General features: G+C 38.5%; 3 protein-coding genes and 1 long non-coding RNA gene across 7 annotated transcripts; 2 read left to right on the forward strand and 2 right to left on the reverse strand.

The window, feature by feature from the left end:
- Nucleotides 1-6,728: 6,728 nt before the first annotated feature.
- Nucleotides 6,729-7,469, reverse strand: TPD52L3 (TPD52 like 3). The gene has a single exon (XM_045562130.1). The coding sequence runs from the start codon at nt 7,467-7,469 to the stop codon at nt 6,729-6,731; it is 741 nt and encodes a 246-aa protein (XP_045418086.1).
- A 773-nt stretch (nt 7,470-8,242) lies between these two features.
- On the forward strand, nt 8,243-9,603 carry LOC123646652 (presenilins-associated rhomboid-like protein, mitochondrial). The gene has a single exon (XM_045563854.1). The coding sequence runs from the start codon at nt 8,277-8,279 to the stop codon at nt 9,414-9,416; it is 1,140 nt and encodes a 379-aa protein (XP_045419810.1). The 5' UTR covers nt 8,243-8,276; the 3' UTR covers nt 9,417-9,603.
- Nucleotides 9,604-15,592: 5,989 nt separating this feature from the next.
- LOC123646654 lies at nt 15,593-88,268 on the forward strand. Its single transcript, XR_006737964.1, has 3 exons — nt 15,593-15,633; nt 24,808-24,916; nt 87,989-88,268. It is a non-coding gene; the product is annotated as an uncharacterized LOC123646654 (long non-coding RNA).
- IL33 (interleukin 33) lies at nt 81,664-119,179 on the reverse strand. Of its 4 annotated transcripts, none has more exons than XM_045563858.1 (10): nt 119,143-119,167; nt 110,032-110,090; nt 104,013-104,056; nt 99,634-99,738; nt 88,500-88,640; nt 87,863-87,982; nt 87,271-87,396; nt 86,664-86,714; nt 85,718-85,809; nt 81,664-83,686 (listed from the first exon to the last, which is right to left on the reverse strand). In XM_045563858.1, exons 4-10 carry the CDS (start codon nt 99,728-99,730, stop codon nt 83,471-83,473), a joined length of 843 nt encoding a protein of 280 aa, XP_045419814.1. In that variant the 5' UTR covers nt 99,731-99,738; nt 104,013-104,056; nt 110,032-110,090; nt 119,143-119,167; the 3' UTR covers nt 81,664-83,470. The 4 variants fall into 4 exon arrangements, with proteins under 4 accessions (XP_045419814.1, XP_045419812.1, XP_045419811.1 ...); XM_045563856.1 differs by having other exon boundaries at nt 99,634-99,741; XM_045563855.1 differs by lacking the exon at nt 110,032-110,090 and having other exon boundaries at nt 99,634-99,741; nt 119,143-119,179.
- Between the last annotated feature and the right edge of the window lie 2,717 nt (nt 119,180-121,896).

Consider the following 121,896-nt stretch of genomic DNA (forward strand, 5'->3'; position numbering starts at 1 on the left):
TGGCCTCCAATTATTTTGTTTCAGTATTTTGAATACATCATCCTATTTTCTCCTGGCCTGTAAGGTTTCTGTAGAGAAATCTGCTGTTAGTCTAGTGGAGACTCCCTTAAATATTTTTAATTATTATGGGTATATAACAGTTGTCTCTTTCAAATTTTTTTAATTTTAGATTATTATGGGTACATAATTATTGCATATCTTTATAGGGTGCATATGATGTTTTGATACAGGCATACAGTGTGAATTAATCAAATCAGGGTAACTAGGATATCTACTGCCACAGGCACTTAACATTACTTTGTGTTAGGGACATTCTAATTCTATTCTTTTTTAGTTATTTTAAAGTATACTCTAACTTATTGTTGATTATAGTCACTTTGTTGTACTATGAAATATTGTTCATTCTATGTAACTAACTATATTTTTACATCCATTAACTATCACCACTTTATCCCCTCCTCCCTGGTATCCTTCTCAGCCTCTGGTAACCATCCTTCTAGTCTCTGTCTCCATGAGCTCAATTGTTTTTAATATTTAGCTTCCACATATGAGTGAGAACACACAAGATTTGTCTTTCTGTGCTTGGCTTATTTCACTTAACATAATGTTCTCCTGTTCTATCTATGTTGCAAATGGCAGGATTTCATTATTTTTGGTGGCTATATAATATTTCATTGTGTATATGTACTGCAACTTCTTTATCCATTCATCCATTGATGGACACTTAGGTTGATTACAAACCTTGGCTACTACAAATAGTGTTGCAATGAACATGGGAGTGCAGATATCTTTTTTATATACTGAATTCCCCTCCTTTGGATATATATCTAGCAGTGGGATTGCTGGGCAATATGGTAGTTCTATTTTCAGTTTTCTGAGGAACCTCTATACTGTTCTCCATAGTGGTGGCACTTACTTACATTCCCACCAACAGTGTGTGAGGGTTCCCCTTTCTCCACATCCTCACCAGCATTTGCTATTGCCTGTCATTTTGATAAAAGCCATTCTAACTGGGGTGGGATGATAAATCATTATAGTTTTGATTTGCATTTCTCCGATGACTAATAATGTTGAGCATTTTTTCATATACCTGTTGGCCATTTGTATGTTTTCTTTTGAGAAATGTCTATTCAGATCATTTGCCCATTTTTATATTGGATTATTTGATTTCTTCCTATTGAGTTGTTGGAGCTCCTTATACATTCTAGTTATTAGTCCCTTGTCAGATGGGCAGTTTACAAATATTTTCTCCCATTCTGTTGGTTGTCTCTTCCCTTTGTTGATTGTTTCCTTTGCTTTGTAGAAGGTTTTTAGCTTGATGTGATGCCATTTGTCCAATTTTGCTGTGGTTGCCTGTGCTTTGGGAGTATTACTCAGAAAATCATTGCTCAGGCCAATATCCTGAAGCATTTCCCTGATTTATTCTTTTAGTAGTTTCATAGTTTCAGTTCTTATATTTAAGTATTTAATCCATGTTGATTTGATTTTTGTATATGGCAGGAGATAAGAGTCTAATTTTCTTCCTCTGCATATGGATACGCAGTTTCCCCAGCACCATTTATTGAAGAGCCTGTCCTTTCTCACTGCATGTTCTCCTTTGTTGAAGATAACTTCACTATGATGTTCGGATCTATTTCGGGGTTCTCTATTCTGTTGCATTGGTCTACATTGTCTGTTTTTATGCCGGTACTATGCTGTTTTGGTTACTACAGCTCTGTAGTATGATTTGAAGTCAGGTATTGTGATTCCTCCAGTTTTCTTCCTTTTGCTCAGTTTGGCTTTGGCTATTCTGGGTCTTTTGTGGTTCCATATAAGTTTTAGGATTATTTTTTTCTATTTCTGTGAAGAATGTCGTTAGTTTTCTGATGGGGATTGCATTGAATATGTATATTGCTTTGGGTGGTATGGACATTTTAACAATATTAATTCTCCCAATCCATAGGCATGGAATATCTTTCCATTTTTTGTGTGTGTCGTTTTCAATTTCTTTTATCAATGTTTCACAGTTTTCATTGTAGAGATCATTCACTTCTTTGGTTAAGTTTGTTCCTAGGTATTTTATTTATAGCTATTGTAAATGTGATTACTTTCTTGGTTTCTTTTTCAGATTGTTTATTGTTAGCATGTAGAAATGCTACTGAAACTTGTATATTGATTTTGTATCCTGAAACTTTACTTAATTTGTTTACCAGTTCTAATAGTTTTTTTTTGTGGTGTCTTTAGGTTTCTTTACTTATAAGATCATAGCGTCTGCAAATAAGGATAATTTGACTTCTTCCTTTCCAATTTGGATGTCTTTTATTTCTTTCTTTTGTGTGATTACTCTAGCTAGAACTTTGAGTACTATGTTAAATAACAGTGATGGTAATATTATGATGCATGTATGATGCTAATGAACACGGGGATTGGTACTTTATCCTCATCCTTGCCAGCAGCATGGGGAGTGTCATCTGTGGGAGATAGAATTTTCAACTCTTATGTTCAATTAGGCTGCTCTAACAAAATACTATAAACCAGGTAGCTTATAAACAACAGAAATTTATTTCTATTGTTCTGGAATCAAGAGGTCCAAGATTAAGGCATCTATAGTTTCAGTGTCTGGTGAGGGCCCATTTCCTAGTTCATAGATGGTGCCTTCTCACTGTGTCCTCCTATGGTAGAAAGGGCAAAGAAGCTCCCTTGGATTTATTTATAAGTAAACTAATCCTGTTCATGAGGGCTAATCACTTTCCCAAAGGCCCCACCTCCCAATACCATCACCGTGGGGGTTAGGATTTTAACATATGAATTTGGGGAGGATATAAACATTTAGGCCATAGCATCTTGTCTCTATCTTCCATCTCGACCCTTTCACTCATATGAGCAATGGAAGCCCTAGAAAACTTGAGAGCCTCAGGGAATTTTATTCCAATTATCTTTCCCATCCAATGGTTCTGGGTTGAGTCAAACCTAGAGATGGGCATCTTTGGGTGTACATATATTCCAAGAACTATCAGAAATTGCATCCTGAAATGGCTGAGTTAAATAGACTGAAGCTAGGCGATAAGATCCAAATAGGCCCATATAAGCAGAGGTGATCAAATTATGAAGGTAGATAGGGTAGAGAATGAGGAGAACCAACTCATAGGAAGGGTAAAAGCAGGTGGAAAAAGAAAATTTGGAGGAAACCTTCGAGCCAGAGCTCATATGTTCGTGGAGGCATTTTATTTGGTGCTCATGGCCACTGATACAGGTATCCCAATCCAATAAAATGGCCAAAGCAAAATGAATGTGTGGCTCCAGCTTCATTAATAGCAAGGCTTTTCAATTGCACATCCTTATTGTCTTACAAATTTATCCATCTCTCTCTCCCATGCAGTTGGTTCCTAAGTCTGGGAGATTCTACCTCTAAAATACTTCTCACTGTATTTCTCTGGTGACCAGAGTAATCTGTTTAAAACACAAATTTGTTTTTTTGTTTTTTTTGGTTGAGATGGTTAACATCTTTATTTTATAACATCTCATTTTAATAGACATATTAATAATTTTTAAAATTAAACCAAATCAAACCTTGCTTTCAAGTTCTTCATAATATGACAAAAATATAAGAGATAACTGTCATTGTTGTCATAATTCATTATCTTTCATTTATTATTGTTTTTTTTTTCTGGTCTCACTTTTTTTTTCAGAATATTATGGGGGTACAAACATTTTGGTTATGTAAATTGCTTTTGTACGGTTTGAGTCGAAGTTATAAGTGTGCCCATCCCCCAGATAGTGTGCATTGTACATGTTAGGTGTGAATTTACCCATCTCCCCCCTCCCCTCCTACCTACCTGATTTCTCATGAATGTTATTCCCATATGTAAAACACAAATTTGACAGAGACATTTTACTTCAATGATTCAATATCTCCATATTTCCTACAGGATATAAATATTAATGTCTGAGGCAGCATATAAGACTATTTATGATTTTGCCCCTGCTTATTTTTCCATACTCATCTATCACCACTTCCCTTCCTCTCTAGCCACGATGACTTATTGGTATTTCCTGGAACATACCATTCTTATAGATTCCTTCATACTCAGTTCCTCTGGATATTGTCTGGAATGTTCTACTCTTGTCTGTCTAGCAAACTTCTCCTAGTCCTCTGAGACTTTCTGCCTCTCTGAGGTCTTTATTGACCTACCAAACCAGAGTTAACACCCCTTCGTCAGGACTTCCTTTGTCTCTGGCACACAGCTCTATTTTAACATCTACTATAGTGGATTGTAATTTTAAAATCTGAGTGTTTTTTTTTTTTTTTGAGATAGAATCTTGCTCTGTTGCCTGGGCTACAGTGCCGTGGCATCAGCCTAGCTCACGGCAACCTCAAACTCCTAGGCTCAAGTGATCCTTCTGCCTCAACCTCCCAAGTAGCTGGGACTACAGGCACGTGCCACCATGAATGGCTAATTTTTTCTACTTTTAGTATAGACAGGGTCTCGCTCTTGCTAAGGCTGGTCTGGAACTCTTGAGCTCAAGTGATCCTCCTGCCTCGGCCTCCCAGAGTGCTAGGATTACAGGCATAACCACCACACCCGGCCAAGATCTGAGTGTTTCTAGAGAGCATGCACCATGTCTAATTAAATTCTGTGCCTTCAGGGCCTGGCATAATTCCTGACACATAGTAGGATCTTGAATTGTCTTTGAATATTCAAAATGCTTTGAATAAACAAAACATTTTTGTTTAAAAGCAGTAGGAACTTATCAATTAGTTAGTTCAAGTTGATAATCTCTTAGATCCAACATTTCATGTCTAAAGTATGTGATATTAATTCCTTCATTGATTTAACAAGTATTTATTGAACATCTGCCCTCAGCCAGGCATGGGAATACAATGATCAACAAAAATAGATATGTGCTTTACTGCTCTCATGGAGTTGAGAATTTATTGGGAAAACTGTTACTGCATTTGTATGAATTATTAAATAAAATAGAACATATTTTGGGTTTGGCCTGTGATGTCAGAGTTTGTCCCTAACACAAGCCTTTCTGAAATTTAAGGTTAAAGCCTTTGTCTGTTGAACTACTTTCACTTCTTGTATGCTGCAGTTTCACCTCTTGCTTGTCAGCATACAAAGCCATTTTGGTTGATAAATATGACAAATTAAAAAACCAAATATGCAAAATAGTTAAACATCTTGTTTTAATCCAAGTAAAATGTTGTCTTCAGAAATCTGTGGAAGGCTGGGATAAACCAGTGACTTTACAGTTTGACAAGTGCTTTTGCATTTATAGTGGTATTTGGTTTTGCTTGTAGGAAAACCAAAGGAACATAGAGGGAGAATTTAAAGAATCAACAAAACAGGATCACCTATTTAGGCTGGAGGGATACCTTTAGGTAGTGACAAGTTACTGAAATGTACCCAAGCAAATAAATGTCCTCATCTCTCTGCCTACAGCCAATAAGACATAAACTTCAACCTCAGGCAGTGTGGCTAGAGGAATAAAAGAGGCTACCAGATCTTGGCATTTTGAAAATGGAAAAGGAAAAATACAAAATAAAAAATAATCACACAAAAATCGTAGCTCCTGTGAAAATTAGATATCAGAAAGTTTGAACAAACCCAAACCAGGTTCCTTACAGTATTGATATCTCCAGAGGGTTGGATTCTGCTTCCTTCTCAGTTCGGGTTAGCTAGAAACAAAGACAGACTTCCTGTCAAACAGAGCAGTGATGTATAATCAGTTAGTTAGCTCCATTTAAATGGATAATCGCCGGCATCACAGGGGATGGGCAGTCTTTTTTAAATGTTGCTTGACACGGGGTTACCTTTCTTGAATTGAGCTGTACTGTTTTCCTCCAGCTCCTCAGCAGGAGCTGGTAACTATCTAGGAACTGCTGTCGGACAGGGAACAATTTTCTTCCTTTTAGGTGGCATGCTCTTATGGCACAGACATGCTGCCACAAGGGATAAACTTTACAACCCTCATTTTGATATATAAAAAGATTACAAACAAAGTACAAGGTAAAGTTAAGTTGCAATTTCAGGTTGAGTCCCAAGTAGTAGCAATCTCCTAAATTAAAGCTAAGTTGCTATGCTTATTTGGGAACTTTGAAAACAAACAAAAAAAATCAAATTTCACAAAATATATTAGTATAACCATCAGTCCACTAATATTTTTTCCCCTTTTCTGGAGGTCTCAGAGAAGATGAACCATCTTCTTGATCATCTTTTTAAAATACAAGTTGTAAGCCAGATGGAACTTTGAAGGTAACTGTGTTCATCTAAGACTTAGGAAAGGAAGAAAATGGGGAAGGGATAAAACTATAGATTATTTCATAAGCTTTCCAAGTTCTAAACAGAAATCTACTTTGGATTTCTAACCGACTATTTTTTCAAAACAGAGTTTGGGTTTTGGCCTAAGGACCCTCTGGAGCCAGTCCTGTCCATTAAATGCAATCCCAGGAAAGATAGCATAGTGACATGTTTCATCTACAAAACTTAGTGTAAAATATAAAACAGCAACTCAAAGTATGGTAATTTTTTTTAGTGTAAAATAAAACTGGGTTTTCTCTCATTCAACAGCAGCAAATATCTATATACAAATGGGCATTACTTTTCTCAAAACTGAACTCTGTCCATTCCTTGAATTAACTTTACCATTGTGGTTCAATGCTTTTCTTGCGCAGAGTTGCAAATGTGATGAGGCAAGCGGGGTTCTTGCACTGGTTTGGGAGCCAGGCAAGATTACCAAGGAGCTCATTCTGGCTCCAGAAATGGGAGCAGGTCATCCCCACTCCTCAGAACTGGTTGCGGATCATTTCCACTTTCTGGAACCAGGAGCAGGTCATCCCCACTCCTGAAAACGGGGAGCGAATCATCCTCACTGCTTGCTGAAGAAGGAAGACAATTGCTGCCAAGCTCTCTGCCCCCTGTGACTCTGGACTTGATTGTACCCATCAGACCTTCAAAAGATCTGAATGTGGCCGACTTCTTCATGTCTCCAAACTTCCTGCAGATGGCAGAACCCACGGTGGACAGGGCAACTGACGTCTTCTGTTTCACGTAGGCGTTGGCGACCGGGATATCATGCCAGCTCTTGGACAGATTCTGTCTCAGCCCCACCAAGGTGGTCAGGCCCAACTTCCTCTTGAGCTCCCCACAGCGCCTCTCTTTGGCTGCCAGCGTTTGGCGTAGGGTTACGATTTCTGCCTCCAATTTAGTGAGCTCAGATTTGAGCTCCATTTGCTCGGCCTCTGTCAGATCCACCGGTTCAGAAGTCGGGTGGGACTCATATGCACCCACAGAGGTCTTTGTCATGGCATCTGGCATGGACTGGGGATAAAGATCGTCGTTAAGAGAGTCCAGGTCCAACTCCTGGTAGGGAGAATCGAATTCTTGGCCAGTAGAGAAATAGTTTTGGCTGGCGGAGTCGAAATCTAGGCCTGTAGGGTCAGACTCTTGGCCGGTGGGTCCAGACTTTAGGCGGGATAGATCCATATCTTTGCCAGTAGAACAGCAGCCTAGGCAGAGGACTCGACGTCCAGACCTCTGGAGCGGATGCCTTGGCCTGTGGGCGTCCACTTCCGGGTGGGGGGGTTGTACAGGTTAGCGGAGGCGGGACTTCCGGCCAGAGGGCGGGGAGGCTGTGGAACACCTGCTTGGCTGGGGCGCCGCCTACCGTGTGGTGGTGTTTGTCTTCACGGGGACCTTGTGAGGTAGACAGTGCTGAGATTATTGTCAAGTTTCTCCTGCCACAGTGAGTGACAAGTCCTGGCCTTAAAACCAAGTTTTCTGGTACCTGTTTCAACCACCTCAGGGGTTTTCAAACTCTTGAAAATCAGTTGAACCCTTTTGCTAACAGAAATTTATGAAAAAGCCCAGTATATAAAGTAACTACCCCAGAGGGGGACAGGGAGTTCAGAATTCCTGGGCTTGTCCCTTTCCCCATCTTCTCTACCTAGAAGGGGCCCCGAGAAACTCTTAGCACCACTTGTAACGTGGATTTGAAGGCTCCACAGATCTGTGAGTGCCGTAGGGACTGACACGATCCCAGTGAAGTGCTGGAGACCTGAAATAGCAGAACTCAGAAGGTGAGTCTGACCGGTCACAGTCGTCTGTTATTTTGGGGGAGGGAGAGGAAGACAATGAGTAAATCTATGTTTTTCAAATTTAACCCTAATAAAAGCAAAGACTGCCGTACTTTGAGAATTTAGGGGAGAAGTGATAAGATGTACACAAATGGACAGCATGAGTTTTCAATTTTGCAGGTGCAAGGTCGGGCCATGGTGGGGCAGAGGCTGGAAGATGGCGTGGCGAGGCTGGGCGCAGAGAGGCTGGGATTGTGGCCAGGCGTGGGCTCCGCCGGTGAGCGGCCGCAGCTGCGAGGAGCTCACTGCGGCCCTAGCCCCGCCGCGGCTGCTCGGACGCAGGTTTAACTTCTTTATTCAGCAAAAATGTGGATTCAGAAAAGCACCCAGGAAGATTGAACCTCGAAGATCAGACACAGGGACAAGTGGTACAGCATACAAAAGAAGTGTTTTGATTCCTCCTGTGGAAGAAACAGCCTTTTATCCTTCTCCCTATCCAATAAGGACTCTTGTAAAACCTTTATTTTTTACTGTTGGGTTTACAGGCTGTGCATTTGGATCCGCTGCTATTTGGCAATATGAATCACTGAAATCCAGGGTCCAGAATTATTTTGATGGTATTAAAGCTGATTGGTTGGACAGCATAAGACCACAGAAAGAAGGAGACTTCAGAAAGGAGATTAACAAGTTGTGGAATAACCTTAGTGATGGCCAGCGGACTGTGACAGGTATCATAGCTGCAAATGTCTTTGTATTCTGTTTATGGAGAGTCCCTTCTCTACAGAGGACAATGATAAGATATTTCACATCCAATCCAGCCTCAAAGGTCCTTTGTTCTCCAATGTTGCTCTCAACATTCAGCCATTTCTCCTTACTTCACATGGCAGCAAATATGTATGTTTTGTGGAGCTTCTCTTCCAGCATAGTGAACATTCTGGGTCAAGAGCAATTCATGGCAGTGTACCTGTCTGCAGGTGTTATTTCCAATTTTGTCAGTTACGTGTGTAAAGTTGCCACAAGAAGATATGGACCATCACTTGGTGCGTCTGGTGCAATCATGACCGTCCTCGCAGCTGTCTGCACTAAGATCCCAGAAGGGAGGCTCGCCATTATCTTCCTTCCGATGTTCACCTTCACGGCAGGGAATGCCCTAAAAGCCATTATTGCCATGGATACAGTGGGGATGATCCTGGGATGGAAATTTTTTGATCATGCAGCACATCTTGGGGGAGCTCTTTTTGGAATATGGTATGTTACTTATGGTCATGAACTCATTTGGAAGAACAGGGAGCCTCTAGTGAAAATCTGGCATGAAATGAGGACTGACGGCCCCCAAAAAGGAGGTGGCTCTAAGTAAAACTGGGGTTGGACAGTGCTGGTGCATCTGGGCCATGCTGCCCGGGAGCCCCTGGGCCCGGACTGACGTCTGTGCTCCTGCTTGGAAGACACCACATCTGGCCTCCCAGCGATTTAAACTGTGTCCCCCAGTCCATGTCTTACTATAAAGTGAATTATCACGAAGTTGGAAATAAAGGTTTATATCTCTAAAAAAAAAAAAAAAAAAAAATTTTGCAGGTGCATTTTCTGACCCCCTGCCTGCCCCCCGCCCCCTGCATCCATTCACATTTCTGAAAGCATATCTGCCCACATTCAGGGTTACCAGTTGTGGGAGATGGTCTCCTCAGTAAAGAAGAATGGTCTGTCAGCGTACAACCCACCACATCCCTCTATTCTACCCAGAGCTTGTAATTTGTACAGTGGAAAAATCAGGATGGCAATCCAGTGAGGGCATGTGGTCAGGTTTCACTTAGCTCATTATATGGCTACCTATTCCCAGGGAATATCATTGAGCAAGTCTTAGATTCTGGTGATTTTGTTGGATAGTCTAGTAGTTCTTGCAAACATGATCTTGTGGGACATAGTATGATATTCAACAACTTTAAGCAATTTGCCATGCACATGCCTGTGTGGCTACTACGAAGCATCCAGCTGTGCATCCAAACCAACTTTGACCCTCCTTTGGATTTATATTCAATAGCCCTTTCACATAACTCAGTAGTGCTTGTTATTGTCTTGTCCTAAGTGGTGTGCTTCCCTAGATTAAAAAATTAGGATTGTTTTTTTTTAGAAACATGAACACTGATGGGGAATTTGGCTGTATGTGTAAAGGCCTGAAAAGAGTAGCAAAGGCTCCCTGAAAACCATTTGTTCCAGAGCGCCTGAAAACCATTTGTTCCAGAGCGTAGAGTTTTCCTCCGTTGCTTATAGAAACACTGGTGATTTTGGGAACTCTCCCAGCCTCTGAACCAGAACTTCTCTTTGAAAACTGAGACTGAAAGATAAAGAAATCCCTGAGTTAGGTAAGGTGGCTCGTGGCTGTAGTTCTAGCTACTGGAGAGGCTGAGGCAGGAGGATCACTTGAGATCAGCCTGGGCAACATAGGGAGACATCATCTCTGAATTTGGAACTTTATCAGTTCAAAGTTAAGATTTCAAATCACCAGATTTGAACTTGCACTTGATTTTCCTTTTCTGTATTATTTCAGCCACTGACCTCGCTGCCTATTTTCTTATTCTTATATGGTTTCTCATCCTTCAATTCAAAATATGAAATATTTTGTTAAGCTTTGATTCCTTTTTATAGAGTAATAGTTTTCCCTCATAGCAAAACTGAGTTGACTTCTATTCAGAGACTTGGTTTCCAGATCTCAAATCAAGACATGGCCTTTGAATGGGGGCTCCTAGGTGGCAATGTTCTGACCTCCTGAGTAAACCTGGACAAATAGGTAGCACAAGGGAACAATCCATTTTATTAGGCTCATGTATAACCACATACAAAACAACATGTATATTTTGAGAACATAGATATATCAAATGAAATTTCATTTAGTTTATAGTGATTCTAAGTAATTGTTTATATTAGCTATCCTTTTAAGGTAAAATACCAAATTTATCACCCCATAGTTTTAGAATTTCACATCTCTAGATTAGACAATGAAATAGTCTATATTACATAGAATGGCTCACAAAACTGTCCATCTGAATCTGAAAACTTTTTGATACTGTTTAGGCACTAAAAACAGCCAAAATATTTGATTCAGGAACCTATGAAGAAAGAGCTTGAGAATTATTTGTAATCCTACAGTGGCTTGCCATTCTTTGTTTCTAAGGAAGATATTGACCCATTTTTGGTAAAGAATGGAACTATGAATTATTTCTCTAGTTAAGGGAGATGGATTTATACCAATTCTATATAAAGATAACTGGTATAATCAAATGATTTTTTTCTCTTGATGTTTAGAAGCCTATATGTATTTTATAAATAAATTCTTGAAACTTGAATATAAAAACAAAGGTATGCCCTTCACCAGGTCTGGGTTGTTTGGGAATGGACAAAGTTAGATTGTAGTGACTTATACTCAAGTCTTAAAATGATTAGGGACTTGTATCAGTGCCAGCAGATTTAACCATTTGACTTCTTTCATTATGAATGATCAATACAGAACATTCTGATTACACCGACTTGTAAAATAATCCACACTGATGATTCAGATTGCTTCTAAAGAACTGACAATTCATGCTAAAGTCTAGTTATTTGCACTGCTAGATTTAACCTAGTGAGTTCTTTAGGGCTTCATTTCTAATATTTAAGCATTTTCCCTGATATTCAACTACCATGATATTTAGCTGAATACCATTTAAATGTTTAAATATTTAATTGAACTTGAAAATAAAGTGTATAGTTGAAACCCTATTCCAGTCAGAATGTTTCAAGAGTAGGAGAAAATTGGTAGTTGGGCTTTTCTTGTGGAAAGCCAGAATACTATATTTGATTTCAGTTTGCAAGTTATTTTCACTACTATATTACATCATAGCCCAGCTCCGTCAATAATATATGTAGTGAGTCACCTCCCCATAGATATTCTCTAGCATGAACAGGAATATTGGCTGCAGTTTCCAGCAGCAAGCATTACTGCTATAAGTTCATATTTCAGTGGTTAAGTTGATCTTCATTTAGGACCAGGATGACATTTCCTTTCAGCAGCCCTCCTACTTGGACTAATTAGCTTTTAAAAAATACTTAGGAATACTAGAGGATAGGATTTTCCTTTCTGAAGCCAAAACATACTAACAGTGTTATTAAATTGACATTAGAGCTTATTACTGTTATTCATTCTCTTTGGTGTATAATTGTGGCAGGTGTCCTGGAGTTCTCAAATTAAGATTCAGGGTCTGGTTTTGTCTAAGAGCCATATCCATCTCCCCTGAAGTGCTCATTTGTATGAGTTGATATGTAAAGGGGGAAACATGAGGGCTGTGTATATAAAAGCCTACATAGAATAGCAAGATTCCCTAAACACTGTATTTTGTTCCAGAGAATGGACTTTTCGTTTAGTGCTTGCAGGAACATTAGTGGTTCCAGAAATTCTCCCAGACTTTAAACTAGAGGATGAAGGGGAAAGAAACCCATGAACTTTGGCTTTTGAATGTGAGCGGACACTGGAGGGAAATTTGCAATGGAAGGAGTTCTCATTCCCTTTTTCCCTTGCATGAGAAATGTGGGCGAAGCACATCCTCACTTTCCAGAAAATTTGACCTTTGTTTTCTTTTTACATGTTGGAGAAGGATAGCATCTGGGAAGATAAATCCTAGGGGGAAACAGTGGGGAGTCATCCAAGAGAAGAAGTGTGCAAAGCTGGCATGTTAGCTAGAAAACACTTGGTCAGTTACGTGTTGGTAGACGTAAGTTGTCTATTCTTTACTGAGGAACTGAGGGCTTGCGTGTTTCTCTAGTGATGATCTAGGAATTCAGAGGATGTCTTAAAAGAGAGCAAGGGATTGGGCAAGAATGAGGTTGCCACTTGGGTCTCACTACCCTCTACCCCGCCTCCCAACCAGCACTCTTCCTGAATTACATGCAGTTCTAACAAAGGCATAGACTGTTGCTACGGTTTGAACGTGTCCCCAAAGTTTATGTGTTGGAAACTTAATCCCCAATGTAACAGTGTTGAAACATGGGACCTTTAAGAGGTAGTTAAGATTACTGTTGTTGTCACCAGAATGGGTTAGTTGTCTTAAAAGTGGGTTCCTGATAAAAGGATGATTTTGGCCCTTTTTCCCTTCTCTCTCGCTCACTTGCTATTGGGCCTTCTGTCTTCTGCTGTGGAATGATGCAGCAAGAAGGACCTCACCAGATGCTGTCACCTTGATATTGGACTTTCCAGTCTCTACAACCATGAGAAGTAAATTTCTATTGTTTATAAATTACCCGGTCTATGATACTCTTTTGTAGTAGTACAAAACAGACTAAGATGACTGTGCTGCTAAAAAGTCAGGGGACTCGGATTACTTGAAGTAACTAGTGGTAGCTTTCTGTATATATGACCAACTAAGCAGGAGAAATTAGCAGGAAATTTATTTGGATCATGTACAGATTTTGAATACTGGTAGATATACCTCCTGGACTCAGAGGCAGGGTTCTCACAGGGCAGAGTTAGGAGTGGCAGCAGGAGGTACTTCCCTCAAGTGCTGGCACAGAGTAGACACCTACAGAGAGGACAGAGCAGAAGCATATGGAAGAGCTAGTCCTGAGCATAAAGAACTTCCAGAAGTAACTAGGGAATTTGAGGGTGGAGGGGAGGTGCTGAAGTTCTGAAGCTTGGCACTGAGGCATTAGAACCAGCAAAATGTGGGGGCCAGAGCAATTTGACTCACTTGTAGCAACAGGCTGCAGAAGCCTGAGGATAATCAGGTTATTAATAGAAAATTCACTGTCTTTTTAAAGGTTATGACCATTGTGGATTCGCTGCAACACAAAAAACCTACGGCCTGGACTTGACTCCCTAGGAGCTTAGCTATTCTTGTCTTAAAACTGTTATGCATGCTATGGCAACAGCATAATAATTATTTCCTTGATTCTGAGACAAAACCAATTGTAAGACACATTTTTGTTTTAATAAGAGGTTTCTAGAAAGAAAACTAAATTATACATTAATTTTAAGATGCAATCCCAATTTTGGAAATATTATTTTTTGAAACAGGATCTCGCTCTGTCACCCAGGCTGGAGTGCAGTGGCACAGTCACAGCTCACTGCAACCTCACATGCCTGGGCTCAAGCGATCCTCCCGCCTCAGCCTCCCGAGTAGCTGGGACTACAAGTGCTGTACACACCACCATGCCTGGCTAATTTTTCTTTTTTTTGGGTAGAGATGGGGTTCTTGCTATGTTGACCAGAGTGGCCTTAAGCAATACTCCTGCCTTGTCCTCTTGAAGTACTGGGATTACAGGTGTGAGCTACCATGACTGGCTGAATTTTAGAAACATCAAAATGCTGCAAAATGGGTATCTTAAAATTGAAGAAATACAATAGTAATGCAGCAAGCTACAAATACTAATGGCTTTGCTTGATTTTTCTACTGGAATTTAAAATGGTCCTTCATTTGCATTGATTCCTCTTCCCCTTCTGAGACAGAAGACAGAAGGGAAATTAGCATATATATCTGCTATAATAATAAAAATAAAGTTTCAACTTAATAAGTTTATAAAAACTTATAAATCATGTTTAATTAAAGCTTAATTTAATAACAATTGTTTCAACTTACTAACTGATTATGTTTCAATTTAGGAATTTTGAGGAGGATACCAAAATTTAGACCATAGCAGTATGTTAAGTTTCATGAAGAAGAGTACCATAATCAATGCTAATTAATTATAAATTCCTCATCCTGAGAATGTCAGCAGACTTCCTAGAGATGTTGAAAAGTAAATTCTAGATCTGGTTAACTTCCTATTGACCACATGGTCCCAAAACCATATTCTTAAGTAGGTGAGAAAATGATGGTATCCAATCTTATTTCCAACATTGAAAGGTGGGGCAAGAGAATAAAATAAGACAAGTGATGCTGTAAGTCTTTTAGAAATAATACAGTGTCTAAACTTTCAATTAAGAATCTGTATACACTATCTTTACTGAAGGTTTTGGAAGTTATACTGTATAATTACTCTTGTAAGTGTTTGCATAACAGATGTACCCACTTAAACAAAAAATTTTAATCTTTGTCATGTCTATATTTGTCTCATACTTGGATAAACTTCAAAATATCAAAAAGGACATATCTTTGCAGTAGTGTCCCTCAGCTATTAACGAAAAGACATCTAATGTTTATTTACTACCTATTATGTGCCAGGAATTGTTCTAAGTGAGTTCACACATGTTATTTAATCCTGATAATATTCTTGAGAAGTAGCTGTCAGAAATACTGTTAACTCTGTGAGACTCAGTTTTCCTATTTTGCAGATTGGTAAACCAAGACACATAGAGTATAGTTGTCTTGAGGTTACACAGTTATGAAGTGGCAAACTTGGGATATTAATCTCCAAACCTAGGACTGCTTAGGTTTTTTTAAAAAACAAAACTCTTTTTTTTTTTTAAGACAGAATCTCACTCTGTTACCTGGGTAAAGTGCACTGGTGTCATCATAGCTCACTGCAACCTCAAACTCCTGGGCTCAAGCAATCCTCTTGCCTCGGCCTCCTGAGTAGCTGGGACTACAGGCACGCACCAGGATACCTGGGTAATTTTTCTATTTTTAGTAGAGACAGGGTCTCACTCTTGCTCAGGCTAGGCTTGAACTCATAAGCTCAAGCAATCCTCCTGCCTTGGCCTCCCACAGTGCTAGGATTATAGGCATGAGCCACCAGCCCCAGGCAACATGACTCATTTTTAAAAACTTTCTTTCTTAAAAACTGAAATGTATCATACATACAAAGGTACCTGTATGTACCTTTGGGGAAAGTTATAAATGAATAATTAAGTACCCATCACTTAACTAAGAAATGGTATATTTCCAATGTTCTTGAAACATTCTACATGTCCTTATTCTCTTTGCTTTTCCACAGTTAACCTCTACTCCAAATTTTGGGTTAGTTATTTTTTTTTCTTTATAAGATTTTACCACCTATGTATCAAAAAACAATTTATTAGTTTTGTCTGTTTTTCAACCTTATATAAATGGAATCATACCTGTATTCTTCTGTGACTTGCCCATTGTTTTTAAGATTCACCCATGTTGATGGTGTTGCTATAGTTTATTCATTTTAATTCCATGGTATGCATATACCACAACATACTTATACATTCTATCATCAGCGGAAATTGTTTACTGAAACACTGCGTGACTTGAAAGTCAGTTTCTCTGATTTATCACTCCAGCCTTCAGGCCTGCCTGAAGTCTATTCCTGCACATGTACTTAATGTTTCTTGCATAAGTGACTTCATATTTGTTTATGATAGACTTCCCATCTTAAAATATATCCTGAAACACATTTGAGGAATTACCTCTCTAGCCTCATTTCTCACCATCTCCCATCATACACGTTATACTTCCAGCAGACTAAATTGCTGTAGTTCTGAAAACTGCAAGTTCACCATGCTTTCTTGCCTCTAGGCCTTTGTGCATGCTGCTCTCTCTTCCCCAAATGCTCATTTCCTGTCTGTCTCTTGCCCACCTTTCAGTTGTTTCTTGGTTAGGGAAGTCTTCCTTCATGACATTCTAGTTTGATGCTTTTCCTTGAGCTAACAGAGGGGGCTTCCTACTGTCATCTCAGGGGCTAGAGTTGGCTTTCCAAAGTGTCAAATGTTATGGAATACAACCCCATAGTTGCACTATATAACAAGGTAAAACCCACCCTCTTTGCCTGGAGATAGTTATCTGGCACGGGAAAGAAAATCTCACATTTTGTTTCCTTCTGTGTTTACCTCATACTAACGGCTTCTCTGTTGGACCTCTCACCAAGAAATACCTTAAGAGATGGGTGGAGATGAGAAGTAAAAATCAAATTATTATTATTTTCAAACATTATACACGTTTGAAAAAATCTTCATTTTAGAGTAATTTTAGATTAACATAAGGCCAGGTGTGGTGGCTCACGCCTGTAATCCTAACACTCTGGGAGGCCAAAGTGGGAGGATCGCTTGAGCTCAGGAGTTGGAGACCAGTCTGAGCAAGAGTGAGACCCCATCTCTATTAAAAAAAAAATAGAAATTATCTGGACAACTAAAAATATATAGCAAAAATTAGCCAGGCATGGTGGCTCATGCCTGTAGTCCCAGCTAATCGGGAGGCTGAGGCAGAAGGATTGCTTAAGCCCAGGAGTTTGAGGTTGCTGTGAACTAGCCTGATGCCACGGCACTCTAGTCCGGGCAACAGAGTGAGACTCTGTCTAAAAAAAAAAAAAAATTAACATAAAAGTTGCAAAGATAGTACAGAGAGTCCTTATATCCTCTCACTTAGTTTGTTCTCTTTAATTAGCATCTTAACATTATCATGGTACATTAGTTACATCTAAGGAACCAGCATTGGTATATTACTATCAACTAAACTCCACAATTTGGATTTCACTAGTTATTCTCTAGTGTCCTTTTTCTATTCCAGGACTGCATCTATGATGCCACATTGCATTTCATCCTAATGTTTCCTTAGCATCCTCTAGTCTGTGGCAGTTTTCCAGACTTCCCTTGTTTTTGATGACTTTCACAGTTTTGAGGAGTGCTGATCAACTATTTTGTAGAATGTCTATCAATTTGAGGTTGTCTGAGGTTTTTTCTATGGTTAGGCAGGGGTTATGGGTTTTCGCAAGGACAACCACAGAGGTGGAGTGCCATTCTCACCACATTATATCAAGGTTACATGCTATCAACATGACTCAGCACTGAGTTTACATACTTTCTAATATCTTTAGTTAAATTCCTGGGTGATGAGAGCATAGATGTTAGAACCAGAAGACTGAATTTAGATCGCAGCTGTGTGACTTGGGAAAGTTATTAATACTTAATCTTTTTATTCTTTAGTTTCTTCGCCTGTAAAGTAGGGGTAATAATGGTATATATCTCATTAAATTAGTAAATATATGAAAAGCATTTAGAGCAGAGCTTAGCAAATAGGAAGTAGGATATATGTTTTGACTATTATTAATAATTAATATGAGATTTGTGTTTGTCTATTATAAATGTCTCTGTGGTTCTCTTTACCTCAGAAAATTAAACTGTTGGTGTTTAGTGATGAAAAATTATTTATATTGCAAACAATTTGGGTTTTAAACTTTGAACGTGGAAAGGAAGATCTTTGTGTTCTTGCTTCTTGAAATTTTGAATTACCTCTAAAATACTGTAGTTTCCCTTAAAATTTGCATCCTCTGCCAATGGGAATTCTTTTGCAGAATACTACTTTGGGTATTTTTAATATTATGTTTGTATGATTCAGTTATTAAATTTTGTATTATATTCACTTATAATTTGCAAATTCTCTTCAGAGTGCTGGCTCTTTTAGCCATTTATCACTGATATATTTCTGGTTCTCCAGGCCAGGAGTGCAATTCTGATTAATAATCTATGAAAAAGAATTACTACTGTTTTCTTTCCTTTGGCTCAAGCAGTAGAATCCCAGGGTATGTTTCAGCATTTATTAGTATTACAAATGAAAATTTAACATTGTTCACTGCATATTTAATGGTTGATCTTCACACCTCCAAAGAGGGAAGAAAATTGCATTTGCAAATCTGTATGTCAGTTTTCAGATACATTTGCCAGTTTTCTATTTGCAATTATAAGTGATCATTTTGAATACTGATCCTGAATAGAAAATATATTCTGTTGCTGTTGGGATTTCTGAAAATTTCATCAGAAACTTTGCAAAATGTTTTATTCAAACCTGAATACATGTGTGCATATTTTAAAATATTTTGTCCTAGAGTTTGCTTTATTTTTTTCCTTGAAAATGGTATCACCCTGGCTATTAATGCCGCCCTTCTTTTTATTTGTTTCTTGGTAATTTTGGCCAGTAGAATAGAGACATTTGCAGAGATTCTGTAGGTATGTGTGTACAAGTGGGTGCCAGGCACAGGCATGCTCATATATTGAATCAACAAAGAGAACTTCTATGTTTTCCTTTGGTAGAAGAAAAAACTTTTATTGAATACTTATTATGACCCACATACTCTTTTAAGCACTTCACATACATTATCTCATTCTTACAGTAATCGTATGAAGTAGGTACTATTATTGTTCCCATTTTTATAGATGAGGAATCTGAGACATATTAAGTAACTCACCCAAATTCACAGAGGTAATAAGTGGCAGAGCTGGAATTCAAATCTAGGACTATCTGATGCCGGGGTCCATTCTCTTTACCCATTGCATGTTCCCTGGAATATCCCCATTATATTCTTTTTCTCTTGAGATGACATTTAGAACTCTCACATCTTTGTGTATATGTGCATGGGAATATATCCTTCTAGACTTAATTTTTTAAGTTGAGACATGTACATAATAAAGTCCTCAAATCTTGAGTGTACAACTCAAGGAATTTGTACCTATGCATACACCCATGTAACCTGCCCACCCACCCCACCAAGATCAAGACCTGAAGTATTTCTACCACTCCAGAAGACTATCTCACACCCCTTTCCATTCATAACCATTCCCCTCACCTAGGTAGATGTTTTTCTGGCCCCTATCAACACACAAATTTTTCCTCTTCTTGAAATCCTATTGTGTGGCTTCCTTTATTTAAAATTATATGTGTGAGATTTATTTATATTGTATGTTTATTTTGTCATATCTTTTTTATTGCTATGTATAATCTTTTAAAGCTAACATTTCCTTTTAGCTACAAAATTAATACATTTTCAAAGCAGAAACTTTGGAAAATAAGAAAAAGCACAGAAAGAAAAATAAAAATGACTGATAAATCCACTGCCCAAGATAATTATTGTTAAAACTTTTGATTATACCTTGCTAGTCTTTTTTTTTTCTGTGCATATACGATTACTAGATTTGGATTATATATATTTGTTTTATAGCCTCTTATTTTCTCTCAGCAGTTTATCATGAACATTTTCCATGTCATTAAACATATTCTTTTACAATGATTTAAATATATTTTTTAAAGAGTTTTATTTTTATTTTTTCCCTCCTCTCCCCTCCATCTCTTTCAGTGGTAGAATATGTAAAGCATTCACAAGACACAAAATTCAAAAGGTACTTGGGTATTGGACAGAGGTGGGGGCTGGGGAGAAGGGATGGGTGTATACTACTTGATGAGTGTGATGCGCACTGTCTGGGGAATGGACACACTTGAAGTTCTGACTGGGGGGATGGGGGGAGGGGATGGGTGCATACCTACGTGATGAGTGCGATGAGCACTATCTAGGGAATGGACACGCTTGAGGCTCAGACTTGGGGGGGTTGGGGGGGGGTATGGGCAATGTGTATAACCTGAACTTTTGTGCCCCTATAATGAGCTGAAATATAAAAAAAAAGATACAAAGGGTATGCAATGAAAAATCTCTTTCCTATCCCTTCTTTAGGGCCCTAAGGATCCAGAGTTACCAATTTCCAGTGTGTTCTTCTAGAGATATTCTGTGCATATAAAAATATATATATGTGCATGTTATTTTTTCTCCTCCTTATGCAAAAATGTTAGTGTATTTTGCCCCTTTCTTAATAAGGTTTCTTAGAGATTGTTCCCTATCAGTATTTAAAGGTCTTTAACATATGATAAAAAATGCTTGCCTTACTCATACTAAGTGAAATACAGATTACAGCTTACACTGACAGACCATTTTTTATCCGATTGGCAAAAATAAAATGACATTCTGTATTGTCAATTGCATAAGGAAACAATAACAATAATAGCCAGGCATATTCTAGATAGTTAACTTTTAAGAAGTCATTTAATCCTCACAGTAGCCCTATGAAGTATGTTTTATGTTTATACTCATTTTATAGAGGAGGAGACTATTGCATAGAGATTTTAAATAATTTACCCAAAGCACTCTTATACAATTCTGGGGGAGAGTAAACTGTTATAATTTCTGTGGAGAGAAATTAGGCAATAGCTATCAAAATTATGCATCTACTCTTTGACCAGCAATTGTACTTCTGGGAATTTATCTTACTATATACTCTCATATATGTGAGATACTGTGCATATACAGGGTTATTTATTGTAACAATGTTTATAATAGGAAAGTGCCAAGAGCTGAGTGGAGCTGGAGTAACAGCTCAAGTAACAATGAAAGTAACAGTCAAGCCTTTAATTTACTCATTGCTATAGTATAAGTAAGAGGCTGACCAAGAGAAAGTGCAGGTACCCCAATGTTCTTTCTTCCTCATTGAACAGCACCAGGTGAAGGTCAGGTGGATTAGTGTAGCTGTGGGGTTTTCTCACTGCCAAAGGAGCCCTGAACAAAAGATTTCTGCCATTGTATGGACTGCGGGAGGGACAGGGGAAAGGGCTAGGAGTAGAAAAGCTTTGAGTACTGAGTCAGAGTGGCGAAAAGTGATTTCAAGACTCCCTCCCTCCCCCTTGTAAGGGAGTTTCAGTGGAAGTGTTATCAGGGGTTCGTGATGTCCCCGATAAAGATAGGGTCCCTGGGCAGAATGTGTTGCAAGAGATGAAAGAAACGGACAGACACAGACACAGGAATAATATTTAAGAGTGTGGGGAAATCAGGGGACCACCAGCACTCCAGTGCCAAGGGTGGTGGTGACTGAAACCCAGCACTTGCTTTTTATACTCTTTGCCATGCTGTAAAATACAATGATCTCATGTGAAAAAATTACGGGATACAATGATCAAAGGTCTCGGGGCTCCCCCCAGAATCACGAGGTGTCGTAGCTAATCACCTTCTCCTTTCTAGAAGTGAAAAACACATAATTCTTCAGTAGGTACAACCTGTCCCAAGGTAAACTAACTAATTTTATTTCAAGCTCAAGCCATGTACATGGATATCAATCTTTAACTTCAGTAGCTGTGACCCATTTGATCAAGGAACAAAGAACTACATGCTTTCCACTGGGAGACTGGTTTTATATTAACTGAGGCATTGTTGAGAGAAGGAACTTGGCCCAGTGTTCTAACAATGGAAGCCTTAAGACCCTTCTCCCAGGCTGACATAGTGTAATCTACCTCTGCAGCCATGAGAAGTTTTCACGTCAGGTCACTCTGCAGCTTGTCAGGCATGAGACCCCTTAGGCTCTGAGGTTGGAGCATGCTTTGCTGTACTCCCAATTCGCTGATATATGTGCCCCAACTAGGCAGTTAACATCTGCCCTTATTTCAGGCTTCTGCTCGGGCAATTCCTTCACCTCCTATCCTCACACAGCCTCAGACATAGCATCCGTAAGTCCCAGTGTTCTTAGTCCCATCATAGTGTCTAGGAAAGGCCTCAGCTACAGAGGGCCCCTGATAAAGAGGCCTCCAAATGGAGGTACCTGGAGTAGGAATGCAGATGTATATAATAGCATAACTGGCCATGGGGGCCTGAATCCTTGACCACAACTCCCTTCCAAGACTGCAGTGCATTGACTATGCATCAAGTCTGGTGTGGGGAGGTCAGCTTTCTCCATGAGGCCTGCCAGGTAAAGCCTTTGTAATTGCCTGTGGCTGGGCCTCAGAGATCACGCATAGGTTTTTGGCCAGAAGTCAGACTCCTCACGAAGATTTGAAATAATTTAAATGTTCTTCAATAGGGTATTGGTTAAATACATTTATGGTAGACCCATACAATGTTTTACAATATAACAAGTCTGATTTGCATTGGCAACATGGTAAGGATTCTAGCTGGAAATAGATGATTGAAATAAATAAATAGATGATAAAATAAATAATTGGAAGAGAGTTTACAAAGGGTTAGAGAATGATGCAGCAGCCAGGGCTGGCAACAGGGAAGCCATTACTATCACTAGGCCTGAACGCGTGCAAGAGGGAATGGTTACAGAAACTCCTTGAGAGCTGAAGTTTTCAGTAGAGGAACATAGCCACTGGCAGACTATAGCCCAGCAGAGAAGGAGCAAGAGGAATAAATACCCTGACCTCTGTCTTTCTGCCCTTTCATCAGATCATCCATCTCTTATAGATGCTTCCCATCTGCCAAACCCAACCTGAAGATAGGGAACCTGTTTGAGGAAATATATAAAGATGAGCCTTCTAGGGCATGGAGTAGGGTGGAAAAGAGTAGATAAAGTAGAGAAGGGTGCGTATTGAAGTTGCAGAAGCAATCAAAATATCTAGTTCAATGATATTTCATTGTATAAATATATAATTGTTTAATCATCTATTCTTAGGCATTTAGGTTGCTTCCAGATTTTCTTTTTGCTCATTATAAACATTCTTTTATTTAGGTCTTTGCATGTCTACTCTAATTTCCATATGATACATTCTTAGAAGTGGCTGGGCTCCACTTTTAAGATTTTTGACAATTACCTTCCACGAGCAGAATGTGAGAGAGCTTGTTTTCCTGTGTTCTCATTAACACTGGGTATATTATCATTAGTCTTTGCCAGTTTAATAGGAAAAAAGATTACTGTTTTAATTTATATTTCTTTGGTTACTAATTGAATTTAAAAATAAAAAATCTTCACTGGCTGTCTGTGGCTTTGTTAAATTATCTCCCTGTTTTAATATAAAACGCCTGCTATCCTTTGTGCCTGGTACCCTTCGATCCATAAATCCTCTGATTTACCCTCTCTAGAGAATAAACACAGTATTTTACAGTGGTCTTTGCCATGGTTACTTGACTAGAGTGGGGAGAGAGTTGTAGTGATGTCTAACCATAATAATTAACCAGATTTGCAACCAGTGTTTTTAGTCCTTTCACACTACCACTTTCCTCTGCCCGACTTCTAGAAAACACCTACTGCTGCTAATTCTTGAGCTTTTTGGTGCTTATGCAGTATGATTTGTTTTGGTGCTGGACTTTCTCCACTACTAGCTTAGGATTGAAATTTCTTAAGTTTTCCAAGCAATTTACCACTCTTCTGTCTACTTTCTAGTTTCCTAATTTTTGTGGTGGTTTTTTTCTTCTCCTGATCTCTTTACCCTTATAGGTTATACCTTAAAATTATATAAGGTCATTTTAGTGAGCTTACTGAAAGATGTGGAGCTAAACCCTCATGCTCAACCTTTCATCTTTGATAGGAAGTCCTGAGTTGACATTGTTTTACTGGGCCTTATTAGGTTGGTAAATACTACAGTGTCTCATAGACCTGGGAAGGATATGAAGAATAGCTGTGTAGACCAGAGAGCCTCCAAGTTAGATCAGTGTGAGGAAGATGCCTCTATTGACGAAAATTCTTTTCATGACCTCTTAGAGTATCTCTGTGCTCACATTTCTAAAGGTATTAAACAGTTGGGTTGCTCATGCAAAAACATTTGTCAATTTGTTCATTTGCATGCAATTTCATGAATCAGAGATACATACGTATGTTATATCTACAATGCAGATTAGGCCTCTCAGGAATATATTCATAGCAAAATATTGAGTAACTGATGATGCATGGGCACTGACAATCAGAATGGATTGTCAGTGGCTGAAACAGGGTCCAGGAGACCTTCTGCTGGGCCATGTGTTACCCCTTTATATGCTGGATTATTCAGCAAACAAAGGGCCATTCAGGGAGGGAGTAGGAGTTGTCAGAGTATAGAGAGAGAGAGGGACACTTTGAGGGCTCAGTGAAACTGCTACTTGGCAACTAGTATGGATGTATTTTCATATTTTACACTAGGAATGACCATAGTGATACATAAAACTAATTGTCAGCCCTGAGCCGTTTCCCTTTTGCTCCAACTGTGTTGCCCTTGTGTGAATTATTTTCCCTTTCTAGGATGCTCTAGATATTTCTTTAACCTATGTTGTCTGTCACTGTCTTGTTTCCTCTACTCAATGTCTTTTTCAATTTTCTACAGACAAGAGACTCCATCTATGGACTCAAGCCTCACCAGCTTCTGGTGGCAGTCTGATCAATAACTTCCGCAACCTGGTACTTGCTTTCCAACAAGAATCCAGGATGCACAGGTAATCCCTGAGTTGTAATTTCTATTCCATCTCTCAGTCTTGGCTTTCTGTGTAGGGTGGCCTTTTGCCTCAGGTTCTCTCCCCAGTATCAGTATCTGGTATCTTTTGATGCATCCTACTTCCTTTGATTCCTACTTTCCCCAGTCACTTTTTGTAATATTGCTGCAAATGAACAGATATATTGTAGCTTGGAATGATGATATAACTACCTATGTGAGTACACCTGACATCTCAGTTCTTTTACCTACTCCTGAATTGCATTCCTTTGGTATTGATGCTTCTCCAACCCATGGCCACATTTTTCTGTGCCCTTTTGATACTGTATTATAGACTGTCCAGCTGCTTCCACAGGACTGTTTTGTATCTTGGGTTGGGCAAATGACCACCCTAAAAAAATCAGTGTTGTATTAGCAAAGATGGAGGGAAGAATGGCTGACAGGTTAGCTACCACACAGATTTTGGTATATAAAACTGATATTGGAGGTTCCCAACTGGCAAGGCCCTCTAGAATATTTAATGATGGAGCTTATAGTGGGCAAGTGCCACCCAGATACTCAGAGCTTCCGATTAGCTTTTTAGTCCCTCACTCTTAAATATTAACATGAGAAGGCAACCAAAGATTATTGGACATCTGAGGAAAGCCACATGCACAAAAGAAAGATAAAACCATGAAAAGTAATTTGGAAAAGACAGACAATGTAGGGAGAAGAAAAATTTTTTAAAATTATCATTAATATTCTCAGAGACATGAGGGAAGATATAATCATGAAGAGAAAGAATACAATAAAGGGAATATTTAAGGAATAAAAAAGAGTTCTTGGAAACTAAATATATCACAAAAGTGATAAAGTCAATAGAAGTGTTAGGTAATAAAGTTGAAGACATCTCTTAATATAAAGCAGAAATTAAAGGAAATGAAAATTAAGAAGGAAAAGAACATTAAAGTGTCATTCTAGGTCTAACACTTAAATATAAGAGGTTCTGAAAAATAAAAAGAACTGAGAAAATAAGAGCTGAGGAATTTTTCAATGAAATAATTCAAGAAAATTCCCCAGAACTAAAAGAATCAGTTTCAATCTAATTTCATAAGGTACATCACTATGAAATTTCAGAACTCAGAAGACAAAGAGAAGATTCCATAAATTCCTAGGGTAGGGGTACTAAAGAAAAAAAAAGTCATGTGCAGTAGACTAGGAATCAGAATGGCCTCAGATTTTTCAACAGCAATACTGAAATCTAGGAGGCAATGGAGCAATGCCTTCAAATTTTAACCTGGAAGTTTGTACTCAGCCAAATCGAAGGTAGAATAAAGATGCACTAGGGCATTGAGGGCAGCTAGACCAGAAAGGAGAATTTCAGAAGACTCTGGAAAAGCCCTCTTTAAGAGGATATAATTAATACAATACTGGATACATATGAATGTGTTAAATGGAAATTTAGACTAGCAAGGAGAAAGAGGTTAATTTAAAGTTAGAGAAACCAAATCAAGCCAGAGGGGAAGCTAAAAGTGGATGCAGACCTGCAGGCTAGTTTGAACAGGGCAGGAGACGTCAGCACAGGAAAGACACCACCTAGTAACAGGAGGGAGATTCCCTTGCTCCAAAAGCCGGAGGGAATATATGATCTGACTGGGCGTTTATTGGTATTTGGTTCCTCTGTGGCTTATTTCATCCTCACTTCTTAAGAAAGAAGTGCCCTTCAGTGTCAAGGATATTACAATTATGGTTTTATTATCAATTTCCATTAGTACCAAAAACATAAATCCCTTAGGCCTTAGGTCTCCAAATTGTTCCTTTCCACCTAGGCAGTTTTCATGTCTTCCACCCATACTCAACTTACCTGAAATACTGTGACATCAATGATGGGATTTATGTAACATGTGAACATCTGGACAACAATATCTCTTTTGTTGACTGTAGCTAATGGAATCTCTGTTGCAATTGCCAATTAGAGAAATGCTTCTGTAGTCTTATTCTGGCAACCTACGGGTTTAAGTTGGGCCTGTAGTCTTTCTGTGTCTAGTTCTCCTAGAGTTGACTGGCTTATTTCCTTATATCAGGGACTTCATATAGATATCAGCTATTTCTTAGTTTTCCCACCTGCAATCACTTTTAGTTCAGAACTTTCAGTAACTATCTGGAGATTTGTGGTCCTCTCCCTCCCACTTCTCATCCTTCTCCCTTTCCTCTCCTCTCTCCCCATCCTGTTCATTGCTCTGAGCTTTCCTGCGTAGGCAGGAGGGGTATTAGGGCCCCCACCTTTTTGAAAAGAAAGAGAACATATTTCAGGTTTAGAAAGATACTTACTGCATTGGCTTAGCTCAGGCTGCTATAACAAAATACCATATATTGGGTGGCTTAAACAGATATTTATTTCTCACAATTCTGGAGGCTGAGAAGTCTAAGATCAAGGTGTACTTCAACCTGTTTACCTCCCAAAGGCCCTACCTCCAAATACCATAAAATTGTAGGTTAGGGCTTCAACTTATGGATTTTGGGGAGACATAGACATTCAGTCTATAACATTGTGTGAAAGCCATTACCTTTTTTTTTTCTCATCAGAAATCCTGGTCGTTTCCACTTGTGCATTTACTGATTGACTATTTCTTGTCCACTATTTATAGATCAGTGCTTCTTAAACTTTAAAATACATACAATTCACCTGGGAGAATTTTGTTAAAATGCAGATGATTTCGATTCTGGAGTAAAGTTTGAGAGTCTATTTCTATCTTTCAGACAATGCTGATGTTGCTGGTATAGGGACCACATTTTCAGTAGCAAGGGTGTAGACCACTAATACTCAGAAGTGTTTATTTAGAAATTTGGGAGAGAAAGAATTTAGGCTTTGTTTACAAGTATCAAGCATGATTATGTGCAAAGGAACAATGGCTGTCTAATCAGTATAGCTTGATATGTTAAAAATCATATTTTGTTTCTGGTAGTATATTTGAGATTATAGATCTCATACCTGGAAATTACTGGAACTTCCATTGACTAATTCTCTCTAGATATTAAAGATCTTTTTTTCACTCCCCCTCCCCTCGATATTAAAGATCTATCCTTCTGCAATAGGAATGGACAAGAATATTCTTCTTTCAGGAGGAGTAAAGGAAGAAAAAGACAGAGATAGCATAGAGGATGTTAGGATAGAGATGGATTAACAATATTACTTGCTAAGAGCTCTCTCCTCAAACATGTCATTGAACATTATACTAGTATTTCTCAAACTTCAGGGTGAATAAGAATCACCTAGGGTACTTGAAGACAGTGCAGATCACTGGGTTCTATGTCCAGAGATTCTGATTAAATTTGTGTGATAGTGTATTTTAAAGGGGCACCACAGGTGAATCTGAGGTAGTTGGTCCCTGGACCATGTTCTGAGCAACACTGTATTAGAAAGTCTGGTAATAGTCTCTGAAGGAAGAAAAGAAAATAAAACATATAAACAAAACCAAGTATTTTCATCTATTTTTATTGGAGTCTTTTTGAGTTATTATATAAGAGAGAAATAAAAGATATCCCCCAATGAGCAGGCAGTTCTGTCAGACATCTGACTGTAAATTAGACAGGTATGAATTCCGTATCAGCACTCTGAGGCAGGACTAATGGCTACAATTCATAGGAACATGGAATTTTAGAGCTGATAGGAGCCTTAGCGGCTTTCCAACTTTTTAAGCTGTGATCCATAGTAACAAAGCACTCTAATTTTTTGTATATTTAAATTTTAAAAATTTGGTCATGACCCATTGTATTGATTGCATTACTAGTATGTTATAACTTACTACTTCAGAAATACCAATCTAGTGCAGGCTCTTCATTTTACAAATGTGAAGCAAGTTTAGAGAGAAAAAATGACTTGTTTAAAATCACATAGCTACAAGTAGTAGATATCAAAGCTAGAGCTAAAATCTCAGACTTTTAATCCAACAGTCTGTCCACAATGGCCTACTGTATATCTAAGTGCTTGTGTTATTGAGCTTAGCCTGTTTTCTCGCAGGACAAGGCGGTCTATGTATGTCTACTAGATTGCCTATCTAGCTGAAGCATTTTGAAGGGTACAAGTGTATTTTCACTAAAGGAACCACTAGATGGCAGTGTAAACTCTTCTGATGGTGGACTACTCAACTGAGCTGAGGTGAAATCAGATTTGTATGTTTGCATCCTTATCTTATAACCGATTGGTCTTTGCGGATAAGCTGAGCTTTATGCCTGTCCTGAAGAAACTATTTTACATGATTTTACAAGAACGATACATTTTGTTATTTGGTATATCCTCTTTCATTTGTGTGGAAGAGAGATTTAGAAGAACACACACATATTTGCTCCCAGTATCCCCAAAAGGGCCCTCTTGTTTTGTGGACTTTGTGGGTGGGCCTCCTCATCCAATCAACTGAAAGCCTTCATAGAACAAAGACTGGTCTCCCTGGAGCAAGAAGGAATTCTGCCAGCAGATTGCTTTTGGATTCAAACTGCAACTCTTCCCTGAGTCTCTAGCCTGCTGGTCTACCCCATCAGATTTTTTTTTGGACTTGCCAGGCCTCCACAATCACATGAGCCAATTCCTTAAAATAAACCTCTGTCTCTCTCTATATATGTGTACACATCCTGTTGAGTCCCAATTCCTTAAAATAAACTCCCCTCTCTCTACATATATGTACACACCCTGTTGGATTTGTTTTTCTGGAGAACCTTGACTAACAAGAAGTAAAAGTCTAGGTAAGATAGGGGACTTCAGAATGATTAACCTAGCTTGCAAATCAAAACCTGAATTAAAGGAAATGGAAAGACAATTAGAACACTACTATTCTTCCCTCCATTCCTCTTCCACAACTTCCTCTCTGAAGCCTTGACAAATGCAGGGATTAATTCTGTTTTCTACACCATTGTATGCTCAGTGCTCACCATAATTTTTGCCACATTCTAGGCTCTTATTAAGTATTTGTTGGTTGAATGAATGAATGGTTAGGAGTCTTAATTGTAGAACAGTTAAAAGGATGAATGGTCAGTGTCACAGGAGCATGAAATTCAATGCAATTCTGATCAAAATCCCAACTGTATGTTTAAACCCAATGAGCCAAGTTTAAAATTCAGGTGGAAATGCACAGGATCAAGAATGGACAAGGCATTCCTGAAGGAGTATAAGATTGGGAGACTTGCTTTGCTGGAATATTAGATACCAAGATTTATAAAGCAACTTATTTCAAAGAGAGTCAAATAGACTAGTGAAACAGAATAGAGAGATAAGAAATAGATCCATGCATATGTGGAAACTTAAATCAGTGGAGAAAGAATGGATGTCTGAATAAATGATACTGGAAAAATTGATTATCCAGATGTGATAAAAATAAATTCTAGGTGCATCAAGATTTAAATGTGAAAGGAAAAATTATGAAGTTGTCAGAATATAGAAAAATACCTTAGTGACTTGGAGAAAGGAGGGATTTCTTTTTTCTTTTAACAACAACTAAAATTATTTATTTTTTTCAGAATATTACAGTGGTACAAATGTTACATGAATTGCTTTTGTACAGTTGAGTCAAAGTTATAAGTGTGTCCATCACCCATATAGTGTGCATTGTACTCATTAGCAGTGAATTTACCCATGCCCTCCTCCCTCCTACCTGCTTGAATTCCATTGAATTTTACTACCATATGTGCACATGAATGTTGATCAGTTAGTTCCAATTTAATAGTGAGTATGTTTGTTGTTTGTTTTTCCATTCTTGCAATGCTTCATTTAGGAAGATGATCTGCAGTTCCATCCAGGTTGTTACAAAGGTATTAGTTCACCATGTTTTTTATGGCTGAGTAATACTCCATGGTATACATATACCACATTTTATTAATCCACTCATGTATTGATGGGCATTTGGGCTGTTTCCACATCTTTGCAATTGTCAATTGTGTTGCTATAAATATTGGAGTACAAATGTCATTTTTATAAAATGTCTTTTTTTCCTTTGGGTAAATACCCAGTAGTGGGATGGGTGGATCAAATGGTAGGTCTGTTTTTAGTTCTTTGAGGTATTTCCATAGTGCTTTCCATAGAGATTGTACTAGTTTGCAGTCCCACCAACAGTGTATAAGTATTCCTTTCTCTCCACGTCTGTGCCAGCATCTGTTGTTTTGGAACTTTTCAATAAAAGCCATTCTCACAGGAGTTAGATGATATCTCATTGTAGTTTTGATTTGCATTTCCCTGATGATTACAGATGTTGAGCATTTTTTCATGTGTTTATTGGCCATTAGTCTATTTTCTTTTGAAAAGCTTCTGTTCATGTCTTTGTCCACCTTTTTAATGGGGTTGTTTGATGTATTCTTGCTGATTTGCTTGAGTTCTTTGTAGATTCTGGTTATTAGCCCTTTATTGGATGTATAGCATGCAAATATTTTCTCACATTCTGTAGGTAGTCTATCTGCTCTATTGATTGATTCCGTTGCTGTGCAGAAGCTTTGAAATTTAATCAGGCCCCATTTATTTATTTTTGTTGTTGCTATGATGGCCTTTCGGGGTCTTCCTCATGAATTCTTTGCCTAGGCCAACATCTATAAGAGTTTTTCTAGTCTTTTCTTCCAGAATTTTTGTAGTTTCATACCTTAGGTTTAAGTCTGTTATCTATTGAGAATTAATTTTTATAAGTGGTGAGAGGTGCAGATCCTATTTTAGTCTTCTACAGGTGGCTATCCTATTTTCCCAGCACCATTTATTGAATAGTGATTCTTTTCCACATTGTACGTTTTTGTCTGATTTGTCAAAAATCAGTTGGCAATATAAGGATGGTTTTATATCTGGATTCTCTGTTCTGATCCATTGGTCTGTGTCTCTGTGTGCCAGTACCATGTTGTTTTGGTTACTACAGTCTTGTAGAATAACTTGAAGTCTGGTAAGGAGATGCCTCCCAATTTGTTGTTTTTGCTTAAGGTTGCTTGGCTATTTAAGGGTCTTTTCTGGTTCCATATAAGGTATAGAATAACTTTTTCTAAATATGCAAAAAATAATGTTGGTATTTTAATGGGAATTGCATTGAATCTATAAATCACTTTGGGTAGTATAGACATTTTAACAATGTTGATTGTGCCAATCCATGAGCATGATATGTTTTTCCATTTGTTTATATCCTCTGAGATTTCCTTCTTCAGAGTTATATAGTTCTCCCTATGAGAGATCTTTCACCCCCTTAATGAAATATATTCCTAGGTATTTTATTTTCTTTGTTGCTATTGTAAAAGGTATTGAGTCTTTGATTTAGCTCTCAGCTTGACTGTTGTTGGTTTATAGAAATGCTACTGATTTGTTTACGTTGATTTTATTACCTGAGACTTTGCTGAATTTATTTATCAATTATAGGAATCTCTTGGCAGAATCTTTGGGATTTTCCAGACATAAGATCATATCATCAGCAAAGAGTGATTGTTTGACCTCTTCTTTCCTTATTTGGATACCCTTGATTTCCTTCTCTTGCCTGATTGCTCTGGCTAGGACTTTCAGGACTATGTTGAACAGAAGTGGTAGGAGAAGACTTGTCTTTTTCCAGTTCTAAGTGGGAATGCATTCCATTTTTCCCTGTTCAGTATGATGCCAGCTGTAGGTTTGTCATATATGGCTTTTATAATATTGAGGTATATTCCATCTATGCCTATTTTGTTAAGAGTTCTTATTATAAAAGGGTACTGAATTTTGTCAAATGCTTTTTCTGTGTCTATTAAGAGGATCATATGGTCTTTGTATTTGCTTCTATTTATGTGGTGAATAACATTTATAGATTTGTGTATGTTGAAGCATCCTTACATCATTAGGATGAAGCCCACTTGATCATGGTGGATTATTTTTTTGATATGCAGCTGAATTTGGTTTGCTAAGATTTTATTGAGAATTTTTGCATCCATATTCATAAGGGATATTGGTATTTAGTTTTTTTCTTGTGTCCTTTCCTGGTTTTGGTATCAAGGTGATATTCGCTTTGTCGAACAAGATGGAGAGGGTTCTTTCCTTATCTGTGTTATGAAATAATTTCTGCAGTATAGGTACCGGTTCTTCTTTGTAGGTCTGGTAAAATTCAGCTGTGAAACCATCTGGTCTGGGACGTTTTTTTTTTTTGTTGGGAGATTTTTTTTTTAAATTGTTGCTTCAATTTTGTTACTTGATATTGGTCTGTTCAGGAGTTCTGTTTCTTCCTGATTGATCCTATTGAGGTTGTGTATTTCCAAAAATTTGTCCATTTCCTCAACATTTTCAAGTTTATGTGCACAGAGATTTTTATAGTATTCAGAGATGATTTTTTTATATTTCCATGGTATCAGTTATATTATCTCATTTTTCATTTCTGATTTAGCTTATTAGGGTCCTTTCTGTTTCTGGTTAACCTAGTGAGAAGCCTGTTGATTTTGTTTATCTTTTCAAAGAACCAATTTTTTGTTTCATTAATCTTCTGTATAATTCTTTTATTATTGATTTCATTTAGTTGTGCTCTGACCTTAGTTATTTCTTTTCTTCTGCTGGGTTTGGGATTGGTTTGCTCTTCCTTTTTCAATTCCTTGAGGCGTTTCATTAGACTGTTGATTTGTGATCTTTCTGTCTTTTAGATGTAGGCATTTTAAGGCAATGAATTTTCCTCTTATGATTGCTTTTGCTGAATCCCACAGATTTTGATAACTTGTGTCCCCTTTGTCATTTAGTTTGAAGACTCTTTTGATTTCCATCTTAATTTCCTCCTTGACCCAATAATCATTCAGCAGTAGTTTGTTTAATTTCCATGACTTTTTGTAGAGTTGAGTGTTTCTGTTGGTGTTGATGTCTAATTTTATTTCACTGTGGTCTGAGAAGATACGTGGTATAATTTCTGTTTTTTAAAATTTGTTGAGACACGTTTTGTGGCCTAGGATGTGATCAGTCATAGAGAATGTTCCATGAGCTGATGAGAGGAGCGTATATTCAGTGGTTTTGGGGCAGAATGTTCTGTAAATGTCTGTTAGGCCCATTTGTGCTAGAGTTCTGATTAAGTCTATCATTTCTTTGCTTATTTTCTGCTCTGAGGATCTGTCCTGTTCTATCAGTTGGGTGTTGAAGTCCCTGGCCATTATGATGCTGCTGTCTATCATTTCATTTAGATCAAGTAGGGTTTGCTTTATGAATCTGGGTGCACTTGTGTTAGGTACATAACTATTTAGGATTGTTATGTTGTCTTGTTGAATTATTCCCTTCACTGTTATATAATGACCATTTTTGTCTTTCTTCACTTTTGCTGATTTAAAGTCTATGTTATTTGATAAGAGAATGGCTACACCAGCTTTCTTTTGGTTTCCATTTCCATGGAATATTGTTTCCCATCCCTTCATCTTGAGTCTGAATGAGTCCTTGTGGGTTAGATGGGTTCCCTGGAGACAGAAGATACTTGAATTGTATTTTTTTTTATCCATTCAACCAGCCTATGTCTCTTGAGTGGGGAGTTCAAACCATTCACATTTATTAAAAAAATTGATAGGTGGGGTGGATTTCTGATCATCCTGTTGAGTAGAACTTTATTGCTTTGTTTTACCTCTTGAGCCATTGAGGTATCTGGGCTCTAACCTTTAGCTTTTGGGTGATTTTAACACTGGTGGGTTTCTACTGTGCTGATCTGTATATAATTCAGTTCTGAATATTTCCTGCAGGGCAGGTCTGGTCTTGACAAATTCCCTCAGCGTTTGCTTATCTCCCTCATATAAGAAACTTAGTTTTGCAGGATGTAAAATTCTAGGGTGGCCATTATTCTGTCTGAGAAGACTAAGAATGGGGCCCCAATGCCTTCTGGCTTGTTAAGTCTCAGCTAAGAAGTCTGCAGTTAGTCTGATGGGTTTTCGTTTGTATGTTACCTGATGCTTTTGCCTTATGACTTGTAGGAGTGCCACTTTCATGTTTACTTTGGCCAGTCTGATGACTGTGTGTGGTGGTGATTGCCTTTTCGCAATGAATCGCCCAGGGATACTTTGAGCTTCTTGTGCCTGGATATCTAGATTTCTATCAAGGGCAGGAAAATTTTCCTCTGTTACTCCCTAAAATAGGTTTTCCAACCCTTGTGTATTAACATTTTTTTCTTTGCCTTCAGGGATGCTTACGATTCTTATGTTTGGCCTCTTTACATAATCCCATATTTCTTGTAGGTTTTTTTTGTTCCTAATATTTCTCAATTCTTTCTCTTTGACTGACTTGTTTACCTCAAATGTGTTGTCTTCAAGCTCCGAGATTCTTTCTTATGCCTGATCTAACTTATTCTTAAGGCTTTCCACTGTATTTTGTATTTTCTTGAATAAATTTTTCATTTCCAGAGCTCTGTTTGATTTTTTTTTAATAATTTGATTTCATTAGTAAATTTTTCATTCATTTCCTGCATTGTTTTTGTGGTTTCTTTGTGTTGGGTTTCTATTTTCTCTTGTATTTCATTGAGATTCCTTCTAATCCATATTTGAAGTTCTTCATCTGTCATTTTAATCTTTTCATTTTGATAGCTATCCATTGGTAAGGAGTTATTGTTTTCTTTTGGGGGTGTCCTTTGCTCTGATTTTTTGTGTTTCCAGAGATCTTTCACTGATTCCTCCTCATCTGGCCTCTCAATTGAGACCTGGGGGTGCTAGGCCTGGCTTACAGGCCTGTCTCCAGGTCCCCAAAGATCAATCCGTGCATGTGCTAGGCAGAGGAGTGCTGGTCCTGAGTTGCCTATGGGAGTGTTCTAGCAGGTTAGGTGTACCTCTTCAGTTACTTGTGACCTGCTGTCTGCTCCTATTTCCAACAGTATGTAGTGAGTTAGGTCCCCCAGCTTAATCTCTGAGATGGTGAGTGGTACTTGTGAGTACCAATCAGCCTGTTTGCTTGAGTTGGAAGGTGCTATGTTTACCTACGGGGTTGTTCTCCCTGTCATTGATTGGTATTTACGTGTAAGAGCCAGCTGCCGAGAAGGTCTTTTGTGCCTGTGATAAACTCTGGTCCCCCGGGGGATGCCATACAAATGCCCCAAACTTTAGAAGGGACCCTGTAGCTGCCAGGTGTTTACTTGATCTCTACTCCCCCCAAGGTGGGGGGAGAAGCAAGACAAATCATGGCTGGATTGTGAGAGCCGGAGAACCTTTGCAAGGCCTTGGCAGGTCTTAGGGATTGCTTATCCAGCCACTAGGGGAGCTGCTGGCATGAAGTTCAGGGCAATCTCTCCAAGCCAGGTAGGCTGTTCCCCAAGGGAGGGACCTAATGGCTAGAGAGCTAAGACTTCAGGCCAGGCTCTTTCTGCTCTTGTCTGCTAGTGCAGTTTCTCTGCAGGGTGGGGTGAGGTGGGCACCCTCCCTATTCACTCCCTGTAACTCCACAGCACTCTCCCATCAGATTAATTCACGTGAATTCCCTCACTGCCCGACACCAGCTCTCCAACCACCCCTAGGTCTGTCTGACCCAACAATGTGCATCTCCACGGGACACTAGCAGGTGGGAGGATCTCCAATTGTGCGTGCCTGTTCCACCACAAGACCCCAAGGAGAGAGAGGTGGGCCTATCTGTCCGCAGGGGCCTCTGCCAGGGGCATGCTCCTGCCTTGGAGAAGCATCCATTCACAAGTTTCTTGACTCAGCTGTATTCTTCCTTATTGTAATGAGTGGGGAGAGGGGCCACTGCTCCTGTTCAGCTGGCATGCCTGAGGCATTCAGTTGTCATGGGAACCAGGGGCTATGCTAATTCACTCTGAGTGCTGCACCCCTATCTAATATGGTGATTCTTCAGCAGGGCTAGGGGATGGGTATTCTCACAGATCCCCATTCCTCAGCACCACTTCGCACTCTTCTTTTGGATATGTCTGAAGGGGCTTCCTCACCACCCATATCCTGGACCTCCCTTGTGTGTCCCTGCACTACTCTTGTGTCTGGGGGGCACCAGTTCCAGCCTGCCTGTCTAAGCTGCTAGCACACAATCCTGTGAAAAGCCTGTGGGCAGGAAGCTTGCAAATTGCGGCAGCCCCATTCTCAGTGAGGGGCTTGGCCAGGAACGTGTACCCGCCCTTGGGACGTAGCCATTCATGTGCTACTCAGTTCAGAGTATTCTTGTGGTTGCAATGGGATAGACGGCTGTGGCTGCCAGCTGACCTGAAAACTAAAATTATTCTAATGCCAAGATTAGAGGAGGTGCAGAGGAGGAAGTGTCTAGGTGTCTAGCCAGCACTCCTATCTCTTGTGGCACTCTCCTGATAAGTGTCCCTTTCGAACACACGAACTCCTGTGGATTGCTGTTTCACCCCGCTATTTCTATTTAGCAGTGGTGCCTGGGCTCATGGAGGGTGAAAGCATCTTCAAAATGTTTTATGTCCTGATACTCACTGAAGGTACCTATGTGGGGGAGGGGAAGTCCCCTTTTCGCTTTTACTGGGCTCTGAGCCTCCCTGGGTTTGGACCACACCACCGTCTTGTCTTCTCTATCTTCTTTCTCAGCTTTGCAGTTTTTCTCGGTTGGGTCTCCAGGTGTCTCTGTTGTCTCTGCCTATGATCCATACCTGAGCTGCAACTGCTCTCTGCCTTCCTCAGTCCAATATTCTATGTTCCAGCTGGGACCATCCCAAAAGTGATGTCTTTAGTTGGCCATCTTGGCTCCCCTCAGATTTCTTAAATAAGATACAAAAAGGGTAAACCATAAAGGAAAAGACTTATAAGTTCAGCTCTATTAAGAATTTTAATTTACCAAAAGACAGCATAGAAAATGAAAATACAAGGCACAAATTGGGAGAAGACAGTTGCAATCAATGTAACTGACAAAAAGAGGTCAGTACCCAGGATAGATGCATAACTTCTTTGTATCAGTTGGAAAAACATTCAGTGGAAAAATGGGGAAAATCTTGAACAAGCATTTCATAGCAGAGGAAAATGGAATAGCCAATTAACTCATTTAAAAATATTTTACTTCATTGGTAATTAGGGAAATGAAAAGTAAAACCACTGTGTAATACCATGTCACCCTACCCATGAGATTGGCAAAAATTAAACAGTCTAATAATACTGTTGGTGAACATATGAAGCGAGAGGAACACATAGGAGTGTAAATTGGTATAATCACTCTGGAAAACAATGTGGCATAAAAATGCTTATCCTTGGCCAAGCATAGTGGCTCAAACCTGTAATCCCAGCACTTTGGGAGGCCAAGATGGGAGGTTTTCTTGAGGACAGGAGTTCAAGACCAGCTTGTTCAGAATAGCAAGACCCTGTCTCTACTGAAAATAAAAAATTAGCCAGTCATGGTGGTATGTGCCTATAGTCCCAGCTACTCAGGAGACTGAGGTAGGAGAATTGCTCAAGCCCAAGAGTTGGAGGTAGCAGTGAGCTGATTATGCCACTGCACTCCAGCCTGGGCAACAGAGTGAGACCCTGTCTCTAAATCTTATCCTTCATGATTCCACAGTCCTACTGTTAGAGAAACACTTGAACATTTGCATGGGAGACTTGTAAAAGAAGTGTAGGAATGTTCATAGTAGTGTAGTTTGTAATGGCAAAAAATGGAAACCAACTCAAAGGTCTATTGACAGCTATAAGCCTCACTGGAGGAAGAATAGTATGACTATCCCAGCTGTTATATAGTTCACGAGCAGTGTCTGCCATACCATCTAACAGGAAGATTCAAAATAACTCATTCTTAAACCCAAGAAATGTTAACATGGTTCATTATGTTCCTTCTTTTTCCTTCCACTTTGAAAATAATTCACAGTATGGTGTCAACAACTGGCTATAAAAGAGGAATAATTTGTGGAATTGAACCTCTCATTTTGGAAAGTCTAGAGTGGGAGTATATGTGAAAAGATGTTTAAAAACAATTTCAAGGTCAACTTTGAAGTCATTTGACAGTCTCTAACTTGCACATCTACTTTGTTTACATTTTGAAGATGACTTACACCCTAATAAGACCACAAAGGCCATGTACAGGGTGTGGTCAGTTTGTTTTGGAATAGTAATAGGCTGATGTCTGAGGGGACTGACTTGTCCTCATAGCTGAGCGTACTTCAGTAATTAATGAACACAGCAGCTGGTGTAGAGTTGTTCACTCCTCATCCATCAAATTATAATGGTTTTTCGAGTGAAGGCAGCAGTGCCAGGGCGAGTGTTTTCTCCATGTAGCTCATATTCTTGAGCATATTTAACAGTGTCCTTAAGAAAGCCTAATTTTACCAACATTGGAAGAAATGAATCTTACCCATCTTTGCTTATCCTTCCCTTGAGTAGAAACTACTTTTCTGGGTTTTTTAAAAGAAAGAAAGAAAGACAGGACACCCTGTGGGGAGAAGGGAAACCTGGAGCAGGGGAGGGGAGTTGTGTTTTATATTCTAGGGAAAGAAAATTATGGTGACATTTTAGGTTGTCATATTATGCTAAACAATATCCCCCAGGAAAACAGTGAAAGATTGGAGGAGTCAGACACGCTTGGCTTCTTGTCTTGGGCATGTCATTTACTAACCAGGCTGTGGTGCTATATAGTATTGAGAAAGCTACTTAATCATCATTTGTAAACTATTCAGAGTATAGAGCCACCTTGCAGGATTGTTGTGAGAATATAATGTGTGTTGCATGTAAAGTATTTAGCATAGCATGTGGTAGGTGCACAATTAGCCTTAGGCTGTGAGGGAGCCCTGGGTCTTAAGCTGAGTGATCCATTTCATTTGTCAAAATTTGCTCTGAAAGTGTGTATAGAAAAACCTCTTTGGATAGGGAAAAGCCTTCAAGATTTTAAATTTATGATAAACATACTTTTAAAAAATTACACAAAAAAAGAAGAAACTCTTAAAGGCATTGAAGGAAAACAGAGCTAGTGACCTCAATGTTAAACTGAGGTTTTGGCATGCTTTATTCCAGGGGCCATAGCTGGACCATTCTCACAGATGAAACTCAACCAAGCTGTTAATGCTTTTCTCATGTTTGGAAAAGTAGTAAAAAGTATGATTTACCCCTCAGGCCATTAGAAAATTGGTTGCATGCTCTGGGGTTAGTCTGACCTTCAGGGAAACTTTTCCAGTTGGAACCGGGGTATTTTTTTTTCCAACATAGACTTAAATCAGACAAGGGTCTTACAGAAAAGAATGGTTCTAAGAATTGTTGCTATATAATCATCAACTAGAGTGAGGACTGATATTTTGTTCACGTATTACTATACTGTTCAACAAATACTTTGAGTATCTATCATATTCTCAAATTCTTTTAGGTGCTTGGGATAAAATGGTAAACATGATTGGCATGATGCCAGCTCTCACAGGGAACTAAACAGACAATTATAATACCATCTGGTAAGAGTAAAGGAAGCATAGTGCCATGGCAGTGCACAAGGAGAGGTATCCAGCCTGGACTACAGAGGTAATGAAGACGGTCAGAATACTTGGCCTTTTTCAGTAACTCTCCTTAAAGAAGAGATGTGATATATATTTTTTACAAAAAATCAGTAATTTGTTTCTCAAAGTTGAGTTTTACTGTGTGTGGTTTGGGCAAGATTTCTTAGCTAATTTTTTCAGAAGCAGAGGATGTTATTTTAATAAATTAGATTCTGCAGAACTGTAACCAGCTCCATGAACAAAAATGCCTTTTTGTAGTTCTCTTTTGTTTCAAATTCCCAGGCCAGTAAGATTTGCTGACGAGAACTTTGTAACTTTCTGTTTCACTGTTTCATTCCCTTTTGAGTTTTTTTTTTCTTTCCAGAAATGGGCAGAACCTCATTGCAGGTACTACAAGGCCTTGTACCACCTGTTTGTTCAGAGAAGGCAGGACAAATGGCACTCCACCACAGATCTTGCCTAAGGACCCGCTGAGCAACCTACTCCCCATGTCTTCCCTGCACACAAGACTGAAAGGATGACCAATATCAACCACTAGCTCGTTATACTACTAAAATCTCCACCCTAGGAGGGGTTTATTGGCCATTTTTTGAAAATGCAGTGTATGTGCCAATATGATTTCTCACTGTGCTTCCATGCCCTGCACTCTGCCCAAACATGTAATGGTGCTCACTCACTTCATACATTATTCATTCCCCTTTAGTTGGGGAGGCAGATTTGAGGCAGTCTAGTCCTCTCACCTCCTGGTTGATGTACTCTGCAATAAATTTCCTTTCTTCCTTAATAGTCCTCATTGTTTCAGTAATTGGCTTTCTGTGTGGCGAGTAACTGAGCCTAGGCAAACCTCTTGTGCAGGTTCATTAACAGAACCACAGACAAGCTAATTATTAATATAAAACCTTGTATTAAGGGTTGGGTCAATCGGCCATTTACCAATTTAAATATTGAAAGCTTCTTGAAGGCTAAACTTATTTCTTCCCAGATTTGTACACAGCACCACACAGGAAATGGGAGGGCTTAGTAAATGTTCTTAAGGATGGGGGCAAATTAAGGCTGGGTCTTGGTCTTTTATAATTATCTATACATTTATATATCAAACAATTGTACAGCTTAGTTTAGAATTAAAAATTAAAACCATGGGTAAATTTTTTAGAAGTTTTGCAATAATAACAGACACGTATTTCTTTTGTGCTACTACAGAGGATTTTTTAAAAAAATACCTTTCTTTTGAAATAATTTTAGATTACAGAAAAGTTGCAAAAAGAGTGCAGAGAGTTCCTATAGACACTTCACCTGCCTTCATTTAATGTTAACATATTACATAATCGGGTAAAAATATTGAAACCAAAAGGGTAACAATACAGTGCTATTAACTAATCTGCAAACCTTGTTCCAATTTCACCACTTTTCCCAATGATGCCTTTTTCTGGACTGTGATTGAATCCAATGTTGCATTTAGTTATCACATGTCCTTAGTTTACCCCCCAATCTGCGACAGTTCCTAGGCCTTTTTGTTTGTTTGTTTTTTATGACCAGATGCTTTTGAATAGTACTGGTTTCTTATTTTGTATAATATTCTTCAATTTGGATTTGCCTGATGTTTTCTCATAATTATTGAAGTTTTGTATTTTTGGCAAGAATATCACAGAAGTGCTATTTTCCCCTTTTCAGTGCATCCTAACAAGGGGTTTATGATATTAAGATGTCTTCTTAGTGGTGATGTTAACTTTATTTACTGGTTAAAGTGAAATCTGTGAGGTTTCTTAACTGTAAAGGTATGATTTTCCCCTTTGTAACTAATAATTATTTTATGGAGACATATCTTAAGACTTTGAAAATATCTTGTTTTTCATCATACTTTAGCACTAACTTTAGCATTCATAAGTGATTCTTGCCTGCAAAAGTTACACTGTACTTGCCCAATAGTGATATTCTATTTCGATCATTCCTTCTACTTTTTTTTTTTTTTTTTTGACACAGAGTCACACTCTGTTGCCCAGGCTAGAGTGTCCTGGTGTCAGCCTAGCTCACAGAAACCTCAAACTCTTGGGCTCAAGCAATCCTCCTGCCTCAGCCTCCCGAGTAGCTGGGACTACAGGCATGAGCCACCATGCCTGGCTAATTTTTTCTATATATATTTTTAGTTGTCCATATAATTTCTTTCTATTTTTAGTAGAGACGGGATCTCGCTCTTGCTCAGGCTGGTCTCAAACTCCTGAGCTCAAACGATCCTCCCGCCTCAGCCTCCCAGAGTGCTAGGATTACAGGCGTGAGCTACCACGCCCGGCCTCCTTCTACATTTAATACTTGGAAATCCACTGTAAGCTCCCTTCTCCTCCATTTATTTTTTATTCAATTATTTATATTAGCATGGGTTTATGGATTTTTAAAAAATTTTATGGCTTTTAACTAATACTGTTATTATTTTGTTGCTCAAAGTGTCCCAGCTTTGGCCACTGGGAGTTCCTTTAAATTGGCTCCCGTGTCCTTTTGACACGTACCTATCATTTTGTGAGCACTTCCTACTTTATGATACCACAAGATGCCACAGGTTCATTTTCTTTTTTAAATTCCTGTTCTAGCTTTAGAATTAGTCGCTTCTCCAAGGATCCCTTGTTCCTTTAATGAAAAATGGTGTTTAGAAACCAAGATCTGGGTACTAGGTCCATTCACTGCTATTAGGGTGTCATTGCTTCTAGACCATCTCAGTGGACAGAGTTAGAAAATACGTGTATTAATACGTACATGTGCCCTTCTCTGTTTAATTGTGTATCTATTCAACTTCATGTATATTAAAAAGTATGAGTTCATACTGATAACTCCAATTCCAGTTTAACACTACAGGGTTCATTCTAGCCTTCTCTTTTTCCTTATTTGTAATTTCTTTCTCCAAAATTGAGAAACCTGACTTGTATCAACAGTATATTTACTTATTTGTTCAATCCTAGAATACATGTGTAATAGTTTCTGAATTTCAAACTCATAACAATGTGGAAAAAAGTTTATTAACTAAAGTATTTATATACTATTCTTTTTGTCTTCAGCTTTATACCATCAAAAAATTGTTTTCCAGAATTACTTAGGTTAGTTCTTTCCTACCTCCTTCAGTGTAGTTATATTATTCTTTCATAAAACAATTTGGCTAATTTGTTAGTTTGTCTTCCATTTTGGGATTTTTCCTCCCTCCAATACTGATTGATTCTAATTTTTCTTGTGTGTGTGAAACATTACTACTGTTCTAACAGTTAGGGCTATATAAAAAGGTGTACTCAGAGAACTGTTACTGCCTCCCCCCATCCTTACTACCCTGTCCTATTCAGCCCTGAGAGGTAACCAGTCTGATGAATTTCTCGTTCGCTTTTCCTGTATTTCTTTTGTGTAAGTGGGTCAAATCATAAATATTTTCTCTTGCCCTTTCTTTATTACATGCAAGGTAGCATTCTATAGATGCCATTTGTACTTTGTGTTTTTTCACTTACCGGTATATCCCAGAAATTGTTTCAAATCAGTTCATTGAGATATTCTTCACTCTTTTTTAGAGCTGCATAGTAACCCATTGTTGTGTAGATGTACCATTACCCTATGTATGGACTTCAGGTTGTTTCAATATTTTTCCGTTACAAAAAATGCTGCAATGAATAATCTTATGCATATGATTTTCATATTGTTGAATGTATGTTTTGGGGTAGATTTTCCTAGGACTAGGGTTGTTGGGTCAAAAGATAAGTGTATACGTTGTTAGAATTTTTTTTTAATTTTTGAAGATTTCAAGCATACACCAAAGTAGAGAACAGTATAAACAACCCCCATGTGCCATTGCCCAGTTTCAACATTTATCAGCTTTTTGCTACCCTTGTTTTATTTCTTCTCTTTCCCTCCTTTATTTCTATGGTATTTTAAAGCCAGTCCAGGTAAAAATGTGGTCTGGGCCTTGCAGCCTTGGCACACCCAGCAAGACATATAGGAGTGCTACAGATCCAAGAATTCTCTCCTAAGACTATGTTGCAACTGTTTTCTTTCAGTTATCAATTGTCTTTTGCCTTATGGTTTTTTTAATGCAAAAAATGATTTTTGTTTAGTACATTTATTGATCTTTCCTTTTATTGTCTTTAGATTTGACTCATAAATACATACATAGAAAGCTTTCATTATACAGAAGCTAAAGAAGAATTCTCATGATTTTTTTCTGGTGCTTATATGGTTTTATAATATTTTTTATATATATATTTTTAATAGACTTTATTCTCTACTTTAAAAAAAATAGATTTTTGTGGGGAGTTAGCTACGCTCCCAGCAAAGATCAGGTCCCTCAAGCAGGGGTCATTGCAAAGGAAGAAAAAATAATAGAAAATAGAAATAAAACAATACATAGAGGCAAAAATGCAGTTTATAAAGAATAGATTTATGAATACAGAAAAAGCGAGGGTGCTTGGAGGACCCCAAAATATTCCCTTGAATTTTGAGGCTAAGACTGAAGTTTTACATCAGTATTTATAGGTACAGTGATCGGTTGCCAGGGGTAACAGATTTACATAATAACAGGTAGTTCGTTTTAGGTTCAAAGTCTCCCAAAAGGCTTCTATAGGTCCCTTAATTAACTCTATGTGAACAAACGGTTACAAAATCTTTTTAGGACAAATTAAGTTTTAAGACAAAACTATTACTTTAGCAGAAAAGTTAAACAGAGACATAGTGGCTCCATATTTTATCTCGTTATTATGTATTGAGACAGATTCTTCAGAAGTCAAGCAAGAGCTGTCCCTTAGGCTAATTGTTCTAGCCACAGGTGTCTGTCTCTTGGGTGGCATGTCTTTTTGATCAGCTCCCTGTCCCGTGGCTCCATGCAAACCTGCTTTGTTGTTCAAAGCCGGAGAGAACCACAGGCTTGAGACTGCAGCATCACCTTGGAAAGCAGCTGCTACTAACCACTGAGACGCCCTCCAGAGGCGAGGCAGCTTTTGATATGTGAACTAACACGTTCACATATTCCTTCAAGGCAAAGCCTTGCAAAACTCCTGAAATCATTTCTGTCTCTAATATAGTAATATTAATCTAGCTGCTGACAGATTTTATGTTTTAAAATAGACTTTAGGCCCAGTGCAGTGGCTCATGCCTGTAATCCCAGCACTTTGGGAGCCTGAGGCAGGAGGATCACTTGAGCCCCAGAGCTGTAGGTGCAGTGAGCTATGATCAGGCCACTGCACCCTAGCCTGGGAGACAAAGTGAGACCCTATCTCAAAAAAAAAAAAAAAGAAAGAAAAGAAAAAGAAAAGACTTTATTTCATTTTTCTTCTTTTTTTTAAAGACAGAGTCTCACTCTGTTGCCCTGAGTAGAGTGGCGTGGCATCAGCCTAGCTCACAGAAACCTCAAACTTCTGGGCTCAAGGGATCCTCCTGCCTCGGCTTCTCGAGTAGCTGGGACTACAGACATGTGCCACGATGCCCAGCTAATTTTCCTATTTTTAGTAGAGATGGCATCTCACTCTTGCTCAGGCTGGTCTCGAACTTCTGAGCTCAAGCAATATTCTTGCCTCAGCCTCCCAGGGTGCTAGGATTACAGGCGAGAGCCACCACACCTGGCCAGTTTTTTACTTCATTTTTTAAAATAAATTCTAAGTTCATAGAAAAGTTCACCAGAAAGTTCAGGGATTTTCTAGGGTTTACTCTTGATAGTGGACATTCTATGTGTTTTAACAACGTATAATGTAGCCACCATTATAATGTCATATGGAAAAGTTTCACCTTTCTTAAAAATGCTGGGTGTTCCACCTATTTATCCCTCTGTTTCTCCCCACTCCCTTAGGCAACGATTGATCTTTTTATTGTCTTCATATTTTGCCTTTTTCAGAATGTCATATAGTTGGAATCATATAGCATATAGCCTTTTCAGATTGGCATCTTTCACTTAGTAATATGCATTTAAGGTTCCTCCATGTCTTTTTGTGGCTTGATGGCTTATTTCTTCTTAGCACTGAATAACATTCCATTATCTGGATATACCACAGTTTATTTATCCATTCACCTACTGAAGGGCATCTTGGTTGCTTGTAAGTTTTGGCAATTGTGAATAAAGCTTCTATAACCATCTGTGTGCAGGTTTTTGTGAGGACTTAAGTTTTCAACTGGTTTTATATTTTATATCTAGTTTCCTAGCCCATTCAGAATTTATTTTTGTATTTCATGTGACATATGAATCTAATTTTATCTTTTCCTAATTGCTAGTTCACGCAGAATCATTTATTAAAAGCTTCATCTTTGGCCAGGTGCAGTGGCTCACGCCTGTAATCCTAGCACTCTGGGAGGCCGAGGCGGGTGGATCGCTCGAGGTCGGGAGTTCGAGACCAGCTTGAGCAAGAGCGAGACCCCATCTCTACTGAAAATAGAAAGAAATTATATGGACAACTAAAATATATATAGAAAAAAATTAGCCGGGCATGGTGGCTCATCCCTGTAGTCCCAGCTACCCGGGAGGCTGAGGCAGTAGGATCTCTTAAGCCCAGGAGTTTGAGATTGCTGTGAGCTAGGCTGACGCCACAGCACTCACTCTAGCCAGGGCAACAAAGCGAGACTCTGTCTCAAAAAAAAAAAAAAAAAAAAAAAGCTTCATCTTTGCCCTAATGATTAGAGATATCACCTTGACCAAATCCAAATTTCCAAATGTACTTGAGTCTATTCTGAGCTTTCTATTCCCCTGGTTCATTCATCTATTCATGTGCTAGCACCACACTATTTTAGTTATAAAGACTTTATAGTATATTTTAATATCTGGTAGGTCTATTTGCTTTCCTAGATTTTGTTTTTTCTATTCTCCTGGCTATTTTTTCATATTTATTTTTCCATGTGAATTGTAGTTTCAACTTTATAATTTCACAGAAAAACTTATTGTTATTTTTTGGGGGATTGTGTTAAATTTATAAATTAATCTAGGGGAACTGACAATTTAATAATCTTAGTTTTTAATCCAAGAACAGGCAATGTCTATTTATTCAAGTCTATTTCAGTGTCTTTTGAAAGTGTTTAAAAATTTTTTCTCATATAAGTTTCACACATATCATGCTAAGTTTATTAAGTATTTAGTTTTCTTTGTTGTTTTCTCTAACTAGTTATTGTTTTTATACATGAAGGCTATTGACTTTTATATGTTAATTTTATATTCTGCTACTACATTTTTAAATGTTCATGTTTTTATGTTTAAGTTTATTATTCTCTATGGTCATCTAGGAATGCTATCTTTCATTTGAAAGTAGAAATAGTTTTACTTCTTTGCCTGTTTTTATGCCCCTAAGTAATTTCTCTTATCTAAGTTCATTGGCCAATACCTCTAATTCAGTATTGAATAGTAGTGGAGATAATGGATATCCTGGTCTATTTCCTGATCTTAGTGGAAATGCCTCTGGTATTTCCTAATTAAATAAAATATTGGGTCTGGGATAGACAGATATGATATATATCAGGTTTAGGTACCAGTGTTACATTTGCTTTATAAAGGAAATTGGCATGTTTTCATTCTTTTTTAATGATCTGGAACAATTTATAGAGCATTGGGACTATCTGCTCTTTGAAGGCTTACCAAGCCTTCCCTGGAAAACTAACTGGGCTTGATGGTTTGGGGTAATTCTTGCTGACTTTCTCTATTTTTTTCCTACATAAATTGGTTGTTTAAACTAAATCTAATTTGTTAATCTGTATTTCTCTAGGAAATTATCCATTTCAAATTAGCCGGGCATGGTGGCGCATGCCTGTAGTCCCAGCTACTTGGGAGGCTGAGGCAGGAGGATTGCTTAAGCCCAGGAGTTTGAGGTTGCTGTGAGCTAGGCTGACGCCACGGCACTCACTCTAGCCCGGGCAACACAGCAAGACTCTGTCTCAAAAAAAAAAAAAGAAAAAATTATCCATTTCATCTAGATTTTCAAATTTATTTGCATAGAAGTATGCAACAAAATAGTATCTTATGATTTTTAAAATTTCTTTTTTCATAGTTATTTTCCTTTATCATTTCTTATTTTGTATATTTGTGATTTCTTTTTTCTTGATCAAATTAGCTAGCGGTTTGTATATTTTCTTAATTCTTTCCAAAACCCAGCATTTTAATTTATTAGATCTTGGGTTTTTCTATTCACTACCTCATTAATTTCTGCTTTTATTGTTATAAATTCTTTCCTTATATTTTCTTTTGGTTTATTTTATTCTGTTTTTGCTTTACTTTTCAAGATGAAAATTTGATTAATTTGTTTTTAGATTTCAGTCTTTCATTTTATTGCCGAAAGTGTTTACTGTACAGGCTCTCAGCTGTTTTTCAAGTAGGCCCTGTACTTGAGCATGTCCTCAAGAGCTCAGTTTTAGCAAGAATTCTGCTGAGTATATTTGATCACCCTTGAATATCTGATAAAGTTCCTCATTAACTACTATCCCCCAGGGTAATATCTGACTACCCTGGCCTATGTTTTGTAAGAATCCTTTTTAGGTCAGTTTAGCAAGAATTACTGTTTTCTCTTAGTAATTTCCCATCCCCAGACCTCCACTGACTCCCAGCTGTGCTCCCTGACTATAAATCCCCAGTTTTCCTTGTTGTATTTAGAGCTGAGCCCAATCTCTCTCCCCTATTGAAAAATCCCATTGTCGTATTTCCTATACCTATTGCAATAGTCCTCAGTAAATTCTGCCTTACTGTTTTAACAAATGTCATGAATAATTTTTTCTGAACAACTGCTATGAATTTTCCTCTGATTGCTCTTAATATATATCCCATAGATTCTGATATGTAGTTGTTTTCATTGTTTGAATCTTCTAAAATTTCAGTTGTATTTCTTTCATTCAAGAGTTCTTTATCATAGAAGGTTTTAATATTTCCAGGTGAAAAGGCCTTTCTGATTTTGTTTTTGTTAGTATTTTTAAGTTTTATTTTGTCATAATCAGGGAGTGTTGTTTGTAATATTTCTACTTTATGAAAATGGTACTTTCTTTGTGATCTAATATACGATCAGTGTGTTATATAGGTTATTGAAAAGTCTATTTTTAGGTGTAGTTCAATGTAAGTCTAAAATGTGTATGTTATTGATTATGTTGTTTGGATCTGTTATCTACTTTCTTTTTTATGTCTACTTGTGCTGAGAATTAGCATATTAAAATATTCTATTATTAATATTAGCATGTTTCCAGGGTCTCTTTGCATCTCATGTAGATTTTGTTCATAAAGGTGGTTTCTGTGTTATCTGATGCATATACATTCACAAATATTATATTGTTATGAATTGTGGCTTTTAGCATTGAAAATTATGGATTTGTTCATTTTCCTCATGTTCGTTTTTGTGGTATTGAGGTGTTTTGCAAGGTTATTAATCTAAATCTGTCAATATAGGACAGAAGTGGATTTTCCTCTTGTGTATTTTAGAGTTGGTAAAGGGGGTGAGTCCTTGGTTGTGGTTCTTTTGTCTTAAGGAACTCTGATTTTCCCCTTCACCACCAAATTGCAAAGGGAAGTTCTCCTTTCTTTTATCCCTTATTTTCCTTCCAAAAGCAATGCATTTTAAAGATTGTCCCTTCAAACTGCACATACTTTCATTTCTCTGCCCTATATTGTACCAGGATCTTTTTTAGTATTTTAGACTTAGTGTGGGATTTAGTCTTTAGGACAATGGTTTTACATTGACCTTGGCCCCCTTTTCTAGTTTCTCCCTTCTGCCTTTCCCATAGTTTTTTTTGTGGTATGCCTTTGCTCACCACAAAGAATTGCAGCAGGGTGACAGAGAAAACACATGATGGGATTTGGTGATTTTTCTTTTTTACTTACCATCATTTTGAAGTTCAGGCATTCTCTGTCTTCATTTTATGCAGTGGTGTGGTTTTGTGTAGATTTATATTTACCTTTTTGTTCTTTATTGTGCTTGGAGGAAATATGAGATGGGTACCTATATGGCCATCATGGTCTTCAGCTATCCTGAAGTCCATAATTATTGTTTTTTATATGAAATAAATTATTTTATTAGAAATTTATAAAAGCAGTTTAATTCCATAAACATTAATTTCAATGTGAAGCCAATAAGCCTCAATAAGTCACTTGCTTATCTGAGAACTATCAGGATGGAAATTGGAGGACGATAGTGCAAGGATAATTGAATACTCATGAAGAAGGGACTACAGGATAATGAACATCTCAGTGGTGGCCTATGTGGATCAAAGCCTGGAGAGGGTTCTCCATTTATTTTTCAGTTGATGAGACCCATGATACCTTTTGTATTACTCAGTTTCATGGGAAAATGCCTTTGCCTATATTCTCTTGAAATCACAGCTTGAAATAAGGGCTTGGTTGTAGAAAATTTATTTGGGAATTAATCCTGTGGAGGAAAAATGTGGGACATGAGATGAGAGGAAGTTAGTACAAGTTGGCATTATTGGGTTAGTTACTGTCATGGGCTCAAACCAAAATTGTTCACTGAAGAAATGAGGAACAAGAGGGAGAAGCATTTATTCATTTGCTCCTGCCCCCCATCGCATGGTGCAATATCCTCTCTGGTTTACGTGTGTATTAAGTGCTGATGAGGGACCTAAAGGCACTCACGGGAAGGAGTCAGAGAAGCCTTGAGGCAGGAAGTGAGAGAAGCAAGGCACAATCTTGAAGTGAGATGCTGTCAGTACACAGAGGGTGAAAGCGTGCAGGAACCTCCTTACCACATTCTATGGCTGGAATCTGAGCTAAGGCCTAGAGGATGTGAGTTAGGGCTTCAGGTATCTGACACAAGAAGGAGAGGCTCAATAATGACTAAGCCAGGGGTGGGGAAACTTTTGATGTTGGAAGGCCACGTTAATTTAGCTGTAATCAAATAAGGCTGCATTCAGGAAACTTCAATTAGATATATTTAAACGTATGTTATTTTGTAAAAAATAACTACTATGTACTTAATAATTTCAAAAAATGAAAACTATTTGTTAATTTTAAAGTTAACTAACCTTTTAATGACTTTGTTGTGTCTGCTTTTTGTTGGAAAGCATTTGAATATTTGGTTGTAGCATGGAGGTCTGCAGTTTCAGTTGATCCTCTAGATGGGTATCAGTCATTTCTGACCTTAAAGGCATCTTAATTTGGGTTAGATAGGAGAAAGTAGATGTGCAGCAATAAGTGGTTGAAGAGCAAGAAAGCATTTTTCAGGCATGTTGCAGAAGGCATGGGTGTTCTGCATTTTTCTGTATTTTAACTGAATCTTTCTCAGCATCAAACAATGACTTTAAAATGTCATCTACTGAGAGCTCAATTAAGTCCATCTATAGTTCTTTAGGTGTTTTGGTGACATCAACTAGGTGAGGCTGAAATGCTAATGAGAGTGTCGTGGTGTGCTTCTCAAAGTTGGTGAACCTTTGATTGTATTCTGCAATTAATAGGTCTATAACAACTGTGTATTCTTCAAATGATTCACATATATTATCCTACTCATCAATGACCTTTGCTAACTGGGGAAATGGTCACCTAAAATTTCCTTTTGAAGAAGTGTTTTTGAAAAAAGATAGCCTTTGTTGAAATGCTTGGATTTTTTTGCCAGATATTAACATAAAATACTAGGCTTAGTTTTATCTTGCAAAGAAATATTCAAGTCGTTTTTATCTGACATGACACCACACAGAAATGCTGCATTCCTATAGAAATCTTCTTTCAGTATTCACATTGCTGATTCTGTTCTTCATAAAATTTTGGCTAACACCTATCCCTGCTATAGCCAATATGCTTTAGAATGATAGGGCAAATTCATACCACACTGAATACCTCATCATTCAACTTTAGCATGTTATAAAACTGATGATGCCATGTTGCATTTGCATGAATATAGTTAATAATACTTATAACTTGTTGCAAAGTGTCACTTAATATAGTAGCTTTAGCACAAAGATTTTGCCTGATGCAAGATACAATGAAAAGAAATGAGAGCATCTGGGTCTGTTAATACTTTTTTAAAATATGTGCAATAAACCCTTCATGTTTTCCTGTTATGGAAGGTGCATTGTCTGTACATACACTCAGCAAATTTACTAAATCCATTCCAACTTCATGACATTTAACTTGAAAGTTGTTGAAGATATCTATTCCCCATGTTCAAGAGTGCCCAAAGTGAGTAACTTTTCATAGCAAAAAAAAATCTTCTGTTATGACTCAAATGAAGTATAAAACCTGTGCCAAGTCAGTAGGATCAGTTGATAGTTGATTCATCCAAAGCAATTGAAGAATATGTATTTTCCTTTTGAAGTACTGCATGAAGTTGTTCTGTTAAGATAAAGGCTAATTAATTCATGCTGTCCATCAGTTATGGTTCTCCTTGAAAGAGGCAGTTTTTTGTACTTTGAAATGTTATCAAGGTCAGAGCCTCCTACAAGTTTGTCATTGCATTCTTTCACAAATTTTATATCACTGAATGGCTTTGCTTTTCCCTCAACTATATAAGCTACTTTATTTGTTGCTTCAGTGGCATTATTTCTAGGTCTTATTGCTGCTTGAAAGAATTGTCTTTGCTTTTGCTTTTTATCTTTTAATTTCTGCAATACATTTTGTGCCTCTCCCTCTAATTTAGAATATTTGTGGTCCTTATGAGTGTGTTATTAATATAATCCTGAAGAGCATTGAATTTCTTTAATGTTGATATTGCAATATCACAGAGCAAGAAAATCATCTTATCTTTAGCACAAATAAGATAATTTCCCAATCCTCATTAAACATGTTTTCATCTTTCAGTGTTCTTTTGGTCTTCTTTGACATGATGGACTGTTAAGCAGACAGAATTAAAAAGTACTGTTGAGCTGTGCAACTATTCACAAATTCCACTGCAAACAGAAACACAGTGCATCATTGTCAAAAGTTGGTAACGTACTCCACCCCCATAAACTCTTACCAACCAGCCTAGCGCAGTAGTTCCACCAGTCGGGGGTGGGGGTAGTTAGAACTAAATCATGAGTGTAGCAGCATCGATTTAGTCCTTATGGTGTACTAATGTTCTAATTGTGCTGGTCAATTTGGGAGGATTATTTTGTTGAAACTTATTTTATTCTTTGGTATTTTAAATACATTCATTTTAAAAAATAAAATAAAAATATAAAGGATGAACAAAAATGTATTACTAAAAATAAAAGGATTTTGTAAAATTTGGATTCTGTCAAAAGGCTGCACTTAAGGACCTAGAAGGCCACATGTGGCCTTAAAGGCAGCAGGTTCCCCACCCTTGGTCTAGAGTGTTCACATTACAGCTTCCTACTGAGACTGATGCTACTTATTAGAGCCTTGCATAAGGCACCCAATGTATTAAACAAGTAACACTTGTGGACTGTGGTCAAAATCAACTTTGTCTCCCACCATCTCTTTAAACTTAGTGAGGTTGCTCCTTCTTTTCCCTGGACAAAAACTTCAGCTGCTTTCCTAACTTTCCAGTTTGTTATTAGGGAATGAACCTTTAGTCAGAAACACTGTGTTAATTCACTATTTAGAATATCCAAACTCTGCACTTGACTTGTCATGGGAAAAGGGAACTCGGTCCTTCTACTTTCTTTTCTTTCTTTGCTACAATTCTTCCCATTTAATAGCTGTTTTCACTCACAGTCACAGTTGAAGGCAAAAAAAGAAGTAAGGAGAGTTCTAAAAGATGGTTAAAGAAGGATCTGTCAAACTGGTGCTTTTATGTGCTCTGCAGAGGTGCTCAGCTGGGCTCCTGTCTCCTTTGTTCTGTTATCCTCTTGTTCTAGAGAGATGTATTTCTTTTACTCTGGGTAGACTTTGCAACTCCATCCTCAAACCCTGGGTATCTGGTAATATGTTTCCAGCCACTTTTTGTTCCTTCAACATGAAGTAGCTATACTGGAAGAGCCCAAGGCTATCCCAAACTGGCTATCTCTATTTCCCACATTTGAACCTCAGAAACAACTCACATCTTGTCTAGACAGTCTCTGAGAATGCAGGCCCATCCTTGTGTAACCATGCTCTCATATCCCTGCTGCCAAAAGCATTTAGACAGTCCATCTCTCACCCTCTATACGTCCCAAGCAAGAGTCAGACGCCAGTTCACAGTCCATGCTAGCTTTCTCAGCCATGAGTCGGATTCCTGCCCTCTTTGTCTCCTGACTTCGGGGAACACGTTTAAAAGCTCATTATGTGAGGACAGTGGGAGGTAGCAGTGGGTGGATATACATAGCCTACAATAGCTCTTCTGAAAACATCTCATTACTAATTGATTTTTATATTTTTAATCTGACTAAGAAGTCCAAGGGTCCCAGGGCCCATTTCCTTTGTAAATTTGAACATGATGAAGGTTGGGGAAGAGGGCTTGCCAATGACAGTCATTATAATGAGTGCCCCTATGTGCTTCAGTCTGTGTCAGCTTGCCATGGCATGCCTCCAACTTTCTCAATCTTGTGCCATTACTCAGGGTGAATAACGATGCATGTGCCTTTCCCCTGAAAGTTTTCACTAGTTGAGGAAAAAATTTGAATAGTTTTGATCTGGGCAACAAAACCACCAGATTTTATTGGGTTATATTCTAGAAAGTAAATACTTGTTTTAAATTTAAAATATGATAGAAATGGCAGTTCATAAACTTTGGTTAATTTTTTTCTGCCATGATCATGAAAAGGACAAATACAATTTTTGTACCAAGAGTAAGAGTTGTGAAGTGGCCATCTACGGATCATGGACTTAATTTGGCTCATAAAATTTTCAGAGTTCTTTGGCTTAACTCTTCCGTTTTGCAGATGAGGAAATTATCCCAGTATTGGGCATGCTGTTGATGTTCTTTAATTATTTGTTGAATGAATGAATGAAGTGACTTGCCTAAGGTCTCACAGAGGCAGAGTCAGCACCAGAATCGACTGTATACTGAGGCTGATGCTTATTCCTCTGGGCAGATACACATCAATCCGCAGTTTATCTGTGTGCACATTGAGGTTAGAGATCCCTAAGGATATGGTGGCATCTGATGTCACTGAAGAAACCCCACACAGAGAAAGTGACTCAAGGCAAGGAGTAGATTTATTTATTTTTAGTCTATCAAAACCACTCAAAGATCCCATGAAAAGTGGATCATTTGCTCGAGGGATTTGGTAAGACTTTTTGCAGGTTTGCACTGTGAAGCATGAAAGCCAGCAGATAACTTGTAACAGTAGAAACTTTAGCTGATTTTGAGTTTCCATTGAGAAAAATTTATCAGAAGTTAACATTTAGGTTCAGAATGATATTGGGACCAGTGAAGGTAAGCATTAGATGTCAGGGGGGAAATTCAGTCATCTGATACTCTCCAGCCAAATCTAGTTATGTCTCCTTGAAACTCACCCATTCTGTCCATAAGCAGGTGAATATGGTTAGGTGATGTAGAAGCCTGTTGGGAGAATGCTAATTTCCAGGTTTCTTTGGAAAATGACCTTTAAGGCCCTTTTTGAAAAATTGTAATGGTTAAAAGAAATAACACTCTAGTAGCAATAAGCAAACCCAGATCTTGGCTGCTAATACTACTGTGTAATAAAAGTAAACAGGGCTCCTGGAGAAATAGATGATTCTAGGACTGGGATAGTAATACTCATAATGAGCCTAGAGCATCTTGTCATGCCAGAAAGTAAGGAAGTGTTCAAAAAACAAAACAAAAAACCCCCTCAAAACAAAACCCCACAATGATGGAGGTATATCAAAGAGACACAGGAGCCAGCAGAAAGTGCTTCCAGTGGGCAAAACTGGAACAAGTTAAGCAACAAATAAAAGTGTATTGGATTATAACCTAAAATATAAAATATACATGAATCTATACTTATTAATATATGAATAAGTGAATGAATAAGTTAATAAATGAGGAAGAATGGACAAATCTTCATGTAGAAGAATTGCAAATAAATTGTGTAGCTATTCCACCCTTTGGGAGGGGGAGCATAATTCTCCACTCCTTAATTGTGGGCTGTACCTATTGCCCTCCTTCTAAAGGGTACACTATGGAAAAGGGGAAAATAAAAGGTAACTTTACAGTGAAGGAACCTGACAAACACTACTTCAGCCAGGAAATCAGGGTCATGGTGATAGTATGTACGCTTGATATGATGTGAAGAAAATGACATTTTACCTTTTTGATCTTTTTTGCAAAACCCATAAACTCCAGTTTAATCATGAGAAAAACATCAGACAATTCCAATGGAGAGCCAGGCATGGTGGCTCATGCCCTTTGGGAGGCTGAGGTGGGAGGATCACTTGAGGCCAGGAATTCGAGGCCAGCCTGAGCAATATAGCAAGACCCTATCTTTACAAAAAATTTAAAAAATTATCCAGCCTTGGTAGTATCAGCCTGTGGTATCAGCTACTCAGGAGGCTGAGGCAAGAGGATCACTTGAGCCCAGGAGTTCGAGGTTACAGTGAACTATATAATCATGCCACTGCACTCTAGCTTGGGCGATAAAGCTAAGACCTTGTCTCCAAAAAACAAAACAAAACAAAAAATCCAATAGAGGGACATCCTAAAATATGCATGACTAATATTTTTCAAAATTATCAAAGTCATCAAAAACAAGGAAAGTCTGGGAAACTATCACAGTCAAGAGGAGCCTAAGGAGACCTGACAACTACGTGTAATATGGTATCCTGGATGGGATCCTGGAACAGAAAAGGGACATTAGGTGAAAACTAAAAGGACACTATGTAAAATCTGAATAATATGGACTTTAATTAATAATCATTTTTCAATAATGGTTCATTAATTGTAACAAACTAATGTAAGATGTAAATAATAAGAGGAACTGGATCTGTCGTATAGAGAACTCTCTATACTATCTTCTCAATTTTTCTGTAAATCTAACACTATCCTAAAAAATGAAGTCTGTTTAATTAAAAAAAATTGTTACAAACCTGGGACAGAACCTGTTTTCATGATATGTAATTCATAGCTTTTTCCTACAAAGAAATTAATGTTACTCATAAAATGCTCAATGATTTTCTGGTAAACTTTAATGTGATGAAGGCTTGTTCTGAGAAAGTATCCGTCTAGCCAGTGACTTTCAGTCAAGAGTCTAATGACCTTTGTTTAATCAGACATTCTTTTATTGGGAGGATATCCAATCTAAAAATGATTATCTTAATTACTCTTTTCCTACAAAATTTTACTAACCCAAAATGAAAATATGAATTGGCATAATAGAGGCTTTTCACAAAACTTTGGAATCTGTTCACTACCTAATTATCTGAAAAGTTGTTTTTAAAACTTCTCATCTTAGATTCTATAATTGTAGAGACATCATAATGAATTGTTGTCGTTGGCTGTTAGCAGTACCTCTTCTTTTTTCCCATTTCTCATATTGTCAAACTAAGACCAAAAAACAAACAAATAAACAAAAAAACCCCAGTTAAAATAGCAGGGGTGGTAGTGGGGGAAGAGCAGTGTTGGACTTCTTTTGAGTTGGGGAAACTGAGGCATCTGTTGAAAAATTTCTCTTTGGGAAAGATAATATCCTTTTCATAGGAATGGAAACTTTGGAAAATAACCATATAGTCCCTTTTGAAAAATTAAGCCACTCAAAGTATGAGGGAGAAGGACAAAGGAATTTGTTTTAAAGAATGATTTTATTTTTGTTGTTTGTTTATGAATTGCAATCTCATGGCCTTTTAGTTATCGTATCTGATTAAAATGACTCCAAAATTTAAAACACAATGGCAAAAAATATTTCTAAATCCAACTTCAGAATACAATTATTTTCTTTGGAGCTCTTGTAAATCATCATATGGAACTAATAAGTATTTTATAATCATTTTCAACAATATTGTTGTCAGCCATCCTATATAAATTAAAATACAAAACTAGGAGTTATCTAAAAGCCTAAATTTAATATATCAATATCATTGAAGAAATGGGATTAGGAGAGACTCTTCAGCACATAAAGGCTCTTTCTTGGAGATAGTGATCTCTAATTGCAAAAGAACATGCATGGCTGCTCCCTATGATTTTCCTTATTCTTTTTGCAAACACTTCCTATACTTCCAGATCTAACCACTCCAAGCTATCCCTCTACCTTGATGTGCTCTGTCTCTTCTTTGATGGAATAAGCAAGAAAGCAGTTAGAATGAACATACCAATGATGGTATATAGACTCAGATCTACAATTGAGCAAATTCCACTAAGGTTGCAAACAAGATCTGTTGCCAACATCAGAGAGCAAAGTGTTACACTAAATAGAGTCACTCTTTTCATTAATTCTTGTCATATAATTTATTTTACTGGAATATTTCAAAATCCACCCAGTCTGCTCAACTGGTACTTACCTAGAGTCTCAGTTAAGTGATTAACTCCAAGCTGATGCTCCAGATGATATAAAAACATATAAATTGAATTATCTATTTTGCTTTCTTTGACAGAGTAACTAAAAATGTGCAGGTGCAAATGTCAAGTGCTGGAGTAAGAGCACCTGTCACCACACTAGAGGATGATGGCAGCGGAATCAAGGGCACTGACCCAGGACAATTTGTCATTGTAAAAATGCTAGACAGCAGTCTTTCCATAAAATGCTCTGCATACTAAGGTACTAAAGCAGGACACTTGGTTAGACATAGGCTTTTTGGACAAAGGATTTTTAATTGCCTTTTAGACTTATTAGAAAGGAATCTAGAGCTCTGAAGTTGTGATTTCTAGTGGCTCACTTTTTTTTTAAGGGATAGGATCTCACTATGTTGCCCAGGCTAGCCTTGAACTCCTGGGTTCAAGTGATCCTCCCATCTCAGCCTCCCAAATATCTGGGACTACAGGTATGTGTCTTCATACTTGGCTTTGAAGTTGTGGCTTCTACGTACAGCAAGGAAAAGGGACTGAAAACTGTTTGCCTGGCTTCTCTGCTGTAAGCTGTATGACAAATGGGTATCACTGCTCAGGATGCTGATCTTGGTGACTGATGTGGTCTAAGAGGCCAAGAACCAAAGAGACCCAAGGAGGGAGAGGGGTCCTGTATGAGCCTGAGCTCCCAAAGACAGGCATCTTCTCCACATACATCCTCTTCCCATGCTGATCTTGGTGACTGATGTGGTCTAAGAGGCCAAGAACCAAAGAGACCCAAGGAGGGAGAGGGGTCCTGTATGAGCCTGAGCTCCCAAAGACAGGCATCTTCTCCACATACATCCTTTTCCCATATGTGGCTGGGAAGTGTTTGGGAACTATTCTGGGTGAGAGGAAAGCCACGAATATCTAGGCATTAATCCAGAAACCTAAACTCTCTTCATTAAAGATAGAACAAAACGAAGCCAGAATTCCCCAACAACCCAGGAATGGTATGTCTTTATGGGCTAAAGATGGGTGAGGCTAGCACAGAGTAGAGAGCTTGTTTGGTGGTTTGGTTAGATTAGCAATGTGGGGTCTAGAAGTCAAGTCTAGACTCAGAGTGAGGACCTCAGTTTGTCTGATCAGATTGTCTTTCAGCCATTCTATCATGTACCATCCTTCATTTTTTAAAAAAATCAGATTTTTTTCTCATTTTCTGATTTTTCACACTTCTGGAGTTCTTTCACTGATTCCTTTTCATCTGGGGCAGCTGTCACTTCTTATTTTTGGATTTTCTTTTGTTCAGATGTGGCTTATTTCTCCCCACCCCACTTGTAAGGGAGTGTCTGTAGCGTACGTTGGGTAAGAACTTTTGGCTTTGCTTGTGGATGCTTTGATGGGGGTCTAGGTTCTGGATGGATGCCTTGGTTATAGATATCCTTAGTGTGGTGGTTTTCTCAGCTGCTAATTGTTTGTAGGCTGTAGCAGTGGTGAGTTATGTGTGTGGGCAGATTTCCTATCTCTCGTTGATGAGGGAGGATGGAGGTCTTTGAGATCCTTTCTCTTTCCCCAGCCCTGTGGTCTTCTTAACAGTGTGAGTTGTATTGGCATGCCCAGCTTAACACATTAACTGCCATGAGAGTTGTATTTATCTCAATCTAGTTTTGACCCTGTGGTCATGTGAAGCATATATACAAACTTACTTCTTGTTCTTATTGTTACAATTAATATTGACAATTTAATTCTAAAAATGTGGATTAAATAAATAAAAATCAATAAATTTTGTTTTTCTATTTATGTTTACCTTTAACTTACACTTGAAGTTTTTATTCTATTTTCATATTAAAACACTATGGCTCCAAGGAAAAGTTTCTGGTTTTTTTGTGTGGCAATCAATGTGTTAATCTCTGAGACAGTAAGTGGTTCTTGTGGGTAAGAATCAGCCACACCCTGTGTGACTGAATCAGTAAATGCTGTAAAGCGCTGTGCAGATTGACCTACCTGTTATCAGGTGACACTTGCTGGAACGAACAAGCTGCAATATTGTTTTTGGGACCTTTGACCAGCTGTAGGCCCTCACAAGAAGCACTGGAATGCCCCAGGCAGTGGGTGGGGCCCTGGAACTTCCAGGTGAGTCCTTATTGTCCACCTTAGCAAAGGCAAGTGGGGGAGTGAGGCTGGATGGGGCTGGGTTGGGCGAGTCTACACTAAGGCTCCACAAAAGCTTTTAAGGTAGCTATTTCATTGGGGATCAAAGGTCTGCTCCCAGCCTTCTGGGGAAAGCTTCCAGGGAGGGGCTGAGGTGGCCCACACAGCCAGAAAGTCTGCTTGTGAAGGGCGGGGGCCATCTGAGATCCTCAATCTGGCTGTCAGGAGCTGGTTTCGCTCTATTCCCCACTCCCTTGCTCTGTGGTTTTTCCTTTGGTGTCTCTCAGCAGTGGTGCTAAAGACTCGGAGCTTCCCTGTGTAGGATCCTGTCCTGGGCTGACATCATGGCTTTCCTGTAGGGGGAGGGGTGCTCCACAAGTGCATGTGGCTGGAACCCACACTACACTCTCTTTTCAGTTCTGCCTGTGCAGGCTCCCTCACCTTCTAAGATTAGTTCACAAATCTCCCCTTTGTGCCCCTGAGCAACACGATTGATTGAGTCCTGGGGTTATCAGTTCTGGCCTATGGATCTGTCCATAGGTTCCTGAAGATCAGTCCCTGACCATGCAGGGAGAAGTGTGCTGGCTCCGAGTTGCCTATGGGGTGCTCAAGGAGGTTTGATGTACCTCCACTTTGGGGTGTGCCCTGCTCTGATGGAGCAGCTAGGCAGGCAGCACCAGGGAGGGCCAGTGAGCAGGGAGCTCACAGTCCCAGCACCCCTTAGTGTGCTGCAGGTCTTTAAGAGGAAAGGTTTGAACCTCACTCTCTGTGGAAGCCCCAACAGTGGGAAAGCAGTAGCTCCTGAGAGCCCTGGCTCAAGGGTCTCTCTCAGCAGCCATGAGTGGGGAAGGGGAAGGAGAGGAAAAGAGGATGAATGGAGGAGGGCTGGCACTCTGGTCATCTGTGTCCCTTTCTCCAGAAGGCAGCCCTCCCAGAATGTCCAGGTGCTGGGGTCATACAGACCCCTTGGGACCCACTGGCACCCTGTGGCTCCTGTAGTCTGAGCTGGAGTTGGGAAATGTTTGTGTGGGAATGAGCAAGATGAAAACTGAGGGGCTGAAGCTCCCTGGAGAGGACAAAGGTGCACGGTGGGTATAGAAGCAATATGGTGCCTGCCGTCTCAGCTTGGGTCTGTGGTCATAAGAAGTGCCCCAAGGGGGCTGGCAGCCTGCTGCTTTGTCATCAAGAATCTCCCAGTTCACTGGTGGCAGGAGCTTTTGGGCTCCTGAGGGTAGAAAGGCTCTCCAGCAGCTCAGGAGCCTGCTGACTGCCAGAGATGTGAGGGAGAGAGAAACAAACTGCTCCACCTGGTCTTTTCACTGGACTCCAGGCCTCTTGGGGCTTGACCTCTGCCAATATCTTCCTTCTTATTTTTCTGCTCTGCAACCTCTTCCCATGGAATCTTCTGTAGGTTCTGGCACTTTTCCTTTGGAATTAAACCCAATCTATGATTGTTTGTTTGTTTTTTCTTTTTTATCTAAAACTTTTCCTTGTTTCTGAGGTGATCTGGCAGCTGGTGTCTCTGGTCAGCTGTCTTCCCCAGTCTTTGGATCTGAACAGAAGTTTTTCAAAAAAAGGTAGACAAATGGCCAAGAAACATGAAAAAATGCCCAACATCACTAATTGTCAGGGAAATGCAAATTAAAACTACAATGAGATACCACCTTACCCCTATAAGAATGGCTATTATTTAAAAGTCAAAGAACAATAGATGCTGGCATGGATGCAGAGAGAAAGGAATGCTCATATACTGTTGGTGGGACTACAAATTAGTACAACTTCTGTAGAACACAGTATGGAGAGTCCTCAAAGAATAAAAATAGACTTACCATTCGATCCAGCAATCCCACTACTGGGTATCTACCCAAAGGAAAAGAAGTCATTTTATCAAAAAGATACCTGCACTCAAATATTTATTGTAGCATAATTCACAATTGCAAAAATGTAGAATCAACCTAAGTGCCCATCAGTTCATGAGTGGATTAAGAAAATGTTTTACACACACACACACACACACACACATACACACACACACACACACACACACCATGGAGTACTACTCAGCCATAAATAAGAATGAAATAATGTCTTTTGCAGCAACTTGGGTGGAACTTTTTCCCCTGAGTGAAATATATCAGGAATGGAGAAACAAATACCATACGAACTCTCTAATAATTGGGAGCTAAACAATGGGCACACACATTCACAAAGAGATCTGAAGGCCATTGGAATCCAAGGAGAGAGGTGGGTGGGAGAGGTTGAAGGGTAAAAGCTTACATTTTTGTTGCTTCCAATTTTATACAATTATGAATAAAGCTGATATAAGCATTCGTGTGCAGATTTTTGTGTGAACTTAAGTTTTTAACTCATTTGAGTAAATACTTAGGAGCCAGATTGCCAGATTATATGGTAAGACTTTGTTTAGCTTTATAAGAAACTGCTGAACTCTTCCAAAGTGGCTATACCATTTTGCTCCTACCAGCAATGAATGAGAGTTCCTGTTGCTCCACATCCTTGCTAGCATTTGTGGTTGTCAGTCTTTTGGATTTTGGCCATTCTAATAGGTAAGTAGCGGCATCTTATTTTAATCATGTTTTCTTTTTAATCATCTTGTTCTACTACCTGTCACTGAAAGCAGTTCATCTTTCTGTTATCCTAGGGAAGACCAAATTCCAACGCCATTGAAGAATTTAGCATTGTATAATATAATAGTGGACTTCAAATTGTTTTTTAATGAAAAAGACAAAAATCAAACAGTACCGCTGCTCCCAATTCATTGCAGTTTTAGTCTTCTCTAAAAGTGCCAAAAGGTTTCACGCTCAGACTAGTAGATGAATTCCATACTACATGACATCAGGCCCAAGTGCCATTTTAGTCAGCTTTATTGAGAGAGAATTTTCATACAGTAAAACTCATTCTTTTAAAATGTATAGTTTGATGAGTTTTGACAAAGTATACAAATGTATAATTACCACTACAACAGGTTCCCCTTTTGTAATTCCTTTTGTTATCCATCCTTGCCCTAGGCAACCACTTATCTGATATGTCTATATAGTGTTTGGCTTTTCAGAATGCTATATAAATAGAATCACACATTATGTGCTCTTTTTGAAGAATTTTGTTTCATACTAGTTTATTTAGGGGTTCCATTCTCCCTTTTCAATAGGTTTTGTATGTTTCTCATACACTTCTTCATTCATTAGTTCATCTAGTTCTGAAGGGTTACTCAGTGTCATCCTGATTAGCCAATCATCTTCATAACAAGATATGTTGACAAGTCCTGGATTTTCTGCAAGAGCTTTATTAATTTTGGTTACCTCTTCTGATAGAGAAGAATAGAGTTCACTAGCAGCTTTCACACTTTTCAAAGCACCAAGCTGGTCTTGTTTGTTCAATTTTGTCCCAACTTCAGGCAAACTATAGTAAACATCCTCCAAAGCTTCCTGTGCAAAATTGCTGATTCCCACTGTTCTGATACCACTTTCTGTTATCCATTCATGTTTATCTGTTAATTTATGCAACAAGGACAGAATTCAGCTGTAAGCAGTGTCAGCAGCACCTACCCTTAGCTCCTGGGCCGGCAGGGCACCCCCAGTCACCTAGTCCACGTGTAAGTTGCAGGCCATTCCTGCTAGCTCCACACAGCCTCTGGTTCGTAGGGGTGCCAAAGCATGCCTAGGGCCACCTTGCAGCTGCTGGGCTACCCAGTCTGCCTTGGGCAGGGCAGGCTGGGGCAGCTTCGGATCCCAGCCAGCCAGAGCAAGCTGGGCTAGAGGTAGGCATTGGTGCAGGGCCAGTAGTCGCTCTTTTATGTATGGTTTCTTTTACTTAATATGATGTTGAAACTCATCCATGTTGTTGCATATATTAGTATTTTGTTCCTTTTTAATTTCATAGTAGTATTCTATTGTATGGATATATCACATTTTGTTTATCCATTCACCAGTTAATGAACATTTTAGTTTCCATTTTGGGGCTATTATGAATGAGGCTACTATAAACATCTGCATACAGTCTTTATGTGGGAATATGTTTTCATTTCTCTTGGGTAAATACTTAGAAGTGGAGTTTTGGGGTTGTATAAATGTATGTTTAATTTTATAAGAAACTGCCCAACTGTTTCCCAAAGTGGCTGAACAATTTTTCATTCCTTTTAGCAGTATAATGTTCTAGTTGCTCTTCGTCCTTACCAGCACTTGATATTGCCAGTCTTTAAAATTTTGTCCATTATTGTTGTTGCATAGTGATATGTCAGGGTGGTTTAATTTGCATTTCCATGGTAATTAATGATATTATTCATTTTTTCATGTGCTTGTTTGCCATCAATATATTTTCTTTGCTGTGGGTTCAAATCTTTTGCTCATTGGGTTATTTGTCTTATTGTTGTGCTGTAAGAGTTCTTTATGTATTATTCTGAATACAAGTCCTTTTTCAGATGTTTTCTAAATATTTTCTCCCAGTCTGAGGCTTGTCTTTTCATTTTTTTGGTGTCTTTAAAGAGCAGAGGCTTTTAACTTTTCTAACATACTATAATAATTTTTCTTTTATGTTTTTTGCTTTTTATGTTCTATCTAAGAAATCTTTGCCTAACCCAAGATCACAAAGATTTTTTTCCCCTATGTTTTCTTAAAAAAGTTTTATAATTTTAGTTCTTACATTTAAGTCTATGTCCTTTTCAAATTAATTTTTGTATATAATGTGAGAGACGCAAAGGTTCATATTTTCCCCTTTCTTCCTTTCCTTCCTTTCCTTCCTTCTCTTCCCTCCCTCCCTCCTTTTATTCCTCCCTCTCCCTCACTTTCTATCTTACAAAGGTACAATTGTTCAAGCACCATTCATCGATAAACCATTCTTTCTCCATTGATTTACTTGTTTGTTGAATGGCAATTGACCATATATGGTTGGGGCTATTTCTACATTCTCTCTTTTGTTCCACTCATTTATATGTCTATCTTTAAGCCACTATCACATTGTTTTGATTACTATAGCTTTATAACTAGTCTTGAAATCAGGTAGTATAAGACCTCCAATCCATTTTTAAACATATTGTTGGCTCTTCTAAGTCCTTGGAATTTCCACATAAATTTTAGAATCAGTTTATCAATTTTATTTTTAAAAACTTGTGGAGGGATAGTATTCAACCTATAGATAAATTTGGTAAGAATTGATATCTTAATAACATGTATTCTTTCTGTGCATATACATGGTATATCTTTTCATTTATATATTTAAAAACTTCTCAGCAATACTTTATAGTTTTCAGTGTATAGGTCTTGAAATTTTTTGATAAATGTATTTCTAAGTATTTTACATTTTGATTCTATTAAATATGACATTGTTTTTTTCTCATTTCAATTTATAATTATTTTTTGCTAGTACATAAGAATAATTTTTTGTATATTGGCCCTGTATCTTGTTACCTTGCTAACCTTACTTTTAAGTTCTAACAATTGTTTTGCATGATTCTTTGGATTTTCTGTATATAGGATCATGTTATCTGCAAACAAAGATAGTTTTACTTCTTTCTAATCCTTTTATTTCTTTTGTTTGCCTAATTTCACTGATTAGGTTTCCAGTACAATATTATATATGTAGTGAGAACAGACATCCTTGCTGATGTTTTTTTTTTTTTTTTTTTTTTTTTTTTTATTTCAGCTCATCATGGGGGTACATAAGTTCAGGTCATACACATTGTCCCTGTCCCGCCCATCCCCCCGAGTCAGAGTCCCAAGCACGTCCACTCCCACTCTCCAGACAGTGCGCCTGGCACTCACCATGTATTCATACCTCGATCCCCTCCCCCCCCACCTCCCCGGGTCTGCACCCTCAAGCATGACCATTCCCCAGAGGGTGCGCAACGCACTCGTCATGTAGGCATACACCCATCCCCTCCCCCCACCCCCCCATCCCAGTCTGATATCCAATTGGTATCCTTCCCCGATGTACATTTAGGTGATGATCAGGGAAACCAGTTTTCTGGTGAGTACATGTGATGCTTGTTTTTCCATTCTTTGGATACTTCACTTAGTATAATGGGTTCCAGCTCTCTCCAGGAGAACCAAAGAGATGTCGTATCATCGTTATTTCTTATAGCTGAGTAGTACTCCATGGTATACATATACCACAGTTTACTAATCCATTCGTGGATTGATGGGCACTTGGGTTGTTTCCACATCTTTGCGATGTTAGAGAGGGAAGGCATTCAGCCTTTCAGAACTAAAGATAAGGTTAAATTTATGTTTCATGTAGATGCTTTTTTATAAAATCAGGTTGAGGAAATTCCTTTCTATTTCTAGTTTTCTGAGAGTTTTAATCCTGAATGAATGTTGAATTTTACAGATGCTTTTCTGTATCTATTGAGATTATGATATGATTTTCCTTTTTATTCTCTTGATATGGAGAGTTACAATAATTAATTTTCAAACATGGAACCAACCTTGCATACTTAGAATAAATCACACTTCATAATGTATTATCTTTTTATATATTACTAGTTTCAATTTATCAATATTTTGTTAAAGATTTTTGAGTTCAGGTTCAGGAAGGATATTGGTTGATATGTTTTCTTTTCTTGATACATCTTTATCTGGTTTTGCTATTAGGAATAATACTGTCATCATAAAATGAGTTGTTAAGTCTTTCCCCTTCTTCTATTTTTCTGGAAAAAATTGTGTAAAATTGATATAATTTCTTCCTTAATTATTTGATAGAATTCATCAGTGAAACCATCTGGGCCTGGAGTTTTCTTTGTGGCAAATTTTTAACTATGAATTCAATTTATTTAATAGACATACAGCTATTTAGGTTATCTATTTCTTCTTTGTAATAATTTGGTAATAATTTCAAGGAATTTGTTCATTTCATCTAAGCTATCAAATGTATTGGCAAAAAGATGTTCAGAATATTCTCTGTTATCCTATGGAATCTATAATGATTTCCTTTCTTTCCCAATATTGATAATTTGCATCTTCTTTTTTTGTTATTGTTGTTATTGATCAGTCTTGTGACAGGTTTATCAATTTTAATGAGCTATTTGAAAAACCAGTTTTTAGTTTATTTTCTCTATTTTTTTGTTTTCTAGTTCACTGATATTTTTTATTTATTATATCTTCTCTTCTTGTTGCATTGAGTTTAATTTGCTTTTCTTTTGCTAGTTTTTAAGGTGGAGGTTTAGAGCAGTTGTCCCTCACCTTTTTGGTACCAGGGACCGTTTTTCATGGAAGACAATTTTTTCATGGACCTTGGGCAGAGGGGGAATAGTTTTGGGATCATTCAAGCACATTACATTTATTGTACACTTTATTTCCATTATTATGACATCATAATATATAATTAAATAATTATACAACTTATCATAGGTTGGTTACCCCTCATTTAGAGCATTGATTTGATATTTAATATTGTAAATTTCCCTTTAAGCATTGCTGTGGCTGTGTCCTACTAATTTTGATGTAATGTCTTTATTTTCATTCAAATAAAATACTTTCTAATTTCCATTGTGAATTCTTCTTTGGCCTATAGTTATTGAAAAGTGTTATGTTTAATCTCCACATATTTAGGGATTTTTCCAAATATCTTTCTCTTATTGACTTCTAATTTAATTCCACTGTGGTCAGAGAACATACTTAGTATGATTTTAATTCCTTTGTATTTCTTTCTTGGTGAATGTTCTATGTGCCTTGAAAATAATGTATGCTCTGCTGTTGTTGGGTGGAGTGTTCTATAAATAAAAGTCCATTTGGTCAATTTGATTGGTAATGTTTTCAACGACTTCCATATCCTTAGTGATTTTTTTTTTTTTGTCTAATTGTTCTGTCAAAAACTGAAAGAAAAATCTTAAAGATTCTCAAACTATGTTTGTGACAATTCCACATTCTTTCCTAAGTGTGCCTTCCCTGGCTCAATAGTACCAGGACAGGGCCTGCAGTAGAGCAGGCACCAGCCAGGCAATCAAGTATCAGTCTCCTTCTCTGGTTGGCTCCCAAAATTGAGCCAGATTTTATGATTTTGTGGGAAATGTTCATTTTTGGTCTCCATGAGAATAGAGATGGGATTGTTTCTCTTCATGAACTTAGTGTTTCTCAAAAAGATGACTTTTCTATAACTTCCTAGTCCTCTTTTGCATTGAAGGGGAGGGACATATCAGGGGAGAGATGGCTACCTCAAATAGCCAAAAATCAAATATTGGGTACCTCACTGTTTTTGCCTCTAGCAATGAGGCCTTTGACAATTCCAGGGAAAAATAGGAAAAATCCTATTAAATAAGTTGTAGTTGCCTGAAAGTGAATTACCAAATCAGTTCACACGGTTCTTTAAAATTCTTTACTGTGATTACATAAGACTTCTCACTAAGGAAAGACTATTTAGGCCAAACTGGCAGCATCCTGGCTGAGGCTTATTCCAAAGTTCCAAAGTATTTGCTTAATGTAGCAGAGAAAGCCTTCTTTCAACAGAGGCAAAGGACAGTATTGCGTAATATCATATCATTGGCAGCAAAAAGTAGAAACATATTTAGTTCTCTGGCCTGTGTTTAACTTTACAAAACACTTCTGTTTGAGGACTCATTAAGCTGCAGTGTTCTGATCTTAGGGAGAAGCTGCCAGTTCCTTTAAGCCTAAGTAACACTAAACTTAGCCATTTTTGTTTGTTTTCTTTGACAAGTAGGCCTCTGTGGAGGGGGAAAAAAGGCCCATTGGCACTGAAGTATAAATACGTGAGGAGGGGAAGAAATAGGATTAGCATTGGTTGATTCCAATATAATCCAGGCACTGTGCTAGGTGCTTATAGTCATTTACTTATTCTGTCTTCTCAAGAGCCCTATCTAAGTGATATATTAGCCCCATTTTATAGGCAAGAAGACTGAAGTTCAGAGCAGTATGAAGGTACTATAGCTGGAAAAAATTGATATTAGAACCAAGACCTCTCTAGTACCAAAGTTCATGCTCTTTGCTATTTATCATGCTTCCATTAATATGGATGTCCAACACAGAAGTAACCCACAATCCATGACTGCTTTTCTTGATTAGTTCTGTGGTTTCTGGAATGGTCCTACTGAAATGTGGTTGGCAGTTGAGTCCATAAAATGTCATTTTTCTCTTTAGTTTCATTTTATTAGGGAAGCTTTGATAAGCAGAACCAGAGTATTTTTGTCTTTGATAAATTTGTCTTTATACTATACTGACATCTTGTTGGATGCCAGCCTTTGCAAATATTAGGTTCAATGTCAGGACCCAACAGTGAGCAAATTAGGGCTTTTAGTCTAGACAAGGAGGAAGTGCTGGGAGAGTTCAAAGATTGATAGCAAAGGTTGATTGGCCAGTAGAAACAAGAAAGCTGGCAGGCAGGCAACTACAGGTGCCAGAATTCAGGGTAAAATAGGTATCAGAGACCCCAAAGGACACACTACAAGAGAAAATGATCATGCAAAGAAGTAACCTAAAGTCCAGGTGATCAGTGACCACGCACTTGTATGAGCTGGAACAGTGATTCTCTAACTGTGATCCTCTGACCAGCAAGCAGTGATGTCATCACTTCTAAACTTGTTAGTTACAAGTTAGAAATACAAATCTGTGGGTTCCACCTTGACCTACTGAATCAGAATCCCTGTGGCTGGGGCCCAGGAAACTGTGTTTTTACAAGCTTTCCAGATGTTTCTCATGCATGTTAATGTCTGAGAACCTCTGAACTAGGGGGACAGAGCAGCAAGTAGGAGGGAATAAACCAGTGTCACTAAGGCTTGACTGACTGCTTTATTATTTAACAAAAAATTTTTGAAAGTACCAGGCCACTGTGTTAGGTGCTTGTAATATGGAGATGAGGAGATAGAGTGTCTGGTGATGGAATAGAGGAAAAGAATACATTTCATTGGGGTTGTGTTGAGTTTGTAGAATATAAGTCATATCTAAATGGTGGTGTTCCATAGGCAATTGGAAGCACAGTTGGCTTGTAACTGAGGAAGGATGTCTAGTTTGGAGAGTTGTCAGTCTGTAAGGGGTAGCTAAAACCCTGGGACCTGATGGTCTTGGGCAGAGGGGTGTGGAGGTGACAATGTGGAGTGAGGAACAAAGAGGGTCAAGGGTCTGAGAGTCCTTGATATCCTGTTAACTGCTCCTTCCCCAACCAGCAGCAGGCTTCTGACTGTTCCGAACTCTTCTTATTCACCTTGTCAGTGAAGAGGGGAGGGGCCCTGCCCTAAATAGTATGAGATGGCCAAACACGAGATACCCAACATAGGTCAGATGAGATTGGCAGCAGTTTATTAGGCAGGATACTCACAGCCCGGGGAAGGAGGACAACACATGCATGGGGTTGGTACTTGGGAGCAGAGTGAACCATCAGAGGCTTTGGGAGGTAGGCTTTGTAGTGACAAGAGAATGAGGATGACCCTTGATTCCTATGGGTGTGGTTTGTCTGAATAATTTCATGGGTTTAAAGGGAGATGAAACCCATGACGTTGAGAAGCAGGTGGGGTGTAGCTGGTCCAGCTGATGGGGAACTAGCTGGGCAGGGAGCATATCTATTGAGAGCAGGGGGAACTCCTGGTAGAGCTCTGGGGCCCTCTGAGGCTTAAAGATGTCCAGATAGCACATGCAATTTCAGACTTTGCAGTATACCTGCACACACTGAAAATCCACTTCAACAGCCTTCTTTTAAGGGATCTTCTTTTGACTAAAGCTCTCTTGTTATCTTTTGCTTTTCATCTCACTCCTAGGTATTCAGATTTCTCTCTCTTTCTGTCTCTCTCTCTGTCTCTGTCTCTGTCTCTCTCTCTCTCTCTCTCTCTCTCTCTCACACACACACACACACACACACACACACACACACACACACACATGTCCCTTTGTATCAACAATAAATTTGGACAGTTCTCTTAGCTGTGCATTCAACTACCAAATTACCACCCCAGGGCCTTAAGATGTAGAGGATAGTGCCTTGTGTTCCTTGCATGGTACAGATGTGGCATTCTCAGCCTCAGTCTGGAGCCCTAAGTTCTTGCTGATCCTGGAAAGTGGGCCAAATATATGTATAGGGAGCACACATATTTGAGAAGGCAGGGAGAAAAAGAGGACCTTTATGGGCAGCCAAGAAGAGTGGTAAGAGAAGTTGGAAGAGAACCAGGAGAGTTGTATTGTAGAAACCAAAGTAAAAGAGAGTGGTGCCCCAAAAGGATGGAGTGTGAATGACTGTGTGTGTGTTTGGATATGTGTGGGGAAAGGAGCAGGTGGGAGAATGACAGATGAAGCCATGTAACTGTGGGTTCAAAGAAAATGAGATACTGAATGAAGAATTTGTGGGAGAAATGGTGTCCTTCAAATACTCTAACAACACCAAAAATAATTTGGTGAGGGTGAGTTGGGGAATAAAAAAAACAAGAATAGAAGAATATTGATGATTGTTAGAACTATTTGATAAGGCCTCATTATTTTGTTATTAGAGTATTTTCTCTAATTTGTGATATATTTGAACAGATTCATAATAATGTCTGAGTGTTTCCTATGGACCAGAAGTTGCCATGCAGGAGAGAAAGCCATCATGGGGACATTTGTGAGTGGGCAAGGAGACCTCAGTAGAAAGAGGATGGAGGTATATCAGTTAATGACAAGGGGCTGAGAAAGAACCTGTACTGTGTTCCAACCATTCTAATCCCACCACCTTTGCAGGACAGGAGAGAGGAGGCCAGTAGGGGGACTTTGTAGAACCCCCAGAAAAGGGCTCTTTGAGAGAAAGCATTAACTTTAATCATCTGCCAGGCCCATCCAGGATATCAGCTTCAATTGCCTGCTAAGCCTGGTAAGCTCAAAGCCACCCAACTATGAAAGAACTATTTTATCCCTTTACCTCTCCTTTCTTCCTCATTCCTTCCACCCCACCACCTCCTCCACCCAATGTCATTTCCTATGGGGAACAAAACTTCAGGTAGCAAGCGAAGGAGAATGTGAGCAGAAGGCCCAAGCCCCCCACTTCACTATAGGATTCCAGTCGGAAGCAGGACTGTGGGGGAGGAAGTGGGGGATTATGGAGTGGGATAGAAGGGATAGGGGAGCAGGGAGAAGATTTGATACTAAATTAAGTTTAGAGGGTTGACTGCTTCATAAAACTGAACATTCATTCTAATTACCAAATTGAGACTGTGTTTGCAACTTAATATGACAGTAGGACTGTATTACTTAAGAATGAGTAGAAAATCATAAGAGGCAGGAGTTGAATAAAGGGATGGTGGAAGACAACTAATGTTTTGATTACCAACTGTGCTTCGAGGTTGTCGAATGTACCAATTATATTTCTAACTGTATTTCCATATCATGGCCCCATTGTCAGCTCACACTCAACCTGTCCCAACAAAATCATTATCTTCCTTTCCACTAATTCCTATTTCCCACTTCCTGATTTCTGTTTCTGATGGCATCATTTTCCCAGTTTCTCATACTCAAAATCTAGAAGTTAACCTTGATTCTTCAGGCATCAAGCCTATTGATTTTTCCTTATCATTAGATTCTGTGCATCTACCACTGACTGACCCTGGGGCCTTGCACAAGGTAGGAGGTAGGAGGTTGTAGGCTGCCTACAACCCACTTCTCTCTGTTTCCACTGGTAGAGTTCCTAGTGAAGGCATTCACATTTATACTATGTGAATATGACCCCACAGTCATAGTTGACTGGACCAGCAATCAAATACAGCTTGATAGACAGGTATGCTGGGGCAATCTGAATTCCTCTCAAGAATGTGAACCAATATCAGATTTTTGTTAAATAATTTCAAGAGATTTTTTCATTCCCAGTGACCAAAACAGTTCCTTTTTTTTTAAAGACAGAATCTCGTTCTGTTGCCCAGGCTAGAGTGCCATGGCGTCAGCCTAGCTCACAGCAACCTCAAACCCTGGGCTCAAACAATCCTACTGCCTCAGCTTCCCAAGTAGCTGGGACTACAGGCATGTGCCACCATGCCCGGCTAATTTTTTCTATATATATTTTTAGTTGTCCATATAATTTCTTTCTATTTTTAATAGAGACGGGATCTCACTCTTGCTCAGGCTGGTCTCGAACTCCTGACCTTGAGTAGTCCTCCCGCCTTGGCCTCCACCAAAACAGTTCTGAAGGGAACAGACTCAATATTTAATATTTAATCCCCAAGTAAGACTCTGTCTCTTAAAAAAAAAGAAAAAAAAAGCCATTATAACTCATCCTGACCCAGTGAAAGCCACTGTTACCACTGTTATCTTTTGGGGAATGGCAACAGTTTGGAGGACTGTTTCAACCAGGCGCTGTAATGGCTCCAGTGTTGACTATACGTCAATAGAGACTGAAGTTCTTGTTTGCCAGGATTCTGAATAAATACTATCCTCTTGAGTGGGCAGTATTTATACAGTTGTTTTTCCTTCTGTTTATATAATCTTCAGATAATGGCCTAGAAACAGTTTTATTTAGTCAAATGCTTCTCCTGTCTAGATTATGTCTTAGAAGTGAGAAAAGGAATATAACTATTTATTGAGCTCCTCTGTAATGCCAGCCACAGTATCAGGGCATCTTTATTGTCTTACCTTATTTTTAATAATCAAAACAGCTCTGTGAGGAAGGGCTTATTATCATTCCTTCTCATGACTGAAAAACAAGCTGAATGATTTTAAAAGTAACTTACTAATAAATTTAAGACCACAATTTAAACCCAGGTGTGGCAACTGAAAGCTATTTTGTTTTGGTTTTATTTCAACATTCAACATCACTTGGTGGATTATTTCTTCTTTATTATGGCTTTTGTTAACTCAGTTAATCATATATTTTAAGCAATTAGTGGTAAATAAGGATAATGCAATAAAAAACTGAATAAGAGAAATAAAACATATTTCAAAAATACAGTTATTAACTATTGTAGACCTATTAAATATTTTAAAAATTTTTAACAGCTTTATTGAGGCATAATGAATAGCCAATAGACTGCACATAGTTAAGATAGACAATTTGATTAGTTTTGAAATATGAATACACCTGAGAAACAATCACAGCAGCCAAGATAATGAATATATCAATCATGCCCAGAAGTTTCCTTATTCCTCTTTGTGATTGCTCTTGACTTTCCCACCCTGTATACTTCCATCCCCAATCACAGATGTGCTTTCTATCACTGTAGATTAATTTCTATATTCTAAAGTTTTTTATAAATAAAATCATTTAGTATACACTCTTTTTTAAATACGCCTTCTATTCACTTACCCTACTTATTTTGAGAATCATATATATTGTAGTAGGTCTCAAAAGTTCATTCCTTTCTATTGATGATTAGTAATTCCATTGAATAGATATATATACTATAGTTTGTTTATCCATTCACTGGTGGATAGACATTGTGTTGTTTCCGGTTTTTGACTATTACAAACAAAACAGCTATGAATATTCGTGTACAAATCTTTGTATGAAGGTATGCTTTCATTTCTCTTGGGTAAATACCTGTAAGTGGAATGGCTTCATCATATGGTAGATATATGTTTAGTTATATTAAAAATCATTTTGAAAAACAATTTTATTGAGGTAAAATTTACATACTTTAAAATTTATTCAAGCATATCATTCAATGAATTTTAGTTAATTTACAAAATTTGTGGAATTATGTAATCACAATCCAATTTTAGAAAATTTCTGTCACCTCAAAAAAAACCCTTGTTCCTATTTGCAGTCATTCCTTGCACCTACTCTTAGCTTCAGACAACTACTAACCTACTTTCTGTTTCTATAGATTTGCCATTTCTGGACATTTCATGTAAGTGGAATCCATACAAGATGTAATGTTTTACATCTGGCTTCATTCATTTTGCATAAGATTTTTGAGTTTCATGGATGTTGTAGTACATATCAGTGCTTTATCCCTTTGTTGCTGCATGGTATTCCATTGTAGGAGTGTACTACATTTTGTTTATCCATTCATCTGTTGATGGGCACTGGGATTGTTTCCAGTAGTCAGACATTATGAATAATGCCTCTGTGACATTTGTATACACGTCTTTATGTGGATATATATTTAATTTCTCTTGGGTATATTCTTAGGAGAAGAATTGTTGAGTCATATGGTGAATTTATTTTTAACTTTTTAAGAAATTACCAAAATATTTTCCAGAGTAGTTTTACAAATTTACATCCCCACCATCAATATATAAAGGTTCTAGTTTCTCTACATCCTTGCCCAACCCAAGTTATTGTTTGTCTTTTGTTTACAGACATTCTAGTAGGTGTGAAGTAGTTTCTCATTGTGGTTTAACATATTTCGTCAGTGACTTATGATGGTGAGTATCTTTTTGTCTGCTTATTTGCCATCTGTACTTTGGTGAGGTGTCTATTTAAATATTTTGTCCATTTAGAAAAGTTGGGCTTTTTATTTTGTTATTACTAAGTTTGAGAGTTCTTTATATATTTTGGATGCAATCATTTATCTGATATATATTTTGCAAATATTTTCTCTCAGTCTGTGGCTTGTCTTTTCATTCGTTTAACAGTGTCTTTCTAAAAGCAGAAAGTTTTAAATTTGAGTGAATTTTAATTCATCAGTTTTTTTCTTTTGTGAATCATGTTTTTGCTGTCATATATAAGAAATCTTTTCTCAACCTAATACCATAAAAATTTTCTCCTGTTTTCTTCTAGAAGTTTTATAGTTTTAGGTTTTGCGGTTTTAGGCTTTTGATTCATCTTGAGTTCATTTTTATATATGATGTATTGTTTTGCATATGATGTCCAATTGTTCCAGCACCGTTTGTTGAAAAAACTATTCTATTTTCATTGAATTTTTGCATACGAATGTCCGATTGTTCCAGTACCATTTGTTGAAAAGAATATGCTATTTCCATTGAATTGCGTTTGCAATTCAGTTGTAAAATAATCAGTTGTGTGTATGTGATTTGGTCTATTTCTGAACTTTCTATGCTGTTCCATTGATGTATTTGTCTATCTTTATGAAAGTACCACACTGTCTACATAAATGTGTCATTATAATAAATCTTCAAAGCAAATAGTATGAGACCTCCAATTTTGTTCTTTTTCAAAATTGTTTTGGCTATTCTAGGTCTCTGCATTTCTCTATAAATTTTAGAATCATCTTGAGATTTTGATTGAGATTGCACCACACCTATACATCAACTTGGGGAGAATGGACATCTTAACCATATTGGATTTTCTGACCCCTGAACAAGTTATGTCTCTCCATTTATTAGGTCTTTAATTTCTCTCAGCTATGTTTGGTAGTGTTTAAAAATTTTAATTGTACTATAAATAGCATTTTTAAAATTTCAATGTTCTTTTTTGTTATTTTATAGAAATGTGATTCATTTTTGTATATCAATCTCATAGCATCCTGTATCCTTGCTAAACTCACTTATTTGTTCAATTAGATTTTTTGTAGTTTCCATTGGATTTTCTACATAGATGATCATTGTAGTTTTTAAATTAAAAAACAGTTTGCCTTTTTCTTTCCCAGTCTGGATGTCTTCCTTCCTGCCTTTTTTTCTCTTCCTCCTTCCTTCCCTCCTTCCCTTCCCTTTCCTTCCCTTCCTTCTTTATCTTTTTTCTTTCTTTGTCTTGTCGAAATGACTAGAACCTCCAGTAAAATATAGAGTAGAAGTGGTGACAATGGTTATCCTTTTATTGTTCTTGATCCTATTCAGTGTTTTACTATTAATTATGATGTTAGCTGTAGATTTGCTTTGGTCTATTCTCTTTATCAGGTTGTAGAAGTTCTCGTTTATTCCTAGTTTGCTGAATGTTTCTATTGGGAATGGATATTGGATTTTGTCAAATGCTTTTGAGTTGATCATATGGCTTTTGTATTTTAGTTTGCGAAAATGGTAAATTATATTGATTTTGAATATTAAACCAATTCCTGGGATAAATGCCACTTGTGCATGATGTATTTTTAAAATCCTTTGAATGTACATATTCTTTATATATATTATATTCTTTTTCTACATTGTTGGGTTTGATTTGTTAAACTTTGTTTAGAATTCTTGTGTCCCATGTTCATGAAAAATATTTGTCTGTACTTTTATTTTCTTAATAAAGAAGACTGAAATCTTCTTTGTGAGATTTTAAGCTATAAATTCAATTTCCTTAATGGATAGAAGGCTATTGATGTTATTATGTTTCTTCTAGAATGAATCTTTGTAGTCTGTGCCTTTCAAGGAATTTGTCTATTTTCCTGAAAGTTGTCAAATTTATTGATGTAGTGTTGCCCATAATATTCCCTTTTTATTATTTTAATATCTTTAAAATCTTTACTGATGTCAAATCTCTTATTACTAATAATGGTAATTTATAACCTTTTTATATTAAATCTTTTAATATTTATAATGTAATATTTGATAAATATTGCTATGATATGAATGTTTGCATCCCCTCAAAATTCCTATGTTGAAATCTGAACCCCCAAGGTGATGGTGTTAGAAGAAAGCATCTTTGGGAGGTGATTAGGTCATGAGGATGGAACACTCATGATTGGGATTTGTGTCCATATAAAAGAGACCCCCAAAGAGCTAGGTAGCCCCTTTGGCCACATGAGGTTATAACAAAAAGATGGCTGTCTAGGAAACAGGCCCTCTCAAGACACTGAATCTGCCAGCGCCTTTATCTTGGACTTCCGAGTTCCCAGAACTGTGAGAAATAGATTTTTATTGTTTATAAACGACCTGATTTATGGTGTTTTGTTATAGCAGCCTGAATGGACTAAGGCACATAAGAAAGAATATATATAACTTATTTGTAGGTTAGGAAATATAAATAAATTCCTATGACCTTTGTAGATTACTTCAATACCTGCCATATTTTGTCCATTCTGATCCCGCTCCCCCCAATTCCTACTTTATCTCACAGAGGATAAATTCTCTTAAAGCTGTAGAGGCATTTTATTGTGTCTTTCTATGTTCTAATTGTACCTAAGAAAAATTATTCTTATTATCAGTCAGGTTTGTCTATTTTTCTAAGCTAACTTTCACTAAGTGCTTGCTGTGTGCAACGCAATTCTTATCAGTGCTTCAAAAGTAGGTTTTACCATAATGTGTTCTGTAGGTGAAGTTTGCTTTAAGCCACGTTCAACAGAAAATCCAAGACTAGCTTAAGCAGACATAGTTTTATTTTTCTCTCTCAACATGAAGTTTGCAGTTAGTACTACAGTATGGCTAGTAGTACTACAGTATGGCTAGTAGTACTACAGTATGGACTAGTATGGCAGGTCTGCAATGTCACATGTGACCTGGTATTTTACATTAGGTTCCCCAGGAGCAGACATAGTTAAGGATTATGAGGATGTAATTTACTAAGGAAGTGTTTCCAAAAAAGACTGATAAGGAAGTCAGGGTGGGGCAGGGCAGGGAAAAGAATCTAAGTAAGAATGTGATCACGTGCTAAAGTCCCGCAGAGGATAACTTCAGCATGAAGCCCATAAGAGAGTTTTTGAGTGAAATTTAAAACAGTTGTTCCACCCAAGGCAAAGGAGTTAGGCTTTCAAAAGCCTTGTGAGGCTGGTGGGAGGAATGCAAACTCACAGACACATTCATCTCTCTGTGCAAAAGGGCAAAGCAACATCAGTACCATAAAGGCAATTCTTGTAAGAAGAGCTGCAAGTGTTGGATACCGAAAGCACACAGAAGGTGCTGGTAGTACGGGTATATGGTACACATGGAAATGGTATCAAAGAATCCAATATAAAGGAATCCAAGGGGATTTGGGCATAGCACAAATATTTGCTCACTACACCAGGGTTCTTTAAACTTTCCCTCTTGCCATTTTTAAATGTTGTAGGTTTTTGTCTCTAAGCTCATCACATTGTAGGTAGAAACTGGCTTCTCTACATTCAGGCTCATGTCTATGGCCCAGGTAGGAAGAAGGGGTAAAAGACTGAAAAAGGCCATGCTATCAGATATGTTCCCTTAGAAGTTGTTTTTCTTAACTCATATCCTGTTTATATATTTTTGTCTAAAACTGTATCAAATGGTTACCACATCTAGCTGCATGGGAGTCTGGGAAAGAGTATATTATTAGTTGAGTACACTGTTGCCTGGTAAAGAATAAGGGTCTGTTGGTAAAGAAATATGGGTGGTAGTGATGGATTTTAGATAGATAACTGCAATATTTGGTACTTCCTATTCTGCAGAGGAGAAATAGAGATTGAAAAGGGTTACATACCTTGCTGAAGTTGCATGACCAATAAGCAGTAAAACAAGCCTATATTCTTAATATCCTGGATAGTGTTTCATGCATTCTTTTTATGGGAGTATTCTCTGGGCTAGAGACTGTAGTTGGGCTTGGACAAGTGTTTCATTATCTTGGCACCTCAATAGGAAATAGCCCATTGATTCTATCACTACCAACTGGTATTCACTTTCATCTCTTGAGCCATTCCTTAGATTCCTAAGCCTCCTAGGCCCAACACTGACTACTAAGGGGGTTGGAACAACTGGATTTTATCCCTTTTGCCTGAGACCTACAGAAGGAACCTGCTTAACATGACCTTGAGAATAGATATAAGAATAGATAAAACATTTCCATTTTAGAAACACAATGCAAAAAACAAACAAACAAATAAAACAGAATAGATCAGGGGTGGGTATTAAGGTATGGAGATAGAGAATTAAGTTCTATTTCTTTCTCTGAGTACAAAACTATACTGATCTCCCTTACCTATGTACAACTATGTACTGTAGAGTTCGAGTTTTAAAAGATATTGTACATGTTTTAATTTCCATGTGTTCAAGGAGCATAGCTAAGGTTTCTTTTGTGCTTTCATGATGCCTAGGGAAGTTTAGTGCCTGTAATACGGCATGTATTTAAGAACAGCTACTAGAAGATGACATTTCTTTTTTTTTTTTTTTTTTTTTTGAGACAGGTCCTCACTCTGTTGCCCAAGCTAGAGTTCAGTGGCGCTATCATAGCTCACTATAACCTCAAAATCCTGGCCTCAAGTGATCCTCCCAACTCAGCTTCTGGAATAGGAGTAGCTGAGATTACAGGCATGTGCCACCATGACTGACTAATTTTTTTCTGTAGAGACAGGGTCTTGCTATGTTGCCCAGGCTGGTCTCAAACTCCTGGACTTCAGTGATCCTCCTGCCTCAGCCTCCCAAAGTGCTGGGATTACAGGTGTGAGCCACCACACCTGACAGCAGAAGATGAGATTTCTGAGCTTTAAGAGTGATAGTATGAGGGGAGAAGGAGTTGTGGGACAAGCCTACTCCAATCCCCACTGGAGATTTCTCTATGTTTCATGAAATTTCTCAGCATGAAGCACAAAGATTGAAATTGTTAAATTTGGCTTATTTAGTTCTGCAGAAGTGGGGATTATATAAATCATATAAACCAGTCATTTTAGACTTAAATCAAGCTGCTGTTCTCTAATTAGATTTGCAAATTTTCTTCAAATCCCCCCTTAATCTCAACTCTTACTTAGGTTTTTCCCTAATTGTAAGTCACTTTACTCATTCAAATAAAATTTTCTTGACAATATTTCAAGATATCCAATAAATACATAAAAAGCTAAGAATATAAATAAAATAAGGGAAAAGTAAGTTTTGACACAATTATTTCTGATACAATAAAATGAAAAAGTTCCTTCTAGTAATGTGTGTTATATATAGACCATCAAAACAGATGCATGTAAGTGACAAAATGCTATCACACATGTGAATATTTTAATCAGATTACATTGACTGTAATGAGGATGGAAAAGTATTTTTTACAAAAGGAAAATTAAACACAGAAAATAAGTTAGCCTAGTTTAAAGATATCTAAATAAGGAGTCAGAAGTCTCAGATCGAAGTTCTGGTGCAGTTACATGTTGGCTGTTTAATCTTGGGTAAAAGTTGCTGAACATTTCTTTTGTGCCAGCCTCCATGATAAACACTGGGAGTATAGAGGTGAAAAAGACACGATCCCTTCGCTAGAAAATCTTACTTAGTTTTGAATCACCAAAAATATCAGACAAATGTCCTACTTCAGACGTTGGATTGGAGGATGCTTACTTTCACTTAAGAATTTCAGAAAATTGAGTCATTTTATGATAAAATCATTATGGTCTCACATACTTTTGAAAAATACAGTTTATTCAAGAATATAAACAGCATAGATATATTTGGTTATGTAATAATAATTTTAAGTATAATACAGATGCACATGGTCACTATTTAGTTTTTTTTCAGAAGGGATGTTGCTTTTATTTTTGTTTCTTTGGTAAAACTATTGGCAAAGTAATGAAACAAAGACACATTGTTTTACAATTGTAATACCCTTGTACAGTAATTCAATTCCTAGCCTCTTTTATCTTATGTTCTACCAGCAATTATATCCAGTAGGTCTCAACAAATTAAAAACTAAAAAGCCCACGCTTTCAGAAAAGGCCATATTTTATAAGTATTCTGTTATTATGTTTACCATTTATTGTAAGTGTTAAGTCTAAGAAAAACTGTAGTAGAAATTAAGACTTTAAAATAAGCAAAAACTATTTCTTTAGTAGTTAGAAAATGTTATTATATGGTTGAGTATAAATTTTACTACCTTGGTAACAGTAAAACACAAAGATGTTTAATAGAAAATATTCCCATTAATAAAACCTATCTAAAATTCTACAATATCAGATAGACAAAGCAGAATAAAGGTGTTGGCATCCAAAGGTCAGGTGATACAGGAATAAAGCTCAGGGGGTGCAAAGCCTATATCAAGGACACGATTAGTCAAAAGAAATGGAGAAGAGGTAGAAATGAAATGAATATTGCACAGTAAGCAGGGGCTTCAGAAAGCTGGACAATGAAAAGACTTGTGTACATGGGAAGCAAGAATTAGAAGAAACTTTGTTCAAGGTGACAATGAGTACATCTAAAGACATAGAGAGTCGGAAGAGATAGTATGCCATAAACATGAGGGACAGTCAGTCAGTGAAATTTTAATGTTCTGTATCTTATCTAGGCTCTAGTAGGTTAGAGGACTTCTGGTCTCACTGTGGTACTTGGATTTCATAGTCCTTGGGTGCCCTAAAATATGCTGCAGCTCAGTATTTTTTTTAATGTTTTAATTTATTAGATATTATCAATAAATAAAATGTTATGTCTGAATTAAAATTTATTTTACTTCCCAATATAAGAATGTCTTGCTTAAAGTAAACTCAGTATGTGAAAACCAGAATTTTAAAAATGAAAGAATTAGTAGTGAAATTATTCACTTTACAAACACTGTATTTATTTTTCTTAATTTTTCTATTATTATTGCTTTTTCACACATTTATATTACCTGGCTAGCCATGTAGGCATTCAAAGTTCCATAACCCCTTACAGTAAGATAGAGCTGATCTGAGTGTTGTCTAGGATATCTACAAACAAACTTGGTGTTTTATTCTAGTTGAGAAATGGTCAATCTATGTAGCATCTGGTCTTCCTTTTACTAGCAGGTCTAGTGTTTAAGCTATTGTTTGGAACCAGAGAAAATTATTTTTCTATGTAGCTCTTTAAAATGGATCCCTGTCTAAAGAGAGACTTGATCTGTTGCCCTTACTCTCCCCAGAGGTCTCAGCTCTAAATGTGAAGTTCTTTCTGGGCAGACAGTAGAAAAAGGTAAAAGTTAGGCTTGTATCTCTTTAGTATGTTGGCAGTTTCTTTACCAATACTCTATTTAATACACTGATGCTTGTATTGAATATGCAGTTATACAGAGGGAAATATAAAACAGAACTGAAGGACAAGAAAAAAATATTTTTATGTAAGAAGGAAAACATTCCACAGCATGCTAAACACTCTCCATTTCCCTTGCATGTTGCCCATCTCTTCCCTTATCTCTCATTCCTTCTCCAGTGGGTGGCATTTGGGCTACCCAATCGAAGACCCACAGCTTTCCATCACATTAAGTTTTAGAGAGTTTAAACATGATATTCTCACTGCTCAAACTCTCAGAATAGTCTACTTTAATTAGAGCAAGTTGATTATCCTTTACACCTATAAACATTCCAGGATCATTCTTACATTCAAATGAAACACATTCAAATGAAACACATTTGAAAGGCTTCTTATGAAGGACAAAGAAGGCCTGCTCCGGCAATGGTTTTTCACACTTATGGAACTGAGGAAACAAGAAAGAACACAATCAGTAGGTGAATGGCAAGTTCAGAGTCAACTTTACCACCCTGTGTTAGAAACTAGAGAGGAATAATTATTTTCGAGTTGTTACCTCTAGCAAGTGTGCTTAGTGAGTAGGGGAGGGGAGGGAGGAAGAAGTGAATAGAGGGCCAAAGGGGTGAGGGGTGGATTTGATTTGATTCACTGATGATCAAAACTTAGAGAGGCAGTATGGCTTAGAATGACCAGATCTGCATGCAGCAGTTCTGGATTTGTACCCTCTTTTGACATGTACTATGTTGGCATGTTGCTTTACCTCTCAAGCCTCAGCCTCAGTTTTTCAGTCTAGCTAGTTTTCTAGATCAGTCAATCCCCAGTGTACACACAGACATATGAATAATATAAATGATTATTTTGAGCAACTAAGTTTTGAGGATGGTTTGTTATACCACAGAGCTGACCAATATATCAATTCCATCCTATAATTACTATGAGAATTAACTGAGATAGTATTTGTAAAACATTTAGCACAGCACTTGGTATATAATAGAGCTAAGTATGAGTGAGATTTTATTATTCAGTATAGTTATACATGCCAAACACTCTGTTATATACATACACTTAGTAGTATTTTGTTAAGGAAGATGCTGGTTACCATCCATTGTTTATGTTAATGCCTTACATGGCTGTGTTAGTTAGCTATATAATTTTCTGTATTTATATAATTTTTTTTTGAGACAGGGTCTTTCTCTGTCACCTGGGCTAGAGTGCATTGGCATCATCATAGCTCACTTACACTCAAACTTCTGGGCTCAAAAGATCCTTCTGCCTCAGCCTCCCAAGTAGGTGGGACTCCAGGTGCGAACTGCCACACTTAGATAACTTTTCTATTTTTTGTAGAGACGGGGTCTTACTCTTGCTTAGGCTGTTCTCAAACTCTTGACCTTAAGTCATCCTCCTGCCTCAGCCTCCCAAAGTGCTAGGACTACAGGCATGAGCTACTGCATCTGGCCCTATATTTATATAATTTATCTTCTATACCTTGGTCCCCAATCCCCAGGCCACAGACCTGTACTGGTCTGCGGCCTGTTAGGGACTGGCCACAGAGCTCTGCTGACCCCTGCTCCCCCACCCCTGTTAATTGTCTTCTATGAAACTTAGGAACTAGGGCTGCACAGCAGGAGGTAAACTCAGTGGAGCAGGGGTGGGGCAAGAAAGCGAAGGCTTTATCTGTATTTACAGACCCTCCCCTCCCCATCACTCACATCACTGCCTGAGCTCTGCCATGGCCCCACCCCCAGACTCCCACCCCCTCGTCTGTGGAAAAATTGTCTTCATGAAACCAGCCCCTGGTGCCAAAAAGATTGGGGACTGCTGTTCTATATTATACTCTCCTGTTTTCTTTCTTATCTCTACCTTTGGCTTGTTTCTTCCTCAAGATATTTATAATTATTCATTATGACCAATACAATAATGCTATTTACTAACTAAAGAAGAATATGCCATGATCAGAATCCTGTGATCGGAAGGTAGATTGTTAGGCTACTTGTAAATCTTAGCACATGGAAATCTTTATGACCCTCCCTTAAGCAGGCTCAGAGAATGAAATTATTTTTACATTTGCTTAAGAAAACTATATTATACAAAGAAACACTTCCTATAAGAACATAGTAGTTCCTAAAGCCAAATAGAAAGGATTTGCGATCATTCTATATACAGTGCTTCTCAAACTTTAGTGTACATATGAATCTCCTGGAGATTTGTTAAAATACTGATTCTGATTCAGTTCTGGAGGATCCTGAAATTCTGCATTTCTAACAAGCTCCCAGGTGACATAGTGCTGCTGGTAGAGACCAGACTTTCAGTAGCAAGGCCATATATGCCATTTCCTTCCCTATTCCAGAAGCAAGTCATTAGTAGTATCTGATTGTATTTTATGGACAATAGCACAAAGTCCTGCAAAATACCCCAACACCCAAATCTACACAAATGAGTGGAATCAATCATGACAGTTATAGAATCATATTTCTGTTACCTCCACAGAGTGCTCCTTGTTGTTGGCATGCAGCCAGTGGTCTTTCGAAAGACCCAGGTTTACCATCAACATCTTACCATCGACACTGTCACCTTACAATTAAGAAATTGCAAATGATAAAGTTAAGAATTGTAACTCATCTTTATTTAAATGAATTTAACATCCAGGAAAAGAGTCTAAAATAACTATTTCATTCACCAAAAGGTGTCTTGGAAATATTTGTACTCAAATGAAACTAAAGAGTGATTGGATAAGTAGAGGGTACTTCTCAACTGGAGATAAGTTAGTTTTCTTATATGCTTTCTAGTTGGAGAACTGTGATTCTAATGGGCACTTCTCTGGACACCAGCGTCCCTGTCTGCATGTAAAGCCACTGACAGTTGTCCCCCAATATCCAACTCCTCTTATTGTAGTATAATAGAACATTTCCCAGCCTGCCTTCTTATGGCTAAGTATAGCAACAGGTCTAAGTTCTGACCATGGGAGGTGAGAGGAAGTGTCAAGTACAGCTTCCAGGTTGTGCCCTTAAGGGGAAAGAGCATGTATGCTTCTATCTTTCTCTGTTCTTCTGATTGGACACGGTCATAGTAGCAAGTAATCCTGAAACGTGCATGTTGGCAGAGCCACAAGACAGAAGCTAGGTTCTTGGACAGCCTGTTAAGCAGAACTGTTATTTCAGCCCTGGCAAAGACAGAAATGAAGTTTATCTAGCTTAAGCTACTGTTATTTTGGATCTCTATTAAATGTAGCCAAACCTTTATCCTAACTATTAAACTGTAAAATAGATGGGATGGAGTAAACTCTGTTAAGAATCTACAATTTTACCATGAGCTTGGATTAGAGAGAACCTCTGAGACTGTATTCGTTTCCTGTGGAGGATTTTGGATTTATCTTTACCCTAAATTTAAGAATTCAACCCTTACAGCTACCCAGCCCTCCAAATTACCTGCTTCACTTGAGGAGCACTGAGACTCGTAGTAACGCAGTAACACCTTATCTGAAAGACAATATATAAAATTCCTTTGGTGAAATAAAATTTTATCAAAAGTTTTCAGTTCCAACATACATATAACGTTAGAAAATATCCTCCCCTTTTATTATGTATCAATAAAAGCAAAACTTTTGTGCTTTGAGAAAGATCTCAAATGTATGAACATACTGTGGTGAATTCTTTAACACAGTTGTTAAAATATTTAAAATATTGTTCATAACATTGACATATTCATTTAGTGAAGGTTGTACTTTGGTGATATTGATAAGGCTGGAAAGATCAGTGGGTAATTTACAGCTAATGGGTAATTTATATATGGTCCCTCCTTCCACCCCTCACAATAGATACCACTTCTCAATATCGTTATTCTTCCCTGATGAACCCTGACTACGCTTCTGAATCCTTCTCAACATAGTGATGTTCAGTCATTTACTGTCAAGGCCTTGGAGTTAGCATGATCTGTTTGCCATGTTTAAGGTAATCCATTGTTTATGGTTTAGTAGATTTAAAGTAAAAATACTAGTCATCATTATATCATTATAGACAAAAGGAAATATTCTACCTTTCTCTTGATCTTTTTTCAAGTCTTCAATATAGATCTCATAACTTCCATCCTCCAAAACAAAAGTAACAGACTGATCGTTGTATGTGCTTAGGGAAGCAAAAGATTCTGTAATAGGTGAAATTCCTGCCATTAAGAATTCAAAAAACTTGTTGTAAGGAACAATTCTTTTGGCAACTTTAAAAAAAATGCTTTCTCAAAGGATTTTTTTTTTTTACAATTTGAGCTGCACTTTGTCGCTGTTGTATAGATGAAAGTCTTTGGCACAAGCTTCACGTAGCTCAAAGGCTGAGGTGTGACACCTGAATGGGATTAAAGGTGCTAGTCTCTTGCACAAAGGCCCTGGAAGGCCATGTGGTGTTCTTGTGGGAGGGTTGATGGAGTGCTAACTATAGAAGGTACATGCATTGCTAGAACAGCTACCACGCACCTAGTTTGGATACCATTAAATGGACCCATCAGCTGCAAGTGGACAGAAGTTTCTAATACAAGTGAAGACACAGACTTGGGGCTTCCACCTGGAGTAGCACTTGCCAGGGTCCTGTGTCTTGCCTCCCTCTTCACCCCCACACCACCCTGTGACCAGTCACACCTGTGGTACTTGGAACGTGAAGTGTTCTAGTATGGTTCTGGATCTCAGGCATAGCAAAGGCAAAGTGCTCCACAGCAGACTGCGCCCCATAGGCAGTGAATGACAGACGTTCTTTTCCGCCTGCAGGACAGGGTGGAGATGGAGGTGGACTGTCAGTCCCCACCCTGCACAGGTGCCCCTGCGAGGATTCCCAGAGGAGGCTGCTTGCTGACAGTGGAGACTGACTTCAGGGCTTTGGCCACCCCATGGTCTGAAGGGACCTCCTGGCACACTTACACCCCAGTTGGGCACACCCGTTGGAGAGCAAGAGGAACAAAACTCATCTCAACACCAATAAGGCAACCACTATTAACATTGTACTTTACTTCCTTTAAATAAAAAAATCACTTAAAATATTGTAAACATATTTATATATAATTTTGTATACTCTGTTTCCACTTAACATTATAACCATTTCTCTCACGCTATTAAAAACTCTTTATATGCCCTTTTTAAAATGGCTAGAAAACAGTTCATCATCCTTACTCTTTCCCAGAGGGAAAATTTGGGTGACAAAAAAAATTACATACTTAAATGTGGTAAGTGAATGCAAATAGATATCCAGTGCTATAACCAGGGAGTGTACAGTTCCCCTTACCTGTTTTTGGTGGGTTCTTTCCTAAAGAAGGCCTTTTGGTGGTTTTTTTCCTAAAGTAACAGGCCCTCTTTTCTATGGTAAGGCCAGAGCGTAGCTTCATAAAGTACAAATGGCAAACTTCTTCAGTCTTCTGCTGGGATTCTAAACAATTAAACAAATTGTGAGACTGTTTTATTCCATTTACCTTTGTTCTTTTACAAACCCTGAGTGTAGCAAACCGAGAAAGCAAGTTCAGCTTCACAGTATCGTATCATAAACCTTTGGGGCCAGTTGTGTTCACAATTCATAGTTTTTAGATTTTAGGATTGTAATATAGAGCATATACTGTAGGTGTGTGCCCCCAGGAGAGACTGGGGCAGCACTCCATAGCAAAGTATTAGTTAATTTTATAGTGAAACACAGGGAAATTTACACAAAATTCAATAAAGACCTCATGTAAGTTCAGGTCAGGATTTACCTGACAAAATGAGTTCAGGTCATATTTTGCTGCCAAATGAATTATGAAAACTTTAGGTCTTTAGAAAAAAATGTTTTCAGAATTCCATATAAGAGAGTGTGGACCTACGTCTGACATATGTTAACTTGTTACTGAAAGCTTTGCCACTTGTCCACAAGGCTGAATCAGAATAAGGAGGACCAGCAGTTTGAGGAGGAGGGAGAGAGAGTTTACTTTGCTGACAAAGGAGGAAAAATGGTAGACCTTAACAGTCTCAAAATTCCAAATTTCCTGAACATAGGCAGAAACACAGAGCTCTTAAAGGCAGGGTTCTTGGCTTCAGGCAATTACTGTGGTTAACTATTCTAATTGTCCCATCTCTGCCAAAAACAAAGCCTGTGAACTCTGCCAGCCATCCACCTGGGGGGCTGGCACCACCTGGGAGTTTTAACAAAAGACTTAACCTGCCACAGGGTTGCAGGCCAGGCTGCAGTTCCCAAGAGTGGGGGAAGTTTTAAAAAGTCAGAAAATCTTTTTGCCCCCTTTTTTCCCCCAGGTCATTCCCTCTGTTACAAACCTTTGCCTAACTGAGGGAGAACTTTTATTCATATGAAATCTGCAATCTTTTCTACTTATCTAGAATATACTTTTTAATAATTTTGAAAGGATAGCTATAGTCTATAGACATTAAAATAACTGCCAAGCCAAGCATGGTGGCTCATGCCTGTAATTCCAGTGACTTAGGAGGCTGAGGAGTGAGGCTCACTTGAGGCTAGGAGTTTGAGATCAGCCTGGGCAAGACAGCGAGATCCCATCTCTAAAACAAATTTTATTTAAATTTTTTACAAACCTGACTGTAATGTAAAGGTGGCCTTGCTGAAATAACAGGAAAATATCTAATTGTGTAATTTTCTAGTGGCAGCTAGAGATCAATCCTATGAGCTCTCTCTCTTTCTCTCCTCCTAGCTAACAGGCACCGTGCAGAGCTGTTTTTTCACAACATCTAAAAGGAGCCCAGCAGACAAAAAAGAAACATAATTTTTTCTTTTTTTACAATTGCTAGACCTATTGACTAAAACTGCCTTTAGAATCTGTTTCTATAGCCTAAAGGTGTTCCTGAGAAGCCCCTGGATGGTCAGCAGGGGAGCAAATGGCAGGCCTCAGATCCTGCCCAAAATCATATCTTAAGGGCTAGATTGCAGACAAGATCTTTGACATCTGATAGCCACTTCTGTTGTTATCTGTCTGCCACGAGGAAAGAGGAGCGAATGTAGCGTTCACAATACTCTGTTAATTTGGCTACAGCCATAAATCATCTTCACCTTCCCTTTTTACAATTCCTAAATAAAAAGCCTAAATACCTGATTCTCTCTGGCAACACACTTTTCCATTTTCTCTCTCATGTTTGGCCCTTTCTCACTTTTGGGAAAGTTAAATAAACTTCTTCCTTCTATCCTAATCTTTGGAGAAATTTTTCTCAAACCCACATACATACCTCTACACAAGCACTCCGCCCTAACACTGACATTTACTGAGTGTCTACAGTGGGCCAAACACTATGCTAATGATTTTACATACTTCTTCATGTAATCATTTACAATAATCCTGCAAAGTAGGTATTATTATCTGCATTTAACAGGCCCTCAGGAATCATGACATTTGCTCAAGGTTACAGGGCTGGTGAGAAATTGTGACCAAGGTGTGTCTAATACCAAATCTTTTCTTTCTACTACCATCCACTTACCTCCATCTAAAAATGTGCTACACAGCAATGTGAGGGACTAACAAAATGGAAATTCAAATTAAATCAGTTTAAAGTAAAAAAGTTAATTATTCAGTAATTCTTATTTCATTTAGTGAAGAAAAATCTGAGTTTCAAGTAAAAAATTAAATTTGCTACTTTGATATTTAGAAAAGGCTTTCAGAGTTAGAAAAGAAATTGTAACATGAGTTGTAGAATCTCAACTTTTAACATTATACTAAATGAATTATCAAGGAATTTATACAATATAGTCAAATTTTAATTCACAGTAATTTATAAAAGAAAATAATTTTCTCTGAGTTTGTAATCTATTCTATGATTTCTTTTAATTCTCCAGAATATTTGTTTTCCTAAAATAATGCTTTTCAAAGTCAAATGGAATGAACTTGTATTAGCTACTATTTTGAGTTCTCTGTATCTTACTCTCCAATTCAGTTGGGCAGCTACCTTTAAGTATCTTCAACTATCTGAACAGGTGAAGACCACTTAATTATATTCACATCTACCCTCAAACTCCCTAACATTGCTTCATAATTCAGAGATACCAACTACGGTATCTCACATTTATATACTACTGCCTTTACAATTACAAACATAATTTACAAAGCTAACTAGTACCAAAGCCAGCATTGTTCTTGTTCTCCAGACAACTAATTTAATATAATACTTTATTAACAGTTGTCCTAGTCTGTTTTCTGCTGCTATGACAGAATATCACTGACTGGGTAATTTATAAAGAAAAGAAACATATTTCTCACAGTTCAGGAGGCTGGCAAATCCAAGAGCATGGTGCTGGCATCTAGTGAAAGTCATCCTTTAGCAGAAGGGTAGAAGGCAGAAATAAGCCCACAAGACAGGTTGAAGAAATTGGGCGAACTTGCTTTTAAAACAAACCCAGTCTTGTGATAACTAACCCCTTCCATGATAACATCAAGAATCCATTCATGAGGGTGGACCCCTCATGATTAACAATCTTCTTAAAGGTTTTTCCTGTTTTGCAGGCCAAGTAATAAAACTTCTCTTTCCTTCTATTCAAACCACTTGTTCTCTTTCTTCTGATATGGCCTCAAACCAAGTGCTGAGCTTTCATTAACACTGCCACTCAGAGAACCAGACTATGGCTGACAGGAACTACAGAAGTAAATAACTTCACTTTTCATTTCTTCCACAAACACCTATTTTGCCAAGGTCTCTTCTCACGGCTTACTACCCTTGATCTGTGTCATTTTACTCTTGGAACCTCTTCCTTCTTTGAACCCCTCTTCCCTTATTGCCATATCATCAGTCCTCTTCGGTTCTCCTTGTTTCTCTTTGATCAGTTTACCTCAGTCTCTGTTATTTCTTCCTTTGCCTGCTCCTAAAATGTTGGTATTCCCCAAGGTTTTGTCTTTTGCCTTCTCCCCTTGCTCTAAAGTTTCTTTCTGAGCAGCCTTGCTTGTTCCAATGACTTCAATCACCTTTTTAGAGGCTGATGATTCCACAAACTGCCACAAACTGTAACTCTATCTTCAGTTTTTTTCCTGAGCTTCCTAACTGTTGCTCTTTCTCCACAGGGCATTTTGACTCAGATACCTTGAAGCATCTCTATCTATTTCTATGCATATCCTCCTGAATTCGGGACATCTCTACCTGGATGACCTACAACTACCCTAACCTAAAATATAGTCCATTTTCTTCTACCATAACAGAATACCACAGGCTGGGTAATTTCTAAAGAAAAGAGATTTATTTGGTTCACAACTCTGGAGGCTGGGAAGTCCAAGATTGAGGGGCTGCATCTGGTGAGGACCTTCTTGCTGTGTCTTAATATGGCTGAAGGCATCATATGTCAAGAGAATGTGCAAGACAGAGAAAGGATGAGGGTCAAACTTCATCCTTTTATCAGGAACCCACTCCTGTGATAATGGCATTAATTCATTCATGAGGGCAGAGCCCTTGTGATCTAATCGCATCTTAAAGGTCCTACCTCTTGTCACGTTGCAATTAAATTTCAACATGAGTTTTGAGCAAGATAATGAAAGGCAGTCATATAACTTTTATTAAAGTATATTATAATTGTTTTATTATTTATTGTTAATCTCTTACTGTATCTAATTTATAAATTAAACTTGATCATAGGTATGTATGTGTATGAAAAAACATAGTATATATAGTGTTTAGTACTATCTACGGTTTTGGGCATCCCCTGGCGGTCTTGGAATGTATCCTCCAGGATAACGGGATACTGAAAGGGGCAGCCTTGTAGTGGATAACAGCTATTTGTTTAGGTAACTGAGCTGCCTGTATGAGTTGTATGATGAGATGGTTTGACAGAAGTGCCTTGTGCAGTGAGAAGTCCTTGTTCTTTCCATATAGCTGTCTGAGAGTGTATAATATGATAGGCATACTTAGAGTCAGTGTAGATGTTTAGTCTTTGATCTTTACCTAATTGTAAGGCCCTAATCATGGTGATTAGCTCTGCCTTTTGAGCGGAGGTGCCAGATGTTAGAGAAGCACTCTCTACTATATGAGTAGTGGTGACAATAGTGTATCCTGCCTTGCGGTAGCCATCTCAAACATAGCTACTCCCATCAATGTACCAACTATGATTTGGGCAAGGTAGTGGGGAATTAGAGAGGTCTGGTCTAACTGCAGTGGATTTCTCCAAGATTTCTAGGCAGGAGTGTTATGGGGACTCAGGAGAAATGGGAAGCAGGGTAGCGGGGTTTAAGGCTAAACATAGGAGAAGAATAATAGAAGAATTATTTATAAGTAAGGTTTGGTACTGAGTAATACAGCTAGAGGTTAGGAAGTGATGAGCTCTGTTGTTTAAGACATTGAGAACCTAATGAGGGGTATAAAACTGAGTTGGCTGTCCATAAGTCTGTTTGTTAGCTTCTTGGACAAGGAGGGCTGTGGCTTCCAGGGCTCTTAGGATGTCCATCCCTTAGCAGTATTATCCAAATTCTTAAGAGAAATAAGTGACAGCCTTGAAATCAGGTCATGAATTTTGTCCTAATACTCCAAGAGCAACTGTCCCCTATTCATGCATATACAGATAGAAAGGCTTGCTAAGGTTAGGAGGGGCTAGAGTGGGGGCTTCTCCAAGTGCAGCATTCAGGCTCTTAAAGGCTTTCAGGAGAGGGGACTTCCAATCTAAAGATTCCTGTTCTGGGCCTTGAAGGGCCTCATATAGGGGCTTAGCAATGAGCCCATATTGGGGAATCCATATACAAAAATAGCCTGTTAACCCCTCAAAAGCTCTAAGATCCCTTTTGGCTGCCAGGGAATCCACAGAGGAAATAAGTTGTTTGCGCTGGGTGGTAATAGCTTGCCTTCCTGGAGAAAACTGGAACCCCAAGTAAGTGACTATGAGTTGATTAATCTGAGCCTTTCCTGTTGAAATCCCATATCCTTTATGTGCTAAATGTGTGAGGAGAGTGATAGTATTATGAGGTGAAGCAGAATGGTCAGGATTGCAAAGGAGGAGATCATCAACATACTGGAAAAGTGAGCTGCCAGGTAGAGAAAGTGTATACAGGTCCTGGGCGAAAGCCTATCCAAAGAGGTGGGGGCTATCTTGGAACCCCTGGGCAGAGATGTCCATGTGGGCTGTTGTGAATGATACGTGTCAGGGTCGGTTCAGGTGAAAGCAAATAGGTCTTGGGAGTCAGGAGAGAGAGGTATAGTGAAGAAGGCATCTTTGAGGTCAAGGACGGTGAAAACCTGTGTATCAGGTGGCCTAGTACTAAGCAGAGTTTAAGGATTGGGGACTACTGGATGTAAGGGGATAACGGCTTCATTAATAATGCATAGATCCTGGACCAGGTGGTAGGAACCGTCAGGCTTCTTCACTGGAAGGATAGGGATATTATAGGGAGAGTAGGTAAGGTGAAGGAGGCCAGACTGTAGAAACTTAGGGGCTTGAGTCCTCTAAGGTCATCTAGCTTAAGAGGGTATTGAGTCCTGCAGGGTAAGTGAGTAGAGTCTCTGAGGGAGATAGAATTGGGGTGTCTATTTGTGCCTTTCCTGAGGTGCTGGTGTCACACACCTCAGGGGGCACCTTTTAAGATACCTCAACAGGAACAGAGATAGGGAGGCTCTGAGGAGGGTCTGATAATGCTTTTCCTAAAAAGCCAAGGAAAGGAACCGGAGAAGTCAAAAGGAGTTGGGTGCCTAATACCATCATATCTCTTCCCAACAGTGGGGTGGGACAATTGGGGAGCACCAGAAAGGAGTGTGTAAAAACTTGATCTTGTAGTGAGTAACAGAGTGGTGAAGTACGCAGCGGGGGTTGTATTTTACCTTCCACTTAGATGGTGGAGATAGCAGAGGAAAATAGGGGTCCTGGAAATTCAGGGAGAGCAGAGTAAGTGGCCCCTGTGTCCAGTAAAAATTTAATTTGCTTACCTGCTACAGAGAGAATTACCCTAGGCTTGGCCATTTTGATATAGTGAAGTGGAGCCAAATCCAGAGCTGGGGCTCATGAGTAGGACTGAAGCAGTCCCAGAAGGTCTGTGGGCATGGAGGGGGCCTGAACAGGGGGGTTCACTGGATCTGCAGAGCAAGTGTAATCTCCCATCTTGAGAAGGGGACACTCACTCTTCCAGTGCCTTTCCTGTTTACAGTTGGGGCACGGTCCTGGTGGACCCTGCTTCCTGGGGCACTCCTTTCTCCAATGCCCTAGCTGGTTGCAGGTCAAGCAGGGTGCAGTCGCCGCAGCAGGCTGTCGTCCTAGTGTCTTCTTGCCTGAGCCTCCAGGGTGTCCTCTCTGTCTCCAAAAGTGGTAGCCACCATTTGAAAGCTTCCTTCTGCTCTAGGGCCTGTTGCTGGTCCCTTTGCCTTTTTTCCTCTCTCCTTTCCTCATCTCCTAGACTTTGAAGGCCAGGTCTAAAAGTTCCGCTTGTGGGGTATGAGGCCTCTTCTCAAGCTTTTGGAGTTTACCCTGAATGTTGGAGGTTGATTGAGAGATGAAGGGCATGGCTAAGATAGTTTTTCCCTCTCTGGTATTAAGATCTAAATTAGTAAAGAGGCAATATGTCTTGGGTAGTTGTAAAAGGAAAAGAGCTGGGTTTTCATCCTGATACTAGGTAATTTCTTTAACTGTATCATAATTTACAGGTTTAGCAGTGGCCCTCTTCATCCTCTCTATGAGACAGGAAAGCATATGGTCTCACCACTCCCCACGAGGAGACTCCTGTTGGTAATCCCAATTTGGGTCTTGTTCTGGGACCACCATGGAGCTGACCACGTAAACTTCATGCTGCCTTCAATTAAGATGATCTGCATAGTACTCCCTAGCCTTAGACCAAATATGAGCTCTTTCCTCAGTAGTAGTATAAGTGGAGCAAATTACATGGACATCTCTCCATGACAGGTCATAGGAAAGAGTGAGGTATTCAAATTCCTTAGAGAACTTTGAGGGATCAGCCAAGAAGCTGTCCAGTTTGACCTCTATTTGAAACAGATCAAACATAGAAAAAGGACATGGACTCTGAGAATGCCTTCGGTGCCAGCAACTTCCCGGAGAGGGAGCTGGAGCACAGGTGGGGCAGGGTTTTGGAATGGCAGTCAGAGCAGGTGTGGCCAGGCGAGAGGGGTGGAGGTGGAGAAGAAGAAGGAAGGGGAGAAGTAGAGGTCAGTGAAGGCGGTGGGTGGAGTTAAAGGGGGAGGCAGCAGCCCCGAAGAAGAATGCTGCTAAGGAGGGACAGTAGGGGCAGCTGAGAGAGGAATGTCATCTAAGTCAGAAGAAGAGGGTAGGGAAGTAGAAGTATCATGTGACAGGTAGGATGGAGAATGGGATATTTAGCAAGTTCAAAGATGGCCTGCATGTAGGGAACTTCAGACCATTTGCCATGCTGGCAACAATAGGATCAAGTTACAGGATGGTGTTACGATTTAGAGATCCATTCTTGGGCCAGACCTCCTGGTCACCTAACTTATATTGTGGCCAGGCTGTATTACAACAGAAGACTAAGCCTTTATGTTGGAGGTCAGTGAGTTCCAAAGTTTTCAAATTCTTAAACTTAAGACAGCCCAGTGGAAAGTCCCTAGGTGGAGCCTATTGGATGCTGCCCATGACAACTAGGAGAAAGAAAACGATGTTTTAGGGATTGTCGCATGTTGCCAGAAGTCTGAGAGAGCGTCCCCCAAAATCTGAGTCAGACCAAAACCTAGTGATCTAGGCTAGAGAATGGGTACTCCCAGACTCTGACTCAGATTGTGTGTGACCTTGAAGTTTTCCCTGTTGCCAGGCGTCCCTGGATCTGGGTGATGAGTGATGGGGGCAGTGCCCCCCTTGGGAAAGAATGGTTAGGAAGTGTCCCTCCTTGGCATCTCCCAAGTGGTAGACCCAGCGCCAGGTTTTTTCCTTGACTAAGACAAACCAAACCGAACCGAAAAGCTACCACTCTCCACTTTATGTATATGAACATTCCCAAAGTTCCCAGAGACCAGGAGACTCCCGAATTCTCAACGGTTTAAAGGCACAGAGAGGGATGTTCTAGGGATTTCAGAGAAGGAAGCAGTTTCAAGACTGAAGCAGCTCCGCGTCCAGAGGTAGAAGAATGAGAGGGTGAGACAGTCCCCTTACAGAGGAGAAAAGTGACTTCTCCCCACGTGGAGGCAGAGAAGAGTCCCAGTGCGGGCCAGCAGATGTTAGGGTGGAGATGCTGGTGCACTCGGGTTTTGAGAAAGATTTCTCTAGACAAAGATTAGGCTAGAAAGAAAAGGTTTGTTTACTTTCCCCTGGTAGGGGTGGGGAAAAGGACCAGCATGGAGGTAGACAGAAGAAGAATGCGCTGGTCTCAAAAACCAGCTATCGGGGCTTTTTAAAAGGGGTTGTAAAAATGGCAAGGTATAGTCGAGAAACTGCTGCATCCACTCCTTTCTTTCTTAGTGGCAGCAGGTGGATAACAAAAACTGCAAGGATGTCAAAGTCTAAGAGTTGGCCCTTCTGCCTTTCCTTGGAGAAGGGATTATCACAGGGGATGTGACTCTTCCCTCGATATATGGTTGAAGCTTGGAGCTTGCACTCTGCTGTTCACTCAGGATCTCTTTGGGCTGTAAAAAGCAGATTCTTAGAAAACAATTTTGAAAGAGAGAGCTTTACATCTCTTTTCTGTTCACTCAGCTCTTTTCAGAAGTTGTGCAAAACAGAACTCCTGAAGAGTGCCTGTTAGGGAGAGAACTCATAGAACTGATCTGCAACTGTTACTGGGGAAATTGTGGGATTAGGTATTTTCCTGTTATTTTTGCAAGACCGCCCCTTTCAGGGACTACTAGTATTAAACTGAGCCAATATTATTGGAAAGGAAGATCTTCTAAGGGATAATAAAAATAATGTGATAGATTCTAAAGCCATATAAATTATTTGGAGATTATCACTATCCTCTAAATGATGTAGATAAGTAGTCTGGGCCACTGCACCCTTAAAGAAGGGCTTACATATTAATTTGTGCATTAACACCAGAAACTCCAACTCTGGCATAAACTCTGGGCTACTCCCTCATTCCAGCATCTGTAGAGAGCCTACATTTCCTGGAGTATAAAGAAAATGCATTTATTAAGAGGGAATTTGGGAATGTAGGGTCACTTCCACTGAGTCACTGTTTCTGCAGAGAACATTTTGACTCAGCTGCCAATAAAAGGACTAATTTAACTATGATTTCCTGGCCATTTAGAAATCACAGTCAAATTAGTGTTTTCTCTGGTTACCAAAGAGCAGTGTGGTGAGCCAGAGCCTCAGGGAGGACAGAATGGGATAGCAACGATATTCTTTAACAGTGCTTTCTCTTCTAGCTTTAAAGATGTTTCGAGAAATGGAAAGGAGCATGAAAGACAAGGGAAGGATATGCCAGACTCACATCACTCCTTCTCCTGCATCTTCTCTCCAGTGCCCCATGGCTCTGTTAATTCTTTTGTACTACTGCTCCCATGTGAATTTGGAGTATAAATTTTCAAGATTACTTCCCAGGATAGATAATTTTAAGGATCAAAGAGGAAGACAGCCCTTTAATATCAGAACTATAGCTGTTACCTGACCTTATTTACCTTTCATCTTATTTCAAACTCTTTTAATTTGCAACTAGATAGACTTGAGCATCATTTGTTGGTTTTGCTTTATTTGAGCCCTAGATGGTTCAAATATCTTCACTTATTATTCTCTCCTTTATCAATAGTCACAAGTCACAACCGCATGCTTGGTACACCAAAGGTCTTAATAAATACTTGTTGAATGAAAGTGGGTCAGTTTAAAATTTTGTTAGTTATTTAGGGAAAAGGTTTGGGGGATTTGGTAGTAGGAGATGTTCGGGGAGAGAAATGGTTGATGTAAAAGGCTATAATTAAGTTTATCACTGTTCACAGAGTTTTGTTCTGTTTTGTTTTGTTTTGTTTTGAGACAGAGTCTGGCTCTGTTGTCCAGGCTAGAGTGCCATGGCATCAGCCTAGCTCACAGCAACCTCAAACTCCTGGGCTCAAGCAATCCTCCTGCCTCAGCCTCCCGAGTAGCTGGGACTACAGGCATGTGCCACCATGCCCGGCTAATTTTTTCTATATATATTTTTAGTTGTCCACATAATTTCTTTCTATTTTTAGTAGAGATGGGGTCTCGCTCTTGCTCAGGCTGGTCTCAAACTCCTGACCTTGAGCATCCTCCCACCTCAGCCTCCCAGAGTGCTAGGATTATAGGCATGAGCCACCACACCCGGCCCACAGAGTTAAATTATCTGAGTTAGTCTTGTCCTATGATGTATAAACAAAAGTTGGCTAAATATAGTCTGTTCAAAACCAAAGGCTGTGGCTGTATTATACCTTTATGAGACATCTCTTTTGATTTCAGTTCTTGTATTCTTAGTAGCTTTTGATAAGATTGCCTATATGAACATTGAAATAATAAAGATTTGATAACAGGTAAACAGATAAAAAATAGTATAGAAAATATCAGAAATGCTTACTTATCAGCTTGTAAGATTTTACCAAAGCTTTGTTTGCTGTGCTGTTCAGCTTTGCTACGGAAATTTTCTTGGTTGAATACTTCATTTTAGGCTTCATTTTTCAGGCTTCTGTTGGATTAAAATATAGTATTAGTTCAATTATTTTAACTTGAAAACAAGCAGAAACAACTGTGGCTAACTCAATATAAAATTGATAACATAACCACATAGAGAAAATAATTATTTTAGTAAAATTTGAACATAATATTCTAAGTATATATTCATACTAGATTATAGTCATGCACTGCATAATGACATTTCAGTTAACCACAGCCCACATATACGATGGTGGTCCCGTAAGATTGTAATTGAGCTGAAAAATTCCTGTTGCTTAGTGACTGTTTATAGCCATTGTAACATTGTAGCACAATTCATCACCACACGTGTGTGGTGATACTGGTGTAAACAAACCTTCTGTGCTGCCAGTTGTATAAAAGTATAATATATATAATTATGTACATTACATAATACTTTGTAATAATAATAAATGACCATATTACTGGCTTAGTATTTGTTATACTATACTTTTTATCATTATTTTAGAGTGTATACCTTCTACTTCTAAAAAAATGTTAACTGTATGTAAAGCAATGTCAGGCAGGTCCAGCAAGAGGTATTCCAGAAGGTATTGTTATCTCACAGGATATGACAGCTCCCTGTGTGCTATTGTTCCTAAAGAACTTCCAGTGAGACAAGGTAGACCTAAGCTAATGTGTGTGTGTTTGTGTCTTAGTTTTTAACAAAAAAGTTTAAAAAGTAAAAACTAAAAAATTTGAGAAATAGAAAAAAGCTCATAGAATAGGATATAAGTATTTTTGTACTGCTGTACAACATGTGTTTTAAGCTAAGTGTTATTACGAAAAAGTCAAAATATTAAAAAATTAAAGAATTAATAAAGTAAAAATGTTACAGCAAAGTAAGGTTAATGTGTTATTGAAAAAAGAAAAAATTTTAAAGATACTTAGTGTAGTCTAAGTGTACAGCATTTATAAGGTCTACAGTAGTGCACAGTACTGTCCTAGGCCTTCACGTTCACTCACCACTCACTCACTGACTCCCCCAGAGCAACTTCCAGTCCTGCAAGCTCCATTCATGGCAGTGCACCATTTTTTTTCTCTTATATGGTATTTTTACTATACCTTTTCTATGTTTAGATACACAAATACTTACCATGTTGTTACAGTTGCCTACAGTATTCAGTACATTAACATGCTATAGAGGTTTGTAGCCTAGGAGCAACAGGCTATACCATATAGCCTAGGTATGTAGTAGGCTATACCATTTAGGTTTGTGGAAGTGTACTCTATGATGTTCGCCCAATGATGAAATCACCTAATAATGCATTTCTCAGAACATATCCTTGTCGTTAAGCAGTGCATGACTGTATATAGTCATAGGACAAAAAGAACTGTAAAGAAATCTTAGACTTTACTTGGTGGGCTTATTGTTAGTGGTAACATTTATGTTGGAAATCTGAGATTGTTCTGTTATACTGTAGTATAGAGCAAGTAGATGGTTATATTGATGTTACACAGTTTTCACTGTAGGGGAAAGGAGATATAAATATAAAATAACAGAAGCCAAGAGAAAACCCCTGGAGTATAGAATTCAGTCAGCAATGTCAGTGTTCCATATTTTAGTTTCTAAATGCTTTCTCTACTGAAAGGAACCACGACTCCAGATCTGGAGATGGTAATATAGTAGGGAACATGGAGCATCCTGTTGTGCCAGAAAGCAGTGAAGTCATACAAAAACTAGTGAGGTTGTGTCAAAGGCGTACACAAGCCACCATGAAAGGTCACCCACTGGCAAGATTTGGAACAATTTAAAGATCTAAAAGAATAACAGTGGTAATTGACAATAATGCATTTAGTGAAAAAAGAAACCCACAAGTCCATAGTATTTTTCAAGAATGAATGAATAGGGAGGAATCTATTCATTATAGACGGAATGATAGAATCAGACAGATCACCATCTTGCAGCCTCCAATTTAATACTTGATTCAGGCAAGGATCATCAGTGGGTGCTATAGCTTGATGATCAAGCTGGGCAACAGTATTATACTGAAGAAATATGGAATTCTCTTGCTGAAAGTTCCATATTCTTTCAGTGTGGTACTGCAACCTAGCTTCATCATCACATCACTGTGGGTGTGGTTTGTGGAGGAAGCAGGACTTCTCCAGTCTTAAATTCTCTCTGACATTGCCTGAAATTCTACCAATTATTATTGCTTCATTTTTTTAAAGAATGAGCTTCTTGTATTGCTACATTAACAAAAACCCAAATTATCTCAGGAGTGGTTACAATTTAAATTTCTTATATATTCATATGAATCAGCTCTTCTAGTAGATAAGAAAGGAGCTTTGAGTTCCTAGGTTAGAGGACTCATTAGAAGATAAACTTTATCCACCTTTGTTTTGGTTCCTGGACAAAACTCCAGAGGCTGAAATTACAAAATATCTTGTAGGTAGAAGTAGAATCTTCTACTAGGTAGAAGTAGAATCTTATATGCATGCTACCTATTTAGAGCCAGTCCCATGAGCAAAATGCTCAGTGGTAGGCCAGTTGAAGACTACCCATTCTGCCCCTCAGTCTTGCCATGGGAATGAATATTATCCTCAATCAGTCTGAGGACTCTCTTCCTCTGATTATTCCACCTTTATTGATCAAGAATACTTAGAAGCAGAGAATCTTACACATCATTTTACTGAGCCCCTACCTCTATAGATGAGTAGACTGAAACTCTGGAAGATTAAGTGCGTTGCCCAGGATCACAAAATTAGAACCAGGAACAGAATCATTCTAGTCTCTTGACTGTGAACCAAAAATAAAATCCTAAGCTCTCCACTAACTGAATGGGCCACTGTCAGCCAGGAGGACCCCAGAAACACTTTAAAACTGAGTTCCCAGCCATGACAGGATGGGAGAGATAAAGCACAATTACAGGGTTATGATTTCCCTTCATGTATATTCATAACTCCTCCTACAGCTTGTTAAATATGTACCTTTGACCACCTGAAATCCTATTGCCCTTTTTTAAATTTCAAAATATTAAGGGGCTACAAATGTTTTTGTTACATAGATACCTTTTATAATATTTAAGTCAGGGCATTTAGTGTGCCCATTACCCAAATAGTGTGCATTGTACCCAATAGGTATAATTTTACTCCTCCCCCTTTCCCCCCAGCTTTTGTCTTTTCTTTGAAGCACATGAGCCTGGCTTCTGGCTGGGGCTGTGCTCCCTACCTGCTGGAATGGCTGCCTAGGTTGCTACCCTTTGTGAGAAATAAAGCTCTTCTTTTCCAAAATATAAACCTGGTTAATTAATTTTTCTTTTAGTTAACAGTTTCCATCTTGATGCCAGTACTTCCCCATCCTGCCTCCCTTCATCTTGTCTCTCTCCATCCTGTCTCCCCTCCCTCCTCAAAATGAAGGAAGAAAATAATCAGAAATGGGAATTTAACTTCAAACATTCTGCCTTTCTTCTACGCTAAGCAGTTGTCCAGTTTCTTTGTAATAATAAATTTCTGAATATGGTAGCTAATTTGTATAATACATGTTGAATAGTACAGTTAGGTAACCCAATTGTAGTTAAATTTTAAATTGTACATAAAATAGTTTAAATAGTAGGTATTGAAGTTATAGTTTACTAACATGACAACTGCATTGCTGTGATTATTGTTTGTTGTTTGTTTTCTCTTTTATCCAAGGATACTTAGGTCCAGAAAGAAAAATTCCTAGTCATTAAAAAAAAGTTACATTTTCAAATAAATCTAGGAAATGTCCCAATCTACAGTGTATCTCTGGGAGTGTCAGAGCTCACATTAGCATAGTAAAGGTGTTGATAGTCCTTCATTGGAAGATTATTGGTAACTTTGTTTAACTAATTGTTTTCAGTAATTATTTGATCTCATAATCTTTTTCTCCCCTATTCTCACCCCCTGGACTAGTTTGAAAAAACACACTTGGAAGAACTCTGCTCTAAACCAACTTTAGCTCGTGTAGTCGGGAGATAAGCTGAGAATACCACATTTACAATGGAATTGTTGACACAGAGAAAGTCAGTATCCTTTTTAGAATCACGTAAGTCAAAAGCATAAGGAAATATTTTCAAATCCTATTCTGAAAAACAAAGCATTTTCTTCAATCTACAAATCTTTAACCGTGATAAGTGTTATTACTCTTCACCATTTTTGCAAACTAAAATTTACTCTTTACTCTATTTTTATATCAGAAATATTTCAGAATGTATGGCAACAGATAAACATCATTGGTTCTTTTTTGCTGCTTTCTCCGGTGACATATAGCAGATATTGTTGCACACTGGTAATGATACTCACCTAAGTTGTAAGTGGGAAGAGCTGGTCTCAGATGATGTGGTTTCCTGTAGTTGGCAATTGATAGTAGTTAACACAGTTACATTCCAATTCTACTTATATATACACATGCACAAGGATTAAGCAACATTGGGTGGCAGCATTTGATATATGAGGCAATGTAAATAGAGCTAGTTGAATGCGTTAGACTGTGTGGGAGCATATCTTTTTCCTACAGCCAAATCGTAAACAGAGCTTTCAGATTATTTTAGTTGAAGTACTTTCAAAGAGTTATGCTTAATTAATCATTAATTTTTAGGAAAACCTCTATGATGTGGACTCTAGGTAGTATTTATTGAGTAACATAAAATGCACAAAGACAGAGATTACTTAAGTCCCTTTCTGTTTTCTACAGAAAGTTGAAAAATTTTTTAAGTATTAATAACTTTTTTCTAGTTACAAAAATGATGTATGTGCACTTAGAAAATGTGTAAATGACAGGAAAGCATGTATGCTGTACATCCTGACATGCTTTTCCCTAGGTAAAAATATTATTACATCTATTTTATTTAAAAAATAAAATCATACTACAAATATTTTGTAAGGTGCTTTTTCCAGTTTCCAATTAACATTATATCATAAACATTTTCACATGTTAGAAACATTCTTTTACAAGTATCATTATAAATAGCATTCAATCATATAAATATAACTAATCTTAACCAATCATTTATTATATAATATATAACATATAAAATAAATACATATAAATATAAAATCTTATATAATATCATATATATATAAATATAACCAGTCTTTTATTGATACACACTTTGGCTGTTTCCAGGGTTTTCTTTTCTTTTTTTCCTCACAGCTGTGTGTGTATGTGTGTGTGTGTGTGTGTGTGTGTGCTCGCATATTGTGATTCTTACAAAACCTTTGTAAGTTCATTGGTAGCATAAATTCAGTAGTGGAATGCTGGATCAGAGAGTACATGTAACTTGTAGTTTGACAGTTATTACCCAATTAACTTCCAAAAGTTTGTATTGATTTATAATTTGTCAGCAACACAGTTGAGTGCCCTCCTCTCCATCCCTGTAGCGACAGGTGTCATCACCTTTAAAATGTTTGCCTTTCTAAAGAGTAGAAAATATCTCTTAGTTTTGAATTTTATTCCTTTATTTAGTGAGCTTCAGCATCTTTTCTTTAAAAAGATGTATGTTTTCAATTTCTATAAATTATTCTGTAAAGCAGGACACAAAACCAGAAGTTCTTAAAAAATTGATTAAATTTTATCACATAATATTTGGAAACTTATGTATGGCCAAAAAATGCCATTAACAAAGCACTGTGGAGACCCAGGTGGAGATTAGAAACCTTGGAGAGAGTCATTTAAGTATAGTCGGAATCTCCAAACAACTGCAGTGGACTGCACAGACTGGAGAAGAAGGAAGTGAGACCTTTTCCAGAATCACAATAAAGTGATGAAAGGAAACAAGGAGAGAATGGTACCTTGACAGAGTAGCATGGAGAAGGGAAGTTGTTGGTTACTAGCTAGAAGATCTTGGGCAAGTTACTCGGATGTCTACAAAGTCTCAATTTCTTCATAATAATAATAATCTTCATAATAATTGTTATAGTATTCATAATAATAATTTCATAATAATTTTACTCATAATAGTTTGAACTCATTGAGTTGTGAGAATTCAGTGGTTAGGTATATTTTAAGCACTCAACACAGTAACTGACACATAGTGGAAACTCAATATATATTTATTATTGTTGTATTATTATTATTATTATTGATGTTTTTATTGGGATGTGGGACTCTTAGGTGTGTTTCAACGCAGAAAGAAAGTTGCCAATGAAAAGAGGAACACCCTCACAATAGTCCCAGAGGAATCATAGAAGAGAGGGAAGAACACCAGAGGAAGGGTCAACTTTGAAAAGCAGGAGGTATACTTCCTCCTGTAGGAGAGGAGGGACAGTGAGAGAATCAGAGAAAAGATGTTAAGTTTTAAGGTCTAGGCACATGAACTTGAGGGTCTTGTAGAATGGCCGCAATCTTCCTAGTAATGTAGGTTATGAAAAAGTTACAGAGATTAAGAGGAATAAGCATGGTTTGAATTTTTGAGAACAAGTGGGAAAAGTCTGAAACAGCTCCATGGAGAATATAAAACAGAATTAACTAAGGAATGGAGAATTATTATTCAGTAGGTATAGAATTTCAGTTTTGGAAGATGAAAAAAAGTTCTGGAGATGGAGGGTGGTAATGGTTGTACAACAGTGGGAATGTACTGAATGCCACTGAAATGTATACTTAACAATGGTTAAAATGGTAAAAATAGTAAATTTTATGTTGCGTATATTTTACCACAATTTTAAAAAATGATTTAAAGAAGAATTTAAAAAGCGGGAGTGGAAGAAGTAGAAACATGACAGTTTGTTCATAAATAGGAGAATTCCAATATTCTCTATCTTAGAGACAGAGATCTTCTGTTATTAATGGTGGTCAGGATGAGGTTTTGTGGGTGAGCTGTCGAAGAGTGTTAAAGAGGCGTCAATGCAGGCACTGAAGTCACCATGGTAACAACAGCAAGGGCTACAGTGAGGAGAAAAAGAGCTCAGGGTCCCTTGTGACCAGAGAGGAAAGTGATTAGCATAAGTAATTGGGCCTAAGGTTGGAGTCAGAAAGGACTGTGGAAAATGAGAAATGTGCTGCTTTCTTTCCTGGCCCTGGGAAATGTAAACACAAGGAAAGGGAGTAGGTTTTGAGAATAGTGGTGTCACCAAGGGAAAGTCATTTATTTGTTTATTTAATTTTAATTTAATTTAATTTTTTTTTTTTGGAGACATGGTCTTGCTCTGTTACCCAGGCTAGAGTGCAGTAGGGTCATAGCTTACTGCACCTCAAACTCCTGGGCTCAAGTGATCCTCCTGCCTCAGCCTCCCAAAATGTTAGGATTACAGGCATGAGACACCACGCCCAGCCGAAAGTCACGCTTTCTTTCCTTTTTTTTTTTTTTTTTTTTTGAGACAGAGTTGACTGGGCTGGAGTGCTGTGGCATCAGCCTAGCTCACAGCAACCTCCAACTCCTGGGCTCAAGTGATCCTGCCTCAGCCTCCCGAGTAGCTGGGACTACAGGCATGAGCCACCACATCTACATCTGGCTAATTTTTCTGTTTTTAGTAGAAATGGGGTTTCACTCTTGCTCAGGCTGGTCTTGAACTCCTGACCTCAAGCAATTCTCCTGACTCAGCCTCCCAGAATGCTAGGATTACAGGCACGAGCCACTGCACCCAGCCTAGAAGGAGTTTTTGAAGGAGAAGGAGGAACAGGGTAAGGAGTATGCATGTGTGTGGGTGGGGAACATTCCAGAGGAAATGACATACGTTTAAATTAAGGAAAAAACCCGAAGGAAACTTTTAATCTGCTAAGAGATAATATCTTAAATAGAAATTTACTAGTTGGTTATTCAACTCTGAGGCAACAACAACAAAAAATATATGAGGTTTAGTCCTTTTCAAACTTGCAACTGTGTATGGTTCCCTCTTTGGCTGGAGAAGTCTTCCAGAAACTTATATTCAACAAATACTGTGTGCCTCTTACATGCTGGGGACTATGGGTTCCATTAGCATTAACACAGGACACTACGTGGAAATTTTCATTGCACTTTGTCATATTATGTACATCTAATCAGCTGGAAAATCATTTATTGAATCACTAACCTCCTCTTATATGTCAAGCGATATCCCTCTTTCGAAATATGGATATCTTTAAGCATGTTAAGTTGGCTGTTGGCCTTTCTTTCCTTATTGGGAATTTTATTTTTAAAAATAAATTAATTTAATCAGATGCTTTCCTATGATGAGTCTTGTTAAAATTCAGAGTTTATGAGAAATTTTTATTAAAAATCCATATTCATGGAAAATTTAGAGGATACAGAAAGGACTTTGATGTCCTATAAAGTAGTTACATGATTTTTAATGAAACACAACTGGTAATCATTGTAAGGAAATACTAACTTCCCTAAGGTTTCGATATCACAAATGACGCTGTCTAAAAATGATGATAATAAGACAAATCCATTGTCTAATATTGGGCTAGGTGCTGGAGAAACAGTAGTGAACAAAGTGAAGGAGCTCTGGAAATTTCATCCCAAAATATGACTCCTTAGTGTAAAAGATATTTTGAATTAAAGGCTCTTAGAGATTAACAGGCCCTTGGAAGAGGCTTTCCCTTTATCTGCATAAACCATAAACCGGACTGACCTAATCAAAAGATCAAAGGATCTTTGACCCGATCAAAGATCAAAGATAAATTTTCAAGTCAATTTTTGTCCCCTATCTATTCATCCTCCCTAGCAGCCGTTTATGGCCCCTAAACAGAATTGCCTAGACTCTTCATTTTCCCCCCTCTCCTCTAAAAGACGTGTATAAAAATATCTGAACTTCATTGAGATATTGGGTAATCACTATGTTTCTCTCCCCATGTGCGTGGTACTAGGAAATAAACAGTTCTCTTATTAATCTGCCTTAATTGTGAGTTGATCTTTCAGTGAACCTTTGGGGAAAAGGGCAAGTTTCCCCTCACCCCTACAAAAGCAAACTGTCCTGCCCTCCTGGAGTTTACTCTCCACTGGGGAGACAGATGCTGAGCAAATCGTCATATAAATATATTATTAGTAATCAGTGATAAATAAAAATTAGCCTGGTGAAGATGATAGAGTTGTTCTAAGGTAGTGTAGTCAGAGAAGGTGATATTTAAGCTGCACCCAAAGGGTCTGAAGGACATACAGAAGGGAAGGGATAGGAAGTACCTTCTGGGCAGAGAAAATCCCAGGGGCAAAGGCCCTGAGATGGACAGGGGATGGAGAGGGCCAGTGTTGCTGAAGCAGAGCGGGCAATGGGCAGAGCATAATAGAATGGGGTTGGAGACTGAAGGGGTCAGAGCTGGACTGGGCTGGGCCATGGAGGCCAGAGGTAGGAGCTGGGATTTTATTCAAAGGCAGTGGGAAGCCAAAGAAAGGTTTCAAGTAATGTGGGAGTTGATTTGGTTTTTGTTTTTAATTTAGTGGTCTGGCTACCATATAAGAACAGGTGCAGGGCAATAAGAGGGAAGGGATGAGACAACAAGGAGTCTGCATTAGTTCAGATGTTTAATAATGGTGCTGGCAGTGGTGGTGACAATGATGACAGCAGCAATGACACTGCCCTTACAAATTAACACAAAGGATGCAAGGCAAGAACTGTGGTAAGGGCCTAGCTAAAAATAATGATAATAATTAGCCACTGTCCCCCTGTTTGCTTCTCTATAATTGCCACTCCAGAGCCACGAAGCTGGTGTTCATAAAGATTCTTAACTTTTTCCATAGAAGGCATCATCTTTTTGAAACCTAAAAGTAGTTTTTAAGATATCTTCCAGTTCCCACATTCCAGTGGATTGGTTGACCCACCCAGACGAGTGGCCCATACCAAGAAACCAACTCAACAGAATTGTGACCCCAGGGACTGAAGCAACACAAGAAGATGATTTCTAATTGAGTAATCCCTTGCCTGCCAAACTATCCTTAAAAACCCTGTCTCCCAAATTCTCAGGGAGACAGATTTGAGAAACTTTCTCCCATCTCCCTGCTTAGTGCTCTGCAGAATAAAACTCTTTCTCCACTGCAACCCTGACTGTCTCAGTACCTTGGCTCTTCTCTGTGCAGCAGGCAATACAACTCAGTTGGGCAGCAGCAGTTACAGTGTTGTGGGCTTCTTGTGTAAGCCAGGTGCTTTACAGATATTATCTCTGATTGTTTTCCTTTTAGAAGTGAGGAAATAATGTCTCAGAGATTGTCTTGCAGAAGGCTACATAAGTAATAAGTCGCAAAGCTTGAGTCTGATACTAAGTTCATCTGGCTCTTTTAGTCCATGGGAACATTGGTAGAATGGGATGGAATTGAATTCCTTGGCCTTAAATTCCATTCACTGCTTTGTCAAGCTTGCATGCCCTTGCATGGGAGGAGAATCTTCAAGGGTATGGTGGGATCACACAAACCTGTTGCTGGGTACTGGAAAAATTACTGGAAGAATGTAGTGACCCAAATCTGGTCCTGGCTGGTAGAAGAGAGAGAGGAAATGGAGATGATCACTAAGCTTGCCAATACAACATGACTTCATTCTGGGCAATTTTGCAAGGGAGCAGAACTGGGGGGCAGAGGGAAGGATGCTCACACCAATCCTCTGCTTCCTTGGGCGTAGTGGTTTCACTTCATTCTTGGGGAAAGATCAGAATAAGTGATGTGGAAAAAGAGAAGGTTGAAGTTTCAGAAACAGTGAGGCAGTACTCTACTCATCCAAACTGACTCACTTCCTCTCCCCTACCCCCCACCACTCTGAAAGTTCCCACAGGCCACTTACCTGGACCCAGGAGAGAATACCTCTCCTAGGGAGAGGAAACACTCTATAAAGAAATCTAGCAAATCAATCTATGACACCCCCCTACCTTGTGAGAGGAGGGGAGAGATGGTGTGAGTTTTTAAGGAAGCTTTTTTTTTTTTATGTCTTTAAGACAAACAGCACTTAGCATTTCTAAAGCACTTTTAAGCTTTTCTGTGGTTTTCTTGAATGCAGTCTTATCTAACCATTTTTATACACTGGCACTACCTGCCCCATCAACCTTTCTAACCTTACCCTTCCCTCCACACTGTCTGCATTTTAGACCCACTACCTGGCTTGCTGGTCCTCAATTCACCATGCACGTCCACACCTCCATGCCTTTGCTCAAACTCTTCCTCTCACTACTGATACCTCTTCCCTTTTGCCTGAGAAGCTTCTATTTAACCCTTGGAGCCCAATTCAAATGTTTTGATCTCTCTGACAACCCATAATCAAGTTGATTTTATTGCTTCCTCTCTTACTTGCTTATCATATCCAGTTCTGTTTCCCTATCTTCCTAGAAACAAAGATCAGGTGTTATTCATCTTTGTTTCCCTAGAAATTATCCATAGCAGGCACTTGGCAAGTGTTCTGTTATTTGGATCAGTCCTTGCAAAAACCCTGTAAACTAAGTAAGGCAGGCACCACCCACTGGGTAGATGTGGGGACCTGCCCAAATCCCAAAGACTGACAGAGCAGTGGAGCTAGAACCCTGGGTTGAGCTGGATGAAATTGGCACTACTTCACCATTTTTGACCTATAGAAATAACAGTGCTTTTTTTGTTTTGTTTTGTTTTTTGAGTCAGTCTCACTCTGTCGCCCTGGGTAGAATGCAGTGATGTCATCATAGCTCACTGCAATTTCAAACTCCTGGGCTCAAGTGATCCTCTTGCCTCAGCCTCCTGAGTAGCTGGGACTACAGGTACGTGCCACAACACCCAGCTAATTTTTCAATTTTTAGTAGAGACGGGGTCCTGCTCTTGCTCCGGCTGCTCTCAAACTCCCAAGCTCAGGTGATCCTCCTGCCTGGGCCTCTCAGAGTGCTAGGATTATAGGTGTGAGCCACCGCATCCAGCCTGGAAATAACAGCTTTATGTGCTTCAGCCTAATAGCACTCAAGTCGTCTTGTTCTTCCGTCAGTGTTTGCTTGCTTGCTTTTCTTTCCTTTCTTTTCTTTCTTTTTCAGAATGTGACCTTATTTGGAATCTAAAACATCTTTAAAAGCTGACCTTCTGGCTGGCCTGTGGCCCCATGGTTTTAGTGTGAACAAATATTTAAAATTATTCAGTTCAAGTTGTTGTTTTATTCCCCTTCTGTGCCCCTCTTCATGTCTCACGTACTTTGGGGGCCCCAGATGTGTAGTGGATCGATTCTGAAGTGATTTTTGAGGAAGCAGAGGTAGATCGGCTTCCTATCCCTAAGCTTAGACCCAGGATTTTGTGCCTCCCCTCAGGCCCCTTCAGCTCTCCAGGTCTCAGTTTCCTCACCTTAAAAATGAAGAGGGTGCCCAGACACAGTGGCTCATGCCTGTAATCCTAGCACTTTGGGAGGCTGAGGTGGGAGGATTTGTTGAGGAGTTTGAGACCAGCCTGAGCAAGAGCGAAGACCCATCTCTACAAAAAGAAAGAAAGAGAGAAAAGAAAGAAAAAAGAAAAGTTAGCCAAGCATAGTGGCCTGAGCCTGTAGTCCCAGTTACTTAGGAAGCTGAGGCAGGAGAATCACTTAAGCCCAGGAGTTTGAGGTGGCAGTGAACTATTATGACGCCACTGCACTCTACTCAGGGTGACAGAATGAAACTCTGTCTCTTAAAAAAATAAAAAAAAAAGAAAGAAAGAAAGAAAGGAAAGAAAGAAAATAAGAAGAAGAAAGTGCATTCAAGCCAGGGTTTTCCTATCCCTTTGACTCTCTTTCCTGTGCTCCTGTGCAGGTTCCTCATTCAGCCCATTGCTTCCTCTCTCCCAGGGCTCCTTCTACACCCACAGTGGCACCAGCCCCTTGCTCACCCAACGGGTACCTTACAGCAAACAGGATGAGGTGGGCAAAGGAGGAATTGAGTAACCTGGAGTCACCTCTTATGTAGATGCTGATCTGTCACAGTACAGAAATCCAGGTAAGCCATGGACTTGGCTACATTTTGTTTTAGGACAAAATTATGGTGAAAAAGAAAGTCCAAAGAGTCTGTAACATGTTTGGTTTTTTGATATGTGTGTGTGTTTTTAAAAATGGATTCAGAAAGCTTGTAAAACAGTATGAGGGTAGAGAGAGAAAGTTTTAGATAAATGTGATTAAAACTGAGTCATAGAAATAGTTCTAGCATAGCATTATTCTGTAGAAGGTGGCAGGGGAGTGAGGGGTGGGGGCAAATCTTTGTTGAGAAACACACAGGGAAAAAGCAGGTGCCAAGACACAACGTGCATATGACCTGAGTCACTAAGTCATAAATCAAGTCACAAAACTGGAGAAAAAAGCCAATTTGTTTTGTTTTAGGTCACTCCTTTAGACCTGGCTCAGTTTGCTTTCTAAAAGTTTATACCCTAGATCCACAAAGGAGGACAATTTGCAAGGGCAGGTAACACTGATATATAAAAATATATCATCCTGTTTATTCATGAAAAGATAGTCTTGCATGTCTGTGCATGTGTGTATGAAAAAATTATTTCTGGACATAATTCACCACAAATATATGCCAACAAGTCTGTGAGCATCTGCAAGTGGTAACAATGCAACCAAAACAGATTGCTTAATTGAGAATGAGAACTTGCCCGTTAACGTCAGTGTTGACTCTGGGAATAGTACCCAGATTTCAAAGCCTAAAGTGGTTTCCATAATTTAATTACAAATGCTAACATGGATAGTTCTTTGGGAAGTATCCTAAATTCTATTAGCTGATTTGCTGTTTGTTTTTCCAAGAGAAGCATGAGATACTCAGAGAGCAAAGCTTTGGATTTTAAGCCTCAAATTCAAAGTAGAATGCAATATATACCTTTAAATTGGCTCATTTGTAGAGAAGCAGGCTGATTTTGGCATGGCACACTTCTCAAACACATAAAACATTAATAAGAAGAAATGTATTCCAGATACATGTCCATCTACATTGTAATAGATAAACTGTGGTACGTTCATTTAGAGGAGTTCTAACCAGTAATGAAAATATAAAAGCTACAGCTATGTGCAACAATTCAGATGCATCTACAAACATAATATATGTTACACATCAATAAAATTTGGCATTTTTTTGTTTAAGTTAAGGGAAAGAGAGACTGTCAGTGGATCTTAAAATTTATGCATTCCACATTCTCAAGTGTGGTGGTCAAAGAGACTCATTGACAGAATTAAATAAGCACTATATTTCATAGTTTAAAAAAATTGGAGTGTCAACATTTGTGTTGTAAGAACTGAGTTGAATGGAAAATGGTCAGACAGGAAATGGACATATTCCCCTTTTCTCTTAGTACTGAATAAGAGCTTCTGATATGCCTGATTAAAGATGAAATTTACCATGCTGTAAGAGCTAAAAATTAATCAGATTAAAGAGGTGTGAACTGAAATAAAATTTAAGCTCCCCAGCTGACAGAATGGACCCCCTCTTGGCCAAGGAGAGCCCAGAAGTACCCTAAAGCTGAGTTGCTGGCCATGAGAAGAGAGGTCAGATATGCCTCATCATGTCCCCTTCCCTTCTTGGAGATAACTCATTAACAGACCGAAAGCTATGCAAGACAAAGCTTAAACCACACCTACAGGTCATCAGTTTACTTAACAGATCCCTTGAGTCTGAGTACATATCCAAGTATGTATCTGGTGGCTTATCTCTGACTAACAGACTTCCTTATCTTAACTTAAAACATTCCAGGCCTTTAGACAAAGCTTCATTTCTTTAACCAATTACAAATGAAAGAATCTTTAAACCCACCTATAACCTGTAATGTCCCACTTTGAGATGTCCTGCCTTTCCAAGCCAAACCAATATTGTGCCTTCCACGTATTGATTGAATTACACTTTATGTAACTTTATGTGTAATTCATGTCTCCTTGAAATGTTTAAAACCAAACTGTGACCCAACCTTGGCGAGACTACTTGTTCAAGGCTTCTTGGGCGTGGCTCTCCGGGCCATGGTTGCACATATTCCAATCAGAATAAACCTCTTGAATTAATTTACAGAGTTTGGGGTCTTTTTCATTGACAAGGGAATTTACACTTGATCTTAGCCAAAAGGCTAAGAAGTGATAATGGGGACTTTTGAGGTGTTCTTTAGGCTAAAGCAGAATCCTTAAGGTAACTTTCAGAAGAGTTTGGCCACCCTTCTCAGGCATGGGCAAGAAGTCTTTAAAAATAAAAATGGTTGGAGTTCTGCAGGCCTTGGAGGACGTTGAGAGTTACTGAGGATGAATGTTGTTTCTCAGCTAATGAATGTCTTATTTCCCCAAAGAAATTTAGCCATGCAGAAATATATGCCACTCATGTCAGTCTTGTTTCCATCTGCCAATAACGGGTCTAGGAATGATTATTTTCTTATGGGAGATAAAACAGGAAGCTAAAGATAGTCACCAATTACATCAGAATGAATGTTGGTACCTGTTTCTGTGGCTGAAACTTTTTAAAAAGTTTAGAATGAAATACTACTCAAGGAAAATTAATAATGCTAGTAATAATAATTTACCGATATGAAGCAGTTTTGCTGACTACTGATAAAGTATTGTTAAATAGGATTGCTAAAGAATGTAGATAAATAATATATGTATAAAAATAATGGGAAAGTAAAACCTCAGCAAAGATAAATTTTGGAACTAATAAATTCAGGTTTGAGGAAGTTCATGTTTGAATGTAATGATTCCCCAAATGAAAGAAAAGTAGGGAAAAGCATATAATCCCCTCTTTAAAAAGAAACTGTAAACAGCTTAAGTATTATTTCTTTTCTTTCTTTCTTTTTTTTTTTTTTTTGAGACAGAGTCTCGCTTTGTTGGCCTGGCTAGAGTGAGTGCCGTGGCATCAGCCTAGCTCACAGCAATCTCAAACTCCGGGGCTTAAGCGATTCTACTGCCTCAGCCTCCCGAGTAGCTGGGACTACAGGCATGCGCCACCATGCCCGGCTAATTTTTTTCTATATATATTTTAGTTGGCCAGATAATTTCTTTCTATTTTCAGTAGAGACGGGGTCTCGCTCTTGCTTAGGCTGGTCTCGAACTCCCGACCTCGAGCGATTCACCCGCCTCGGCCTCCCAGAGTGCTAGGATTACAGGCGTGAGCCACTGCGCCTGGCCTTAAGTATTATTTCTTAAACAGTTGCCACTGATAAGCCAGTGGGCTAAGAAGTTAGAGTGGTTGAGATTTGAGCACAGCAGACAGGCAGAACTATGAAGTTCTGTTAAATTCTTTAAGGAAATATTGAATCGTTGCTAGGAACTCCAAGGTAAATAACGAGCAAAACATTCTTACGGTTGCAAAAGGTCTCAGATGCACTAATATTACTAGGGAAAATTATGACAATCATAATTTATGGGGTATTCAAAGTGGAAGGGAATTAAATGTAGACTGGGTGCTGATTAAAAGTAAAGTACCCAGCCAAGTTTGTGTGTGGATGGACTCCTGGTTCTGGCAGTAGCAATGGGAATGGCAAAAGAAGTTACATAGAAGAATATTGGCTAGCAGGCTAGCAGAGACTCTTTCGCTCATGTAACAGTAAATGTAGCCCTGAAGAAAATAGGTAGAAGGTTTTAATGTCATCTCCCTAATATTTTTATGTTTAAAAATGATGGAAACTTTGAATTGAAAAAATGGTTTCACAAAGAGGATTAGAGATGCACTAAATGTAGTTTGGACTCATTCTTACTTCTTAGTCGTTTTTTCTTAATAGGATCTGGCCCTGGATTTTAATCTCTGATCTGAAATTTACTAACTTTGTGATCTTGGGTTAGTACAATTTTTCCAAATCTTGCCTTCTTAATTTCATAAATGGAGAAGATAATATTTATTTCTCAGAGATGCTGTAAGGTTTACACAGGATAAGGTGGCATAAATATCTCACCTTTAGTAAATGGTCAGTGATTAATAAGTTCCCTGTAATGACTGCTTCTAACTTGCTTTATCTATCACAGCACCTGTCTTGAGTAGGATTTTGTTGGTTTTTTTTTTTTTTTTTTTTTGCTTATTTGTTTTTTCACATTTTATACCACAGAAAAAATTCAGGTTCAGGAAAGTTAAGTAAGAACCCAAATCACACAGCTAGTCAGTGATGGATGATGGATTTTGAAGCCTGTCTGCTTCTAAAAATCCGTGTTTTTTACTATTATGCTATATTGCACTCTTCATGTAAGGCTGAGTTACCTTAAAAGTTACTTTTGTATGCAGATGTCAGCACCAAAGAACCCACAGATTAGGTTCTACCATGATTTTCTGAAGTCCTTGAACCCAACATCATTTTATTATTGTCATCCTTGTCAGAATTAAGATCAATTTCTCTCTGCTATTCAAGGAGTTTATTTTTGGTCTTAATTTTTCCATATATTGAGATACAAAGGAGGAGAATTGTGACTGACATGCTTGATTCCCACCATGTTTGTTAAAATTTCAACTTGTTGAATGCAAGGTACATTGATTTTGGCATAGTCATACCCACATCTCCAAAAGAGACTTCATGCTATCAGATTTACTGGCATAAATATTTCCTTACGTGTGTGTGTGTGTATGTGTGTGTGTGTGTGTATTTCTCCCATAGCTGCCCCCCTCTGCAGTATTTTTCTGTAATAATTTAATTCCTTGAAGTAGCTGAACTTTTCACAATTGAAGTTTGCATCTATTTCCCAAAGTTAGTTACAAGCTCTGAGTTAGTTGCAAGCTCTGTTTCTTTAACCCTTGGTAGATTCTGGCCAGGAGTGGCAGTTCCCATTTCTCAATCTCTTCTCTTGTTTTCAGCTCTGACTATTTCAGCCCCTAAGTGAAAGTTTGCCGCAGAATTCTTTCCTCTCTATAAATGAGAAGGGAAAAGAAGTCCATTCTGGCTGTAGATACTGTAAAGTAAACAGTGATGGGGAAAAGATAAACATCTAGGTTGCTGAGAAAAATCAATTATGAAGTAACTAGTCAAAGATTGGTAGAAGATCCAAGATCCTTTCAGAGAAGAATGTAGAAAATATAAAATGTGAGCTGAGGAGAGTGATGCTTGTGCTAATAGTTCTTGACTGTTTAAGATGCTACCCAGCTGTGTGATTCAATTCAAGCACCCTAAACTTTGGAACGTAGAGGATTCTGAAGTTTTCTAAATGCAGAGCTATGCATTTTCCGGAAGGAAATCAAAAGAGCAGCATCAAGTATTCGAAAGACAGATGTGAGAAGCAATAGGTAAGAATGCTGGAAATAGCATAGGACCTTGGGGTGGTACAGAAGGCTGATTCAAGCTGAAAAGGTGCAGTGTAGGGGAGGGAGGGAGAGTCTGGAAGATCCAGCCGCTCCACGCCCTAGACACTTCATGCTCAAGGCTCTGACTTGTGTGCAGCCACAAGACATACTTCTGGATTTTGTGTCATTTTCTATATTAAAATAGGCTGGTGGCATATATTCATGGGTGGAAAGATAAGGCAGAGAAAAGTGTGAGGAGTGAAAGTTGCCAGGAGGCAGGAAGCAAGGAATAAAGAGAAGAAAACAATCTTCAAAGGAAAGTCTCTAAATGAAGAATAGTAGCAAAACTAATGAGCTTTTGAATTTATCCATTTAGGATGTTGTAAAGAGAAAAGACAAATCTCAGGGCCACAGCCCCAACTTCTTATGCAAAAGGGAAGGTAAAGACCTCAGGCATCTGTGAGATATTCCTTAAGGAAATTTCTTGCTGACCTTCCCATATAAGCAACAACATGCAAATTGTACCTTTAGGTCCACAGTCTATGCCTAGCTCCTAAAACCAAAGTCTGTTTGATTCCATACTAATAATGAGTTACAAGTTTATGGCAGAACAGAGACAAGACTGGATCAAACATCCTTCTACCTACCCAGGGACATCTACATAATTGATGCTTTCTTCACCCCCTTCTTGTCTTCTAACATTCACCTTATCTTAGTAAAATGTAGATCTTCCTCAGTCTCACAAAAGACCATTTTTTCTCACTACCCACAGCCACCTACTCTTTTTTCTGTAGGCCTTTAAATACTAGAAATTCCAAATTACCCTTTGGAAAAAACAGCCACAGTTTTTTCTGTTTATGGCTTATGTTGCCCGCCCCCCCCAACACACACCCCCCAGCATGCCCTCAACTTTGGCTTAATAAACCTCCATTGATTGAGATTTTTGTCTCAGTTACTTATTTAGGTCTATAATGTAAATTCGTCATTTTTTTCACAAATGGTTTCTTTTTGAGGGGGTGGTACTTCTAAGTTCTATTTGTCCCTCTTTTACTGAAGCCTGCTTGTAAGCAATTGCAAGTAGGTTTGTCTTAAGCATTAGGAGTATGAAGTAGAATTATTGACTTTGATTTTTATAAAGTTTCATGAGAGGGAGGAGAATATTTACTATAAAGACTATTACAATTTATTTTAGCAATTTATTAATAATTTTAAAAATTACCAAAGGAAAGCAAAATGGAATTATGAATTAGTAGCAACTATTATGGTCAACTTTTAATGCTGCTGGTAATCATAATAACAAATTGGCCTAATCATTTACTTTGCAAAAATTTCTCCGTGGACCCAAGATCTTACTTTGTAAAACCTGACTAAAAATCTCCCAGAATATTTCAGTCTTACCTTGTGACCACGTTTTGATTTCTTCCCTAAAAAGCTGCAGCTCTGTGTTCAGAGAGTCTGCAGTCTCTTTTTATTACATAGAGTTTGGCAGAGAACCAAATGGCCTTGGAAGGAGAGCTGGGCGGATGAGATTTTAGCAGGATTTTAACCTCATGAAAAGAGCCGATAGAGTTACAATGCAGTCATCTAAGAGTCACTACTTCCTGCCTTCTCCCTTGTCTCCACATTCAAAGTTTAATCCAACAATTATGTATTTTATGTTCTGTGGTTTTGTTGCTGAAGACTCGGCCACTTGCCCACGAGGCCAAATCAGAAGAATAAGGACAAGTGGTTTGGGGAGGAAGGAAAGAGAGTTTACTTTGCAAAGGAGGAAAATGGTAGGCCTTCTCATCTCAAAATCCAGATTTCCTAAACATAGGCAGAAATACAGAGCTTTTAAAGGGAGGGTTCTCAGCCTCAGGGGATTACTATGGTTAACTATTCTAATTGTCCCATCTCTGCCTAAGACAAAGCCTGTGAGATTTAACAAAAGACTTAATCGCCTCAGGGATGCAGGCCAGGCTGCAGGTCCAAAAAGACTGGGGGAAGTTTTAAAGAAACAGAAAATCTTTTTGCTGTTTTTTTTTTTTTTTTTTTTCTTTTCTTTTCCAGGCCATTCCCTCTGTCACATATTCCCCACTCTCAATATTTCCCTTCCATATCTGTGGGAGGAGGGGCAACGTAGTCATTGAGGTACTTCCTGCTAAAATGGGGATGATGTTTCAGATGGAAGGTTAATATTTATGTAGGTCATTGCAAATTTTTGGCAGTATATTTACAATAACAGATTACTAGGTGAAAAAATTCATAAACAACAAATACAACAGTGAGGATTGACAAGCAACAGAAGAGGTGAAAGTCCAGGGAAATCCTCACTAGGGAGTTGTCTCTCCATCCTATACACAGAACAAATAATCAAAGAAAGGTTAGTAAAAAAAATATTAACATTTTCATTTCTCCCCTTCCTTAAACAGTTACTTTAGGTCACCTAAAGGCTGGGGGCTTGGTTCTCTTGTTCCATGGGACACCTCTTTACTCTGATATGATGGACCCAAGGTTTCTTTTCTGACAACTTCAACAAGGTGTGGGCTGTTAGAGGCACTTCGTAGGGTCTCTTCTACTTCTTTGTTCCCATCTAGGGTGGAGAACTAAAAGAGGCAAATTTGTACATAGTGGTTAGTACTTGACCGACTCAGTTGGCATATTGTTGTACCCTGCTTTTTACTCATGGTTATATTACCATACTTACCCTTGGGTGTTAGGAAGGGTCTCCCCTAAACTATTTCTTAGGGGCTTAACTTAAGCCTGCTTCTAGGGGATATCCTTATTCAGAGATGGGCAAACAGCAATACCCTATTCTACTTTTCTGACTGTCTGGGTTATCTCTGATTCAAAAGCATGTGCATTATTGCTTTGCATGGAGGAGGGGAGCCTATGAACATCTTGATGACCTTTTGTGGGACACCACGTTCCCACTGAGGCTCCACTTGAAGTTCATGGGAGACCACGGGACATTGTGCAGTAGATCCAGGTGCAGACCACAAGAAGAATACAGCTATGGAATAGTCAACTTGTGAAATGCCCAGGGCTCTTCGGGCTCCTGGGTCCTGTAAACAATGGGGCTCTGTGAGCCTCATTGGTTTTCAGGTCCCTTCCTTCTTGGCTGTGGAGCTTGTTGACATCCTTGCTGTAGAATGAGGGGCTGTTGAGCTGTCTCCACAGCTTCCTGTCCATGGTGTCCATCACCAGCATGTCATTTTCTACCTGCTTATCCTCTTTCCCTGGACTGCTGATATCCACCTTCCAATCATCCTCTGAGGCTTGTTCCTGCTCCATGCTGGACATGTACAGGAACTCAGCAAAGGCCATGTCCTGGGCCAGCAGCTCCTGGTAGGAGCCCATATTGGAGCTTTAGATGCTCTCTCCATTCCCAGCCAGAAAAGATATCTACTAATACCGAGTGAAACTGTAAGTGATCGAAAGGGTTGGGCCCCCTATGTGTTGGGCTTCCTGTGCAGTGGGTCACCTTTCTGTCCTTGGACCACCTTGAACATATAAACAGTTTGTTGCACACAGGATCTTCCCAAATGAAGTCTCACCAAATCCATTAAGGCAAGCACATGAAGAGTCCATTGTAAATGGGGTTTTCCCAAATGAGGTCCCCCAAACCATTAAGGTATCATACCTCGTATGTGTGTAGGTGTCTCAAAAGAGGCTTTATCAAAGTTTTAAGTAGAGGAACAAGCCCGTGATAAATTTGTCTCCACTTAGCTGTGCCATCCCAAATGTCACAGAGTCCCAGTCATTAGCCTCAAAGGGGATCTAAGTCTAGCTGGGGGATCAAGGCCCCAGAAAACAGATCACCTCCAGTGGCTTTCAGAGAACAGATCGCCCCCAGTAGCCTTCTTAGCAGCTCTGTCAGTGGCCTGATTGCTTTTTGCCATGTTGGGCAGCTGCTTGGGCTCAGCCATGGCCTGCATCAAGGCCATTATTTCAGTGCCACACTTAATATTCTTATCTCCTGCCGTCAGTAAACACTTTTCAAATGGCACTATGAACATGTACAATCATAAAAGCATATAAATGTTTACCTTTTCCTCCTTGATAACTGCAACTCAGCTCCCTGGGCTGAAGTCCCAGGTGGCAGTGCCTCTGCTGTGCTCACTGCACATCCAGTCCCTCATCGTTCATAAAGCTGTTCCTCCAGGGAGAAAA

This window comes from Lemur catta, chromosome 10, assembly GCF_020740605.2.
Source record: "Lemur catta isolate mLemCat1 chromosome 10, mLemCat1.pri, whole genome shotgun sequence".
NCBI lineage: Eukaryota > Metazoa > Chordata > Mammalia > Primates > Lemuridae > Lemur > Lemur catta.

Bases quoted from the DNA above. Each gene is read 5' to 3' on its own strand.
- TPD52L3 (XM_045562130.1), bottom strand. From the start codon at position 7,469: ATGGATCTATCCCGCCTAAAGTCTGGACCCACCGGCCAAGAGTCTGAC.
- LOC123646652 (XM_045563854.1), top strand. From the start codon at position 8,277: ATGGCGTGGCGAGGCTGGGCGCAGAGAGGCTGGGATTGTGGCCAGGCG.
- IL33 (XM_045563855.1), bottom strand. From the start codon at position 99,730: ATGAAGCCTAAAATGAAGTATTCAACCAAGAAAATTTCCGTAGCAAAG. The intron at 87,983-88,499 runs GTAAGGGGAACT...CCTGTCCTGCAG, and splicing joins AAAGAACCCACCAAAAACAG to GCGGAAAAGAACGTCTGTCA. The intron at 86,715-87,270 runs GTAGAATATTTC...ATTGTCTTTCAG, and splicing joins GAAAAAAGATCAAGAGAAAG to ATAAGGTGTTACTGCGTTAC.